The 141098-nt window shown below is 35.3% G+C and overlaps 16 protein-coding genes and 1 pseudogene across 28 annotated transcripts; 9 read left to right on the top strand and 8 right to left on the bottom strand.

Annotated features, from left to right (window-relative positions):
• The first annotated feature begins 20936 nt into the window (after positions 1 to 20936).
• LOC111805326 (diacylglycerol kinase 7) lies at positions 20937 to 26703 on the top strand. Of its 2 annotated transcripts, XM_023690346.2 has the most exons (12): positions 20950 to 21604; positions 21900 to 22022; positions 22122 to 22259; positions 22347 to 22432; positions 22649 to 22736; positions 22946 to 23021; positions 24005 to 24087; positions 24725 to 24795; positions 25016 to 25093; positions 25545 to 25632; positions 26013 to 26129; positions 26251 to 26703. In XM_023690346.2, the coding sequence occupies exons 1-12, from the start codon at positions 21236 to 21238 to the stop codon at positions 26407 to 26409; spliced, it is 1476 nt and encodes a 491-aa protein (XP_023546114.1). In that variant the 5' UTR covers positions 20950 to 21235; the 3' UTR covers positions 26410 to 26703. The 2 variants fall into 2 exon arrangements, with proteins under 2 accessions (XP_023546115.1, XP_023546114.1); XM_023690347.2 differs by lacking the exons at positions 25545 to 25632; positions 26013 to 26129; positions 26251 to 26703 and adding an exon at positions 25194 to 25538 and having other exon boundaries at positions 20937 to 21604.
• A 4907-nt stretch (positions 26704 to 31610) lies between these two features.
• On the top strand, positions 31611 to 35945 carry LOC111805822 (Protein kinase superfamily protein). The gene is made up of 10 exons (XM_023691058.2): positions 31611 to 32380; positions 32463 to 32590; positions 32717 to 32835; positions 32905 to 32996; positions 33087 to 33422; positions 33505 to 33759; positions 34852 to 35009; positions 35099 to 35314; positions 35400 to 35546; positions 35648 to 35945. The coding sequence occupies exons 1-10, from the start codon at positions 32245 to 32247 to the stop codon at positions 35804 to 35806; spliced, it is 1746 nt and encodes a 581-aa protein (XP_023546826.1). The 5' UTR covers positions 31611 to 32244; the 3' UTR covers positions 35807 to 35945.
• Positions 35946 to 42955: 7010 nt separating this feature from the next.
• On the bottom strand, positions 42956 to 44363 carry LOC111804864 (zinc finger protein CONSTANS-LIKE 5). The gene is made up of 2 exons (XM_023689667.2): positions 43642 to 44363; positions 42956 to 43483 (listed from the first exon to the last, which is right to left on the bottom strand). Exons 1-2 carry the CDS (start codon positions 44263 to 44265, stop codon positions 43127 to 43129), a joined length of 981 nt encoding a protein of 326 aa, XP_023545435.1. The 5' UTR covers positions 44266 to 44363; the 3' UTR covers positions 42956 to 43126.
• Positions 44364 to 50166: 5803 nt separating this feature from the next.
• On the top strand, positions 50167 to 53943 carry LOC111804863 (sinalpyl alcohol oxidase Nec3). Its single transcript, XM_087128619.1, has 4 exons — positions 50167 to 50294; positions 51441 to 52097; positions 52845 to 53679; positions 53782 to 53943. Exons 1-4 carry the CDS (start codon positions 50207 to 50209, stop codon positions 53819 to 53821), a joined length of 1620 nt encoding a protein of 539 aa, XP_086984745.1. The 5' UTR covers positions 50167 to 50206; the 3' UTR covers positions 53822 to 53943.
• A 3431-nt stretch (positions 53944 to 57374) lies between these two features.
• On the top strand, positions 57375 to 60230 carry LOC111805062 ((R)-mandelonitrile lyase 1). Its single transcript, XM_023689931.2, has 3 exons — positions 57375 to 57535; positions 58478 to 59972; positions 60053 to 60230. The coding sequence occupies exons 1-3, from the start codon at positions 57457 to 57459 to the stop codon at positions 60090 to 60092; spliced, it is 1614 nt and encodes a 537-aa protein (XP_023545699.2). The 5' UTR covers positions 57375 to 57456; the 3' UTR covers positions 60093 to 60230.
• A 1437-nt stretch (positions 60231 to 61667) lies between these two features.
• LOC111805875 ((R)-mandelonitrile lyase 1-like) lies at positions 61668 to 66010 on the top strand. Its single transcript, XM_023691146.2, has 4 exons — positions 61668 to 61782; positions 62586 to 63239; positions 64263 to 65112; positions 65879 to 66010. Exons 1-4 carry the CDS (start codon positions 61680 to 61682, stop codon positions 65916 to 65918), a joined length of 1647 nt encoding a protein of 548 aa, XP_023546914.2. The 5' UTR covers positions 61668 to 61679; the 3' UTR covers positions 65919 to 66010.
• A 1941-nt stretch (positions 66011 to 67951) lies between these two features.
• On the bottom strand, positions 67952 to 73568 carry LOC111805501 (ADP-ribosylation factor 1). 4 transcript variants are annotated; one of them, XM_087128460.1, is made up of 9 exons: positions 73411 to 73568; positions 73080 to 73339; positions 72923 to 72961; positions 71999 to 72061; positions 71458 to 71476; positions 69895 to 70006; positions 69384 to 69431; positions 68552 to 68682; positions 67952 to 68275 (listed from the first exon to the last, which is right to left on the bottom strand). In XM_087128460.1, the coding sequence occupies exons 2-9, from the start codon at positions 73180 to 73182 to the stop codon at positions 68242 to 68244; spliced, it is 549 nt and encodes a 182-aa protein (XP_086984586.1). In that variant the 5' UTR covers positions 73183 to 73339; positions 73411 to 73568; the 3' UTR covers positions 67952 to 68241. The 4 variants fall into 4 exon arrangements, with proteins under 4 accessions (XP_086984586.1, XP_086984589.1, XP_086984587.1 ...); XM_087128463.1 differs by having other exon boundaries at positions 73080 to 73262; positions 73411 to 73565; XM_087128461.1 differs by having other exon boundaries at positions 73080 to 73262; positions 73340 to 73556.
• Positions 73569 to 79093: 5525 nt separating this feature from the next.
• LOC111805106 (RAF-like serine/threonine-protein kinase 20) lies at positions 79094 to 85338 on the bottom strand. 3 transcript variants are annotated; one of them, XM_023690001.2, is made up of 10 exons: positions 85051 to 85337; positions 82285 to 84897; positions 82089 to 82190; positions 81789 to 81941; positions 81386 to 81549; positions 81103 to 81250; positions 80655 to 80777; positions 80473 to 80560; positions 79471 to 79901; positions 79094 to 79360 (listed from the first exon to the last, which is right to left on the bottom strand). In XM_023690001.2, exons 2-9 carry the CDS (start codon positions 84652 to 84654, stop codon positions 79735 to 79737), a joined length of 3315 nt encoding a protein of 1104 aa, XP_023545769.2. In that variant the 5' UTR covers positions 84655 to 84897; positions 85051 to 85337; the 3' UTR covers positions 79094 to 79360; positions 79471 to 79734. The 3 variants fall into 3 exon arrangements, with proteins under 3 accessions (XP_023545769.2, XP_023545767.2, XP_086984581.1); XM_023689999.2 differs by having other exon boundaries at positions 82285 to 85337; XM_087128455.1 differs by lacking the exon at positions 81789 to 81941 and having other exon boundaries at positions 82285 to 85338.
• A 1805-nt stretch (positions 85339 to 87143) lies between these two features.
• LOC111805353 (26S proteasome regulatory subunit 4 homolog B) lies at positions 87144 to 89989 on the top strand. The gene is made up of 6 exons (XM_023690404.2): positions 87144 to 87733; positions 88121 to 88366; positions 88606 to 88775; positions 88870 to 89086; positions 89203 to 89343; positions 89557 to 89989. Exons 1-6 carry the CDS (start codon positions 87248 to 87250, stop codon positions 89638 to 89640), a joined length of 1344 nt encoding a protein of 447 aa, XP_023546172.2. The 5' UTR covers positions 87144 to 87247; the 3' UTR covers positions 89641 to 89989.
• A 726-nt stretch (positions 89990 to 90715) lies between these two features.
• LOC111805352 (uncharacterized) lies at positions 90716 to 98149 on the bottom strand. Of its 2 annotated transcripts, XM_023690403.2 has the most exons (15): positions 97759 to 98149; positions 96550 to 96629; positions 96303 to 96420; positions 96038 to 96216; positions 94982 to 95064; positions 94724 to 94908; positions 94416 to 94477; positions 94177 to 94285; positions 93978 to 94097; positions 92978 to 93097; positions 92719 to 92839; positions 92473 to 92629; positions 91470 to 91542; positions 91201 to 91328; positions 90716 to 91114 (listed from the first exon to the last, which is right to left on the bottom strand). In XM_023690403.2, the coding sequence occupies exons 1-15, from the start codon at positions 97952 to 97954 to the stop codon at positions 90992 to 90994; spliced, it is 1854 nt and encodes a 617-aa protein (XP_023546171.1). In that variant the 5' UTR covers positions 97955 to 98149; the 3' UTR covers positions 90716 to 90991. The 2 variants fall into 2 exon arrangements, with proteins under 2 accessions (XP_023546171.1, XP_086984554.1); XM_087128428.1 differs by lacking the exon at positions 97759 to 98149 and having other exon boundaries at positions 96303 to 96407.
• Positions 98150 to 99120: 971 nt separating this feature from the next.
• LOC111805354 (uncharacterized) lies at positions 99121 to 104058 on the bottom strand. Of its 5 annotated transcripts, none has more exons than XM_023690405.2 (10): positions 103898 to 104058; positions 103380 to 103475; positions 103049 to 103125; positions 102226 to 102305; positions 101964 to 102024; positions 101474 to 101541; positions 101294 to 101375; positions 100356 to 100538; positions 100092 to 100211; positions 99121 to 99462 (listed from the first exon to the last, which is right to left on the bottom strand). In XM_023690405.2, the coding sequence occupies exons 2-10, from the start codon at positions 103471 to 103473 to the stop codon at positions 99292 to 99294; spliced, it is 936 nt and encodes a 311-aa protein (XP_023546173.2). In that variant the 5' UTR covers positions 103474 to 103475; positions 103898 to 104058; the 3' UTR covers positions 99121 to 99291. The 5 variants fall into 5 exon arrangements, with proteins under 5 accessions (XP_023546173.2, XP_023546176.2, XP_086984259.1 ...); XM_023690408.2 differs by lacking the exon at positions 103898 to 104058 and adding an exon at positions 103747 to 103891; XM_087128133.1 differs by lacking the exon at positions 103898 to 104058 and adding an exon at positions 103561 to 103889.
• Positions 104059 to 106938: 2880 nt separating this feature from the next.
• LOC111804978 (xyloglucan endotransglucosylase/hydrolase protein 24) lies at positions 106939 to 109154 on the top strand. The gene is made up of 3 exons (XM_023689826.2): positions 106939 to 107257; positions 108195 to 108388; positions 108633 to 109154. Exons 1-3 carry the CDS (start codon positions 106985 to 106987, stop codon positions 109027 to 109029), a joined length of 864 nt encoding a protein of 287 aa, XP_023545594.2. The 5' UTR covers positions 106939 to 106984; the 3' UTR covers positions 109030 to 109154.
• A 2151-nt stretch (positions 109155 to 111305) lies between these two features.
• Positions 111306 to 113565, top strand: LOC111804979 (xyloglucan endotransglucosylase protein 7 pseudogene; annotated as a pseudogene).
• A 2710-nt stretch (positions 113566 to 116275) lies between these two features.
• LOC111804981 (CASP-like protein 2C1) lies at positions 116276 to 117730 on the top strand. 2 transcript variants are annotated; one of them, XM_023689829.2, is made up of 3 exons: positions 116276 to 116569; positions 116670 to 116788; positions 117271 to 117730. In XM_023689829.2, the coding sequence occupies exons 1-3, from the start codon at positions 116415 to 116417 to the stop codon at positions 117477 to 117479; spliced, it is 483 nt and encodes a 160-aa protein (XP_023545597.2). In that variant the 5' UTR covers positions 116276 to 116414; the 3' UTR covers positions 117480 to 117730. The 2 variants fall into 2 exon arrangements, with proteins under 2 accessions (XP_023545597.2, XP_023545596.2); XM_023689828.2 differs by having other exon boundaries at positions 116286 to 116569; positions 116641 to 116788.
• A 1535-nt stretch (positions 117731 to 119265) lies between these two features.
• LOC111805816 (4-coumarate--CoA ligase CCL1) lies at positions 119266 to 123703 on the bottom strand. The gene is made up of 6 exons (XM_023691051.2): positions 122932 to 123703; positions 122404 to 122757; positions 121321 to 121519; positions 120762 to 120975; positions 120575 to 120677; positions 119266 to 119620 (listed from the first exon to the last, which is right to left on the bottom strand). Exons 1-6 carry the CDS (start codon positions 123571 to 123573, stop codon positions 119504 to 119506), a joined length of 1629 nt encoding a protein of 542 aa, XP_023546819.2. The 5' UTR covers positions 123574 to 123703; the 3' UTR covers positions 119266 to 119503.
• Positions 123704 to 127827: 4124 nt separating this feature from the next.
• LOC111805894 (RING-H2 finger protein ATL56) lies at positions 127828 to 128666 on the bottom strand. Its single transcript, XM_023691178.2, has one exon. It carries the CDS (start codon positions 128546 to 128548, stop codon positions 128030 to 128032), a length of 519 nt encoding a protein of 172 aa, XP_023546946.1. The 5' UTR covers positions 128549 to 128666; the 3' UTR covers positions 127828 to 128029.
• Positions 128667 to 135546: 6880 nt separating this feature from the next.
• Positions 135547 to 136971, bottom strand: LOC111805849 (RING-H2 finger protein ATL13). Its single transcript, XM_023691099.2, has one exon. It carries the CDS (start codon positions 136969 to 136971, stop codon positions 135691 to 135693), a length of 1281 nt encoding a protein of 426 aa, XP_023546867.1. The 3' UTR covers positions 135547 to 135690.
• Between the last annotated feature and the right edge of the window lie 4127 nt (positions 136972 to 141098).

Below are 141098 nucleotides of genomic sequence, written 5' to 3'. Positions count from 1 at the left end.
CAATCTCATCAAAATTCCAAGAAATGGTCTCAAACTCGCTAAAACTAGAGTAAACCCATCAAAATTAAACATGAATTGGAGGACAAACCAACTTGGATTAAAGAACTAATCAAACCGAATCATCAAAACTAAATATATCCATCAAATTGACTCAGAATCGGTAGAAACAAGTCAAAATGGTCCAAATTGACTAAGAACTAACTCAAATGGATCGAAAACTGGTAAAGAATCGATGAAGTGATCATTCAATCGGCTGAAGATCGTCAAACCAAGCGTTAGACGGTGAACCACAATAAATCGAAGCTAACCATTTCTAACTTAATTGGGCATCTATTTAACTTGATTTCAAATATTATGTTGATCGACTCTTGTGAATAAATAGTGCATATAATTCAATATCAACAACATTGAAAAAGTAAAATAGTAAAATTCATTTGGTAATAAGCACAAAGGTAAAAAAATGATTTTTTTTTACTTTTTCATCCTTTAAAATCTAATAAGAGCGATTCTTTCTTTAAAAAGGAAAATTATGAAAATAATAAGTTGACTTTGTACACTAAAACGTGTAAATTAAGACAAAGTCAAAATCATGATAAAAAAAAAGGTGTAAATATCAAATTTCAATCCCGTAGTTAATCTTTCGGTCTTTAAATATCTAAATAGGTATGTATGACTAATGTCCATGCCTGTATGAACGATATGGATGTTAGTCGCATGAGTTACAAGTTTTGAAACCAAGTGTAGAGTAAAAACTAAATAATTGAAACGAAGGTTAAAACAACACTCTTATAAGAAATGTTTCGTTCTTTTCTCCAATCGATGTGAGATTTCACAATCCACCTCTTATGGGGGCTAGCGTCTTCGCTGACACACCACTCGGTGCCTGACTCTGATATCATTTGTAATAGTCCAAACCCACCACTAATGAATATTGTCCGCTTTGACCCGTTACGTATCGCCGTCAGTCTCACGATTTTGAAACGCGTTTACTAGAAAGAAATTTTCACATATTTATAAAGAATGTTTCGTTTCCCTCTCTAACCGATGTGTGATCTCACGTTTCAAAAATTACTTAATCATTTTTTCAAATCTACAAACGTAGGTATAATAGAGGAGGAGGAAAAACGAAAAAAAGGAAAAAAAAAAAAAATGATTGATAAATAGCTTTTTGAAAGCGCACGCGTTGGTGAGTTTGACTTGGAGTTTACGCGTTTTTTGAAGACTTCCACTCAATCGTTTCTCACACCAATCTTAAAAAGCAAAAATGGAAACCTTTTCATCAAACTTCAACCTAACGTGGATCTTCATTTCTACTTTCCTCTTAAACTAAAATTAATTAATACGACCCATTTTCGTCTTCTTTTGTAAAATATATCATCACGGTTGGAGAGGAAAACGAAATATTATTCATAAGTTTGTGAAAATCTCTTCCTAACAAACGCGTTTTAAAATCGTGAGACTGACGATACGTAACGGACCAAAATGGACAATAACTACTAGGTATGAGCTGACGATACGTAAACAAATGTATATTTTGTTTCATCAAAGTTTGAGAAAATTGGTTTTAAATTGGTATGAAACCAAAGTGTAATGAATCATTAGTTTTTGTGAACACTTAGAAATTTTAATTTCAAGGTTTGCATCTATTTTGGACTTTAATTAAGAATAATAATAATGATTTTTGTTTTAGAAAAATAAAAGAAGAAAGTTTTTAAATGCATGGTTTAGAGATATAAAGTGATTGGGAAAGATGGTCAAAATTAATAGACGTGTGAAGATGTGTAGTTTTGGAGTTGGTGGGGTACACGTTTTGGTGGAAGCATGCCTTCCCTTCTTCAATAATTATTTTTTAAAATAATGATTCTATTAGACAAAATGTAGTTTAATATCATTGCATACCATTGACATTCTATGTAATGAGAAAATTTATAAACAACATTTTATTCTATTTTATTGTTTTTTTTTTAGTCCGATGATTTTCTTTTGGACGAGTTTGTGTTTGAGTTTGTTGGAAAAGTTGAGGATCGTTGCGACGTGTTGGTGGAAGTTGGAGGTCAATGACACTGCTGTTCGTCTTGAAGCATCATCTAAGTCCAAACCAATGGTCAATTGATCATAGATCAATGGTTAAGCTCTTAGATGAACCATCACTTTCTCGATTTTTGTGGGTTTCAATAGTCGTTTTGTGCGAATTCCGTAGGTATTGGTGATGGAAGTGTGAAATTAATAAGGGTATTATATTCTCCATTGTGTTTCGATCATTGTCGTGGTGCTCTGCTATCGTGAGATATTGTGAATCGTCGAAGGTAAAAACTGTAATGACTTACTTTTCAAGAGACTCAAGCCACGTATCATAGCTAACTGATAGAAAAGTTTGAAAAGTTACCATAATTTAAAATACTAAAAATATGCATGCATTAATTATAAAATCAGTTAAAAACGGTACAATTTCAAACAAAAGGCGACATCATATTCAAATTGATACATGAAAATGAGAGAGAATCGAAAATTAAAAGGCTTAGATCTATCTCAATCCCTAAAGTTCCACAGCTCGTGTCTGCCCTCACCTTGACGGCTCATCTAGGTCTCATCTGAAAAGACATAAAGTAGCATGGATGAGTATAAAAATACTCGTAAGTAACTTGGCTCTTAAATCTTATTCTCATTTCATTTGGTGTCTTATTTATACCTAGATGTGCATTCTTAAGTTATAGGCTTTCTAAGCTCAACTTAGTGTAAAAAGTGGAAGCTGTCAAGTTCTCTGTCGTTGGCCCTATTTGGGACGTCAATTCTTAGGGTTCAGCTCTTCTGGCTCATCATTTTTATAAAGTTTGTTCTTAAGGTTCTAAGGTATCTTGGTTAGATATTATACTAGTCCCTTTCATCATCACCATCAAACTATTATCTTAGAGGTTCTAGAGGCACGGCCTCGGGTATCATCCTATCGTTATGTACACTATTCCCATATTTTCTAGTAAGGTTTAGTTGGCATCTCCTTAATAGACCCCATAACATGAATATTTGCAACCCTCAATCTAGCCAACTTCATCTACCTATGTAGTTTTTTACTCTCATCTAAATAAGATCTCGATTAGAGAGTGGTTGGAGGCACCTAACCGCACATACAAAGCACTCATGAAATTCTCATAAGGTTCATACAATTCAAGGCTTAACCTTAGCTATACTGGGAGATCTCACATCGTTTGAAGAGAGGAACAAAACATTTCTTATAAGAATGTGAAAACCTCTCCCTAACAGACATGTTTTAAAACGGTATGCTTGGGTTGTTACAAATGATATAAGAGCTAGATACCGGGCAGTGTGTCAGCGAGGACGCTGAGCCTCAAAAGGATGGATTATGAGATCCCACATCGATTCGAAAGAGGAACAAACCATTTCTTACAAGGGTATGGAAACCTCTCCCTAACAGACGCGTTTTAAAACTATGAAGCTAACAGCGATACGTAACGAGTTAAAAGCAGACAATATAAGTGGTGTTTACTGATTCAATAATAGGAAACTAAATGACAAACTCCTAATAGTTCCTACAAAGTACAAATCATAACATATTTTAAAAAATTATTATTTAAATTCTCAAACAATCGAGTCGCATTAACGATTAAGAGTTATAAGCTTACATGTACCAATTCAATTAATTACAGGTGGAGGATAGTCCAAACTTTGAAATGAAAAGAAAAAGAAAAAACCATTTATTTAATAGTTAATGATTAACATTCTAGCTATGATCTACACAATAATTCCTTCCACTTTCGAACAAAACTATGGTGACATCAGCACTTTAAATATTTAAAATTAGTGAACTAATAAATAATTCAATGTTTAAAAATCCCATCTTTGAATTTGAACTTTCCAATATCTCTCTCTAACATTGATTATCAAAAAGGTGATACTTTTGTGGTTCCTTGGTGAGCAAAAAGTTGGACCCTACAAACACCAACCCTACGTCTTTTTAAACCATTTTTTTCCCAAACCCATCCAATCATAGCTCCTACACTCAACCATAATTCACAAAATTAATACAATACCTGTCCTAATTTTCATACGTTTATATTTAACCGGTCACCTTTAAAGTAATTTTTTTTAAAAAAATATACTTTTGAATAAGATGATGATCTGTCAAACACCAATATATTAATTTTTTTTGGAGCGATTATCCGTTGTTCAACGTGTGAATTGAGGTAAAGTTAAAAAGGGGACGAAGGAAAAGTGAAAACTTGAAATGGAATATTATTAGGATGGAAAAGAAAGTGTTTTTAAGTAGTGCAAGAAAAGCCCCACCAAAGGAAAAGCTTTTATTTACGTTACATACAAATATGAACATAAAATATATAAATGTGAAGTATAATCATGCCATCAAAGGTCAAACTTTAAGCAAACAAACATCTCATTTCTATAAAGTTTTGGTAGCTTCTTGTGATCAAAGCAACAACACTTTTCTCACCATCTCTTTCTTTCTCTCACTTCCTTTTGTTTCTCACACATCTTTTTTTTTTCTTTTTTTTTTTTAAGTTTTAGATTCAAGGAAAGTGGTGTTGCTTTCGAATTCGGCAGGAGAAGCACCAAATCGAGCAAAATATGACCATTGGTTCCCTCTTTTACGATAAAAGTTTAATCGTACTATTATCACTACCATAACAATGTCTTTTCAATACTTTTTTTTTTTTTTTTTGTCCACGTATAATCTACGTAAAATGAACAGATTAGGAACAAATATATAATACCCACGTAAATGAACGGACCAGATATGAAGCTATGACATTTAAGAACGACTTAAAAAAAAATATGTAAGTGAGGACAAAACATGTTTAATATAAGCAAGTAACATGATCATGTCGTCTTTAATTATTTGGTCGGCTTGCATATTCTACGTTTGATTAAAATAGTTTAACGAAAACATGATTCCATAATTGAAAAAGAGAAGCACTAATTTGTTAAATGATGGGACATTTTTTCATAAGGTGGCATTATTGGAAGATGCCCAATATCCCAATATTTTTAAAAGCTAAGCTTAGTTTGAAAGAATGTGACATCTACTTTATAAACTAATTGGAATCCTTAGTGAATTACCAACAATAGAAAATCCCACTTAGAATTAAATAAAACACATATTTGATAAAGAGATGGCTGCTTTCTTTCCACTTCATAGATGATAGCTTTGAAAATTTGGGTTTATTATTATTATTATTATTATTATTATTATTATTATTATTTATTATTACTTTATGAAGATTCTTTACACACAAGCATTCAACTTTTTGTTGGGAAAAATTATGAAAAAGGTATCTAAGAAAGGAGTACTTTCTAGATACATTCACAAAAGAGGATTAAAATACCCAAATTTGAAAACTTTTCCATTTATTCCCCCCATGTCATTTGAGACGTTAAAACTCTCGATAGTGATTGAAAAAGCCAAACAAAAGTAAAAATAAATAAATAAAAAAAGGTGAAATCCAACCGGTAAATAACACATAGATTAAATACGAAATAAAAACGACTCAACACAAAGATGGATTGACGCTCTGAAATGACCTTTTTTATGATGATGCAGCTCTCGAAAGTTACTTAAAAAAGGAAAGGGAAAAAGGAGCAAGCATAAAAATACTCAATAAACAATCTATTCGTAGACTCTAAGTGATTCTTTAATTCTAGTAAGTTACCACCGGTTTTTCTTAGGACTTACGAATTTCTTCCCTCACATTTTTTACTTACCCAGTTCTCCGATCCCTATTAAAGTGGGTTTGCCTTGCTTATTGCAGTGTCTCCTCGTGTTATCTACTCATGTAGTCGCTCTTCCCCTCTCAAGGTGGATTTACATCTACACACAGTAGTTGTTCATCGTGTCACCTACTCATGTAGTCCCTTGTCTCCCATTAAGTCGGGTTACGGGTCATCCTTCATTTCTACACACAATATTGCCCCTATCTACTTAAGTCCCCTATCAAGGTAGGATTACATCTACATATCGTAGTTCCTCATGTTACCCACTCATGTAGTCCCTCGTTCCCTCTCAAAATGTGTTTACGGGTCCTATCCTGTTTTTACAAAATGTGGTAATTCCTCACATTTCCTACTCATGTAGTCTCTCAATCACTCTCAAGGTAGGTTTACAGGCCCAACTCGTTTCTACACACGGTAGGAGTTCTCATTTTGACAACTACCCGTATAGTCCCTAGTCTCTCTTCGACGTTTACAAAGTCATTGCATGAGTCTTGACTTTTTTTCTACACTCAATAGGAATTCTTACCTTGAGCTAACTACCCGTTTTGCATAATACATTAGACTACATACTTCTTGGAAATCTCAACCTAGGTGTATAAGGGTAATTTTACCATAACATACATACAATATATACTCATCTTAAAACGCCCTTTCAAAGTCCTTAACATGCATTTTCTAGCCACCTAAGATAAGGAATGCTTGCATGCTAGCACGTTGTAGCAATGCTTGCAAGTATTACTTGCCTAAAGTTTGTGTGTTTACTTATTTGGATGATGTGTGCTTTCCCGAGATAGTTTTTGCGCATGTTAGGAGCTTCAAATCTTCTGAAATTTCTCTACTAGGTCCTAATTCAAACATAATTAGGGTCAGTATAGGAATCAGGACGTAAAACTAGCAAATGAAAGTTGAACGAGGCAAAAAGAGACTCATACGTGCTTACACGCGTCGGGAAAGGCTTTTCACGCATGATTTCACGCGGGCCTTTCACATGTGGAGGGTTACTGCAGATACGAGTTAGTGGTTGGGTCACTGGATCAACTTCCGGTCGAGTCAAAGGTTCATGGGTCGCGCACACACATATCTCGAATCGGGTCGACCCACACGTGTGTCCTCGCTAGCAGCCAAACGTATCTCTCTATTAAGCGTTTGCCACATGCCCCACTCTACTTCAGACGTGTTGCCGCCGCTGTCTACCAACACATGTTCACTCCCTCTTCGCCTACATCCAATCTTCCCAAAAAAAATGATGAGGTTTCGATTGCCTTTCTAATTTCTTCTGAATTTTGTAACTTTTTTATCGAGACCACAAATCAATTTGATTCTTTCACCAAATTTGTAAAGTTTTAATCCATGTGACACAAATTTTTTTTCTTAATTTTTCTTTAGTCACAACAAGAAATAATCAAGTCCAAAATTTAGAATTTACAAACTCTACAATAATTTTCAGATTCTTGACGTTCATGAGAACACTGCCCTTTAATCCGAATCAATTCCGACTTCATAAAACTGGTGTGAAATCCCTTCAATAACAACATACTAAAAGTTGATAACTTAATTTCAAGAAAGATCTCAAATTTTAAGAAAATCTGAAATCAAGAACTCCAAATCTCCTCAGTTCCTATAGATTTAAACAAATCAAAAGTCCAATCGGGTTCTTCCAAAGCTACCAAAGCTACCAAGCAATTCTTCTCAAGAAAGTCCAACAAAATTACGACTCTAAGATGCCTTTTAAAGAAGATTTTGACTTTTTTTTATCTATTAACCTATAACAGCTAGGAGTTTATTATATCTAACCCACGTCTGTATTTTAGTTAGTTCAAGCACAGACTCCCAAGTATATACCTACTCAACAAAACTATTACCAAATACGTTTACTCCATCTTAATTCTGTAAGGGGTAAATTTTATTTTCTACCAATATTTGAAAATCTACCCGACTTTTAAATATTAAATTTATTAAAAAAGAAAAAGTTAGGCTAAAACATGAGGCATATTTTCATAAAAGGGAAACATAAAACAAAGTAAACTATGAGTAGCTAAGTTTTAGATTCTTAAAATCACCAAAAAAAAAAAAACAAAATTGTTGTCAAACACAATACAATTTGGGTTCAAAATTTTCAAAACCAATCATAAATGGAGAGATAAAAAGTAAATTAGGAAGACAAAAAATGTCATCCAATTGTGAAATAATGCCACAAAAATGCATTAAGTCAAAATAAGAAATATGAACAGAATATATCATTGAATATATTCCTTAGAATTATTCAAAATCTCAACAACTTTTTTGAGTTGAATTGTTGATGAGTTAAAGCTTTTGTTTGACTCTTAAGGCTAAATATCTCTTCTTTGGCCAATAACAACTGCCTAATCGCACCATTTATATAACCATTTCTACACAAATATGGGCCTCACAATTAATTATTCATTCACTCATAACACAACAAAATTGTCTTAGGCTGCTCACCACACACCTTTGTCCATTTAGGTACAGAATAATGAGGCTTTAAGATACCCTCAATTTTCAAACTCCTTATTTAATCACCTTTAATTAATCTAATAATTTAACCAAATTTTATATTTCATAACATTTTAAAAGATTAGAATTTGATTGAAAGAAAAGAATTGTCATTGGAAAGATAGTGACAATTCATTGAATAGTAATAAGTAGATCGGATCTCTATATATTCCATGATAACAAGGCTATATCATCTTGTCATAATATATTGTATTGTTATTGATCTTTTCAACAATAAGTAACCGCTCGATCGGGTTCAAACATGCGTATATACATACAATGTGGAGATGCAATAAGAACATGTGAGATCGAAATCATTTAGATTACGACATTTCTTTTTTCTGTGGTCAAGGTGGATAGTTAACTCATTATGTTGAACTGTACCAATTATCTAGTGATGCATAAATGAGAGTCTTGGGAGACCTTGCCCTAACTGATTGAAACTAATACTCACGATCATGATATTAAATGGGTAAATACTACTGTATTTGTCATGATAATACATGTCATTCACATTCATGCATGAAGTCCCATAACGGATATGATATCCCATATTGGTTGGGGAGACCTTTCTGTAGCAGACGCGTTTTAAAATTTTTTGAGGAGAAGTCCGAAAGAGAAAGTCCAAGGAGAACAATATCTGCTATCGGTCGACTTGGACTATTACAACTGACTCTTTTGTGCATAAATATCCAATTAAGCTCCAAAATAGTTGAATAATGAAATGATCTGTCTTTTCTAAACCTGATGGTTGAGATCGTTGCTAAATGTATGATGAATGCTATTGTCTCAAATTCGAAATCTCTAACTTCAAACCATGACTCTAACGAACTTGAAGAACAATAATTAATCGAGAAGCGATCAAAAGTCAAATACATGAAGATTGAACAAATAACTTGACTTAGAGATATGGGCATTGCAATTTATATGAATTAATTGGTATGTGATGTTTTTAAAGAAAGTTGATTTGGGGTTAAAGAAGCATGTGAAGCATGTGGAGGAGATTAGGAGGGGGAAAAGATTAAATAATTTGGTTGGTAGTTGTGATGTCCACCTTATCTAAAAGGAGTTCGTCTCATTACAATATCATAATCTTTCATAACATTGATTTTGATATTATTCATTTAGACAATCACCATGTGATCAAAGATTCTCAAAGATCAATCCCCAACTCTTTATAATCAATCACTATTAAACCCCATTTAACATCTCCATCCACACTCCACTCAAACTTATTTTGCTACCATTTTGAAACAAAACACATCCATCAACATCCAACATGATTATATGTAATCAACGATAGCAGATATTGTTCGTTTTGGCTCGTTACGTATCATTGTTAGTCTCATGATTTTAAAATGCGTCTACTACAGAAATGTTTCTACGTTCTTATAAGAAATTTTTCGTTCTTCTCTCCAAATGTGAGATCTCACAATCCACCCTTCTTGAGGGCCCAACGTCCTCACTGGCACACCACCCATTGTTTGTCTCTGATACCATTTATAACACTTCAAGCTCAAGCCTCTTTCTAGTAGATATTGCCCACTTTGGCCCATTACGTTTTATCGTTAGTCTCACGATTTTAAAATGCGTCTCCTAGGAATAGATTTTCATTCTTTTACAAGAAAATATTTTGTTCCTCTTTCCAATCGATGTGAGATCTCACATCGATGATCTAAATCTTTACAAAGAAAAAAAAACTAACTCTCTAAACCCCTCGAACAAAGCTATGATTTGATTTTTTTTCAAAACGCTACATATCAATGGAGATAATATCTCTTATATATTCTTAATCTTTCCTTTAATTAATCAACGTGGGATATAGTAATCTTCCACAATATATTTATCAATGTGAGATTCATTTTTTTTCCTTATATGACAGGCAAAATGCTATTAAGATGCGTTCGTATAACATTTTCATTTTATTTTATTTTTAATTCAACGAGTGAGAGAATTTGATTGGATGCCATTTTGATTTTAAAATGTAATGTAAAGTAAAGCCATCTTTTCCAATTAGCAAACTTTAGAATTAATTATAAATATAACAATCTAAATATTTAATTGAAGATATGTTAATATTAGTTGTTTAATTGCTTAAAAAAAAAAAATTAAGTTGGAGACACTTTGATTATAATGTTTTTAAAGCTATCGCTGACATCAACTTCAACCAAATACTTTATACTATAATTTTATTTAAGCTTTTTAAAATAAAATAATGTAGCAGTATACTCTCCACCATATATGTTGTTTATTATCTAAATTAATTTTTTAATTAAAGTTTAATCAACCAAACCTCGAAAATAATAAAAGATTTTTTTTTTTGCGTAGTTCATTTGAAGCCAAGAAAAAGAATGGCAACCACAAGAGACAAATAAATATTCTTAGTGTATTATATTAGTAGATCATAATTATTAGGTCTACTCAGAGTTTTCCATTTTATTTTTTTAATTTTTTTCTTTTATTAAGTAGAATAAATATAAAATAAAACAATATGCTCGTGTTGACATTTTAATTTCTCCGAGTGTTTTTGAGATGAAATGTGTGATATTATCACCTATTTTTTAATCATATAAACGTCATATGAGATCGTATTTGAAACTTATTATTTCCAACGCCTTTAATATATAAGTGAAATTGAGATAAAATAAAGAAAAATAAAATAATGTTTTGATGTGACTACCCTATCTCGTTCCATGATTTTCATCTCGATGTTGTCATCCGTACATGAGTGTCTTACTTTTACCTGAAAAATAAGAATAGCATGTGACTTGAATATTTTAAGAAATACCAATAATTAACCTGGTAGTTTTGGTCAGGAAATACAAACAATAGCGATATGGTGGGACCTATCATTTTAAAAACATGCAAGGTTTTAGGCAACTTTTCAGTTTGGACGAGGTTGAATGTGTAATACTTATCTACAAACGGCCCACACACGCGTACTCGTCCACCAAGTGGGCTCGTGTACCCCCTGGGCTTGGCTCGTCGAGTTAGCACTTGTTAACCGGCTGTCGGACGCCACAAAGGAAAATGGTCAACATAACATCATGACGAACATGATGTAAGTCGTAAGGTATGCATCCATACTAATCATAGCGGAGAAGTATCCTGATGCATATGACACACAAGAAATCCTTGTAGCTTAAAATCATGGTATAAATTTATGATACAAATCAAACCTCTATTCATTTATAACCTAATGAGTCTGTCAATTATGCATAAACCTCTATAGATTGTGCCAGGTAGGATATGCTATGTACAACATGGCATAGTCACACTATAACTTAGATTATAAACATAGCAAAACTCAACATAACATAACATAACATCACATACTGAGGCCAAATGAAGTGGGCCGACTATGTTATTAGGTTGCACTAGTGAACGGGTTGGACATGCACGTGAAAATCAGATGGCTTCGACTCGAGTTTTAACCCCACATATCCTCTACTCTACCCGACAGTTGATTTGGCCAAAACCCTCGTTTTTTTTTTTTTTTTTTTTCTGATATGTTCCCCAATCTTAGCATCAAGGTTGATTTAAGTACAAGTTCGACTATCGTTATTTCTTCTTGGCTTCCCTTGTGATGACGGAGATTCGTCTATTGAGTAGTGTTCGACGTCACCATCTATATAACATTTTTGATATACTCATTTTATAATTGTTACAAATGATTTGATCCAAATTGGTCACGTGAGTGGAGGTATTCTATATTATGAGTCGGTATAAGAATGAACAATAAAATATTTAATTTTTTTTTTTTATAAATTCGTTAACGGAGAAGATTAATATTTTACAGGATGATCATTTGCGACACGATCTTAATTACAATTAAGTTATGAACTTTTTTATGTATTGGCTTGTACTTTGATTTGGGCGTATGAAAATAAATTTTGTAGTTTATTATTGATGTTGACCAAATACCAAAGTTACAAACATAATAATTATAACATGTACCACAACATGAAATTCACTAGTTTCTATATCGGAAAAATAGATGAGTAGTTACCTTAATTGCTAATTTAAGACCATGAACAATGACCCCACCCTCACACCAACCCACTAAGTCTATAGTAAAATGACGGAGAGTTAATAAATGAAAATTGATTCATTAAAACAACGTAAGATAAGCAGGTTCAACCTAGGATTACTCAAACTAAGATTATCTTTGTATACATGAATAGTCTTAATTTTTAGAAGCATTTTAAGACAAACAGATAAGGTGGTCATGTCGTAAGAGATGCACGAGCTCAAATATGTGTGAGTGAATGTAAAAAGTTAAAATATGAAAACAAAATAAGATTAGGAAGGGAAGGAATGAAGATGTGGGCATGCTCCATAATTCTTGTTTCATCATCACAACTACATCTAATAATACTAACTTTTCAACAGCTTTTCCCTTTAAACCTCTTGCTTCTTCCTGTTTCGTTTTTACTTTTCTTTTTTTTGCCCTTTTTATCTTTTCTGCCATGCCCACGTGTAAGCATGCAGAAAAAGTTTCCACTTTTTTCTTTTTTTTAACAGAGTAAAAGGTACTCATCTTTCTTTTTTACAAAACTAGTAGCTTTTTCTAATATATATCCCTTTTATTTTTATTCACCGCTAACCTTATCAACTTATACTAATTTTACCATACAATTAATATATATATATATATATATATATATATATATATATATATCCCTTTATATATGAATAACGACCTTTCACAATAGTATGTTATTGTCCACTTTCATCATAAACTCTCGTGGTTTTGCTTTTGATTTTTCTAAAGACTTCACCTAGATCCCACATTAGTTGAGGAGTAGAACGAGACACCCTTTATAAGAGTGTAGAAACTTCTCCTTAGCAGCCCGAAAGGGAAAGCTTAAAGAGAACAATATCTGATAGTGTGTGGCCTAGAGTCGTTACAAATGGTATCAGAGCCAGACACCGGACGATGTTGCCAGCGAGGAAGCTGTTCCTCGAAAGGGGTAGACACGAGGCGGTGTGTCAATAAGAACTAGTGTTAGTGAGGATGCTAGGCCCTCAAGGGAGTGGATTGTGAGATCCCACGTCCCAAATTGGTTGAGGAGGATAAGGTAGAAGAATATAATATATTAATTGTGCAACAACTCCACTAAATTATAAAAACCCTAAAAAGGAGGAATCTATTTTGTGTATGAGACGAGAAAGAAAGAGAGAAAAGGTGGTGTGGTTTGTGTTAAAAAGATGGAAGCATGCATCTTTTTGCATCACCACCCAAAAAGCTGAAAAAATATGCCTCATTTTTGTTCAACTTCCCTACTACTTTCTAACACTTTACATTTTGCTCATTCTCATTCATTAGATTCCCTCTCTATCAAAAACAATATTTGACTGTCAACCCACTACTTCTCTAGAGCTCTTCCCATTTTTGAGATTAATAGCATATGTTCCAAAAGTGAATTCCAACCAAAGTTCGCAAACGACGGGGTACGAGGACTAGGACAACGACATTTCCTTTATCCCATTCTCGTCAATTGGAAGCAGTGGTGGAATTAGAGAGCAAGTTCTCACGAGAATCCGTTCCAACCTTACCAGTATGTAAAAAAAAAAAAGACACACTAATGGTGAACACATTGTTGGTTTTGGCCCTTGATTAAAGTATCTTGAAACAAATAGTCGAAGCGGAAAGAATAACTTGAGGGGAGAGTTTCTTTGTCCTAAGAACCTAAAGTATTGTGCTCTTCAATTCTTCTTGTCCTCGTTGTTTCTAACTCAAATTTATTGACTCACCATACTGCATAGTATTATATATAAATTGTGAGGTGAGTCTAGGGTTGGAGATGAGGTGGGATGCCCTACCTATGATCGCTTCACGTCCCTAACCACAAACTCGCAATTGATCCTCGATTTAAGGTTAGATATTCTCTAATTCACAGGGACCCAACTTTGTAGGTGATTTTGTCATTCCTAGTTCAAAAAAAATTCTACTATGATATCTATGCTAATTAATCACTATTAGACTAAAAAGTTATGATACATTGATTATTTTATTCATATTTTTAATAGGTTGTACATATGGTTTAAAATAAAGGTGACATTATAGTTTCAATAATTTACTTTTATTTTTGCTCTTTTAGATGTCATAATAGTTCTTTGAAGTGACACATACTTGGGAAAGAGACGAATATATATATATATATATATATATATATATATATATATATATATATGAATTTTACCCTAAAATAAAGTTTGTCACGTAAAAATCTTTAAAGAGATATGAACTTTCAGATGGTGATATGGACTTGTATGTTCATAACAAAATCATTAAATGGTTACAGAGAAAAACATAAAATTTAAGTGAAACAAGGAAGGGTATTAAATAATGTATGTTTTAATCTAAAAGATACAAATATCATGAAATGTGTCTACCCTAGCTTTAATCTTATGATCTTCATCGTGATGTCATCAGTCGTTAGTGGTGCATTTTCTTTATTTGAAAAATAAGAGTAACACGTGGCTTGAGTATTTTAAGAAATATTCAGTAATTGACCCCACTATTGAAGCCAGAAAATACATTCACAAGCAATCGTGGAGTGACCTATCCTGTCTAGTTTTGAACTAAAATTAGATGTGTAATACTTTTCTACACATGGCGCATACTTACTCTCTAGGCATGCCCTTTAGCTAACACACACTAATGCTACCAGAGCCATAAAGGGCAAGAGGTTTGCATAGTATTGTTGTGTGTACAATACCACATCATAACATCATGGTGAACATAAATGTCGTGAGGTACGCATTCGTGCTAATCATAACAAAAAAGTATCTCGATGCATATGACACATAAAAATGCATGAAATCCGCATAGCTTTAAATCATGTTTTGTTTAGGTTCTAGTTTTCTTCACCTAAAATTGATTTAACCATGAGAGTTTGATAGATTTGGAAGATCTAAGACATAGTTTAAATCAACACTGCTACCATTCGTTACAGGTTATGACGCCTGAGTTCCACCGCGCTACCACTACTAGGTAACACGACAAGGGAGAAACAAGAAGTCATTGTTGCCATTGTTTTGTACGAGGAATAAGAAAAGCCTAACTCGGGTTCCGTTTGCATTCAACACGAGATTTGTTTGGTTGGTTCAAACTTTAGGGTTTTGTTTTTCTTGGTTTCCACATTGATATGGGACCATAAGGAATGAGAGGGAAAAGAAGAAAAAAATAAAGTTATGGTGGATAATTGAAATGCAAAAAGGTGAAGATTTAATTGATATGGTGTAAAGCTATGACATGTAATGCAATGCAATGCAAATTCCAAAAGAATCGGCTACCAATATAAGTTCCCCACTTTTAATACAAAACTTTTTTGTTTTTACCTTCTTTTCTCTCCTCCTCTTATGAACCACATTTTTCTTTTCGGTTTGAAAATTCTCATTCAAACGAGCAATTATATCGTTCCTATTAATATATTGAATCTTATTACTCGTATGAACGTGAACGGTGTGAACATCGTCCAATATTTCATATATCTTAAGTCAAACAAAAATATAATTGGTGTAAGGCTAAAATATCATTAAAGTCATTGTACCTCGAGACTTTCAAGTTTAGTCTCGTACTCATATACTTTTAATAAATCTTAAATTTAGTCATTTAGTGTAATAGCCCAAGCCCACCGCTAATAGATACTTTTTTTAATAGGGGAATGCTTCCACACTCTTATAAAAAATGTTTAGTTATCCTCTCCAACCAATATGGGATCTCCGTAGTTTTTCATATATCTTATAAAGATCGTGAAGTCTAATCTTTCGATGTTCAATGTGCCCCCAAGATGGTGCCTCTCTAGGGCTTGGTTGGGATCATAATTCTTATGGACTAAATATCAATTTGGGCTTCCTTGATACTAAAAATATAGCATAATAATAGTTTTAAAAACAAACGAATGGACCAACCATTTGTCATGACCAAATTTTTAAGGTTTCGAAGCACATATCATGATGATTAAAAAGACGATGGTGAAAACTAATAAAAATAAAAGTGAGAAGATGAAAATTAGAAAGTGTTGTTCAAAATATTACAAATTGGTAAACGGGTTTGTGATACAATTATAAAACAAAATACAAAAAAAACTGCAAAATATAAAAACGAACAAATGCTTCGGAATGACCTCCTCTATGACCGCATGACTACCAAACACTCCTCCACCTTGACTGACAGACTGTAAACACCTAAAAAAAGAGGTAAAACGGGTGAGTATATAAGTATGCCCAACAACCTATTTGTAGTCTTTCATCATCGCATCTTTGACCTAACAGGTGATACGAACAACTTACAAACTCACCGATGAAAATCTACATTTAAAAAAAAAATATATGAAACGATTATACATTAGAGAGTATTAGCACTCAATTATATGGTCCCATTCAAGGCCATTTTCCTTCTATGTTTGCACATTCTTGCTATTCTTGCTATGTCTGCCACTGACCACTGGACTTGGTTTGCCATATTTGCGTTACAAGTGCCCTCAAAACGAACAAGATTGGTGGGTGGGGCTTAAATGGGTTGAATATCTATACCTTGGGCGAATACATCTATTATCCACAAATACAAATCTAAATAATATAATAGTTGCGAAGTTTAATGTCTGTGAACCCGAGTGAACCTGAATAAAAAGGGTATATGAATGAACTGATACCATATACGAATGAAAGCGATCCCGAGGACAGAATAACTAAAAAAAAGTTTAAAAGAATTGAAAGTTATTATCTATACTAACAAATTGTGGCTCAACCATAAAAAATTCATGGTTAAGCGTGTTTTACTTGAGAAATTATATGTTGGGTGACTTCTTGGTAGAAGGACTCGTGTTGATCTGTAGGGATAATCTTCACTCTAAAAAAGCGAGGAATTGACAACGTGACAATTTCGTAGGGGAATGTCGGGGCATGAGTCGTTATAGATGGTATCAGAGTAGTACCTCTGCCAATAAGATGTGGTTCGAATATGAACCCAGGCAAAAGTTGGTGGGCATGTGATACCTGAGTAAGGAATGATACATAAATGAACCAAGAGCACATCCGAATTTTTATGATAGGATGACTAAGAAAGACTTCAACGAATTGAAAGTCATTATCTATACCAACAAAATACATCTTCCTTTCCGATGAACTCAATCATAAGAACCCTCTTAGAAATTTTCTTGAGAGGCATGTGAGCGACGACAAAACATGTTGAAATTGAAAAGTTCTAGAAATTAAAAATACCTAAAAGTTTTAAAATAAATATTTTTTTTTTTTTTGGAGTTAAAAGAATATAATTAAAAAAAAATTATGGAAATGAATAGGAAATTAAAAATTGTAAATATATAAATACAAAATTTTAATTTTAAAATGAGAGGATAAATGTAGCCCTGCAATCCAAATGCCCTATTTTCAATGGGCCACATTTATGCTGCTGTTACAAGCCCAATATAAATAATTTAAACTTTTTATTTAAAAAAAATAATTAATTTCGTCCACCTATTGTAAGTATTTTTTTTTTTCTTTTTATTTTTTTTTTAAAAGTTAACTTCTTTTAAAATATAAGAATATTATTGAAACATTAAATTTTATTTTTGATATTTTTATTAACAGGGTTGGTAAGGTATTTTATTTAACAGCAGTCGCAGAAAAGAATAGAATAACGTTGTACAAGTTTTGTCACAAGAAAAAACGCTGTCGTTCGACCAAATACGCCACTGCTTGCCATCTTGTCAAGCCATATGATTCGCTACACGTGCCATTGGTGGGTCCACTTTTGGGCCCACCAAAACTGACGGAGTCAACGATTTAGCCGTCCACCCTTTTTTTTTAATTTCCATTTATGCCCTCTGCCCGTTTAAATCAGTTTTTCCTCCCTCCTGCTGGCTGCTACTTTTGGTAAGTTACTAAGAAACTAAACTACAAATGGAAAATTCGGAAATGGCAAGTGCGTAAATTCGGTCTTGGGTCCACTTATTATTATTTTTTTTTTTTAAGAATAATTCTTCAAATATTCATTAAATTCGAGAATTTTTATTTATTATTGAGTTCCATCTATGTTTTTACGTTAGTTTATTTAAATGAAATGATTTTAAAATAAAGGATAGAATTTTTATTTTCCATTTTTGCCCTCCCGCTTTCTCTCTCTCTCTCTAATAATTATTATTCCTAAAGTTTAATTTAGCATTTTTAATTCATTCATTTTATTTCTTCAACGAACAAAAATACAAACGGTAACTTTCATGACTTCATTTTCATTCTACTTTTTTTTATTTTTTTTTATTGCATTTTATCTTTAACTTCAGTAAAAATATTTTGTTGGTAATGTGAATTCAAAATTATAAAATTCTATTCGGAGTAAAAAATTGAACTTGAATCCTTAGATTGGGAGAATCCACGAGAGAAACAAAACTTACTTATAAGGATGTGGAAGCATCTCCCTAGTAAATATGTTTTAAAACTGTGAGGCGGATGACGATATGTAACAGATGGACAATGTCTACTAATTGTGAGCTTGAGCTGTTACAAATTATCACCTAAGTGATCCCTAACTAGTAAATGCGTCTTTTAGATCGATATGGTTGATCTAAAAGATGTGTCAATAAAGCCTCTGAAACGAGTGATGAACATCTTGTTGGTTAATATTTTGTTACCTATTTGGATAAGTTGTTATTGATGGTTATTTTATAACACCCGCCATATAATTACAAATGTATATATTTCATCATCTGAATATAATTTAGTGAGATTTGAATCTCGTGTTACACTAAAAATATCTCACTCTAATATGATAATATCCCCACGATGTTATCTCGTGGGCCCAAATGAGCACGATTTTCAAAGGATAATCATTAAAAAAGTATGATAAGATATCGTTGTTTGTGGTAGAAAATATTGGTGATAAGAATAAAGGAGAAATCATATCCAATGTCGAAAGTAAAAGACCATATTAATTTAATAAAGATTAACCTAAATCTAATTCAACCGTTAATTTAGAAATTCTATACAAAATGAAGATCGATGATTAAACTATATATCAACTTATAAATATATAATAAACATTTTATTCACTCGGCTATATTTAAATTGATAATTTAAATCTAACTTAAATAAATTAGGTATCTAATCAATTTTTACACTCTTTGTTCAACAATTATAGAGATGCAGATCAAACCATCATTTTTTAGACTAATATTTAATGCTTTTATTTACGAGGGCGTTGTAGTTTACTAAGCCTCAAAGTAGTATAATATTCTTTTAAGTTATTATCCATAGGATATAATTAATATGACTTAGATTATTGGGTGAGACTTGAGGTGTTTAAACAACGAAAATTTGCTAGAAACACTACAACCATCAAACCCTTGACCTAGGCCGGAGCTTAGAGGTCGAGGGAAGTTACCTCGAGAGGGGGCAATTTTAGGGGGTAAGTTTAGTTACTTGGTCGAGGCCAAGTCGAAAATTGTGGAAACTCAAAATCAACAAAGACCTAAATGGGTTAGGCTCATTTAGACCAAGGACAATGGTCGATAGGATCAAACAAATGTCGAGAGAGGCGTGGATACTCCAATTTAGTCAACCCTAAGAGACAAAAAAAAAAAAAAAAAAACATCTTGGACTTTTCAAACTCTTAGCTCGTTTATTTTAACTACTAACCAAACTTTTTTATTTTTTCGAGGATCAATATGTGGGCAAAACCTAATATTTAGATATTGTGGGCAAAAGATTCATAGTAGAAAATGGTGTTACGACGAGGAGATCATTACTAAACCATTTAATCTTGTTAAATAAAGAGATTGAACGAAAAATCTCTATAAATTAAGAAATCAAGAGATTGAAATAACACCATTCGAAAAAATCTCTAATGAATCCAACTTTCACCGGGCTAAAAGAAGAGAGATAAAAATTATAGGCTCGTTTGATACCTATTTCATTTCTTGTTTTTTATTTTTGAAAGTCGTGCTTGTGTTCACTATTTATGTGACACCCGAGTAGATGAGAGGTACATAAATGAACTGAAACTACATTCAAATGAGAGCGATCCTAAATATATGATGACTAAGAAAGGGATAAAGGAAACAAAAGTTACTACTTATACCAACAAGATACACATTTCTTTTTAGTGGCTCAATCACAGGAACTCCATAATTAGTTTACTTTACTTGGAACAAGTTTATGTTGGTCGACCTCCAGTATGCTAAGAGGACTCGTTTTGGTATGCATTTTTAGTTTTCAAGACTTGAATTTTAAAAATGTTATTAGAAAGTCGAAAACAAGGCAAAGATGGTCATAGGTGGAACGAATATTTATAAGCTTAATTTTGAAAAACCAAAAATAAAAAATCTAACGGTTATTAAACGGACATTACATTTGGATTAATTTTCAAAAACGTCCTTTTCATTTTTGTAAATATTAGTAGGAAATGAATAAGAAAAGAAAATTAAAGATGAAAATAGTATTTATAAATTAAAAAAAAAAAAAAAACAAAATATTAGGTGTTAGTTATTAAAATTGGGAAAAAAGTTTCCAATTTAATTTCGAAATCCAAAAACAAAAAAAACGAAAAAAAGCTCAAAGAAGAATCAAAAGACGCGTCTTCAACACGCTCACGACGACGACGACTCGAGGACTTAAAAGTAAATAACCGAAGTGTAGAAGGGTATAAGTGTCTGCACGACTCTGTCCGCCGGACTTTTCAGAATGGAAATTGTAAACACCGCCGGACGTTCCGCCGTCATTGGTTGTTAGAATTTACAATTCAACTCCACCAATCATATCAATTCAATTTCCCTTTCCTCTCTCTCTCTCTCTCTCTCTCTCTCTCTCTCTCTTCTTCTTTTTCTTCCTTTTTCCAACTCTTGTGACTTCGCCGGAATCTTGTTCATTTGATTTCTTCACTCGATCGTCCAATTTTCTTAACAGATATATTTTATCCAGAAAAACTCCAGTTCTATCGGACACTTGGAGATTCAGTGAAAGAAAGAGAGAAAAAGTAATGGACTCGCCGACGTCGCGTGGCGGAGGCGATTCAACAACTCGAATCCCGGCTCGATCTTCGATGATTGAGTCATTCAAGGGATGTGGATTGACGGGGATGCGGATTGACAAGGAGAAGTTGAGGAAGCAGCTCCGGATGCCGCAGTATCTTCGGTTTGCTATGCGAGATTCCATCCGGCTGCAGGATCCTGGCGCTGGAGAGAGCCGGTTGCCTGGTGCTAGTTCTATCTCCGGCTCCCCCTTCGCTCAGGATACTGACGATGGACCTCCAGAGTCGCCGATGGTGGTGTTCATTAATCCGCGGAGTGGTGGTCGCCATGGCCGCTTGCTCAAGGAGAGACTCCAGATGTTAATTAGCGAAGAACAGGTTCATAAACCTTCCATACTTTCCATCCTTCTGTTGTTTATGCAGTCATAATTACTGTTAGCTCGTATGAGAATTTGAAAGTTCTTGGACTAGAAGGTGCACTTGCATAATTCGGTGTGCGTTACCATACTAAGTATTGCATTCGGATTCAGGGAGTTAGATGCATTGCCCTTTATGAGAAAACTAGTATCTCTATAGTGATCTTGGCGATTGATGAAACATTACAAGTATGCGTATACCTCATGAGTTGACTCTTCTAAACGTTGGTCTTGATTAGTCAATAATTTCTGTGCAGGTTTTTGACCTAACAGATGTGAAGCCTCATGAATTTGTCAGATATGGATTGAGATGCCTCGAGTTATTGGCTGGGCTTGGTGATGCTTGTGCCAAAGAGACCCGTGAGAAGATGAGGGTCATGGTATGATTAGAGTGAAAAAGAATTATACAGTAGATCTGTAGCAATATGAATTTTGCTTATGGTTCAAACTAAGTGATTTTCCGATGGATAACGGAGCAGGTTGCTGGAGGCGATGGTACTGTTGGTTGGGTTCTTGGTTGCCTTTTAGAACTTGAGAAAAAGGGGCGGCTGCCTCTTCCACCAGTAGGAGTAATTCCTCTTGGTACTGGCAATGACCTATCCAGAACCTTTGGCTGGGTGAGTTCTCCTTTCTCATGTAAATTTCGATCTTATATATATATATCTCATAATTGCTTGATTCGTACGATTCAATGCTCTTTTCAGGGTGGTTCTTTTCCTTTTGCCTGGAAGTCAGCTATCAAAAGATCCCTCGACAGAGCAACCACTGGAAAGATTCGTAGATTGGATAGGTAATCATTCACTTGTGGGATAATTTGGTACTGTCTTCTCACTTCTAAGGCTCTCATGATTTGCTGTTGATTTTGAGTTTAGATTTGCATATGTAAATGTTTTGATAGTGCAGTTTTCTGTATATGTAATGGCTAAGAGTGCTTCGTGCCTCTGCATAGTGCAAGCATGAGTGAAACCATTTATTGCTCCTCATAAGTCTGAATATTTTGATGCAGTTGGCAAGTTTTTCTATCTTCGCCGTGTGGTGAAAATATGGATTTGCCACATTGCATGAAACCAACAGAAGATCATGCTCTTGATGAGGTTTGTGCATTTTGTTACTTAGCTTTTAATACTACCATAGTCTAGCTTAATACATTCTGGATAGGCTATGAATCTTACCAATGACATTGCTTTTTAATATCTCATATTTCTTTGAATGTTGCCTTTTCTTTTCCAAATAATCTTGTGGCAAGAAAGATTTGTATCTCAGTGGTAAAAGCTTTTTTTTTTTTTTTTGTTTGTGGCCGCAGAGTTTGGAAATTGAGGAGGCATTACCAGAGAAAGCAACCTGCCATGAGGGAGTATTTTATAATTACTTTAGCATAGGTATATTAGGCATTTTCTTTTAAACATTGTGCATACACTAAGGGATGGATACTTTATAACTTAAGCCAATAACACTCGTATCAATGATAAATCTTGAAAAACCATTATGTGCTTGAAAATTTGAAGGATTATGCATTTATTCAGCCATTTACGTAAGTGTCAATATAAAATATTTTGTATGCAGAAATTGATTTGTGTCGATATTAAAGCGGTTTGTTGGCAGAAACTGATTTTTTTTTTTTTAAATTAGTTTTAGAAAAGCCCCTCCTGAACAAGTGGAGGGTTATTGTGTACATTATCACTCTACTTTTTATATTTAGCCTATGGACAGTCTGCACCATTTTAGTATACATGCTTAGTCTTTAGCATTACTTGAGTTCTGTTAATTTTCTGCATCTCTTATGGATAATAGGGTTTACATGGGAATTGAGGTTGTTATACTTGTTTCTGTATTTCATTTTTTCTGCAAAGACCCATGCATTCAAGCACACTATCTATTGTACTGTCATTGAAATGTCTAAAATGGGCTCGAGCAACAACGGCTAGCTTTAGGCTATTGTAACTGAATTTCTTTAGAGGGCAATATATGCTTTGACAAATATGGTTTGTGTCAAAATGCATTTTTGTACTAACGTGGTCTACAAATTTAAATAAAATGCACCTACCTGCTTAATTGAATAGAGGATGGCACTGGTGAATCTCTCTATCTTACGGTTAAGGGAGATAGCTTCGGACCAGAGATATAATTTTCTCGGATGATGGAGTAGCTCCCTTGCAAAAAGAGAGGTTGAATTTACATGTGTTTATCGCAGATGCCATTTTATTTGTTAGTACAACAAAGGAGTGCATTTGTTAATTTCTCGTATCACATTGTTCAAAGAATACAATTTTAAACTCTAATGGTATTTGCATTTGATGATCTTTATTTGATGGTTTGGTCTCTTGTGTGTAAGTAGGTCTATTTATTCATTTTGATTATGCAGGAATGGATGCTCAAGTTGCTTATGGCTTCCACCATCTACGTAATGAGAAACCTTACCTTGCACAAGGCCCAATTGCCAACAAGGTTGGCTTGATAATTTTCCCCCTCTTAGTATTACATGATTCTATTTCAACGTCTGTATTAGTCTTATTCTTCCTCAACTTCAAACATCTCCTCCTTCTAGAAGTCGGTCTGACCCATGAAGTCGAGACTAATTATCTTGCATTGAGATAAAAACATGAGATGATCGTCATATAGTTACAATATTACCAGAATTGTGCCGCTCTTTTTTATTTTTCGGCTTATCTTTCAAGTCAAAAGGAATCACTAAATGTTGAACTTTAAAGTTACTTGGAAAATTGGAGTACTTAATCAATTGATACAGGTCTCCTTTATTCACTTTATTTATGAATTAAAACAACAGACAATGAATTTTGTGTTTCCTTCGATTCTTTTGGGATGAAAGGAAAGTCAAGGTGGATGAGGTGGCAAAGGGAGGTCATTCTTTATCCATCAAAGCTGGAAAAACTTTTTGAGGACACAAAATAGTGGAAACTATGAAAATTCTGGGGAATGATAAAGCACCAGGACTTGATGGATTTATAATGTAGTTCCTTAAAAGATTTTAGGACATTTTTGAAGTTGATTTTTTCAATATGTTCGATGTTTTTTTCTATTGAAATGTAAAGGATGAGTTTAACTAATACATCTCCTATTGCAGCTGATTTATTCTGGCTATAGTTGTGGTCAAGGCTGGTTCTTCACGCCTTGCTCTAGTGATCCGAGTTTAAGGTTAGATATTCTCACGAGAAGTTTCGTTTTAGGTTAATTTGACAGTTTTTGGACTATATTTTTCCTGATTCAGATAATCTTTTTTTTTTTCCCCTCAAAAGAAGTTAACAAAGAATGGGTTTTAGCATTGTTGCTTTGTGAATTGAAAATGAGTTTTAAAAATATAGAAAACAAGAACACATGCATATCAGATTTTCTAAGAATTTTTTTCTGGTTGTAGGGGCCTTAAAAACATCCTAAGGATGCATGTCAAAAAGATCAATTGTTCAGATTGGGAGCACATTTCAATCCCCTCGAGGTATCATGCGCTCTCTCGGCTTAACTTGTATTTTATATGGCATTTTTGAGTTCATCCGTTCAATATGATAGAAATAAACAGAATTTTGTTTATTAAACAGTTTCATTGAAAGGACTATGGTGGTGATTAACTGGGTAGCTGCTATGTGGCAGCCTAATGGATGCAACAGCATCTGTTAGGAGTATCTAACCTTTTGCAGATATTACAAGTATAACCCTGCTATTTTTCTGTGTTTTTATCTGGTTATGAGGAAAGGGTGAGTTCGAAGAGGTGAGGTAGAACCATTCATGCAATGCTTTGAAGTGTTTTCCACTATAGGAAATTTGTTGGCACTAGCCAGCACCCAATATGATGCGATTGAAGTCTGATTAAGTTCTTTGAATTCGAGGCGAGGCGATTTTTGCTTCCTAACTATAAGCATTTACCTTATTGTGTGAATCATTTCCTGCAGTGTAAGATCTCTGGTTGCTTTGAATCTCAACAACTATGGTAGTGGCAGACATCCTTGGGGAAATCTGTCCCCAGAATATATGGAAAAGGTATATAGTTCCTTCTTTTTTCTTTTTTTAATTTTTTTTTTTTTTTTTTACAATTAGATTCTATTATCTAGCCCAATTCCCCTTGGACTCTAAACAGGATATAATTTCTGTTTATTGCATTGGCCCTTTTTATTGTGATTCCTGTCCTGAGGAATAGGAGTTTACCTAGATTTTCATTTTGGAATCACATTCCTTGTTGAGGTTGCTTTGGAAGAGAGCGGAGTAAAAAAAAAGTTTAGTAGTTCATCTGTGTATGGTATTATAATATCCTACCGTAACCTGCCATATTTCTCTCTACTTCTAAATTCGTTATTGAAAACCATAAATACCACTTCCAGGAAAGGAATACTTACCTTTCACATTTTTTATTTTGTCTTTAGAGAGGGTTTGTGGAGGCACATGTTGATGATGGACTTCTAGAAGTTTTTGGTCTAAAGCAAGGATGGCATGCATCACTTGTCATGGGAGAGCTCATCTCTGCTAAACATATTGTTCAGGTAATTCAACCATGTTGGTTTATTAATCAAATTATTAGTCAAAACTCTTGAAGAGTTGAAGGAAAGTATAGGGGAATGGATGCAAATTGAAAAATGTTGGTAAAATTGTTTTTGCATACAGGCTGCAGCAATTCGATTCGAACTTCGAGGTGGAGAATGGAGAAATGCATTTCTGCAGATGGATGGAGAGCCATGGAAGCAACCGATGAATGACGAATTTTCGACTTTTGTCGAAATCAAGAGGGTACCATGCCAATCACTAATGATCAGTGGAGAATAATTTGAGAGGTATATTGTTGATGCTGCTGTTTAGTTCATACTGTTAGGAATAACCCTTAATGTAAAGTCGTCGGGTCGATCGTCCTTTTGAAGGACTGTAAATGTTCTACATTCAACAAGTAATTGTTTAGGTGTGGGAGAGTTCGCTGTTTCAGATTCCTTTGGGGGGAAGAACATGTGGTTGTCGTTGGGATTGTTGGCTGAACTACAAATGAGTTGTGATAGTGTCCAAAAGCCTCAAAACGTATTTATTATTTCTACTGTGTGATATTAATTCATTTGAGAGTTCATGAAAGCTCCCATCTCTCTATTTTCTGTTCCCTTCTATTTCTCTCCGTTCAATTTATGGTATTCTATTTCTCTCCGTTCAATTTATGGTATATTAATGATGAGTTTGTGATGAACTCTGTAAAGGCCAAAAATGCTTTTGATTGGTAACTAGTTTTTTTTATTGGCAGCCACGCCCACCACGCCATGGCATTCTCCATTGGGGTTTAGGGTTTCTTCTTTCAATTTCAAGCTTCATCCTCAAACCGTTTCAATTCTGTCAGGCAATTTTAAATATTTCCAACCCAACCCTGTTGGGTGTTGAACACTGTCATAAGCCCTATTCTCTAGGACCAAGACCTATTCTCAAGGTCTTTTTTTTGGCTTGTTAGTTTATCTTTAGGTTTAACAGAAGGCTATATAATGCCATTCTTTCTGCTGTTGAAATCATCAAGTTTTGAGTGTCATATTGTATGTCTTGAATAACTTTGGTGTTGTGAGTACATTTGTTCCGCTTTCGGCGCACAACAAGTGGTATCAGAGCATTGTTGTGGTATTTGGGGGTATTGTGAAAGTTTGGGCCTCATCGACCATTAGACGTGCTCACAATCGTGTTTATTCTCTTGAAAATCAGTTTTCAAGAATTGTGTTTTTGAGTTACATCCAGATTAATTATTGCAAATGGCCGAACCATCACGACGTGGATCGAGAGTGTGGAGTTCCAATCTCGAAGTAGAAAAATTTGATGGAACCAATAATTTTGGTGTTTGGCGAGGCGAAGTTAGCGATTTGCTGGTCATGCAAGACCTCGATGTTTCTCTCCAAGAGGAGATGCCTGAAGACATGACAGAAGCAGAATGGACAAAATTAAATCGGCAAGCCTGTGGAATTATTCGATCCTGTCTTGGCAAGGATCAGAAATATCCATTTATGAAGGTTACCATGGCGAAAGAATTATGGGACAAGCTTGAAGCGAAATATATGAAGAAGAGTGTGGAAAATAAACTCTATTTGAAGAAGAAACTCTTCCGTTTTGACTACAAGGAAGGTATCTCAATGGCTGAGCATTTGGATGATTTTAACAAAATCATCACTAATTTGCTCAATCTTGATGTTAAGATTGATGACGAGGACAAGGCGTTGTTGTTATTAAACTCTTTGCCGGAATCCTACGAGTTTTTAGTAACAACCCTACTACATGGAATCACTAATATTGATTTTGAAGATGTTTCAAATGCCTTAATAAACAATGAGATGCGAAAGAAGGAAAAGGAGACGTATCAAAACTCTAGCTCAAATGTTCTCACTGCTCATGGAAGAACTTCTACCTGGAAAAGGAACGAATGTGGAGAGTCTCGATTAAAGTCGAGAGGTAGATCTGATAATTGGAGAAAACTTGATAAAAATGAGTGTGCATATTGTCGACAGAAAGGCCATTGGAAAAAAGATTGTTCGATCTTAAAAGAGAAGGGGTCGAAGTCCAATGTGGTTAAAGATGACGACACTGATACAGATGATGCCTTGACAATCTCCTTATCAGCCAGCCAAACCATGGAATGGATTCTTGATTCTGGGTGCTCCTATCATATGTGTCCCAACAAAGAGATGTTTTTGGACTTCAAAAAGTTCAATGGTGGAGTTGTCTATATGGGCAATGATAGTACTTGCAAGATAATGGGAATCGGCTCAGTACAAATCAAGATGTTTGATGGGGTTATACGAAAACTCAAAGATGTGAGGTATGTTCCTGACTTGAAGAAAAACTTGATTTCACTTGGCGTTTTGGATGCGAGTGGTTATCGCATCATTTTGGAAGGAGGGAATTTGAAAGTAGCTCGTGGAGCTTTGGTGGCAATTACAGGAACTAGAAGAGGTAGCATATACTACCTCAACGGAACCACAATAATTGGGCATGCTGCTATGGCAAGTTCGAAAGAACAAGACATATCGAAATTATGGCACATGCGACTCGGGCATGCTGGTGAGAAGGCGCTTCAGACATTGGTGAACCAAGGAGTCCTTAAGGGTGCCACAACTGGAAAAATTGATTTCTGTGAACATTGTATATTTGGTAAACAAAAAAATGTGAAGTTTGGTACAGCTATACACCAAACAAAGGGTATTTTGGATTATGTTCACACCGATGTATGGGGTCCCACAAAGAATGTCTCATTGGGAGGAAAGAGGTGGTTTGTCACCTTTATTGATGACTACTCGAAGAGAGTTTGGATGTATCCCATGAGGCACAAAAACGAGGTTCTCCAAATCTTCCTAGAGTGGAAGAAAATGGTAGAGAATCAGACGGATAGGAAAATCAAAAAGCTGAGATCAGACAACGGGGGAGAATATACTTATGATCCATTCCTTAAAGTATGCCGAGATGAAGGGATCGTTCGACACTTCACTGTTCCTGGTAAGCCACAACAAAATGGAGTTGCTGAGAGAATGAACCAGACATTAATAGAGAAGGTTCGATGCATATTGTCTCAAGCAGGATTGAGTAAGGCATTTTGGGCTGAGGCTCTCAGTTATGCAGTTCACTTGGTGAATCGTTTACCTGTTTCTGGAAACGGTGGGAGAACTCCGCTTGAGGTATGGTCAGGTAGTCCTGTTAGTGATTATGATAAATTGCATGTGTTTGGGTGTCCTGCTTATTATCATGTGACAAACTCAAAACTGGATCCTAGAGCAAAAAAAGCCAAGTTTATGGGCTTTAGCAAAGGTGTGAAGGGCTATAGGTTATGGTGTCCAGAAACAAGTAAAATTGTTAATAGTCGAGATGTGACATTCGATGAGTCTGGAATGTTTTTGCAGAAAATTGAAAATAATGACGAGGCATTGAAGCAGGTGGAGAAGGTGGTGTTCTCTCCTGATGTGGTTGCTCCTACCGAAGAACCTATTGATCAGGTAAATAATAACTTTGATGTCTTAGAACAAAAAGAGCAAAGTCTTGAGGAGCAAAGCCTTGTGAATGAAAGAGTGGAGGAACCTGAGTCAATCGCCAAGAATAGACCACGAAGGGTAATTCGAAAACCTGCAAGGTTTGATGATACGATAGCATATGCTTTCTCTTTGATTGATGGAGTTCCTAACAGCTACAAAGATGCTATTCAGAGCCCGGATAGCTTACACTGGCAAGAGGCTGTGAATCAGGAGATAGCATCATTGGAGATAAATCAAACTTGGGATTTGGTACCACTTCCAAAAGGTAAGAAGGAAATTGGTTGTAAATGGGTTTTTGCAAAAAAGGAAGACTCTTCTGGTATACGTTATAAGGCTCGACTTGTGGCTAAAGGTTACGCACAAAAGGAAGGTATTGATTACAATGAAATTTTCTCACCTGTGGTAAAACATTCTTCCATTCGAATTTTGTTGGCTTTGGTTGCTCAATTTAATCTTGAGCTTGCACAACTTGATGTAAAAACTGCTTTTTTGCATGGAGATTTGGAAGAAGAAATATATATGGCGCAACCAGTTGGTTTCCAAGTAGTTGGACAACAACATTTAGTATGCAGATTGAAGAAATCTTTGTATGGGCTGAAGCAATCCCCTCGCCAATGGTATAAAAGGTTTGATCATTTCATGGTAGAGCATATGTATACTCATAGTCAATTTGACCATTGTGTGTATTATCGGTGTCTCGATGATGGATCGTTTATCTATTTGCTCTTATATGTTGATGATATGTTAATTGCTTCAAAGAGACAGATGGAGATTGATAAGCTCAAAGATGAGCTTTCTAAAACATTTGAAATGAAAGACTTAGGCAATGCAAAGAAAATACTTGGAATGGAGATAGAGCGAGATCGGAAAAAAGGTACAGTCTGGTTGACTCAGTCTCAATATCTACGCAAGGTATTGTCAAGATTTAGTTTGAATAATTCAACCAAACCCGTTAGTACTCCACTTGCTCCTCATTTCAAGCTTAGTGCTTCCATGTGTCCAAGTTCTGATGATGACAAAAGGTATATGGAGAACATTCCTTATACAAATGCTGTTGGTGCGTTGATGTATGCTATGGTGTGTACTCGACCTGATCTTTCACACGCAGTAAGCATGGTGAGTCGTTATATGCATAATCCTGGTAAAGAGCATTGGCAGGCTGTAAAATGGATTCTTAGGTACATTCTTGGCACTATTGATGTTGGTATTAAGTTTCAAAAACAAGAAATGTTTAAGCTTGACAATCGTGTAGCTGGTTATGTGGATTCTGATTATGCTGGTGATTTGGATAAGCGACGATCTACTACGGGTTATTTATTTACTATGGCTGGTGGACCTGTTTGTTGGCGTTCAACATTGCAGTCTACTGTTGCATTGTCTACCACTGAAGCAGAGTATATGGCAGTAACAGAAGCTTTTAAAGAAGCTATTTGGATGCATGGTTTGATCAATGACTTGGGTATTTTGCAGGAACATATAGATGTATTTTGTGATAGCCAGAGCGCTATTTGCTTGTCAAAAAATCAAGTCCATCATGCTCGTACAAAACACATTGATGTCCGTTTTCACTTTATTCGAGAAATTATTAGCAAAGGGGATATTCGGTTATTAAAAATTGGAACAGCTGATAACCCTGCTGATATGTTGACAAAGGTTATCACTCGTGAAAAGTTCTGGCATTGTTTAGATTTCATCAACGTCGGAAGGGAGTAGTGTGTTGACATGGTAGCAACCAAATTAGCTATAACTTGGAGATCTTATGACAAGGTGGAGATTGTTGAACACTGTCATAAGCCCTATTCTCTAGGACCAAGACCTATTCTCAAGGTCTTTTTTTTGGCTTGTTAGTTTATCTTTAGGTTTAACAGAAGGCTATATAATGCCATTCTTTCTGCTGTTGAAATCATCAAGTTTTGAGTGTCATATTGTATGTCTTGAATAACTTTGGTGTTGTGAGTACATTTGTTCCGCTTTCGGCGCACAACATTGGGTTGGTTCGAGTTGTCGAGTTCAATGTATACTTCTACCTTCGCCTACCACCTAAAGACAATTGATTCAAACCTAAAGATGTCTATTTAACTCGCAATAACTCATATCAAAAGAGACGAGGAATAGAGGAGGGAGCATGAAGAGATTTCTCCCTGTTAGTTAAAAGTTAGGGACAATACATTCTCTGTTTTCAACTCCGACCCCCCGACCCTGCCCTTGCTCCAATCATATCTTTGTATATAAATATCAAATGGGACCAATTAAAAAGTGAAAGAAAGGTGCATTCTGAAGGCTTATGTTTGTAATAATAGGGTGAACAAGAAGTGTTATTTGGCTTTGATGGCAAGACAAATCATAAAATGCATCATTTCTCTTCCTCCTTTGCTTCTTCCTCAAAGCACCCAACCACAACACTTCAATGCCCTTTGAGTTTCAAAAAGAGAGAGAGGGTTTTGATTTATGCTTCCTAAACAAGAATATTGGAATCAAAGCTATGCCTAAGGTGGCCTCACACTTCAACTAAAACTTAATCATTTTCTTGCATCTCCCCATATTGCTCCTTTACCCTTCATACATATACAAACAACATAACACAACTTCTCTTACATTTGCACTCCCAATCCCATATTACAACCACATGGGCTTCTCCTCGCCTCTTAACATACTCGTCGGGATCCCTTCCAACGACGTCGACCAGAGCAAGGAGCTTCTTTCTTGGGCCATCACAGTTCTTGCTCATCAACATGACTGCATTGTTGCTACTCATGTTCTTGGTTACTATCATTTTCTTCACCCCCACCTTCACTTCAACAACCAACTAACCTTTTGACATGTTTTCTTTCAATTGAATCACAGTCATTGATGATACGAAGAAGCGTGGATCGACCTCCATGACAATGAAAATTCAATCCCAACTTCGTCGAGCCAAAGCCTACGTCATATCGATTCTCGGAGAGTTCGCTAGCATTAGCCAATCCAAACAGGTGAATTGACTATACTATAACGATGCTCTTGTTACGATATTGTCTACTTTAAATATAAACCTACCCATTATTTCTAGGTAAATTTGGAAGCCCTACCTTAAATATAAACCTACCCATTATTTCTAGGTAAATTTGGAAGCGCGGGTTGGTTTTAACTCGAGCATTGGACGAGGTTTGATTGAAGAAATGAACTCAATTTCAGCTGACTTTCTTGTTCTTCGTGGTGCGAGAAACAGATCAAACAGGTAGGGAAGAAGCTCAAATTCTACAAGATATTTTGTTTATAATGGAAATTTAATAATTTGAACTCTCAGCATTACAAGGTACTGTTTTGAGAATGCTCCTGAGAAATGTACTCTGGTGTTCTTGGGAAAGCAAGAACTCGAGCATTCTCTTCAATCCAAAGGTAAAATGAAATGGGATTTTTTTTTTAATCAAAATTTAAGTTTGATAATCATGTTCTTAGCTGGTTGAGCTTAATCATTTGCAAACGCAGGGGAAGTTTTCAGAGCTCAAAAAACAGAGAGAAACAGAGCCGACGATGAGGTGGAAGCCTCCGGCGATTCCATTTCCAACTCGACGACGGAGGACGACTCCTCCACGTCCGGAGACTGCAGCACAATTGGGTCTCCACCACCACTAAGTTCCCCTTTGAAATCCCAATCCGGCGACCGGCGGCAGCGACTGTCACCGTGTAAACTGATATCATCGTTCATTGGATCGCCATTTCGGAAGAGAAATTGTAGCTTTGCTGAGAAGCGATCGGCTCAGCCTTTGTTGAGATGTTTCAGCTATGAAATGATTTTGAATGCTACTAATAACTTCCACCCAGGTTTGTGTTCAGAAGCTCTGTTTTTTGTTTATGAGATTTTTGTTTTGATTGATTTGGTTTTGTTTGGGGTTTGATATCTCAGAGAACATGGTGGGGCGAGGTGGGTATTCGGAAGTTTACAAAGGAGAGCTATCTGATGGGAAGATGATTGCGGTGAAGAGACTGACAAAGAACAACAAAGATGGTAACAAAGAGAGAGAGTTTCTTATGGAACTTGGAATAATTGGGCATGTCTTTCATCCAAACACTGCTTCCTTGGTTGGCTGTTGCATTGAAAATGGCCTTTATCTCATCTTCAACTTCTCCCAAAATGGAAACCTTTCTTCTGCATTACATGGTAATTAACGTTTACTTACTAATCGATATGCACTCAAATCTTCGTAGTTGTCTTGTTATATTAAACAAATTGTCAAATTTTGATGCATGTTAGATTGATTTGATCAAAAAGCGAATAGGTTTTCATTTAGAAAAAATGATAGACTCTACCGTTAGCAGACATATTGTCTTTTTCGAGCTTCTCCTTAAAGTTTTTAAAACGAGTTTGCTAGGAAAAGGTTTCCACATCCCTGTAAAGGGTGTTTCATTCTCCTCACCAACTGATGTGAGATCTTGGGATCTCGTAATCCACCCCCTTCGGGGTCTAGCGTTTCTTGTTGGTACTCATTCCCTTCTCTAATCAATGTGAGACCTCCCAATCACCCCCCTTCGAGGCCAGCGTCCTTGTTGGCACACCACCTCGTATCCACCTCCTTCGGGGCTCAACCTGCTCGTTGGCACCTCGCCTGGTGTCTAGCTCTTATACCATTTGTAATAGCCCAAGCCCACCACTAGCAGATATTGTCCTCTTTGGACTTTCCCTTCTAGGCTTCCCCTCAATATTTTTAAAACGAGTTTACTAGAGAGAGGTTTCCACACTCTTATAAAGGGTGTTTCGTTCTCCTCCCCAACCAATATGGGATCTCACAATCCACTTCTCTTTGGAGGCTAACGTCCTCGCTAGCACTCATTCCCTTCTCCAATCGATATGAGACCCCCAATCCACCCTCCTTCGGGGCCCAACATCCTTGTTGGCACACCGCCTCTTGTCCACCCCTCTTCAGGGCTCAACCTCCTCGCTGGCACCTCACCCGGTGTCTTGCTCTAATACTATTTGTAAACAACCCAAGCCCACCATTAGCACATATTGTCCTCTTTAAACTTTTTCTTCCGGGCTTCTTGCTTCTATTCAAAGTTTTGAAAACGCATTTGCTAAGAAGAGGTTTCCACACCCTTAGTAAGCGTGTGTCGTTCTCCTTCCGAACCGATGTGGGATCTCACACAAAAAAAAAAAAAAAAAGCTTTAGAAACAAACGCCCAAGACATTAAATCTTCTCATATCACTAAATGTTGGAATATAACATCAAAAAGAATTTATATATAAAATTGACAGGGAAAACAAGCAAAACATTGGAATGGTCAGTGAGATACAAGATTGCTGTGGGAGTTGCAAGGGGTTTGCATTATCTCCATGAATGTTGCAAACATCGCATAATCCACAGAGACATCAAAGCTTCTAATGTCCTTCTTGGCCCTGATTATGAACCTCAGGTAGACATGCATGAATTTTGATGCACAAACTCATTTGTTCTTAGTAAACTCATTATTGATATGTGTTGTTTTGTTGGTGTGTGAGGCAGATAACAGACTTTGGGCTAGCAAAATGGCTTCCAAACAAGTGGACACACCATGCAGTGGTACCAATAGAGGGCACATTTGGGTACTTAGCGCCAGAATATTTCATGCATGGCTTTGTGGATGAGAAAACTGACGTTTTTGCCTTTGGAGTTCTTCTTTTGGAGATTGTCACTGGCAGAAGGCCTGTGGACTCATCCAAGCAGAGCCTTCTCTTGTGGGTAATAACAATCCCCATCTTCATCTCTTCACTATTTATAAAACAGAACGAAGGAGATTGTGGTTTAATTTGGACTACTCGAACAGGCAAAGCCATTGATGGAGTCGGGCGAGATCGGGCAGCTGGCTGACCCAAGGCTCAAATGCTACGACGCAAAAGAGTTGCAGCGAGTCGTGTTGGCTGCTTCTTGCTGCGTTCGACAGTCGTCGGTCGAGCGCCCGTCGATGAACGAGGTATGCTCCAACAATGTTGGATGTTTTCCGATTGAAGTGTCGAGTCGTTGATCTTTTAACTAATGACATATATCTTAATCCGTTGAATAATTTTGACGTAGGTATTGGAGGTGCTAACAAAAGGCCATGATTCAGAGATAGCAAAGAGCTTGAGCATGCCAAAGTTGAGCTCTGATGATGATGATAATGAACTGGATGATTATTCCATGATTTTTGGATATGAAATTCCAATAGACACTCTTCTTGAGGATTATTTATGAGAGTATTTAAATTTAATTTTTTTTTTTTTGAAATCTTGTATTATTTTGTTCTTCCAAATTATGTTTTTATTTATACACCTTCTTGTTTGTTTAAACATGAGTCATGTCTTGATATTCAAATATATTCTTAATTTTACGAGCTTGATGATCCATATATCGATTAAGAAGTTTAATCAATATATCTATGATAAGAAGTTTAATTGATATACCAATTATATAGTTTTTATGTTTGAGTCACCGAAAAAGATATGTAGTGATAGTAACTTTAAATTATTTTAAATCTTTCTTAGTTCTATTCTTCGAATCGCCTTCATTCAGATGTGATCTCGGTTCATTTACGTACTCCTCATGTACTCAGGTGTCACAAATCAATTTTTTCGATCAAGATCAATTCTTACCCATTTATGCAAGTATTGCTATGCCTATATATACATAGTTAAATTTGTAGTGATAATGTTCTTCTTTTTTGGGACTAACAAAAAAAACCTTTGTAGAGGAATCTCCCTCTTTCCACCTAATTTTGTTGGACTATGCACTAGAGCTTTCATTACTTTTTGGGCACAAAAAATCTTGCTCATCAAAAATCTCGACAATCATCTCTATAATCCTCAACGGTCAAAATTTGGACGAAAATTTTAAATTTGAAGTTGACATTTGACAGCCACAACATTCTTTTGCATTCCCTACAATATGACAACGTTACTTATTTAACTTAAGGGATTCTCCTCATGTTGAGAGGTTGCATGGTTTCCTACCGTGTGCTATGTGTCACAATGCACTCTTGTAATAGCGGGATAGCGATTGTGCGACACTTGTTCTAACCAAGTGAACAAGTCAGCCGTGAGAAACTTGGATGTCGCGGACAATGTCGGCGTATGTTCGGGTCTCGAGTCACGTTGCGAGAAAATGTTTAGAAAACGTGCACGAAGAAATACGTTTGAAAGCAGTTTGAAGAATTGAAGAAACAACGTTATATGACTATAAGAAAATTAAGAAATACCACGACTTAAATAACATATAAATCAAGGCATGAAGAAGTGACAACTAGTCATATACCTCTATAGTACATTTTGGGACATTTTATCCATGGCGGGTGTAGACATGGTTTTGGTGAACGGTCACACCCTCGTATTGACCCAACATGAAATGGTAAAAACCTATCTAGGATGAGAACATGTAAAAGGGGTTTTGGAATGGGCATGCAACCATGGACAACATGTCTTGGATAAATAAGACCGGGACATCTGTCATGCAGCCATGGCAACACGGCTTGGACAAACATGACTGTGATACTATGCATGTCATCATAGGTCAGCGCCTTACCAAAAATCACGAGATTCGATTATTTTATAAAATAACTGCCATTACATGAAGTGCTTCTTCGTTCTTACTTACAAGCTTTATAGAATCGTTTCAAGTCACTTATCTAGAGTTGCTATCGTCATCTTCATCTATACACTAATATGCGGAGTTAAACATTAAAAATTTCATCATAAACATAAACTTCGTCTTAAAACACTGTCATGGACTTACGGTTCAAAAACATCTTTTAAATGAAAAAACGAAAAACTATATAAAATAAATAACGTTAAAATTAAAAAGTCTCTATTCTAACTTAAGCCTTAAGTCTAAGAAAACAAGTACAATTACCATATGCATGCGTCATGGTCTCGAACTATGATGTCGTCGTCAGCTGCACAGGAATATCTTGCCTTTTACGTGAAAAAGAAGTAGCACATGACTCGAGTATTGTGAGACATACTCACGGGGAATGCAAACTCATGCAACTCATAATTTAGGGATATATCATTAGAAACCATCGTAGGAGTGACCTCTAGAGAGAAAGCACAAAGAAAACAATATCTAGTAGCGGTGGACTTTGGCTGTTACACGTAAGTGATGATATAGATTAAAAATATCAATCCTTGAATAATTCTACTTTAAATTTATGTCAAGTTACTAATCAATCTCTTTCAATTTTAGTTACATCTATTTAGTCCTACATTGAAGAACATCTCTAAACGTGAAATTCTATGAAAATCCTCTTTTATTAAGACTTAATTTAAGGTATGTATCTATTTAGTTTCTAAACTTTAAAAAAGTATCTATAAATCTCTTTTTCGTTTCAACGATCATAACAGTCGTTGGTCGATTAGGTCAATCTATTTTGTTTTGTTTCCATAATGTTAATACAAACTTAGGATAATGGAATTGAGAGATATTAATTATATGGTTGAAAGTGCAATATAAATATAAATATAAATATATAAATATAAATAATATAGTTGGTAGATAAAATGAGATAGGAGAGTTGCTGTCATGGGGTGTGAAGTGGACCAATAGGAGTAAGGAAGTTCACGTGAAGAGGATGTGGTGAGGCCCTCCACTTCACGTGCTTATGCTACCCGACATTTTTACATTTTCTCAATCTTGTGTCTTTTTCCTGGGACCCACTCCCACTTGGTCCCACCCACGTGGATTATGCAAATAAAAATATCTCTCTTTTTTTTTTTTTTTTTTTTTTTTTTTTTTAATTATTATTTCCCATTCCATTTTTTGAAGAAAAAAAATTACTCACGAGATTTACTAGTGAGTGGAGGTTAAAAATATTTTTATTATCATTTCTCTTTTTTATTTATTTTTTATTTGTTAATTATTAATATTAACTACTCTTAAATACATTATTTATAATATACTCGTTAATGAAAATTAAATAGAATTAAAAAAATATATTATTTATTTATGTAAAATTTGGATATATCGCATGATTATTAATATTTACTCAAATTTATTTTAACAATAGTTAATTATTTAAAATTAAACAATATAATAAAATGGTTGAAAATAATTTTTTAGGGTTTATATCGTATATTATTTGAACCGGTATCATAAACAAAACCTTCAACCAAACAACTCTCAAGTAAAGTAATGCTATTAGAACTACAAATATTTTTCAATTTTCAAAATTTTTTAACTGCAGTACAATGCTACCTTATAGTGTCACGACACTCTTGCATTTTTTTTTTTTAACATAAAACGTTGGGTTTGTGCTTGTTGGAGAGGAAGATTGTTGGAGATAAAGTGGATAGTTCACAAAGATAATCATTTTAGGACGAGTTTAAATGGAGAATGGGAGAGGGAATAGAGATAGATTTTTTCTACCGTTAGCTAAATGTGGTAGGTTAACTGAGATTATATCACCGCCCTTACCCCGTCTCTAATCCTACCAAATCTCTACCCGTCCGCCTCGATTTGCTCACTTTTTGTATATATGAGTGTATATATATATATATATATATATATATATCTTTGTACGCAATTTGAGTTTTTTTGAAAGATTGTTTTTTAAGTTTATGAAATATGATTGAATTATTTGAATCTTTAATTATTTTCATTCATAAATTATATTAAAAATGTGAATTATCGGTAAAAAAAAATCTTAGAAAATAATATTTTAAAAAAAAATTAAATATAAAAATGGAGAAAATTTCTGAGAGATAAGATGATCCCAAATCTCGGTCTCTACCGCTGTAAAAATAAATAAGAAATTTTTCCATTCTCACGCTTGTCCAATATAATGTTTCACATTTTTTTTTTATTAAATTGGACAAGGAAAACGTTAGAGTGGTTAAGAAGGATGTATTTGAATTTTATGCTTGAGAGAGAGATCTGATTTATAATCGAACTTAAATGCACGATTAAAATATTTCTAAGATCGAGAGAACTAAGACTATATTAAAAAAATTTATACTTCATCAAGGATTTGCAAGTTATCGAGAATACATAAGAATATTAGTATCTTAACTAGCCGAAGAGATTTCTTCGTGTTATAGTGTTATATAGAGATAACATATTTTAAATCAATTCATCTCTAAATACAATCGAGGACTAATATCTTAAGCACTTAAGTGAGTAGAACATCGATACAACATATCATTTAAACCAAAATTTTTTGAGAAAGATCATTTAAACCGATAGTGACAAGATTATTTTTTCAATGTTCCATAAAAAAATTTGAGCTTTAAAAATATTAAAGTTATGAAAACTATTTTTCATTAATAAGATCGGTCTTTTTGTTATATATTCACTATAAATGTTTTCAAATTCAAATTAGGTTTTAAAGATCTAAAAATAACATGGTTTTGTTTTTGGAACCGGCTAAACTTTTAGCCCTATCACCGTTCAGTCTTATTTGAACTCTTTTCGACTCATTGGTTCTCAACATTCGCTCCTTAGAACTCATCTATCTCCTTAAAATTATCTCGGGATCATCTATCTAGTTAACTTTTTATTAGTCCCTATAATCGCATTTAACCTATAGATCATTCGCACTCAAGGTCTGATGTCATCATGGCTACAACTCATAGTTCACATATAACATGAACACGGCTAATCTAGACAAATTCTTATTAGAAATTAGTTGGTGGCTCCTCAATATGCTTCATAATGTTATCATCATAAAAGAGGAAGTGACCCTCGTGTATGTCAACTATCATAAACGGTATAAATACCAACCTCATTTAGCGAGACAAGCTTATTATTAAAAGATAACTAACGACCCACTTAGTCTCCACATTGTACAATCATCATAAGGGTGTGACTCTCATCAATCATTTCCAGCTACTAACAATACTATGTAAACTCTCATCAATCATGACAAGCTACCGATTAAGGGTTAGTTGATGAATCCTAAATCATCTCCACATAGCAACATGATCAATAATCTCATATCATACCGTAAATCACAGATCATAGGCATAACATAGTAAATTTGCATACCATAACTTCAAAATTGAGCATACAATCGTACTTCAATCAGATTTCGGTCATTTCAAACTCAATTCACCTTTAGAAGTTAGTACTAACTCATATCCAATCCAACCATTAAAGCAAAAAATAATTTCATCTCCTTCAAAGTCAGTCCCTTCATCATCTAAGTTAGTTCAAATAACGAGCAAAAATAAGTCAAATTGGCCAATAGAACCAATTCAATCAAATTAGTCATTCCCCATGTGTAGAAGTGAGATTAAAATTCGAAATTTGGATTTAACACCTGATGACCCCGACATTCCCTTACAACATGATCACATTACTTATAGATGTTTCTAAGAGTGAAAACTATCCTCATAGATCAATATGAGTTCTTCACGCATGGTTTCTCCTCGCTCGTATATATTCTAGAAAAAAATTTAGGAGGTTACCGAACATAGAATTGCTCCAATCAAAGCACATTTAACCTTGAAGCTTTTATGATTGAGTCACCGAAAAAGAAGATGCACCTTGTTGGTATAGGTAGTAACGTTTATTTCTTTAAGTCTTTCTTAGTCATCCTACCCTCATGATCACCCTTATACAGGTGTGGTCTCACTTCATTCATACACATCTTCTTTACTCAAGTGTCACAAATCAATACAAGAATCACTCCGAATTAATATAGGTGAATTTAACCGACTAAGATAGACTAAAATCTAATCCTTAATTGATTTCTCGGAAGGAAATCATGGGAATTTGGTCCACGCTACCCTCGCCAAACACTTTGGTCACACAGGTCACTGAAACTTTTAATTTCACATTCATCATTTATTTATTTATTTATTTATTTATTATTATTATTATTATTATTCTAATGTCTCGTTCTTCTCTCTAATCGATGTTGAATCTCACATTATAAAAGAAGGAAGATTGTTGAGTAGTATCAGTCGCTCTAACTTATATCTTTTTTATCTTTAAATTTTTTATTTTTGAGCTCTAATATATTTCTTCGTAACATGTTAAAAAACAAAAAACGAAAAACAGAATTATCAAATACATAGGATTTTTTGTTTCTTAATTATTATTATATATATATATATATATATACTCTTAAACACAACCTTCAAACTCAAATATTGACTTCTCTTAAATTGAGACTAAACAATTTGCTCCAAACACAAAATTATTAATTCCAGAGTTCATAACTCAACTCGAAATCCGATACCAAATTTATTGATATCCATTTACATCAAAATTAGGAAATTGTTGTCAGTAATACCTTGACCTAAATCGAAAAGCAACTCAACAATAATGATCATTTCTGATGTTGTACTTCTTCCACTATTTGTTCTTCGGCTAATCCATGATTCCATAACGTGAAAAATGATACCAATCTCAACTATGTTGAACAATATGATGTCTTTTCAATTGTCCTTTTACTAGAATCTTGTGTGAGGATTTGGACAATGTGCTAAATAACTACTTCAAGTCTATCAAACAATTTGTGTCCCATTTTCAATATGTTTTTTTCTTCCTTAGGTTTATATTCTATCCTTGTTTTCAACTTTCCAAATCAAATCAAATCATTTTAAAAATAAATTTCAAAAACACTACTTTTTCGATCTTTTACAATTTTGTTTTTACGTTGTTAAAAAGATATTTTCATCAGTTTAGTCATACTTAAATTAACAATAATAATTAAAAAGTTATAGACTAAAATAATATTTTAAAAATTCATTGATTAAAATTTTCAAAAGTTTAAAAACCATTAAAAATTTTGTTTTTGTTTTTTTTTTTTTTTAAGTTCTACCTTTAAATGAGAACGATGATTAAGATGACAAATGAAAATTGCGGAAAAAAAAAAAAAAAAAAAAAAAAAAAAAAAAAAAAAAAAAGACTGGACTTCTGACAAATGAAAATTCTACCTTAACTTTTGACCAATTTAGAAAGAAACCTTGACTGTCACCCAAAGGTAATGAAAAGATGATGATTAGTGAAATTTCCCTCCACGGTTTGGTACAAACCATGAGGACTACATTGGTCGCAGCCATGATATGTGCAGAGAAGCCTTTAAAAAATATTGTTACTCGTCAAGAAGCCTTTTACACAAGAACAACTCGAAGAAGTACGACGTGAATGAGCAAGACATGTGTCGGATTTACATAGAGCATAAGTGGTAGGACTTATCAAAATGGTGTAGTTTAAAGAATTTTATAGCTTTTGACACTTTAATTGAATAGAGAATACAAACTTTACAAGGACGAGAGAATACAAGCATAAGTGGTAGGATTAGAATTACGATGGATTGGGTATTAATTCTAAACTAACATTTTTGGATAATTATATGTGGAATTTCATATTTGATTTTGGTCATTAGTTTAGAGTCGACCAAAATAATGCAATCCAAAAATAGAAATGATTTATCCTTTAAACAATTATTTTTGTTGGAGTTTGAATTGAAAATTATTTGAAATTACATGGGAATTATATTCCAAATCAGATCCTGAAGGCTAAAAAACCAACACACAGGATCTCTCAAATTCCCCTCACAGGCCCCACTCCGAACACTCAAACTATAAGGCTTGGCACGACGCCGTATTGGCCGTCCCTCGACATGTACCCCACGCCGGCTCCGGCGTACATTCTTTCCATTTCCGACTTCATTTCACTCCGTTTAACGAACCGCCCTTTAACCCTTGGCCGGATTTCCGCATAAGCTTTCCTTGAAGCGTACCGAATCGTCTTCTCAAATTTCCGATTTTTCTTCTTCTCTCTGTACCTCAACACCCTCGCCTCCCGATCCATTCCCCGTAATTGGACCACCTTCTCCGTCGTAGGAAGTGCTGTTTGTCCCGCTGGATACGACGCGTCGGAGGCCGTGTTCCGATCTGGCACAGCAACCACGTCTAAGGAAGACGACGAGACCTGAAACGGAACAGAGCAAAACAGAGTGGAACAGAGTAAAACAGAGCAGCAGCGACGAAAACAGAGCAAATTAATTGGGCAAGTTTTTTTTTTTTTTTTTTTTTTTTTTTTTTTTTTTTTTTTTTAATAAAAAAGAAATGGGTTTGAGAGAAAATTACGCTATGGCTAAGATTATGAGATGGGTAGCTAATGGTGTCGAGTTTAGATCGAGTACTACAGAGCTCGAAACCGCAGAAGTTTCCGGTGGAGTAATCGGCGGGTTGCGTAGTGGACTCTGTTCCGGGATTGGATTGATCAGGCACAACTCCGTCGCCGGCAGTTGGGTAATCGAAATCGATCAAAGAATCCATATCGGAGAAGAAGATGTCCTCTGATTTCAAATCAGGGTGTCCGACGTCGTGTTGGTGTTGAGTCGGGAGGAGGAATTTGAAGACAGAGGCAACGGAGGCGGAGGGGGGTGAGTCGTAGAAGGGTTGGATAGCAGAGCGATCGTGGCGGCGAGCAAGGGGGTTAACAGAGTGGATGTCGGCATCGCAAGAGGGACAGAGAGCGGCGGCGTCGGCATTGCAGGTGATGGTAGCAGGAGCTTGCTCGCAGACCTCGCAGAGCCAGACACGTGGGTGGCGCGTGCCGGTGGTGTGGGAGTGGATTTGGTCGTCGCAGCGAAGGCAGAGGAAAGCGGCGTCGTGGCGGCAGAAGAGGGCAGCGGGTGCAGACTTGCAGGAGTAGCAGAGGGGTTTGGCGGTGGCGACGGCAGGCCAGCCGCCGGCGAAGGAGTGCATAATGAGAAATTGGTATGAAGGGGAAATGGAAATGCGTGGGAATTTAAGAGTGTTTGTTAAAGAGTAAATGTGTGTTTATTTAAGCTTTTGGGAGTAAGATAGAAAATCTGTGCACCGACCAGTAGTACGACGGTACGTGGTGGATGCCACACCACAACTAAAGATTTTCAGTCTTCTTTCCTTTCCTTTTCTTTATTTTTCTTTTTTCTTTTACATTTTATTGCAATTTAATTCCTGTAGCTTCACATTTGCAATTATCTCATTTTTCTTTTTCTTTTTTTCATTCAATAATCCGACCCATTCCAACTATTTAACTCAGATTATAAGAATTGGATTGGGTTAAATTTTTTTCGTTTTGAATTCGGAATTGGGTCCACGTCAGCTTTGCTTTGGGCTTCCCCAAAAGGTTTGAATTGGGTGTACACCCTTTGTTCGATTCTATTGACATGACTAAGTTTAAGACATGACTTTGATACCATGTTAAGAATCACGACTCTCTACAATGTTATGATATTGTTCACGCTTTGCTTCCAGCTTCCCCAAAATGCCTCACAGCAATGGAGAGAGTATTCTTTCATTATAAACCCTTATTCCCTAAATTAGAGACTTTCATCATTATTCAACCCTAATTTTAAGATTATTATAAAGTGTAAGAATATTTGAGGGTTTTCTTATTATTATAACTTTTACTTTCTAATTTGAAATTTAGATTAATTCTCCAATAATTTGTTATAAAAAGTTGAGTAGTATTAAAGTTTTTTTTTTCTTGTTATAAAATGTGAAGAATTAATTTTTAATTATCGAACCCAACATCAACTAAAACGTGTTTTTTAAAATTTGAAGATTTTATTATTATTATTATTATTATTTTTTTTTTTTTGTAGGTTCAACCACCAACAAAAAATTTAATGTTCTTCAATGGATTAAAAGTAGTTTTTAAATATAAAATTAATCTCAAATATAGATTATGTATACAAACTATACAATTTCCAATCTTGTTATATATTTTAGAGAAAAATACTCTTTTTCTCTTTTTCATTTGGTTGTGTTTTAAAATTTTAATATTAAATCCTTGAGTTATAGGAATTACTTCAATTTATTTATTAATTTATGTCAAAATTATATATTTTACCCCTTTTCTTTTTCTTTTTTTTTTTTTTTTTTTACTAAAGTAGCTAGCTGTAAAAAAAAAAAAAAAAAAAAAAAAAAAAAAAAAAAGGTTAATTTTATTAATCTTCTCACACACACTCTCTCTCCTCTGTTTTCCTCGTGGAGTATTGGGAAAATGAAAATCAAAGGGTGAAAATGAGAGAAAGAGACCCAAAATTGAGTGGGAGGATAGAGATAAGGACGAGAAACGGGGGGTATGAGTGCAACTTACTCTTTCCCTAAAGAGGTTGGTTTTATTGAAACGGTTAAATCTACTTTCGTTAAAAGAAAAATAGGAGCTCTTGGTTTGGCGAATGCGGACTCGACTCAGGATGAGACGAAAGAACTCATAAGTGTAATTGCTAGACACACGATATCAAAATAGCGGTCGTGGTCTTTTCCTTGAAGTTTTGGAGGAACTACTTATATTAAAAGAAAACTCAAATCTTCACCGCTAAAGTGAGTAAACAGGTAGGATTATGAGATATTATATCATATGGGCAATATGATATGGTTGCAAATGCTCTTAGTAGAAACTCAACTCACACATTAGCCCAATCACCCACCAAGCTAATATATTTTTAGACGTAGAACGGAATAAATAGTAATTGTAGCGGGAAAATCATCTCTAATGGAAAAAGAGACTTCATTCATGCAGCAGACGTCTTGAAATCGACTTACGTTTTATTTAGATAGTAAAAATAGAAAACAATTTGAATGGAATATATGAAAGGCTAAAAATCAAAACAAAACAATTAAAAAAAAAGTATATGGACCCAAATAGAATTTAAATATTATTTACGTTGTATCCCTAACCTAAAATTCATTGAAAAATAATGAGTTTTGGCCCATATTGTTTTTAAGTACTTACCAAAAGTCTTTGGATGAGTGATTTTGGGCCATAACTTTGATATTATTTATTTGTTATTGAAAATTTTAAATTATATATTTTCAATAATTTTAATAAATTTAGTAATTTATACGTGCATCAAAATTATTATTATTATTATTTAACTCACTTCAATAAACGTTAACTTTGAGCGATTAAATTTAAGATTTTGTGTCGAGACTAAATTTAAAATTTATTGAACGAACAGAGAATAAAATATAAAATATAATGGAATTGAAAAAAAAAGGACAAAAATGATATTGGAATAAGAATATCTTAATTTTGATCACATATATTAAAAAGTTTTTAGGAAATTATCTAATATAGAATTGGTTCAAACAAAACACATTTAATTTTAGAATTCTTATGATTGAGCCAACGAAAGGGACATACACCTTGTTGGTGTAGGTTGTAATTTTCGATTTTAAGTTTTTCTTATTCATCTTATTCTCAAAATTGCTCTCATTCGGACGTGGTTTCAGTTTATTCATGTATTCTTCTTTTATTTACACCCGTGCAAAAACTACAAAGCAGCTCAAAATCTCCAAAATATGCAAGTATCATTTGAAGACCAAAACGAACCTTTATGCCCTTGAGGATGAAGTTTAAACGTACAATATAGGTAAGGGTATAAAAACTTCAATCCCTAATCTTGAACCAATGAACTTGTTTTTAATGAAGTTATAATAATGTATTTATACATTATTGACTTGGGGTTTTCACCTCTATCCATTTATCGAAAGGAATAGGATTGAACTTGTTTGGGTGGTTCCTAAGTTGGTCGACCTTGTGGAAACCAAGGTTGGTCCCAACCATGAAAATGTTAAGATTTACCTCGACCCGTAGGAAGTTAGGGTTTGCCTTAACTTAGTTTTAAATAACTAATCTCTACACTTGTTTGGAATCTGTCATTACTTCTGAACGTTTTCTCTCTATTATTAGGCGGAATTGTGAGTGAACTTATGTCATACTCATTTTTTACAACGAGTATAAACATATCGAACTTAGCTCATCTATGACTCGAGATATATCTCCAAATCATGAACTATGTTTGGAATAACAAATCAAATTTTTTTAAGGTTCAATTAAACCGTAAGCAAGCGTGTATCACTCATAGTTAGAAATAAAACTAATATTAGTATTTATAAGGACTGAGATTAGAAATAACGATTTTGATTAATATTTTCTCATTTTAAATTTTACATATTAAACTTGAATATGAAAAACAAAATTCATACCCAAATCTTTTGAATTTGGTTGTGAAGTAATTGGTATCAAAGTTTGTGCAACTTCCAAAATACTTAGCTCATCATTTACAAATCATGCCGATTTTCCTTTATAATCGTTGGATGAAAGTCTCATATCGCTAATTTAGTCATGGGTATGAAGCCTTTTGGGAAAGCTCAAAGCAAATCTATGAGAAGTTATGCTCAAAGTGGACAATATCAAAGTCGTGTTCATCTAACATGGTACCAAAACATCATTCTTAACAATAATAATCACAAAAATCAAAATAAAAAATTCAAATTTACTCCCAAATTTCACCTTTTCCTATATTCAACCACTCTTTTTTATTTTTTTTTATTTTTATAAAAGAAAAATAACCTAATTATCTTGAATAAATATTAAAAACTCACAAAAATTTCAAGTCTAGCATGTTTTTTTCTTTCTAAAGAATAGTTCTTCACAAAATAATAATAATAATAATAATAATAAATAAATAAATAAAAGTCTACTAGAAAATAAAAATTACAATATTTATCTAAATTTACGGTATGTATGACAATACTTTTATGAATAAGTTTGATTAAATTAAAATTTAAGATAAAGAATTGATTCTTAGGATAAAAATTAAAAAAATTTCTAATAAATTTAAAAATTAGTGTTTAAAATATTTAGACTGTCTATCTGACACTCAGTAAAAAAAGAGTATATGAATGAACTGATACCATATTTAAACGAGCGCAATCTTAATAATAGGATAATTAAGAAAACTTAACATTATTGAAAGTGAGTACCTATACCAAAAAAGGTATACTTTTTTCGGTGGCTCGATCATAAAAAAATCATAATTATTTTTTAAAAAAATTAAAATCAATTTTAAACTTTTAAAACCATTTTGGGCTTATTGGGCCTAAATTTACTGAGCCCAATACTTTTTGTTTTACTAATTTTACTCGGGGCTCGCCAACTCGAAGATTACTAATTTGTTAAAGTATTTATATTCATGATATTATTCCTTCCCCTTGTTGAGAGGCATTTGTTAAAATATCGAAACAAATAGATTAGAAATACGTCAAAGTCAAATATCATACATATGGTATATCGTAATGGGAGACTAATTATTCTTCATAATAAAAGATATTAGCTATAATCATTGGTCAAATATGATATATATGGTAAACCGCAATGGAAAATTAAATATCTTCGATAGGCATGTTCAACCAAATGGTTTTAAAATAGAGTCTCATGTTTATCTAATGCGATATCAAATTTTATAAGATGGGTATTCAGTTCAAAATCAGAATCCAACTCAAGAACGATGAACGTAAAAAACACACCAGCTTTAGTTTATTGTGGTAACTACATTTCAAAAACGCGTAATTTAGTCCTTAGAAATTTTTTAATATAATTTGGTCATGTTTTTATGAATGGTAGTTGGAATTTAGGAAAATATTGGTTAGGTTGGATGGGAAAAAGTGGTTGACATAATTGGGTGGAGGACTTTTGAAGGGCAAGACCAGAATATATATATATATATAAATATTTTTGTGGGATTGGTTAATAATTGACCAAGAAAAGAAGGTTCTATCCCATCAACCACACGTCTTTTTCGTCAAACTCAAGTTGTGGACTCCATTTCTCTCAATTAAATTTCTAAAATCATACTCAAAATTTCTATTTAATTCTTATTTACGGTTATCGTATCACTTGGTAAAACAAACTCGAGCTCGTTGTAAATGAGAATCAGTTTAATGTTTGACACCCAAATAAAAAAGAGTATATGAATGAATGGAGGCCACATCCGAATTAGAGTTGTTCTTAAGATCGGATGGCTGAAAAAAATTTAAAGAAAATGAAAGTTATTATCTATACCACATATCTTTTTTGTGGCTCAATCAAAGAAAATTCATGATTAAGCGTGTTTTGCATCGAACAATTCTATTGGGTGACCTCTTGAAAATTTTACTAAGATGCACGTGGATGAAGACAAAACATACTGGAAAGACAATATCGCAGAGATGCAGAAGAATGTCAGGACTATCAGAGCCGAATCTAGATTTCAAATCCTAAGCATGGGGATACAATTATTGCCTCGAATTCATATTCCCACGTTTCACTACCAAGGATTGCAAGCACATTTTAGATATGGGTACTTAGATTAGCTTAGTTCAATCACTACCGGTAGAATCATATAGGTGTGATGAGAAGGGTTTCTCGTCGTTCATAGGGATGGATTGGTGTGGGTACTTATGATTCGGGTCAGGTCGTTACAACTCTCTCCCCCGACTTTACCTCAATGAAGATCATCATCATGATTTATGGTATGATTATGAGCACTAGAACTCGTATTAAATCTCATCCCCCATTTTACAAGTTGGGAGACATTGGTATTAAACTTTCAAACCTTTTGTTTAGTCTCCGCTGAAATAGACGTGTGTTTTGGTGCATTGACCAAAATTTAACATAAAACTCGATTTGAATTTACAAGACATATAAGTCAATGGTTTCACTCTTGTTTTTGTATATTAAATATAAACAACTCAGGGAACCCAAGTTGTGCTGTAAAGTTGACCCATGCCCGACCAAATCTGTGTATATAAAAATCAATAACGGACCATCTTTTTAGCATACTCCAACCTCTCCTCCTCCTCCTCCTCTCAAACCTTCAAGCATTCATCAATGGCGGCTTCCCTTCTCCTACTCTTACTTTTGTTTACCTTTCAATGCCAAATTCGACTTCTCTTCTCCCAAACTATACCAAATCAAGGTATTTCTTCTCTAAAACTTTACCCGTTATAGAGGCAGACAAAAATGTTGGTTAGATCTTTAAATATTTAATTTTATGTTCTTTCTAAACTTTACTCGTGTGTTCGTGACTGAGTTGTGTTGGGTTATGATATTTTTGAGATCCGACCCATTGTTTGAGTTATAAAAATTTTCAACCGAAACAATGAATCCAACTCAACCTAATGATAAAATTTTTTGGGTTTCCTTATTCAAGTTGTTTGTAGTTATTTATTCAAATTTTTATTAAAAGTAAGAAGGTTAGTTTGTAAAACGTTCATTTATGTTATTTATTTTTAAATATTTAATTAAAATTTGTCGCTCAATTTCAATATATATTTTGAAAATTAACCTTCTAAATAGTTAAATTTTATTTTTTTAAGGGTCGTGAATAATATTGGATGAAAGTCCCGACTTATTAGATAATGTTCATGTGTTTGTAATCAAATAATACTCTCTTCATTGGTATGAGGCTTTTTAGGAAGCCTAAAGCAAAACATGAGAGCTTATGCTCAAAGTGGACAATATCATACCATTGTGGAGAGTCGTGTTCGTTTAACATGATAGCAGATTCATGCTCTGAACTTAGTCATGTCAATAGAATCTTATGCTCAAAGTGGACAATATCATACCATTGTGGAGAGTCGTGTTCGTTTAACATGGTATCAGAGTTATGCCCTGAACTTAGTCATGTCAATAGAATCTTATGCTCAAAGTGGACAATATCATACCATTGTGGAGAGTCATGTTCGTTTAACATGATAGCAGAGTCATGCCCTGAACTTAGTCATGTCAATAGAATCTTATGCTCAAAGTAGACAATATCATACCATTGTGGAGAGTCGTGTTCGTTTAACATGATAGCAGAGTCATGCCCTGAACTTAGTCATGTCAATAGAATCTTATGCTCAAAGTGGACAATATCATACCATTGTGGAGAGTCATGTTCGTTTAACATAGTATCAAAGTCATGCCCTGAACTTAGTCATGTCAATAGGATCTTCAAATGTAGAATCGTTTAACATGGTGTCAGAGTCATACCCTAAACTTAACCATGTCGAACAAATGACTCCAAAATTGGGTTAGATGGATTGATTTTGTTTTTTTTTTTTTTTTTTTTTTTTTAAAGATGATAGTTACATGAAGTTTGTACAAAACGCCAATACATTACCAACAAGAGAAGAATACGACTACATAATAATAGGGGGAGGAACCGCCGGTTGCCCCTTAGCTGCAACATTATCCTCAAACTTCTCCGTCCTTGTTCTTGAAAGAGGAAGTGACCCCAATGCCTTCCCCTCCGTCCTATCCCAACAAGGCCTTGCCAACACTCTCAACGACAACGACGACGGCCTTAACCCGTTTCAGAGATTCGTCTCCGAAGATGGTGTCGAGAACATTAGAGGCCGAGTCCTCGGCGGTGGTAGCATGATCAACGTCGGGTTCTACTCGAGAGCTCAGCCGGAATTCTTCCAAAGCTCTGGTGTCCAATGGGACATGACGGCGGTGGAGAAGGCGTACCAATGGATCGAAGAGACGGTCGTGTCTCGACCCGAGTTGAGCCCTTGGCAGTCGGCGTTCCGAGAAGCGCTTTTGGAAGCTGGGGTTGGCCCTGATAATGGATATGATTTGAAACATGGTGTTGGGACAAGAACTGGAGGTTCTATTTTTGATTCTAGAGGAAGAAGACATGGAGCTGTGGAACTTCTCAACAAGGCTGATCCTAGGAATCTCCGAGTTGCAACCCAAGCCACGGTCAAGAGAATCATCTTCTCTCAATCTAATGGTTAGTTTAAATATATATTAATTTTATCACCAAATTTTGAATTTTATTAGAATTCCATCCTCACACAAACTCTACGTGAAATTCTACATTAGTTGGGAGGAGAATACATTCTTTATAAGGACGTGAAAACCTCTCCCTAGCAAACGGGTCTTAAAAACTTTGAGGAGAACCGTGAAAGGAAAAGCCTAAAGATAAAAATATCTGCTAGCTGTGAATTTGGACTATTACAAATGGTATCAGAGCCAGACTCGGGCGATATGCCTACGTGGAGGCAGTGTGCCAGAAAAGACGCTGGCCCCAAAGGGGTGAATTTGGTAGGGTCCCACGTCCATTAGTGGGCGTCCCACATATTTCTGCATATGTGATGCGTGAGCATACCTGACCCCAACTGGGTGGATGGGCGTCCCACATATTTCTGCATATGTGATGTGTAAGCATACCTAACCCCAACTGGGTGGATTTGGGGGGTCTCACATATGTCTGCCTATGTGATGCGTAAACATGCCTTTCTCCAAACGGGTAGATTTGGTGGGGTCCCACATATTTCTGCATATGTGATGCGTAAGCATGCCTGACCCCAAACGGGTGGATTTGGTGAGATCCCACATATTTCTGCATATGTGATTCGTAAGCATGCATGGGTTGACGTTACACGAACAAAATTAGGACGATTAAAGATACGAACAAAATTAAGACGATTAAAGATATATGTATCCTTTTAATCAATTACTTATTTGAATCCTTTAGGTTTATCTGCAAGTGGAGTGTTATATTCCGATTTCAAAGGCAAACTCCACAAAGCAACCATTTCCAAAAATGGAGAAATCATTCTCACCGCCGGCGCTATTGGGAGCCCACATCTTCTCCTCCAAAGTGGGGTTGGCCCAAAATCTCATATTTCATCCTTAAAACTACCTGTCGTCCTCCATAACCGACATGTCGGCCAATCCATGGCCGATAACCCTCGCTTCGGAGCCGCCATCGTCCTCCCATTTCTCACCCCGCCGACGTCCGTACAAGTCGTCGGAACTTTAAAACCCAACATCCACATCGAATCCCTCTCAAGTATTTTACCCTTTTCAATCTCCCCACCTTTTGGCCTTCTTCCTCCTCGTTCCACCGCCGTGAATCTCAGCCTAGCCGTCTTCGCCGGTAAATTCTCCACCGTGTCCTCCGTCGGCACCCTCCGTCTCGACGGGAGAAAAAACCCAATTGTACGATTTAATTACTTATCACATCCGGATGATGTTGAACGGTGCGTTGAAGGGGTTAGAAAAGTTGGGGATTTGGTGAATACCAAAAGTATGGAGAGGATTAAAACAGGGGATTTGGAGGGTAAAAAGGGGTTTGAGTTTTTGGGTGCTCCGTTGCCGGAAAACATGTCGGATAATAAATTGGTCGGAGATTTCTGTCGGAAAACGGTGACGACGTTTTGGCATTACCATGGAGGATGTTTGGTCGGAAAAGTGGTGGATGATAATTACAGAGTGATCGGAATTAAGAAGCTTCGTGTTGTTGATGGTTCGACTTTTTCTCTGTCGCCGGGAACCAATCCGATGGCCACCGTGATGATGTTGGGCAGGTCGGCGTCGGTTTTGTTTTAAATTTTAAATTTTTCACCAACCCTTTTCACATTCATTATATTCTAACATTCAAAATTTCACTTCTGGAAATGTTTTTGCAGGTATGTTGGCCTCAAGATGTTGCAACAGAGATTGGGTTAGGGTGGATGAATTTTTTGTAATTTGTTGAATAATAAGTCCACAAGGGTGAAATTGTAATCGATACTTTTTTCATTGAGCTATATTCAAATCGACAATTGAATTTATTGAAATCTCTATTCATATGAGATGTTTCTCGATACTAAAAATTAAGTCATGAGAGTTTATAGTTGAAGTGCACAATATCTAATGTAGTTGAAGTTCATATATGGTGACAATGAGAGGAGTACCCAAGTATTCTATAAAGATTGTGAGGTTCATCTTTTTGGGCTTATCATTTTTGGACCAAATACCCGTTTGGGAATCATAGACACTCGAACCATATTGGATAATATATGGGGTAGTGCATCATCTCAACACTTAATTAGTAAGATGAGAAGTAACACATGTCTCGTCTCAAATTTGGATCATATTTGCTTACGGCGGACTTGAATTGTTACAAATAGTATCATAGTCCGACAGAGCGAAAATGCTGGATTTCTAAAGGGGTAGATTGTAAAAACCCACCCGGTTGTAGAAGGAAACAAAATATTTCTGATAAGGATGTGAAAAACTTATCCAATCCAACCAAATAAATCACGAAGTTACCAAAACTGTGATTTATTTAATATAAGGTATGAGTTTTTATTCAATATTTTGTTTAAAATAATTATCTTTCTAAAATATTTATCACAAGATTGGAAAAGACATTGCAATAATATGGTGCCATTATTATTCTATGATTCCAAGGCATTAATTAAAGAAAGAGAAAAATATAATAAATAAATTGCAATAAATATGAGTTGGGAGAAATTTAATAGGGATCCCTTCCAATGCCGACCAATTAAGATAGCTACTAGCATACGTCACCACAAAAACCGATCAATAATTCCAAAAAAAAAAAAAAAAAAAAAAAATTAGAATACCATTTACCAAGACTTCATACTAATAATAAAAAAAAAAAAAAAATAGAATTATTTAAAAAAAACATTGTCTTATATTTCCATTTCAATTATTTAATTGACATTTCTTAATATGACTTTTTCGTCCCTTTCGAGTTTAACACAACAATATTTATTATTTAACTAAAACTATAAAATAGAGTATTCGAAGACTAAATTAATAAATATATCTACAAATGCTAATTTGTTTAAAAATTTCAATAATATTTTAAGGTTTAAATTTTTATGAGTATCTTTAAACTTTTAATAATATTTAAAAAATAGTCTTAAAATTTAAAAAAAAATTTATTAATACCCTTCAAAAAAATAGTTTTACTATCTAAAAAATACTCATTAACACACTTAATATTTTTTTATTAATATATGGACGAAAACCATCTATTAATATCTCATAGATTATCTCTAAATTTTTTATTTTTTATTTCATAACAATTGGAATTAATGTAGGGGTATATATATTTTTATATTTGCAATTATTTATATAGTTGAGTTGGTGCAATAATTTAAACATATGGTTTGTTATAATATATTAAGATAATGAAAGCAATGGATGGAAGAAGAAAAAAATAAAAAAATAAAAAGACAAGATTTAAGCATTATTGACAAATGCTGCCGTGCCTTAGCAGTCTCCTCATTTTTGTCGAGTAATGTCGGCAGTGATATTAATTCAAAATGTGCACACTATTAGGTAGTTTGAATGATCTACTCATTTGATAATACCTTATTTAAAACAATTATAGAAAATATTTTGCTGTAACGAGACTTTAGGAACATGATTAGAATATTAAAACAATGGAAAATTGACGTAGAATAGAAAATTAGATCTTAATTACCTCGTACTTTTCGTTGCAAATATCATCATCTACATAGGATGCCACTGTCTTTATCTTAAGAAAAAGATTGAATATTAAAAATGGGATTATTTGTTGTCATGATTTAGATTAACATGACTATGGTGAGATTTAAAAATTTGGTATTTGGGTTTTTTGTTTTTAATTTTTTTTAATTTTCTCGAGATGTTTATCATTTTAAAACATAGTTCTATCTGCATTAAACCCGCTAGACGAACATAACTTTTATGAACCCTAGATATTAGTAGGTATGCATCACTTTCATACATAGCTGTGCATTACGTTCAAGTAACGAAAGGAAGAGAGATTGTAATAAGAAGAGATACTTGGTTGCGAGGGAGAGAGTAATTTAGAAGGAGCGGAGAGACGAGAGATCTAAGAGAAACAAAATTTCAACCTAATCCTAGTTCATCTTGATTTGGTCAACCTTCAATTTCCATCATTTTCCTACCATCTTAATTTAACATATTCAACAAGTTTGACTAACTTAAGACAACGATATGTTGAGGATTGTTGGAGTCCCACATTTGCTAATTAAATAGAAGATCATAGGTATATAAATAAAGGACATTATCTCCAATAATACGAGACCTTTTGGACAAACCATAAGCAAAACATGAGATCTTCTGCTTGGAAGATCATCATTACTAACATGGTATTAGCGTCATGCTCTTTTCTTAACTTAGTAATGTCAATAGAATCCTTAAGTGTCGAACAAAGAAATTATGGGTCTCGAACGTAGAATCATAATGACTCAAATATCGAACAAATGGTGTAATTTGTTCAAGAACTCTAGATCCTATTGTCCTTATTTGTTAATTAAGGGAAAGATCATGAACGTCATTTTGGCATAGGATAAATAGAAACATAATTGTGTAGAAGCCTCCAAAAAGAAAATGTCTTCGTGACATTGAGTTGATGTAATCACATCGATTATATATTAAGTTTTATTTTAAATAAATTATTTTATAGCATTATCAACATGGTAGGTTAGAAGTGAGAACATCGATCCAAAAAAAAAGTGAGATTATTGTCGCAAGTGATAATCTTTTTTAGCTAAGAGTCAATGACACATTCATTGTATTTCAAGAAAGGAAATCATGAATGGTCAATTTTGCTTTTTATTCATTATTACATGTCACTATCATTTTTAACTTAATAATAATTTATCAATTGGGTCCAAAAATTATAAATTTATTATAATGTTAAACCACATTTTATAAAACTAAAATAATACTAAATTACTCAACATTTACCAACAAACTATTCTTTATTTTATGCCCAAAAACTCTTATTTTATTTGATTGGATACTTATCGTCGTCAGCCTCACGGGTTTTCATGAAAAATATCTGCTAGCGGTATATTTGGATTGTTACAAATGGTATCAGAGCTAAACACCGAGCGGTTGTCCGCGAGGACATTGGACCCTCAAGGAAGGTGGATTGTGAGATCCCACATCAGTCACAGAGGGGACAAAACATTCACTATAAGGGTGTAGAAACCTCTCCCCAATAGACGTGTTTTAAAATCGTGAGATTGACGACGATACGTAACGAATCAAAGCCGACAATATCGGTTAGTAGTGGACTTGGATTGTTACCATATCTTCGTCATATTTCAAAATATCTTTTTTTTTTTTTTTTTTTTTGATAATGATAATGAAAATTAAAATGAATATAAATAAATTTTCATTTAAAAAATGTGCAGCAGCACACAAGAAAAGACTAGCTTGGTTGAAAATCAATAGTAATTTAGTTGCATTCAAATTAAGAGTGGAAGTTTGTATGTATATAAATACCCAACACCGTTGCAAACTTGAAGATATAAACAATTATTGAGCGTTCCATGGCTACCATTCTCCTCCTCATTCTCATCTCTACCTTTCAATTCCGAACCATCTCCTCCGACACTATCCCCGATCAAGGTATGAATTAAACCCTCTTTCTAATTCTGTTCTATAAAAATTTATACTCGTTTCTTTATAGATTTTAGGTGTAAGATCTTACATCGGTTGGAGACGAGAACGAAATATTTTTTATAAGGGTGTGGAAACCTCTCCCTAACAAACTCATTTTAAAACATTGAGAAGAAACCAGAAAGGAAAGCCGAGAGAGAACAATACCTATTAGTGGTAGACTTGAGCTATTACACTACGAGTGTTCTCGAGTTGTGTTGAGTTGGATTCGGACATTTTTTATACCCAATCCTATTAAGAATGAGAAATTGAAGTGAGTTTAAAATGATGATATATCTTGTGGAAGGTGATCCCAATTCATTTGTCGTCTTCTTCTAATCTCTGTCACTTTCCTTCTATTCTTCATTTTCTCCTGCTTTGATACTATGTTAAGAATGAGAAACATAAGTAGGATCAAAAGTCAAGAAACATAAGTTGGCACCACAGAGATCAGAAGAGGATGATGGACTTTTGATCCCATCTATGTTTCTTGAACTTTTGATCCCATTTATGTTTCTCGAACTTTCAATTCCACTTATGTTACTCATTCTTAACATGGTCTCAGAGTTTTTCATTTTTAACAAATCAATCCACGGGTTGGTGTTGTCAATTTTTCAAACTAAATGACCCTCGTTAAATAATGACTAATCCAATCCTTAGGTTAGATTGATTTGGATGGTTCAAATTATTTATTTAATTTTTTTAATAAAAATAAAATGTCTTAGGAAAAAGTCTCCCCTAATTTAAGGAAATATCATGGGTTTATAATCAATTAATACTAATCTGTTTATAATCTCTGAATATTATCTCCATTAGTGCGAGGTTTGTTGGGAACGGGAAAGCCATGTGTTGAAAAGGGACGAGGGGATTGTCCTGAATAAAATTTGATTGTTTTGTGCTCTGTTTGTTCAGATGTTAGCTACATGAAATTCGTGCACAACGCCGGCGATCTACCAGAAAAACAAGAATACGACTACATAATAATAGGAGGAGGAGCCGCCGGTTGCCCATTAGCTGCAACATTATCATCAAAATTCAAAGTCCTCCTTCTCGAGAGAGGCAGCGAACCCAACAAATACCCCTCCGTCTTAAACGAACAAGGTCTATTAAACGCCTTCTTAGCACAAGACGATGGCCAAAACCCCTTCCAACGTTTCACCTCCGAAGACGGCGTGGAGAACATCAGAGGCCGCATTCTCGGCGGCGGCACCATGGTCAATGCCGGCTTCTACTCAAGAGGCCATCGCCAATTCTTCGAGACAGCCGGCGTCAATTGGGACATGGAAATGGTGGAGAACGCTTATCAATGGGTCGAAGAAACCGTCGTTTCCAAGCCAATTTTGAACGCTTGGCAATCCGCTTTTAAATCAGCGTTATTGGAAGCCGGCGTTGGCCCTGATAATGGGTTCAATTTGACACACCTAATCGGCACTAAAACCGGCGGCTCCATCTTTGACGGCAAAGGCAATAGACATGGCGCGGTGGAGCTTCTCAATAAAGCAGAGCCCAAGAATCTTAAAGTCGCTGTTAACGCCACTGTCCGGCGAATCCTCTTTAATGGCTTATCAGCAAATGGGGTTTCATATTCAGATTCAAAAGGGAAGATTCATACAGCGTTTATCCGCAAGAAAGGTGAGATTTTTTTAAGCGCCGGCGCCATCGGAAGTCCTCTGCTTCTCCTTCAAAGTGGGGTTGGCCCAAAATCTCATCTTTCATCGTTAAAACTCCCCGTCGTCCACCATCAGCCCTACGTCGGCGAATTCATGTCCGACAATCCCCGTTTCGGCGCCACCATCGTGCTTCCATTCCAATTGGCTTCTTCCTCTGTAAAAGTCGTCGGGACATTGCAGGACAATGTGCATTTACAAGCTTTTGCGAGCCCTGCACCGTTTTCGGGTCCCCCAACTTTCAGTCTTCTTCCACCTCAAGCCACTTCGATCAACCCCAGCTTGGTTATTTTTGTTGGGAAATTCTCGGAAGTTCATTCTGAGGGATTTCTCCGTTTAAATTCCACCACCGATGCGAAGAACAATGTAATTGTTCGATTTAATTATTACTCGCATCCGGATGATCTTGCTCGGTGTGTTGAAGGAGTAAGAAAAGTGGGGGATTTGCTTAAAACCCAAACGATGGAAAAGATTAAGACTCAAGATTTGGAGGGTAATAAAGGGTTTCAGTTTATGGGGGTTCCGTTGCCGGAAAATTTGTGGAATGTTAGCTCTGTTGAAGAGTATTGCCGGAAAACAGTGACGACTTATTGGCATTACCATGGTGGATGTTTGGTCGGAAAAGTGGTCGACGGTGATTACAGAGTCATCGGAATGAAGAATTTGCGTGTAGTGGATGGCTCCACGTTCTCCGATTCGCCGGGGACTAATCCTATGGCCACTCTCATGATGCTTGGCCGGTGAGTTGTTAAGCTAAAGTTGAGATTTTCTGATTATGTTTTTATTTCCATGAACTAATAATTTTGAAATTGTTTTGCAGATATGTTGGGCTTAAGGTGCTGCAACAAAGATCAAGTTAAGGAGTGTCGATTGAGAGAGATTATTGCTTGACATTGTTGGATTATATGTGTTTTGATCGTTGATATTTATATTTTTAGTTTATAAAGATTGTATACGAATTTAAGAAATAAAAAAAAATGTTTTTTTTTTTTTATTTATTCCCAAGAACTTGGATAAACTTTATGTTTTATGTTTTAATTCTTGAAATGGGATTGATTACAAAATTTCAACTCATTATTAGCTAATACATGATGGAAAATTGTTTAAATTTAGGGACGTTTGAGAGAAAAATAGATAAATTCTAGTAACTTTACTTTTGATTTCTTCGAAAGGTATGGTATCAATGGAGATCTATTCCTTACTTATAAACTCATGATTCCCCCCTTTATTAGCTAACGTGCGACTCCCTCCCAACCCCTCAACAAGAGAAGAGTTACGATTTTAGAGAATCAGATTGAGAAGACGAATCCATAGGCCAGATATTCTGGTAGGGTAACCCCACACTGGTGTTAGATCCAGCCACCTAGATATGCATTGTCGCACACGTCTCACGACCCAAAGTCGACATACGTTTGTCTTCAGCTTACATGACGACCTAACATGCGCGCACTTTAGCCCGTGTGACGTCCACAACCAACCCACTTGCTTCACGTGACTAGCGATTGCCCTGTCTTCAGCTTCATACGACTCAGCTCGACTTACTTAGTTCTGACAGCTTGGAAACAACTTATTCGGCTCGATAGTCAACATGTAATCCAACTCGTACGCGAAATATGTGATGTACGATAGAAAGATTTGGCGACAACCCTAATCAACCTTTACTCCAATTACTCAGTTCACACAACATAATGTTTGAAGCAACATTTGAAGCAAGAAGATTCAAACGCTAAAAATCAGCCCAAATGAGAGGTTGGCTATTCCAACAAAAAATCTCAAATATGGGGGCCACCTTAAAGTAGGCTAGATGCAACACCATTGAGCTCGTCCCTAGAAAGACAATCATAGCAACAAAATTTTCGTGGAAGGATGGAGTGAAAAGTTCTATGTGCGACAATCTATCGTCAAACACAGGCACCTCATGATTTAGCGCATAATTTTTCTTACAAACGTACAAGAGTGCTATAGTATTAGTTGGGTCCCAAAACGATTTGACTAGTATATTTTTACTGTTGTAGTGGAAGCTAAAGCAATATCGATCCTACTCACACACCTCTAAATATAAGTTAAACAAAGAGACAAAGATTTACTTAGTTCACAGCGAACAAAATCTTCTATATCCACAAATGGTAACCAACCACTGTAATCAAAGTGTTTATTGATTCTATATACGTATATTACATTCATGAATAGGCTAGTTGAATACTCGAAAATTTTCCCATAAATTTATTTTCATAATTATGGTATGTTGAGTCCAATATCATCTTTAGTTTCCGTTTTGAATCGAGATAGATTGCAAAAGTAAAATAAGTTATTATGGCCATTTATTAAGTATTTAATTTAATAACTTGTTATAGACTAACATATTAGAAAATATCTTTAAACCAATTTAAAGAATTACATAGAATCCTGTGTCTATATAGACATCGCAACTATGGAGGGAGGTGTTCATGGAGAATTCAACCATGCCTACCTTTCTCCTCCTCATACTTCTCTTTCTCTCTCACTCCCAATTACTACTCTTAATCTCTACCAACACTCAACCCAATCAAGGTAAATTCCTTCGATCTCTCTTCTTCTTGTTCTTTCGGTTAGTTATTGTCAGGGTTTGGTGATCGTTGAGATATGCTCACATTGACACTGAGTTAATTTTGAGCATGAAAATTGTGAATGTTATAACGTGTTCTATCGTATCCTAATCAACCATACTTAGGCTTAAATAAAGTAATTAAGATATGGTTAGATAATAATTTTTTTTTTTAATTCTCTATCATTCCTTACAACATGTTCACATTACTTACTCATAATATATAGTTTAGAGACGAACCAAGGCAGAATCTGGTAAGCATGTGACACCTAAGTAAATGAAGGGTACACGAATTAACCAAAGTCATATCTGAATGAGAGCGATCGTATGAATAGGAGGATTAAGAACAACATCATACAATATTTGAAAGTTACTATCTATACAAACAAACTGCACTTTCCTTTTTGGTAGTTCACTCATAAGAACTCTATAGTTCGTTTTTGCATAGAGTAATTCTATGTTAGGTAATCTCTTAGAAATTTTCTTAGGATGTATGTGAGTGATGACAAATCATGCTGGAAAAACGCTATTCATTTGAGGGGATAGTGTTCACTCTTAGAAGTAAAGAGTAAGCAACGTTAACATGTTACAACAGGGGATGCAGACAATTTAATCCATAAAGTTTTGATCCTCACACTTATATTTTGTAACAATTTAGTCCATCAAATTGAGCGGCTAATAATTTAGTGGATATAGTTTATAATTTATAACAATTTAGTCTCTATCGTAAAAATCTGATCAATATTTGTACGATTTTTTGTGTGCGTAGATATTAGCTACATGAAATTCGTACGAGATGGCAATGATTTTCCAGAAAAGGAAGAGTATGACTACATAATTGTAGGGGGAGGAACGGCAGGGTGCCCATTAGCTGCAACATTATCAAAAAACTTCTCAACCCTCCTTATTGAAAGGGGCAGTGAACCCAATAAATACCCATCAGTGCTTAAAGAACAAGCTTTACTCAACGTTTTCACCGTTGAAGATGATGGCAAAAATCCCTACAATCGTTTCACTTCCAAGGAGGGTGTGCAGAACCTAAGAGGGCGTGTTCTTGGTGGCACTAGCATGATCAACGGCGGCGTGTACTCGAAACCGAACACGGATTTCTTCAAAACACAGTTAGGGGTGCAGAAATTTGACATGGAAATGGTGGAGAAGGCGTATAAATGGGTTGAAGAAGCTTTGGTGTATAGGCCGAGTTTGAATGCTTGGCAAAATGCTTTTAGAAGGATTCTTGTTGAAGGAGGAATTGTGCCTGATAATGGGTTTGAGTTGAGAGACGTTGTGGGTACTAAAATTACTGGTTCTATTTTTGATGACAATGGGAATAGGCATGGAGCTGTGGAGCTTCTCAATAAGGCACGACCCGGAAATCTCAAAGTCGCTATTCGGGCTACTGTCGAAAGAATTATCTTCTCTGGTTAGTGTTTCAATTCTGTTTGTTGTTGCAGTTATGAAAAGAGCATACATTTCATAAGTACTTGCAGTGGAGAAAACAATAACTAGTAATGCTTCTACAATTTGTCAACCAGTACCGATTCTTCTCCTCTATAATTTACCACATCGTTACAAGTAATGCTTCATTCCCTCTTCTACTAATGTGGGATCTTACAATCCACCCCCTTGGGAGCCCAGAGTCGGCTCAGTGTCTGGCTCTGATACCATTTGTAATAGTCTAAGCCCACCGCGGGTGGATATTATCATCTTTTGAGTTTTCCCTTTTAAGTTTCCCCTCAGTGTCTTTAAAACTCGTCTTAAAGATAGGTTTTCACACTCTAATAAGAATGTTTTATTCCTCTCTCTCCAATCAATGTGTGATCACACAACTTGGGAGTCCAACATCCTAGTAGGCACACAACTTGGTGTCTCTAATACCATTTGTAATAGTTCAAGCCCACCGCCAGTAGATATTGTCCTTTTTCAGCTTTCTCTTTCGAGCTTCCTCTCAAGATTTTTAAAACGCGTCTACTAGAGAAAGATTTCCACACCCTAACAAGAAATGCTTCATTCCCATCTCCAACCAATATGGGATCTCACAATTCACTCTATTTGGGAGCCCAGCGTCCTCGAAGGCACACCATTTGGTGCCTCTAATACCATTTGTAACGGTCCAAGTCCACCGCTAGTAGATATTATCCTCTTTAGGCTTTCTCTTTCGAGCTTCTCCTCAAGATTTTTAAAACGCGTCTACTAGAGAAAAATTTCCACCCTCTAACAAGGAACGTTTCCAACCGATGTGGAATCTTACAATCCATCCCTCTCGAAAGTCCAGCATCCTCGCTGACACACCGAGACTAGCTCTATACCATTTGTAACAGCCCAAGTCCACCACTAACATATATTATCCTTCTCGAACTTTGTACAAAGTCGACTAACAATTCTACTCAAATTACTCCATAGTTTAGTAACTTATTCCACTAAAATCTGTATGAATGGTTTATAGGATCATCAGCAAATGGGGTTTTGTATTCTGATTCAAAAGGAAAGCAACACACAGCAGTCATCCGCAAGAATGGAGAGATAATTGTGAGTGCAGGAGCCATTGGAAGCCCACAGCTTCTTCTCCTAAGTGGGGTTGGCCCAAAATCCCATCTTTCATCCTTAAACCTTCCCCTCATCCTCCACAACCCACACGTGGGTGAGTTCATGAAGGACAATCCCCGTGTCGGCGTCGTTCCAATTCTTCCATTTCCACTAGACTTCACCTCTTCAAAAGTGATCGGTATCTCAAACAACAACACCTACTACTTCCAATCCATCGCCAGCACGTCACCCTTCTCAATCCCTCCTTCTTTCAGCCTCCTTCCCCCCAACTCCACGACCGTCAACCTCAGCATAGCCACCATCGGCGGCAAATTCTCCAAACTCACCTCCGTCGGCTCTCTCCGCCTGAACTCCTCCACCGACGTCAAAACCAGCCCCATTGTGCGATTCAATTACTATTCTAACCCTGCTGATATTCAGCTATGCGTTGGAGGAGTGAGAAAAGTGGGGGATTTTCTAAAAACCCAAATCATACAAAACATTAAAACCAGGGATTTGGAGGGTAATAGAGTAATTCAGTTTTTAGGGCCTCCGTTGCCGGAAAACTTGTCGGATTATAGCTCTGTGGCGGAGTTTTGTAAGAGGACAGTCACAACGTATTGGCATTACCATGGTGGATGTTTGGTCGGAAAAGTGGTCGACGGTAATTATAGTGTCATCGGACTAAAGAATCTTCGTGTTCTTGACGGCTCCACTTTCGCCGTGTCGCCGGGATCTAACCCTATTGCCACCCTCATGATGCTCGGCCGGTCAGTATTTAATATAATAAATAATTGAGTGGTCAATCTTCAATGATGAAAGTCAGCTAATTTAGGAATGATCCTCTCTCTCCCCTCTAGGGTTAGGGGAAGCCTAAAGCAAAGTCATGAGAGTTTATGTTCAAAGTGGACAATATCATACCGTGACCGTGGAGAGTCGTGTTCATCTAAACTTAGTCGTTTCAATATATTGGTAAATCCCTCAAATGTTGAACAAAGGAGGCCTCCTCGAAGGCAGTAAAAAATGACTAAGACTCAAAGGAGTCGAGCCTCAATTAAGGGGAGGCGTACTTTGTTTGAGGGGAGGTGTTAGATGATGAAAGTCCCACATCGACTAATTACCAATATATTGGTAAATCCTCAAATGTCGAACAAGGGAGGTCTCCTCGAAGGCAGTGAGGTGTACTTTGTTCGAGGGGAGGTGTTGGATGATGAAAGTCCCATATCGGCCAATTAGTCGTGCCAATATACTGGTAAATCCTCAAATATCGAACAAAAATTCTCAAATGTCGAATAAAGAACTCCAAAAGAAAAGGAGTCAGGTCTCCTCAAAGTTAGTAAAAAATGATTAAGGGGAGGCGTACTTTGTTCGAGAGGAAGTGTTCGATGATAAAAGTCCCACATCGGCTAATTTAAAGCTTCTTGGAGAAGGAGAAGCCTAAAGCAAAGCTCTGGACAATATCATACCAATGTAGAGTCATATATGTATTTTTTTAGAAAAATAAAAAATATAATTTTTGTTTAATTATTTTTGCAGGTATGTTGGGCTTCAAATGCTAAAACAACGAGGGGTGTAATAAAATGGCAGATTGGAAGAATGCTACAAGAAAGATAATAATAAAGGCTAAGAATTAAAAGGTTTGACCAAAGACAATTTTGTAAATCCAACCATATTGCATAATCTTTTTTTTTTTTTTTTTTTTTTTTTTTTTTTTTTTTGTAAGGTTAAAATTTAATCTTTTATGCAATAATAAATAATATTGAAAAAAATATATATTATTAACTCGAGGGATAAAACATTTTCTTATTCGTTTATATGAATTTTGGGAGAATATATTTAAATATTTAATATATCAAGTTATAATTTTACTTAAATTATATTTAAAAGTTATAAAATATCTAATCAAGCTAAATATATATTTTTATTTAATGTATTTATATATTAATTTATTTAAATATTTAATCTATTAAATAGAATAAATATGTATTTTTTTTTTTTTAATTTCAACATATCAAATTAAATATATATATATTTTTTATTAAATGTCTAACACTTTAAATTAAATATATTTTTCTTCGTTTATATTTAATATCTTTGATATATTAAATATAATTGAATGTTGTGGACCCACTTCGGTAGAAGTGGACTTCGAGGAGCATATTAAGGCTAGTACAAAAATAATTAGCAACTCTGACTAAGAGCAACTATGCAACTAGCTTCATTGTCGACTTAGTTCGATGACTTGTTTGCTATATGAATGACGTGTGTCCTATAGCCTTACATGTGTCGTGTGTTATGATTATTAACTTGTGTTATATTTATGTTTATGGTACAATATATGATATGTTGTGTTACAAGTTATGTTATGTATCAGTTATACTATTATATGATTAAGTTAAGTTATGGAACTATGCTGTGATATCAATGTTGTATGATGCATGAATCTCCATATGTCACGTCATGTAACTATGTTAACATATATGTTAATCACAAAAATATGACAACTATTACGCATGTATGTCTCATGAGAACATTATATAATAAAAAAATGGAGGCATGAGTTGCTTAACTGTATGCTATGGTTTAAAGTTATTGAGACCTATTGCATTTTATATGTCACGTGCATCGGGATAATTTTCCATTATGATTAGTACGGATGCATATACTATGATATCATGTACATTGTGATATTATGTGCCATCCTTTCTCTTCGTGGCTTCCAGCTACATGAGTGTACACTACCCCCAACAAATAGGCATAGATATACAAGCCCAACCTGGTAGGTCCACATGCACGTACGTCAGTCGTATGTAGCACTATCCCAACAAATAGGCATAGGGGTATATATACGAGCCCACTTGGTAGGTCTACGTGCACGTATATCAATCATATGTAAAAAGGCAATACACATTCAATCCTGCATGAACTAAAAAGTAGAGACCAAGGTCGTGATGTTCTTCCAAAGGATAGATCTCCCTGTGATTACAAGTATTTACGTTTTGCAATCCAAGAATAGGGTTCGTTATGTAGTATTTTTAAATTCAATTACTTTCGTGCTACCTTTTCCCAAACAAAACAACCTTTATAATTCAGTTACTTTAACTCCTACCTAGGCCAACATTGACTGGCTTCTTTTATTACAATGATCAACTTAACATCAAGGCCTTTCTTCTTTACTGCAACATATGGAGACTCTACTACTAAACATCATCTCGCACATTTGATCCCAATAATAACATCCCTAAACAAAGAATAACCCGAACCAACCCAAATAAAAAGCAATATCCCCTCGTAATAGAAGTTACGAAAGTAAAGCCCGAGCGTACCTCTTTTGTAGTTCAGTTAACCCTGCCCAAACCAACATTGAATTAATTCTTTGAATGGTTTGTTGAGAGACTTGTAGCAACTTCCATGTCTCTCTGGGGCATACCTAAACAAAGAAGGATTCATATTTGTATGTGTTTATAAGGCAAGCACGCATCTAAGACTTAAAAAAGCTCGTCAAATGTGGATCCAGCATCCCTTTTCGTCGACAAGGTAAAGACAGCACCATACAATGAATTCTAGGCTTCAGGAGTTGAAATTTGAATATCCTCTTCAAGGGAATCGTGACAAAAGTTCAATCTTAGACATTATCCCTGAATTAGAAATGATGTTAACAAATAGCATTCAAATCACAGCAAGCAATTAAAGATGGGAAACAAGAAAAAGCCTCTTTAATGAAAGCAATTTTACATGTATACAAAATAGATCATTCCCTTTTATAAAAAAAATTGTGACTAAAACAAGTAAAACTGGCGAAATCACTCGGCAAATGAGTTCTCTTCTGCAAGTCATGATGCTCAAACATCGTATTCTCCAACTGGGTGCCTCAAATGTTCTTCTTTGGCTGGTAATACTTAGCCACCTCCAGACTTGAGGGTGTTACTTAACCTGAATTAGCACGTTAACCGGTTAAACTAAATAAAAGAAAGCTGTAAAAAAGTGAAATCGTTTAAGAACGTAGCTCTGACTGACAATGCTGCTCCTAGCATTCGATATCGAACAAAGGTATCCAAAAATAAATTCACAAGATTGGGTCGACTATGTCAAACAAAACAATGCATTTAGGCGGTCGGGGAGGGTCTAATTATTAAAGTTTCTGGAATCATTAAAAAAACCAAAAAAAAAAAAAAAAAAAACAGATGTTTAGTACAACTTTGTACTTACCAATCCAATCCCTCAAAAAGACCTTCTCCTTTTATAGCGGAGGCTTTAAATATAGCCCATTGGCGGTTCTTAATCTTGTGCAACTCTAAAGCCTCTGTGACTGCAGCATCATCAAGTGCACCCGGAAGATCCTATACCGATGGGAAAGATAATATGTAGAAAAGATAGAAAAATAGAAACTGCATTAACCATTTGTACTAAACATTTTGTACAAGCCTTCAAAACACCTCAGACACACAATCACAAATGCTTGGTCTTGGACCTTCCGTTGTTTTGAGAAACAGCTACACAGTTTTCAAACTCACAAAACTTGAGTTGAGAAATTTATCGGGGAAATGATAGAAAGAGAAATAAGGTTTCAATGTTTTCCATTATTTTCTGAAAGAACTAAGAATTACTGTTTCCAGTATTTGTTAGCAATAACTCTCCTCGTACAATTCAATTTCACATTTCGTAGTTACTAAACTTAATAATGTGTCAACATGAACGTAGCTCAACTGACAAAAAAAAAACATGTGTATTCTCAACTAAAAGGTCAAAGGTTCAAATCCATTGATGAACTCAAAAGGAAACTAAATAATGTATTTGAATAAATAAAATAAAAGGTAAATAAACACTAGAAAGAAAAATAGTTCCGAACGGTTTTTCTAAAACAAAAAAGATAAAATGATATTTTTTACGTACTTTCCAAAACACATACAAACGAATCCTTAAATCCTACTATTTAAACCCAATTGCATATGCATACTTCAACTATCAGATTCAAAGTCTATTGGATTCTATTTTCTGACCAAAAATGCTAACAATAAAAATAATCGGCAACAGCACTAACCTGCTTATTCGCAAAAACTAACGCAACTGCACCCCGCAACTCTTCTTCCTGAACAAACACACAGAAGAAAAACTATTGGAACTGGCTGACAAAAATCGACTGCAAATTGAAAACAGTAAACTTGACTAATAAACAAACTTACAAAACTATTACCAAGCTCAATACTTTATATAAAAAATGTGGACAGTTCAGAGACGTTCAATTTATTTCTTGTGCAGAAGGACTTTTGAAACTGAAGGAAAAGTATAGTGACGCAAACATACTACTACTGAGTATTGTCATCTAGGAACCAGATACAATCCACGCTCTTGATGATGTATTTCATTAACGCAGAATTGAGATTTTACTCAGCATCAAATAAAACCATAAACCTTATATACTAAAATGCATAATTTGACAATATAACTAATCATTAGACTTTATTTCCAAATTTCAGAAACACACAAGGTCAGGTATGACAAATTCTACATTTTGTGTACCAACTCTGTAACAAGTGCCGACCATATTGTACCTCAAGTATTGCATGAAACTCCTCTTTTGCTACCACCAGCCTATCAGTATCACTTGAATCAACCACATAGATTATAGCTTGCGTATTTGGAAAATAGCATCTCCAGTATGGTCTACGACACAAGGCAAGCAACTAATTAGCTTGAACAATTTAAAAAGAGGAGAAAAGAAAAATGAAGGAGAAAGAAAAGTTTAAGGAGCCAATTATAGTACATAAACAGGTAGAATATAGATGGGCTGAAGTATGCATCAAAGTCACAAATACACATATTAGTCAACTTCAAAAACAATATATTGTTGACACATGACATGACAGAGTCTATTTATGAAGTCTGATACAGGCTCAAATGAACAAGATCAAGTATCCACTTCCTATTTCTTTCTGGAATAACCCAAGACTACTATCTGTGGAAGGAAACTCTGTGACATAAGTTAGTTTTGGTAAAGAATAGATGGAATATTTTCATTATCAAAAGAACAGAAGGGTGAATAAGAAATTTAAATTCAAGAGTATTTCCAAAAATAAAGACATTAAAGGAAAAACCAGACATGGATCTCCATTTAGACCAGACACAGAGACAAGCTTCCACAGAATTTGATAACCACACAACAGTAATCATGTAAGCTAACAGTAAATCACACGGTCCTATTTCCTAAAAACCAAATAAAGTCCAAATTCGTGCTCTTTCAATCAGAATTTGGTATTACTGTAAGTGTGCAATCAAATAGCTTATTGAAAAGCACTATTGGAACGATTATTAAATTACATTATCATAATTATCAGTTGAAACATAATAAAGGTCTTCATTTAAAAGGAAAAATGATGAAGAAAAAAATAAAAGAAAAGTATCCTCCTATCCTATCTTTTGATTAAATATATATATATCTATATGGTACTCTCCTCCCAGCTGAGAAAACCATCAATCAGGGAAATGGAGGCGGGAGCCAGGGGGAGCACCAGGTTAAATATTTGGGGGAGAAAATAAAAAGAAGAGCATCGTATCTCATTCAGGGGTGCAGGATGGCGCTAATCCATTGTTTAGATGGGAAAATATTTACATTGACAAAGAAATTCACAGACAAGAGAGAGCTGGCTATCCAAATTTAAGAGTGTCTTAACAATTCTAGTAAACTATAGAGTTTTTTTTTTTTTTTTTTCATACGTTACTAATAAAAAATTAGGCGAAAAAACCATCATGAACACTTGATAATAAATAACAAAATTATAAGCTATTATCCATTAAGGAGGAGAGAGAGAGAGAGAGAACCAAAAACAAAAATGACAACCTGAGATGAATTTCTACTCTTACAACCTTCCAAGTTTGCATATGTTATGCAATATCATTAATTTCAATATACAACCACCTACATGCCTATACCTGCTTAAACAACTTTCTTTTTTGTTGAACAGATTATATTCGACCCTGTCTTTCCTAGTATTTACCAGATATTGTTTCTACAAGCTAGAGATTTTAACCAAGCATTGGAAAGAAAAACTAGAAAACATATCAAATTTCAACTTTTGAGGAAAATATCCAAAAACTGATAAAAGGACAAGACTAACCTGATACTAGTCTGCCCTCCTGCATTACAGACAACGAAAGGCTATTAATGACATAACCAAGATGCTTGGATGGATTTGACAAAATAATCGAAGCTAATACTTGCCCCAAGTCGATAAGATTGTCATAGTAAAAAAGCACGGACATGCAATCAAACACACATATGGCTAGAATAATCCCCCCCACCCGTCCCCCCAATGAAAATGGTTCCTATAACAATTTTTTTTATTAAAGAAATTAGTATTATCAAATGCTTTATAACATTAATGTTATTAATATGAAATTAATTTTCATGCTGAATCGCATGTATGTAGAATTTAGAATAAAATCATTACAAATTTGCACAATCTTTCTTTGTTTTTTGTTTTTATAAGAAACATAAACCTGCATAACCTATTTATCAATTTAGCAGAACAATGCATGCCTCTCTCTCTCTCTCTCTCTCGAGTGTGTTGCAATCTCATAAGAGTAATCATGGAGAAAATAATACAACATGAGATCACATTTCTTCCCTAAAAGATATAAGGACCTAGATTGGCTTACCAAGATCCCAGACCTGGAATTTGATGTTGTTGTACTGCACAGTTTCAACATTAAACCCAATTGCTGCATACAAAATGGATATAGTTTATACGATATTTGAACAGTAGCTGAAGGAAAGTCAATGCAAGAAACAATTGTTTTCAATTCAGCTTTTCACTTATGAAACTTCCACTAAGAAATATGAAATATACTGTAACAAGAAGGTATTAGGAACATCAAAGAACTTTGTGGGTACACAAAGAAAAATACCCCACAAAATTTACAAAATTCTACAAGTAAAACCTCTCATAAATTAGTAACAGAAGGAAAAAAAAAAAAGGAACAGCATATAAACCTACAAACTAACAAATCTAAAGCAAACGATTATGCGGAACCTAGTTTGATATTTCCACGTAACACAACTCATTCAAAGAAAATTCTCATGGTAAATTCACAACAAAACTACTATAGTTTGAATTCATCATTTTAAGGAATCTAGATCTATGGCCTGCCCACAGTTGTTTCCAATCAACTTTTCAGTATTTACAATTAAACAATTGAAAAAACAAAAGTAGATGCCTATGCTTCTTGTGGTTGAATTTTAACATTCAAGATGTAATTTCCGATCATTGTCCTTCTCCAAATGGGATGGAGAGCCCACAGAAAGAAGAACACAAAAAGTATGGGGAAAACAAAAAATTCGAACTACAGAAATCTCCAAAGAGAATGAAGGAGGCAACCATTGTTTCTAATCCAAACAGTATTAAATGATCTACAAAACTAATGCAGCAACTATCGTGGCAACTCCACACAATCTCTTAAACTTGAATGCCGAAAATTCAAATTTTAATTCTCATAGCCTTAATTAGGAAAATGCTTTGTATCCCACATATCAAATTATAATTACAAGAGAACCACAAGATCACATTTGGAAAGAATACCAACTTGGAATTGTCGAGACAACCTCCCCCATCTGGAGCCGATCTGCACAATTTTGAAAAGAATCCATCACAAAATGGCGCCAAGTCTCCATCCAGATATCACAAAAACCCAACACATCACAAAATGTAAGCAGAAAAGATAATTAAAAAAAAAAACGTACAGAGAATTGTAGTTTTCCCGGCATTATCGAGCCCAAGAACAAGGATTCGAGCTTCCTTATTTCCAAAGAGCGAAGAAAACATTCGAGTAAACAAAATCCCCATGGTGCGCACAAAATGATGTGTTGTGTTATAGATAGGAAGATAGATAGGGATCAGATCTCAACGCAGAGCTCAATACATCTCTGGAAAAACCAGCTACAGACTCAACATCCAACAGAGACGTGAAAATCAAGAAACGGGCATTAGAAGAGGACGGAACCTGCGTTGATCTCAGGATTATGAATTGAATGAGAAATCTGGAGAAGCAGTAGCAGTGAAGAGGAGACTCACAGTTAGGAACTCGCTGATCTGCTCGAATTCGATTCAAAATTCTCCAGAACTGGAGTACCGAAATCTCTTTGATGGCCGTGTTCCTCCTGCTCCGGTGCGTTCTATCCACGTCACTTCCGAGGAAAATTTTATATGAACAAAATTCGCTCTTTTTTTTTCCTTTTTTTTTCCTGTTTATGTTGAAGGAAAATTCTTTTTTACAAAATTTTAAATACGAAATTACTGACGTGGAACTTTAAGAATATTTTTATTAATTTAACCTAAAATAATTTACAATTTTTTTTTTTAATTTAAACTAATTTTTCTAAGTATAGTTAATGTTGTAAATTGTAATATATTGTTTATTAATTTGAATAAATGTAACTCAATAGTTAAGTTGAATGTCTAACTCGGATAATTGATAGAAGTTTAGAGAAAAAAATGTTTAATTTTAACATAAGGTATACTTAAAAAAAAAATATATATATATATATATAGGCGCCCAACCCGTTCCTTTTTAGACTAGTCTTCCCACATGCACTCTCATTTTAATATTATGTTCGATAAGACGCTTATTGTACTAAAGCTCAAATAATGAACGGTAAAACTTAATTGTTTGCATGTACACTTGAATATTTTTGTTAATTTTGACCATTTAAGTTAATTCACTGTTCGTATCAATATCGAGGTCCAATATAACCCATCAGTTAGTTGATTAATGCTTCATCATTTATACCCAAGTCCTTAATGTTGGTTCATCCTCGATCCACATACATAAATTTTTTGAATTTTTCTGATAAAGTCGACAAATAGAGATGAATACGGGATTGATTCTAACAATCCATTTGCAAGTAATCTTAGAGACGATATAATTTATGTTGTAATGTCCTATGCCCAGGAGTCATATTAGGATTCAAAATTTAGATTCGATACTTGGTGACCTAAGTAAATGACGGATACATAAATGAATCGAGACTACATTTGAATGAGAGCGATCATGAAGATAGAACGACTAAAAAAGGCTTAAAAGAATTAAAAGTTATTATATATATCAACAAGATGCACCTTTTTTTCCGTTGTCCAATCATAGGAACATCATAATTAAGCCTATTTTGCTTGGGATACTACTCACTCTTAGAAGCAAGAGTAAGTAATTTGACTATGAGGCAGGCGAATACCATGACACATAAGTGCCAAATCTGAATTCTTAATCCCGGCCATAAATCATCTCAACAAGTTCTTGAAAAATTGCACACAAATCCTCAGTTATCTCACACAAAATACCAAAAAATGCAGAACTCGGAGTGATGGTCAAACCGAACAGGCGCTCGTTAGCATTAGGAGTATTCATGAGTTGGGATGGAATAGATTTAGGGTATTGAGGTTCAGATTATACAAACTTACATTCAACTTGATCCTAACTAGATGATAAGTTCAACTTAATACCATTTGTAACAGTTCGAGCCCACCGCTAGTAGATATTATCCGCTTTAGCCAGTTACGTATTACCGCAAGTCTCACAGTTTTAAAACGCGTGTACTAGGAATAGGTTTTCACACTCTTATAAACAATGTTTCGTACCTCTCCTTAACCAATGTGAGATCTTACAATCTTCTCAGGATCAATAGTTAGTGACACCACCAAATAGATCCCCTCTAGTCCAAGACTCCGTCACATGCGATCAGAGCTAAAAAAAAAAGTATGAGTATTATTAAAACTTTAAAAATTGAAAAGATATTTTTTCAAATATTTTTATTATTTTATTCTAATAAATTTACAATTATTTACGTTTTCAAGTCAATAAATGAAGTTATGAGAACATTTATTTGTTATTATTAATACAGTTGAGCATGGATAAATCACAATATCTATTTATTAAATATGCACGATGCACATTTAATCCTCTTAATTTAATATTATAATTTAATTTGGTGAAGAAATATATACTAAAATGAACTCTTAAATTAAATATTCAATTAATTTCAATTTTGAATGATTAGAGGTATATTTAAAAATAATTTTAAGTATTTTAAAATCGGAAGTAAATGGAAAGTTTTCCTAAATATTCGGAGATCATACATGAATAACGGATATCAACGGTTATGGTTTTACTCGGCACATAAGTCGGGCCCACCTCCTCTCGAATTGGAAGCCGGATGTACTAGTAACGGAAGCAGATAATCATATCCGTTTGGCTATATAAACCCTACGTCGTCCCCGATGCCAAAACCCTAACCCTTGGATTACTCGGAAACAGCCAAAAGGTGAGAACCCCACCGTCTCTTCTCTTCATTATTGCTTCTGTTCTTCGTTTCTTTCGAGTAAATTGCAGGTTTTTCTTCTTCTATTGGTTTTTTCTTCGCTTTCTCTGCGTTTGATGATCTATGGTTTCGTCCTCTTCATTTATCATCAACAAAATCTTCTTTCTACTGCATTTTCTTCAATGATTACTGCTGATTTCAGCCGTCTTTTTTTTCCGTTTCTTGATTCATCTTCTACGGATTTGATACATTTCTCCTCTTTAATTTCTACAAAAATAAAGTTCCGACTTAAAATGAAAACGAAGAAAGTAGCACGAGATACAGAGGAAAGAGGAAGAAAATTTCTTCCTCTTTCCCTGCTGTTGTAGTGTAAAATGGTGAAAAACTGAGAACAAACAGAATCAGAAGCAGAAACTGAGTGATCAATGGACTGATGATGACGTTAAACTGAAGAAGAGGAGAAAAGAGAGGAAGAATCAAGGGAGGGTGTTGAGAGAAGTAATAATGAAACATCATTTTAGAATTGATACATCACATTTTTTCTCTTAGTTAACCAAGAAACAATATCACTCGGTGACAAAGTGTTACTTTCTGGAATTTGGGTACTAAATAGATACTGAAGTATGTTTTGCTTTTTTTTTTTTTATTTTTTATTCCTTGTTAAAATATTAATGCCTACTTCTCTCTTGTCGGCTAAAGTGAGATTCTCAGTTCTTTATTCTTTATTATTCTACTGGTTTCATTGATTTTCGTGTGCTTCTTTTGTTTTTTGCCTTTTGTTCTCTGTTGATCCAACGAAATGTTAAATATCTAGATTGGTGTCTTGAAATCAGCCATTTCTTCGAAAATGGCGGTTTCTTGTTGCTGGGTATTTCATGCACGACAAAAGGATATCACACATTCCTAGACTATGCTTGTATGGGTTGTAGTAATTGAGCTTTAAGTGACCTTTTTAACTTCTGATTCTCATATTGAATATCCTAGTAACGTTTGCTTGAAGCTGTTTGTTCTCTCTTTCGAATCTTGCTATTTTTTATGTGGGATGATTGAAACAGTTTGACCTTATAAGCGATATCTTGTAGTTTCAACTATGAAATCTGATTCGTTTTGTTTGTGGTGGTAGAAAAACGCAGCTATGTCAGGAAAGCAGCTAGATCAATGGGGGAATGGGTACCAAAGTTACGACGATGATTTGGACGACTACTCGTACAGTCCTCCATTGCAAGGGAATGTACAAGTGGCAAGAATAGGATATGTGGGTGTTGTTAGTGCAGAAGACAAACAAGTGAGCAGCTATGAACAAAGTTGGAGGACTCACGATCGCAACAGGCATACTGGAACCTATACGACCGCTTCAACAAAGGAGGTTGCTTCTCGTGGTGAAACATTCAAGGAGAGGTCAAGTGGGAGAGTTGGGTCGAAGGATGAGTTCAAAACGACCTCCACTTACAGGGTTGGTGACCGAAATGGATATACCGAGTATCAGCATCAAGAGAGGTTCCGGCGTGTTGATTTTGGCAGCGGCGGCAGCAGCAGCAGCAGCAGCAGCAGAATAAGAGGATCGGCGGGTAGTAAGGGGGGTAAGTAAGCGTCTGGCTGTCTCTCTTGACTAGAATTTAGTAGCTGGAACTTGGGTTTGTGGTGTCCCTTTTGTGCAGACTTGCTCTTTGATATGCTGTTTTCTGCCGTAGAAAATAAGATTGAAGAGATAGGCTTTTGTCGTTTTTTTGGTGTTTGTAATGCTCTGATAGGTTTAGAGAGCTGAATTGAATTTTAGGTATGTTGATAGTCTGTTTGCATATTAGTGTCAAAACTAATCGTCTTTTTGAAGGGTAATTTGTTCGTACATTTTGTGCAGATTTTTTATTTTTTCCCTTACCCTTTACTATTTTGTTTTCTATTTTTTTCATTTTCATTTTGTATATTTTTTTCTTTTATTTTACATTTATTCATAATTTTTTTTTCTTGTTATTATTATCATATTATTATAATTTATTTTACTGTATAAAATATTTAAAAAAAACTTTTACCATTCTCGAAGGTTTGTATTATTTTAAGATGTTACAAAATCAAATGAAAATGAAATTGAATTTAGTTTAAATTTAATTATTTAAAGAAAAGGTAAAATAGTTAATTAAGGTTAATTATATAAAGTAAATTAAATGATATAGTAAAATGGTTGAATTCATAACGTTTTTCATTTGTTTTTTTAACAGCTCTATTTCCAATTGCCAATTACAAATGTTTTAACTCTAATTGAATTTTGTTTTCTTCGTAGTATTACCTTTAAAATGATGTTCTAAGAAAATATAACATTGCTTTTTAAAAAATAATCATAAAATAAAAATTATTTAACTTGCCATATAAATACTAAAAATATAAAGAAAAAAAAAACCATATAAATGTTGAAGGTAGTTTAATTTGGTTTGAAAAATGTAAATGAAAATTTGATGGGTTAGAATTAAACCTACCCAAATTTGTTGTTAATTTCATATAATTATGTATACATAATTATTTTATTTTTACCCAAATTTATAATTTGAGTTGGGTTTGTGACTTAACAACAAACTTATTAAACTACACATTCATGATCAAATCATAGGCTTAAAAAAATAATAATGGACGATGAAGACCTTTTCTTTTTATATTTAGTTCAACAGCATGTATGTTAGAATTATAATTTTTTTCTGGAAGAGGATGTAATAATAACTTAACTAACGAATTAGGGGAGGATATCATAATAACTGACCAAAAATGCAACGGGCACACTATTAAGATTATTGAAGTACCAATTAATTCAAGAGATGAAGTAATGTTCATAACAATTATAGGTAATTTTTTTAGTTTTACAATTATAGGTAGTATCAAACACCATTATTAATCAATAAGTGCTGTGGAACATTTATTCCAACCTTAATTTCTTCACCAATTACTCAATTCAAGACGTTTATCTAAGACACCTCATGAAGATAATAAATGTTTTGTATGTTAAAAAATTTGTCCATTTGATAATAATTTGATATTTATATTTGTTTTCAAAATACAAGTGATGAAAACTTATTTTTGTGTTTAAAGATTTAAATATTTTGATGAAAATTAAAGTAAAAGAGAAAATAAACCTATAGCACGTAGTTGCAGTCATGTCCAAGCACTTTTCCCCTTTGAACAAATTGCAAATCCATTCACTACTTGATGACTTCACATGTCTCTTGCTCCTCCTTCCCCAAGTTCACCAACCATTCACAACCCTCTTTCCTTTTCTTTTTCCCCTTTATTACGTACTACCAAATCTTCGTTAACGATACGATGGTTATGTCGTCCAAACACCAAAGAACGAACTCTACTTCGATATCGAAAGGGCTAGATCTTGTAGATCTTGTGGGCGTACTAGGTACTACGTCCGGGAAAATAATCCAAACATAGAAAAGAAAATGGAAACCAAATTCACCCAAACCAACATCTTTTCTTCTCAAAATTTATATGTTTAATAACTTCAATTCAGTTTCATCTCAGATATGGAAGTACATTGTAGGCTTGTTGCAGTATCATCACTCCCTTTCCTTCCCCCCACCACCCTATTTACATATACTCCCAACACACAACTCAAAAACAAAAATTTCAGAAAAACAGGTCTTCCAGAAAATCATGGCAAATGTACCGTATCGTACCGTATGGCGTATGCTTCCAACGCCAAACTCCGAGGTGAAGTCCTGAGGTAGGGAATCAGGGAATCAGTACAAATAACAAGTACGAGAAAACTAAACTAGCCCGAATACTCACGAAGTCGAAAAGAAGAGGAAAAGAGAAGGCTTAGGCTTACATTCCCATTGCCTATCATGGATCTCCTTCATATCTGTACTTGTAGTCTCCCAGCAATGCAGTGTATAGAACACGAAAAGGATTCCACAAGAGAATGACATCACATCTAATAGCCTTCTTATACTTTGAGAATCATCAGCAGGCGGCCGTAAAGTTTCAAAAATTATGCTTCATGTTTTGTTTTTTTTTAATGTCTTTTTCCAATTTTTGGCTTAGCATATGAATGGAATAGTGGATGGGTTGGTACTGTATCCAAGATTTAGTACTATTTCACATTCATTGCAGCTGCCATATTCCTTAGCTTCTGAGAAATTTCTGAAAATGATGGTCTCATAGCTGGGTCTGAGTCCCAGCAGCTTGACATTAAAGCCTTCCATTCCGGGTCGCACCATGTCGGGATTTCTGGACGTAAACAATTGTTTACGATTCCTCCTGCAAACAAGAAACAAGAAGGATACAGTGAAATTACATTTTTTTGGCCTACTTTAAAGATCCCACATTTCTTTGATGGATAGACTACAGATCTATTAGCCAGTTTCATGTGGTGAGATCCCACATCGGTTGGAGAAGAGAACGAAACATTCTTTATAAGGGTGTGAAAACCTCTCCCTAGCAGACGCGTTTTAAAAATCTCGAGGGGAGGCTCGAAAGGGAAAGCTCAAAAAAGGATAATATCGCCACTAGCAGTCTTGATAATTTCTTATTCATATAATGTTCCGAATATTTTTAATCAGTAGTAAGCTTAAGATATGATTGCATTATTAAAAAAAGTACGGAAAATAATATACGTACCTTTCCAATATCATATATGTGCATAATTATCCTAGATCTCATTGACATTACTACAGCAAACAAATGTTAATTTCAAAATTATTTCACGGATTCATGGTCGTTCCTGCTTGTGCCGAACCGTGAATAGTGCATTTGCTCATAGTTTAAAAAGAAACAATGCATAGCTGATAGATAAGAGAGCATGAAGTTACTCAAATAGTTGAATGCTCACCGATTATAGATGCACAATGCATATCTGAATACGGTTCATCTCCCGTGAGTACTTCCCACATAACAATCCCAAATGAGTAAACATCAATCTGTATTCAACCAAAACAGTTTAAGTATACAGATAAGCTTTAAAAATGCGATTAGCCAAATGAAGTGGTAAGAATGAGAAAAGGGTGAGCCTACCTTCTCTGTCACCATGTTACTTTTCCCACTAAGAAGCTCGGGTGCCATCCAGGGTAAAGTTCCACGAACCCCTCCCGATACTAACGTGTGTTGTCTCACCTTCGACAATCCCAAATCACCGATCTAAATAATCATGCAAACAGCATGTGAACTTAGAATTGAGGTGCTTCCCAAGACACAAAATGCCCCCACGGTTCAATATTTTTTCGCTTGAAAAGCACGATGGGAGGAAATTTATAGCTTTTAGTTGAAAGAAAAACGTTTTGAACCGTTGGTTTCATCGACAATATGTCTGATGAGCTGAACATCGAAAAAGTTGAAAACAAAGAACAGAACAAAAGCAGTGGATTTATACAAGCCTATAGGTCCCGACACGAATAACAGGAAGAAAGTATGCTACAAAACAGAATAGGAAATAATAACCACAAACAAATTTAGCTCAGTATACCTTGCAAACAGGCCTCTGAGGATCTCTCATATTCACTAAAAGGTTTTCGCATTTCAAATCGAAATGTACAATATTCTTCCCATGCAAATATTCCATCCCAAATGCAGCATCCATGGCTATAATTAGTCTCTTACGACGATCAATTGTCCTATAGAAAAGGTAGTATTTACGATCACAATCCCAGTACGACTCACTATCATAGCAGTTTAACATGAAATACATTCAATGAAAGAACAAACGATCGTTAAGAAAGTGAAATAAGAACTATCCCACAACAATTTACCTGTCCTTCTTGTGCAAAAACTGTTTCAATGATCCATTTACCATGAATTCTGTCACTGTTGCTAAGGAACCATCAGGACCATCACGAACAATACCATAGAAGGAAACAACATTTGGATGGTGTAAGGAACTTAATATCAAAGCTTCCTTCCAAAAATCTGCAATCTGTTATAGGAAAGAAGTAAAAATCGATAACTGCGTGTAGTCCACCAAAACATTGAACTGAATGAGTAACAAATCAATACAAAAAGTGGTATAAAAAAGCTGGTCAATATTTGGTTACACAAACTATACGTTGACACACGAACAAGTAACAAGCATATGGCAAGATATGGACCAAGTTCTTCATTCAACGGAACCATAAATGCCTAGCCAAAGGAAGAGCAATAAGTCCAAGATTCTACCAGACGTTCCCTTTCTGAGGGTCGTCCAGCAAAACAGCTAGCTTTTATCCTCTTTATTGCAACATCAGAACCTCTCCATTTCCCATGATAAACAGCACCATAAGTCCCAGACCCTAGTTCACGAATCTCCTCCAGATCATCATTGTTAATCGTCTAAACAAAGAATACAAAGATAAAGCATCAAAGCACGAGTGAAAAGCATAAGCAAAGTCATAAATGAACACAAGGAATAGCCAAAGCGCCTTCCAGAAACGGACAAAAGTATGAGGTGAAAGAAGATGAGCATAATTATAAGTTTACTTGTAATCCTCTTGAAATGGCTTCTTCTTCAGCCTTTGTTGGCTCAATTGTGGAGCTTTGATTCTCACTCCCAGTTTCCAACTCAGGTTCCCCATGGGCGTTCTGTACGGCAAAGAAAACAACAAAAACATAAACAAATACAATGAAAAAATATTGTCAAATGTCAAATAAAATTGCTCAATTGCTTTGTCCTAACCAAGGAGCCTAGCTCATTAGCTGTCTCTTTTTTTCCTATTGAATCAGGTGTCCTTAGAGCGGTTTCTTCAACCATTGCCTCTTCCGATACTTCTAATGCTGCTCTTTTCACAGATGCAATCAACTCAGGTAAGAAACTCAGACGGCTGACAGATAGTTTTGGATTTTCAAGAGTCTCTACATCAGATTTCAAGTCATCACCATTATCTACTGGAGTGTTCGTGCAATTTGAATTTAACGATTCAGGGGGTACATCCTTGGAATATGTATCATCAGTGTTATTCTGCTCTGGATGAGATACAACGCCTGCTTCAGAAATGTCAGCTTCCCCCATATCAGTTATCATGTGTTCGTTTCCTTCCCCAGGCACAATTTTCCTTCCCATCATCATAGCTTCATTAATCACACTAACAGTCCTCGGTTGTGGATTTTGGCTAGGATTAAAAGGTGAAACCATTTTTTCATGAATAAATGCTGAAGATGAATCTGATCTCTGCAAAGGAGAAGCGATGAGGTTTATCTTATCTAGATGTGGTTGGATATGTTCTAAATTTGTGAATTGTTGGTTGTCATGGCCAACCATGGTCGAATTGGTCTTCAAAACAAGTGCAGGTAAATGCTCTGAACCAGTTGCTCCCTCAATACCCAACATTTTCTGTGAGGATTCATGCCAAGGATTTTGATGGTCCGTACCAATATGAATGCGGGGGCTACCCTCCTGCATGGCTCTGATATATCCTGGATTAACAGTCACATTCCCTTGCTGAATGGAAACAGATGCTTCATAAGGAGGAGCAACATGTGACGGGTTCTGAACATTTCGCCAGGCAGCATTTCCAGGCATATGCCTGTGTGCCACAGGAGGATATTGAGGATCTGCTCCATATCCATAAGGCATATTCATATAACCAACACCACGATCTTCAGGAGGAGGAACACACATATGTTGCCCACTAGGCACAACCTGGTCACGAAATACCTCATCATGAAAATTCATGGAAGCTTGGTAGCCATCAGTTATATTACTTTGTGTAGGAGGAAAATTTGAGCCAGAACCATCCACAATGTAGTGATCATTCAATCGTCCAGCCCCAGAAACATATGTTCTTGTGTCATCCCCCCGCACGCTCATCTGGTGTTGCATAACCCATCCTCTCTCATGGGGTGGTGTCTCGTTATAAGCAGATCGAGGATCATTAATATTCTGCTCATTTGGGAAAATACCATGATGGAACTTCGTGTCAGCCTTTTGCATCAATGCCTCCCTATTCTGAGAGTATTCATGAGGAAGTCCATTTAACATATTAGCTTGCTCCATGTGTGTTTGATACCGATGATAATTTGATCGACAGTGTTCACAAGAACTATTCCCATCAGGAACACCATGTCCGTGTAATATATTACCAGGGAAACCTGACTTTTCACTAATAGGTCCATTTGGCAGCCAGACAATGTTCTCATTAGATTGTGGTTGATGTTCATACATATACTGGTGATTCATTTGCTCCCTGGCGTAGTCTTCAGGCATTCTTTCAAAGTATTTATCTGGAAACTCAGGGAATGGCAGACGGTACCACGCAGATGGAGAAGATGGATATTCTCCCACTGGTCTTGGATCATACAGACCAGGATGCCTGGGTGAAACGAAAGCAGGACTCCATGGAGCTTCCATTTCACTATACCTTTGAGCCACGGATTGTTGTTGCTGCCCAGATCCAATATAAGGGACTGCGAGCTGATGCAGCTGATATTGTGACAAGGGCTCACAACCCCTCTGGGTGTGAAGACTACCTTCAATATTCATTGGGTTCAAAAAATGTTCTATCCCGTGCACATCATCTATGCCACTAATTACAGGGGAATCTGGCTGCTGTTGTCGAACAAAATCATTCACATCATTTGAATTATTAAGAGCATCTACATATCGCCTCTCAGTATCCCTCTCATCCCCATCCACAAAAGGCAAGGAACATTCTTGTTCCGGATTCGAAAACAAGAATATCCTGAGCCTAGTGAATCCGTCACCCGAACCCACCTTATCATACTCTTCCATCATGTTAATCACATCATCATCATTGACAACAGACACAAGAGCATCAAGATCCTCATCTGGTTGCTGGTACTTCAACACTGCAGCCCCATCATAAAGTTCCCTCATCTTAACCATCAACTCCTCATATGTAATATCCCTCGGAGCACTCACAATCCTTGTCTCTCCCCCAACATAACGCAGCTTGCCATCTTGGGGGCGAGGCATTATACTTCCCAAGAAGCTGCACAGGAATTTAACACGCGGGTTTTCATCATTCGAACCAGGATTCGAAACAGGTGAGGAATTAGGGGCTGAGATCGATGTCAAAGGGCTATCCATCTGTTTGCAGCCTGATATTTGAACGTCACTAATCGATGCAGCGGTTCTTAGTCTTGCTCAAACATTGAATCTAATCACACACGACAACAAAATCACGCAATCCTAATACAAACCAAAATTTTGAAACCAACCCAGAAAGCAACTCCCAAGTTCCTCGGTTTTCAACGAACCAAATCCTTCGGTTTCCCCATATCCAATTGATACATCATCAGGAATAAAAAAAAACATCCCGACAAAATCATTCTAAACGAGAAGAAAAAAGAAGAAAATAGTAATGAATCAACCAAAACAAAGCAACCCCAGAAACAAAACTTAAAAGAAAAATGGAGAAATTCTAAGAACAGATCAAAAAATCATTCACATCCTCCAATTTACAAAGAAGCGGGAATTGGGTACCTGAGAAAACGAATCAAAAGGCAGCAGGGTAATGATAAACTAAACAAACCCAGATGGGAATTCGAGGCTAAAGTGAATTCGTTTACAACTAAGACGCAAAATCTCCCTCCTTAGAGGGTTCTGAATATGGGGAGTCCGAGGGAGAGAGTGTCCATCAGCAGACAGAGTCTGAGACGAGGATGAAACTAAGAAGATGATTGGAAGAGATGGCGATTGAAAAAGAGGACCGCCATGGGAATGGTGGCTTAGTTTTTTGTTTTGGTTCTTTCCCTCTTCTTCTTTTTTCGAGGGTGGTTCCAAGGGAAGATGCGATGCCCGTTCGCCAGGTAGCGTCCCACGTGGCACTACGTGGTTTCAGCGTTCGTCTCAGCATCTTATTTATCTCCTCCAAGGATATGCCTATTCCATTTATTGCTATTCTCTTTCCCTTTCCAAACAAAATATATCTTACTTTTTCTCAAGTGTTTTCTATTTATGTCACTTTTTCACTTTAATTTCTAGTCATTTATTCCAATTTCTATGCTTTCCTTAAATCTTTTATAAATTCATTAATAGAAAATTTTAGTGTTTTATGATGATCACATGTGACTCGATTTTAAAGTGTTGTCAAATTGTGCTTGTAAGAGTTTGTCATTTGATTTTTGTCATTTTGGACGGAAACATTTACATATAGGAAAAATAATAAATAGTTTCTTTAAATACTAATTTTGGGGTTCCACTCTTTCATTGGCTCGAGAAGAACTTGTATTATTATTGTATTGCAGACTAATTGTTCATGAGAGCATCAATGGCATATTCATGGATACAACGTGTGATGTCCCACATTGTTTTGGGAGGAGAACAACACACCCTTTATAAGGGTGTGGAAACCTTCCCCTAGCAAACGCGTTTTAAAGCCTTGAGAGAAAGCCCGAAAGGGAAAGTACAAAGAAGACAATATCTGCTAGCGGTGGGTCGGGTCGTTACAAATGGTATTAGAGCGAGACACCGGACGATGTGCCAGCCTTCTCGCTGTTCCCCAAAGAGGATAGACACGAGGCGGTGTGTCAGTAAGGACGCTGGCCCCCAAAAGAGGTGGATTTGGTGGCGGTCTCACATCGATGTAGAGGAATATATAGATGTATGTCGACCACCTCACTTCTTCAATGGGGTAATGATCTAGCATGTTTGAGAGCAATTAACCGAGTCTTTTTCAAATTCAACTACCTATGTATTTCGACATACCCAAAAAGCTTTGAGAATTGAAATACGAGCTTCCCAAACAGATTAACTTGACGATCAAGATAAAGAATAAGAGTAAAGGAAACTAGTTTCTAAACTTGTAATTTCACTCCACAAAATAGTTTCATTAATCCTACTTGAATGATTCTAGTATGCAAATCTGTAATTTCACTCCACAAAATAGTTTCATTAATCCTACTTGAATGATTCTAGTATGCAAATCTAAACACAAGAAATGCAAAAGAACAAGTTCATGGCTTAAAGAAACATGATACACCACTTTCATTTTAATATCCAAAATCTTTATAATAAAGCAATAATATGAATGACTATTTATGTGAGATCCCACCTCGGTTAGATGGAGAGGGAAACGAAACATGATGTGGAAACTTCTCCCTAGTAGATGTGTTTTAAAATCGTAAAATTGACGGATACGTAACGGACCAAAGCGGATGATATATGCTAGCGATTTTTGGGTTGTTACAAATGGTATCAAAGCTATACACTTTGTGCCAGCAAGGACGTTAACCTCCAAGAGGGTGGATTGTGAGATCCCACATCAGTTGGAGAGGGGAAAAAAATATTCAGTGTGTGCGAAAGTAATGCATATCCTACGAAGACTAGGGAGTATGGAAAGTACTGTTCGATTAGTAAGTTCTACGTGTATGAAAGTGATGCAAATCTCGAATTTAAGAAAAAACAACTGGAATCTCTATGCAAATCCTAATATAAGACATTTCCGTCATCACTCGGTGAACATCTCTACGACATTGCATATAAGATAGTCGATTTGATAATGATGTCGTTTATAATTATACATGTAATGTAATATAGTTTTAGTTTGGTGGTATAATTGTTGATTCAAAAGCCGTCCAAAAGGAGAGATTTTTGGGCAACATTCTATTCATTCTCAGTAGTATTCACATTCACATCGAGCTTCCCTTGCCTTTTCACCTCTCTTCTCACTTCACCAAACATGGGTCAAGGCACTCCCGGCGGACTCAACCGGCAGGGTGGTCTTCCGGGCGACCGCAAGCAAGATGATCCCAACAAGAAGGACAAAAAGTTCGAGCCAGCGGCGCCTCCGTCGCGTGTCGGCCGCAAGCAGCGGAAGCAGAAGGGTCCTGACGCCGCCTCCCGCCTACCGACGGTCACTCCACACACCAAGTGCAAGCTCCGCCTTCTGAAGCTCGATCGAGTCAAGGACTATTTGCTCATGGAGGAGGAGTTTGTTACCAATCAGGAACGGTTGAAGCCCCAGGAGGAGAAGAATGAAGAAGATAGATCTAAGGTCGACGACCTTCGTGGGTCGCCCATGAGCGTTGGGAATCTGGAGGAGCTGATTGACGAGAATCATGCGATTGTGTCGTCGTCTGTCGGTCCGGAGTACTATGTCGGGATCTTGTCGTTTGTTGACAAAGACCAACTGGAGCCTGGATGTGCGATTCTTATGCACAACAAGGTAGGTTTTGTTACAGTACCTAATCTGGCAATGTTTCGTTTCTGTAACTGGAAAACGTCGAGGAGTTGGATAAATCTGCATTTTTGAGATGGATTTTTGCAATTGGTCTGTTTACTTTTCGCAATTCTTCGATTCTAGGTTATTGAGCTGCTGCATTTTTCTCGTTCGTGCATTTTTAATATGTAATCATATCAATTTCTCAAGGAGAACAATATCGGGTTAGGGTTTGTTCGCTTCGGGAAAATTTGAACGAAAAATGAGCCCTAGATTAAGTTTTATGATGACTCCTTGCTGGGAAAATTGGATTTTGTCTATGGTGAAGTGCAATATTGATGAAAATTACTTTCTGATTTGTGAAATGTGGATGGTTTTTTGCACTTTACTCAGGTTCTTTCTGTTGTTGGGCTTCTTCAAGACGAGGTCGATCCCATGGTATCTGTTATGAAGATTGAGAAGGCTCCATTGGAATCCTACGCTGATATTGGTGGTTTAGATGCTCAGATCCAGGAGATTAAAGAAGCTGTAGAGCTTCCTCTTACTCATCCTGAGTTATATGAAGACATTGGAATTAAACCCCCTAAAGGAGTTATACTTTATGGGGAGCCCGGGACAGGGAAAACATTGCTCGCAAAGGTATCTATTAACTTAGCAACGCGCGCACACACACACGAAATTGCATTACTCTGGAAATTAGGACGAGTATTGATTTAGCAACGGTGTAATGTTTATTCCAACTCACGCTAGTGAAATGGTTGTTAGAAGTTCTATATTTGCTCACCAAGTCGACGTCCAACTTTTAGTTTATGAATTTACAGCAAAGTCTTTGCTGCATAGGCTGTGCTTGACTTTATCTGTAACTTGATTGTGTTCAGGCAGTGGCAAACTCCACTTCAGCCACTTTCTTGCGTGTAGTTGGAAGTGAATTGATCCAGAAGTACTTGGGAGATGGACCTAAATTGGTCAGGGAGCTCTTTAGAGTTGCAGATGATCACTCCCCATCAATTGTATTCATTGATGAAATCGACGCAGTCGGTACAAAGAGGTGCTCATTCTAATGAAAATTCTTGGGACACATTTTCTATGTTGTATGCAAGCAGCATTCCTTATTGCATTGCACGTATTTATATGTTGGCTAGGTATGATGCTCATTCTGGTGGCGAGCGTGAGATTCAAAGGACTATGCTTGAATTGCTGAACCAGTTGGATGGGTTTGACTCAAGAGGAGATGTTAAAGTGATTCTTGCTACAAATAGAATCGAAAGCCTCGATCCTGCCCTTTTACGACCTGGAAGAATAGATAGAAAAATCGAATTTCCCCTTCCAGATATAAAGACAAGAAGACGCATTTTTCAGGTGCTTCAAATACCCTCTTGCCCACAACCACCCGTACCCTTGAATGTGACTTTGATCGCAATCGACCATTTTTTTTATCATATGGTTTTATTAACGTTGCTGTTCATAAAATCTAGATTCATACATCAAGGATGACACTAGCTGAGGATGTGAACTTAGAAGAGTTTGTAATGACCAAAGACGAATTTTCTGGGGCTGATATCAAAGCAATTTGCACCGAAGCTGGCTTGCTCGCTCTAAGAGAACGTAGAATGAAGGTAATACTATTGTACATAACAACTAATAAACTTGAACAAGAATTTTCTCCTCTAGCTATACATGCAGTGCATTTTAGCTCGCGATAAAGTTACCAATATCTGAAAATTGGTAGCTAAACAGTGAGGGTTTCCTGTTGTATGCATAGTTCTTTAATTACTGGTATAATAGTATGGCTTCATGATCAACGTGTGATAACTTGCTTTGTTCTTCAGGTGACTCATGCAGACTTTAAGAAAGCAAAAGATAAGGTTATGTTCAAAAAGAAAGAGGGAGTTCCAGAAGGACTTTACATGTAATGGAGTCGGGACGTCGATGCAAAACATGTACACATCTCTATTCACATGGGCTTGATTTAATCTTCATTTTCCCCTTATTTAATCTGGAACAATGGGGATTTAGCACCCAGTTACCTGGTTGAGACGTTTCTTTTAGATTTGAAATGAGATACACGACAATTTGTTAGAGATGAATCGGGTGACGTTCTTTTTGTTAAAAGAATGGGCCCTTTGAATTTATATCTAGAGATTTGTAATGCTGCTGCTGCGAGAGAAGTACAATCAGCAGCAAGGAAGGTAGTATCAACCACAAACTGGCTACATTTTTTCTGTTCATTGAAATTTTATTGACGGAGATTGATGATTGTCAGGTGATGAGTTATTTCTTTTCGTATCTTTTCATTTGAGAAGAAACAAATTTGTTGATGAATGAAATTACAATATCAGGTAGGAAACATCCATCCCCAAAGCAAATTACAGAAGATTCTTTTAGTTGCAAAGGGGGAAGGGAGAGATTTATCTTAAAATTCAAGCACTTAGGAGTGCCTCAGTTGGGCTATGAAGTCGGGGTTAGTAAGTCGGTGGAGCTAATAAGTCGATGTTTCGGGTGTTGAGTTATGAAGTATATGAGTTTTGGAAGTCTGTGTTTGTGGTGCTGATTTGCGTTTGTACTTCTTCATAAATGGAGGGCTTTGTATGATATAAAATCTTAGGGTTGGACTTTGAATGTTTGTAGGGAATTTAGATGTCTTCCATTCTTGAATTGGGGTATTTGTTTAGATTTTTTTTTTTTTTCTTCGCCTTTTGGCTGTGCCAGTCGTATAGGGCGATCGGACTAGGCAGAGTCAGAAAGTCTTTCATGACTCGAGGTTTATATTAGGGAAAGCAGAGTGAGGGGAAGAGGGGGCTGCCCTCGGTCCGATCATCCTATTTGCTCCAAGAGACTAGCATGGTAGCCGCCCTTTCAGGGGTTCATGACTAACATGGAGTGAATCTAAAAAAACTCGTTTTAATGATTCAAATATTATAACGAGAACCAAATAAAACAAACAAATAAAGCAGAAATTATTCTTAAAAAGTATTTTAGTGATTTAAATATTATAATTAAGAGCTTTATTAATAACCAAAAAGTTCTAATATAAAAAATTATTGACTTTTTAATCTATATAGACAGTGACAATATCAGAACTGTGAAAATGTTTCCTTATTTCACTTCTCATTCTGTCCAGCCATCTCCAGAAAGGCAAGGCCAGGAGATGATGAAGCAAAGCAAGCGAGAGCTTGACAGAAGACAGAAAGAAATACGTAAGAAGAAACGAATGGAATAATAACAAGAAGGAAACGTTTGCAATACGATACCGATCGACGCCAGCTAAGACAGAGCTTGTGCCATTATCGAGCGATGAGACAACTGTTGCTCGTAAAGCTCTCGGAAAATTCGGTATTTGGCATCATGGTATACCTTCACCTTCGGGTTTGTAGACGGATAAATCACCTGCCAATTGAAGCAAAATTTTAATGGTAAACTCTAGTCCCTGAATTAGATCATGGGAAAACAGGAAAGAACAATTTGATGCATACCTGACCAGCAGCATTCAGAGCTTTCATGGCCTCTTGCAAAGTAGAATATTTTCTAGCAGCCACAGCTCCAAGAATGGCTGCACCTAAGAGCACGGACTCGCGTTCCCGAGGTAAAATAATAGGACAACCTGCTCAATCACCAAAGTTACCAAGGTGTAAGATCTAAATGATATCAACCTACTGGAAAAAACAGTCCAAATGCTTAGTTCTGAAGGATACACATAAATCTTAGAAAATATCATATCGAGGGAGGAGAGGTGAAGCACAACCAGTAATATCAGCATGCTCTTGAATGAACAATGAATTCTTTGAAAGGCCACCAGATGCAAGTAAAGTGCTAATCTGTCGGAGGAGAAGGAACAAAAATAAGGAGAAATACTTGAAATAAACTATAGAGTTCATAATGCTGAGACAGATATTTAACTTTTGCTCAGGAACCCCTTCAAAGATACACACAACATTTGCACAGAGATATCAGTTCTTCAAGTTGGATAGCTCTTTCTAATGAGTTTTGTAACTATCCTTTCTTTTCCGTTTCAACCCATCAGAAAGTGCTAGCATTCAGTGGGTAAAGAGAATGAAATAAATTTATTTGTAGCAGTCAATAAGGATCTGATCAGGGTTACATCAAAGGGATGGTGGGGTGTCTAAACTCAGAATTTATTGAAAAAAAGAGGATCTTTCTAACGCAACAAGAGATCGCCGCAACTAGTTTAATACTATTGTGAGATCCCACCTCGGTTGGGGAGGAGAACGAAATATTTTTTTAGAAGGGTGTGGAAATATCTCCCTAGTAGACGCGTTTTAAAACCCTTGAGGGGAAGTCCGAAAGGGAAAACTCAAAGAGGCAATATCTGCTAGCAGTAGGCTTGGGTCGTTACAAATGGGATGTGCCAACGAGGAGGCTAAGCCCCAAAGGGGGATGGATACGAGGCGGCGTGCCAATAAGGACGCTAGGCCCTAAAGGGGGTGGATTGGGGGGTCGCACATCGATTGGAGAAGGGAACGAGTGTCAGCGAGGACTGTGGGCCTCAAAGGGGGATGAATTGTGAGATCCCAGAACGGTTGGGGAGGAGAACGAAACATTCTTTATAAGGGTGTGGAAACCTCTCCCTAGCAGACGCGTTTTAAAAACCTTGAGGGGAAGCCTAAAAGGAAAAGCTCAAAGAAGACAATATTTGCTAGCAGTAGGCTTGAGCCGTTACAACTCTCCAATCCCATTTGTCTTGAAAAAAGAAAAAGAAAAAAAAAAAACAGATGAATTCACCATACCTTGTGACCATGGGAATTGCAGTGCTCCACAATATGGCGAGTGCCATATGCAATAGCCTGAACTGTGGCAAGGTACAAGATAGCCAGCTCTTGCTCACTTGTGTCAAGTGTTAAACCATGGATCACTCCTTTGGCTTTCGGATCCGAAATGGGAGACCTAATCCATGATGCAATGAAGTGTTTTGACAATCTCTAGAAGGGGAAGGAACAAAAAGAACAGGGCAAATGATTCAGTCATCCATTCACCTATTTCCATGAAAATCAGGAAGTATGTGTATATCTTCAGTCAAAGCAGCAAGAAATGGACTCTTTAGATCAACCATCAAACTCTCCAACAACTTGTTCAAAATATCAAACACAGGGACATCTGAAAGATTAAAAAGACAAAAAGAAAAAGGAAAAGAGGAGATAGAACATTCCAGATTAGACACAATCATTGATGTTTACCCTACTTTAATCACAGTACACAAATTAATATCAAAATATAATAACAAAAACGTCATACTTTGCGAAGCAGCACAGTTTGAAAGATGAGGAGAGGCGACATGATTTTGAATTAAGTGATCAAGTAGAGCACCGGTAGCACTCTGACCACCTTCAGTGAGCCAATACTCAGGTACCATCGCTGTCGTTTTAGAAAATCATGTATCATGTATGTATTTTTATGGCAATCATGTGATTATATAGGTATTTTATTTAGCAAATTAAACTCAGCAGCAATGACTACAAAATAACAAATATGTAGCGGTCCAAGTCCACCGCTAGTAAATATTGTCCACTTTGGCCCATTATGTATCGTCGTCAGCCTCACGGTTTTAAAACGCGTATGCTAGGAAGAGGTTTCTACACATTTATAAGAAATGCTTCGTTCCCCTTTCCAACTGATGTGGGATATCATAATCCACCCTCCTTAGGGGTCAGCGTCCTCGCTTGCACACCACCTAGTGACGAGTTCTGATACCATTTATAATAGCCCAAGCCCACCGCTAGCAAATATTGTTCGCTTTGGCCTGTTACATATCACCGTCAGCCTCACGGTTTTAAAATGCGTCTACTAGGGAGATGTTTCCACACCCTTATAAGGAATGCATCGTTTCACTCTCCAACCGATGTGTGATCTCACAATCCACCCCCTCGGGGGCCTAGCGTCCTTGTTGGCACACCGCTCGATGACTGACTCTGATACTATTTGTAACAGCCCAAACCCACTGCTAACAGATATTGTCCGCTTTGGTCCTTTACATATCACCGTCAGCCTCACGATTCTAAAACGCATATGCTAAGGAGAGGTTTTCACACCCTTGTAAGAAATGTTTCGTTCCCCTCTCCAACCGATATGGGATCGTAATTGGCACAGAACATATCCATGTACATTTTGATAGTACAAGCATTTTGATCGTGCCAGTTAGAACTTAGAACATAGTCCACCTGCCCCTTTCTTCCTTACCAGGCTACTATTCAAAACGAAAAATTTGACAAAAAATTGGAATTAATTTCAATCATACCTGACCAAAACGGTCCCCAAACACCAGGAATAAAGAGTTTATCCCTTGAGACAGCCATATGGCAGGTAGATGTTCCACAAACCAGCGCCATACGATGCAATATCGTCTCCTTATCGAATTCTAGAATAGTTATTTTCAATATGAATGAATGAAATATACTAAGGAAAAAAAGATGAACATATATTGGATGAGCCACAACCTTTAGAATTAGAACCTTGCACAGGTATACTTTCCATCACCCCAACTCCACCTGCATGAGCATCAATCAATGAAATACCAACAGGGATTCCAGCAACCAAACCCATTTCCTGATAAGCATGAAGAAAAAAGCGATTCAATCAAGTTGAAACTTTTCTCCTGTCCCCTTGCATATGCATGCATATTTGCTAATATGGAATTTACTAACCAAGTCAAAATTTTGAGTACCATATTTCTTACCTTTGCAGCTTCTGGAGTCAGACCAGAACCCAAGGGATGACCGGGGAATGCTACACTTCTTCCTAATGACATTATACATTGTTAACTTTGTACAATCAAGAAACTTCCTTTGCAATCAAAAGGTAAACTATCAGAGAGAAACTTGCATTTCTTCTGAATGGATGTACGAACGAGTCCTTAATACAAGAAATAAATCAAGATAGTTCTGCGCTCGGAACACGTCAGTGAAAAACGATGTCGAAATTTTAAGTATTTCATCAATAAGAACACTCAAAACCAAGATATATTTCCAAGTGATTCATTCAGACCTATTTTGGCATGGTGACCATCAACAAGATCTCTTAATCCAATTTCCTCCCAGAAATCATCATCCCATCCACAAGCTTCCATGTTTCGGGAATCCTTTTCGTTGTACTGTGACATGTGTGCATGGCCAAGGTAGTTCCATTTGCACACAATGGTGCAAAGACTGCGTGTATCCTCATCTGTTGCCCTAGAACATGCAGATAATGACCATATAGGTAAGAAAGATATTGAAATTTCAAGAGGTTTGGCAGTCTCTTTACCTATATGACAACCAATCACTCAAGTCCATCCACCTGAACACCATTGACCATGTGTCTGGTAAATTTTCTTTCACCCAGAGAAGCTGCAAGAATAATCTGTATCATAGCATATTCCATGACACATTTATAAAAAGAGGCATATCATGCACTTCATCTCAATAGTCAAAGATCAGATTATAGAACATGAAAGTAGAAAGTGGAAACGGAAAAGAAAAAAAAAAAAAAAGTGGAAAGTGACTGCATCTGTAATAAAAGGTGTATCTTGCACTTTCTCTCAGTTGTCAAACACAAGCATACAAAACATAAAAGTAGAAAGTGAAACTGTGAGAATTGAGCTCAAAGGGTCCGTTTATTCTGTAACAGCACAAGCCCACCGCTAGCCAATATTGTCCTCTTTGGGCTTTCCCTTCCAAGCTTCCCCAAAAGGTTTTAAAACGTTTGCTAATAAGAGGTTTCCACGCCCGTTTTAAAAAATGCTTTGTTCTCCTCCCCAACCGATGTGGGATCTCACAATCCATCCCCCTTCGGGGCCTAATGTCTTTGCTGGTACTCGTTTCCTTCCCTTCTCCAATCGATGTGCCAGCCTCCTCACTAACACTTCGCCTAGTGTCTGGCTCTGATGTCATTTGTAACAGCCCAAGCCCTCAGCTAGCAGATATTGTCATCTTTGGGCTTTCCCTTCCGGGCTTCCCCTCAAGGTTTTAAAACACATCTACTAGGAAGAGGTTTTCACACCCTTATAAAAGAATGATTCGTTTTCCTCTCCAACCGATGTGGGATCTCACATATTCTCTCCTCGCTTTAGTATGTTATAAAAGCATTTATTACACTAAGAAAATCTAACCAAGATGATCATTAGAGTTTGTTGTACGAGAGAAATGTTTTCCAACATTGGTAACTAGACACCCTAAGTAAGATGGGGATGTGGGTGCATTGGTGCAAAGCTCAGGGAGATAAGATATCAGATATACTTTTACACTAAATAAATGAAAATGGATCCTTTTTTTAAGCAAATATGTATAGCACAAAAAAAGGATCAAACATCTATTTGAGTACCTTGGGGGGCTGCATCTCAGGGGAAAGAGATCCACCACAGTATTGTAATACTGGTGAATTGGAAGAGTTGATCCTTTCAGCCTGCTCTACAGCTCTATGATCCATCCACACTATTACATTTCTTCTTGAATCACCACTCCAAGATACGGTAACTGGTGAACCATCAGCGTCGACCGCAACTGAAAACAAACCGACGAATATTATCTAGTGAGTTGGTCATTCTTTAATAGAGCAAGATAAAATGACCGACGAATAACAGACAGACCAAGAGAGCAGGTAGCAGCAAATCCAAGACCCTTCACTTCCTCCCCTGAGACGTTTGCCTTGGAGCATGCTAATCTTACTGCAGCACAGACTGCATGCCAGATATCTGTCGAGGATTGCTGGTTTGAAATAGAAAGCTTATAAATAATCATGCAAGCCCAACAATCTTTGGGCAGGCAGCTATACAAACGATCATCATTGTTATATGGGCAGAAGCAAGCTGAATTGGGCTACTAGAAGAACATTACCTCAATACAATTTCCATCTCTCCAAATCTGAATTGGACTACTAGAAGAACCCAAAAGTTTCCCACTCTCATCAAAAATACCTGAAACAGAACTCCAATATAATAAATTGCAACAGTCAAAGAAGGAAATCTGAGGAACCAGAATTTGGACAGGAAGATCAACAAAACGTGAACTTTGTTTAGTTTTTTACTGTTCATTGGAAACAAAACATACAAGGATATATTCATGATGCTTAGCTCTTCCACAAAGTAATCCCAGAATCTACTTACTATCCAAATTCGCTAATCTTTTACATGTTTAATACGCTCTCTTCCGCCTCAACTAGGATAGCATACAAACTACTATCTAACTCATGTGCCAACTATCTCACAACCCCTTGAAACTAACAACTAGTTAATCTTAAGCAGCCAAAACAAGCCAACAATAAGTTTTTATGTACTTTTCAACTGTTGGGAAGCAGCCAATCGAGTCCCCAACCAAGCAAACTAGGAGTAAATGAGTACACATGTGAGATCCCACATCGGTTGGAGAGAGAAACGAAGCATTCGTTATAAGGGTGTGGAAACCTCTCCCTAACAGACAGGTTTTAAAACTATGAGATTGACGGCAATACATAACCGGCCAAAGTGAACAATATGTATTAGTGGTGGGTTTGGGTTATTACAAATGGTATTAGAGCCAGACATCGAGCGGTGTGCCAACAGAGACGCTGGCCTCCAAGGGGATGGATTGTGAGATCCCACAACAGTTGGAGAGGGGAACGAAGCATTCCTTATAAAGGTGTGGAAACCTCTTCCTAACTGATGGCTATACGTAACGGACAAAAAGGGACCATATCTGTTAGTGGTGGGTTTGGGCTATTACAACACATCTAGCCAAAACTGACCTCTCTACTTATAACACTTTCTCTCGCACCCCAACTTGGCCAACAAAGTTCCAATCAACGACTTGTACGGCTGCTAACTAACCTCCAGTTGATCACCCACAAGATTAAAAAAAACTCACCCACTGTTCAACACCCTTCACATTTCATAGCACATAGAACCAAAACAGACAATGAATATCCATCATCCTCGAGTGCAAAAACCCATACAACACCGCACATGCAGACTTCAAATGCATCTCAATTTGAACCCAGAACGCAATAAAATCAAATGAAAACAATATCGATCGGTAAGTCAAAACAGAGGAGTGAGGAGAAGGAAAAACCTGCGTGAGCGGTGGCGGTGCCAGCGTTGACGCCGAGGAAGACCGGTCGAGGGGGAATGACGGCGTCGGTTGCAGAAGTCATTCCGACAACAGAGGAAGGGAGTCGAGTAGGAAGCGATTGAAGCCGATTCTGCTGACCGAGCAATGGAAATGTCTCGGACCAGGAATTTCTCTTGGCGTGCATTTCTGGTTGCATTCGTGGATTTATGGTATGTATAATCTGGATCTTTGTGTGTGCTTATCTGCTAATCATTCATGATCGATAAATCCTGTTTTTGTAAATCAGGGCATTAACAATGTTGTGATTTATTGTTGTAATGCATCAATCCAATCGAATCCAAACGGCTGAGCTCAAGTTAGTTATGAACTTAGCTCGAGGTGGACAGATACCAGTCCCTCAACTTTTACAATTTTATCTTAGACGTCCTTAAAAAAAAACTACAATGTATTTATGAAAATCTTTAAAATTTTAAAATAACTTTTTTAAAAAATATAATTATCATTAATGAGTTTATGAAAGTTTCATTAATTTAAATTAATAACTAAAACAAAAGGTTAAAAATATATTTACATCTCCTTCCTATTCTATTTTCTCTCTCATCTTCTTTAATTAATTTTCAAACACTTTTTTTTTTCTTTCGATTTAGTTCGTTCTTACTCTCGTTCTTCCATTCTTTTGATATACTCGTTGTATCAAGAAGAAATGAGAAAAATAGTTGAGTGTGTGGATTATACGAAAGAAAACAGGTGTGTTACCAAATTTGTAGTGATTATACGAAAGAAAACAGGTGTGTTACCAAATTTGTAGCGATGAAGATTATGTTGATATTTTATTTGGTCAAACGTCGATATAAAAAAAAAAAAAAAGTATTTATGAGTTTTAAAATTAAACTTCAAACAAATGCGGTAGAGTCATGGTGGAGAGCTCCCACTTGCCTTACAACGACTTAGCTTATGGTTAAATCTTTAAATTTATTTTATTAGAAAATAAGTAGTAATTAAGATGAAAATGTAATTAGACGAGCTTTTGAACTATACAATTAGGTCAAAATTACATGATAAGACTTTAAACAAATTTTTTTGAATGAAAAAATTGTGATTGAGAATTGTAGAGAATTTCTTCAAATATCTTCATAATCACCAAAATCTATAATTCAAATGGTAAAACATTAGTATAGCTTAATAATTGAGATATATGCATTTGTTCTAGAGGTCATAGGTTCGAACGATTACACTATTTAATTAGCATGATTGTTTAACAAATTTAGGGTCGAGATCTCTTAGTCTAATTTTTGTCTCTTTGATTAAAGCTATAATACTTCGATCATCTTCTTATTTATATAAAACAAAAAATATGCCTAATTACAAAAGCTACTAAATTAAATGGATGATCCATCTTGATCTTGTTTGAATGAGTAAAATCATACACATTTGTAACAATATCCAACATGCACATTATTCTTTAAAGTTCAAGTTTAAATTCCAAAGCAAGAAGGTTTTGAACAAATTCAATAAACAGGCTCTACCTGATGATTATATTGCACCAAAAAAGGGATTTGTCATTGCAGATTCTAACAGTGATCCAGCAGTGACTAAAGCCCTCCGGTCGACTTTATCCCGGGGAAGGTACAGAAACTCTCCTCCTCTCTCAAACCCGCAAAGCTCCAGAAACTCTATCCCTCCTTTCAAACTCCCAACTCTCTCCTGTTCAAGAACAAAACAAGATGCTGACATTACTTCCAACAATGCCTGCACTTCCTAAACACTAATCTTTCTAATTTAGAGCTTCAAAAATGAAAATTTAGTTGGATCTCATGCTAAAGTTTTCATAAAGCTCAATTGCAATGAGTAATTAGAAGACTTGGGAGAGAAAAAAACGAGCAAATGGAACGAGATCTTGCGAGTACCAAAAACATGATTTGTAAGAGTCCAAGCCTAAGCTCACCGTTAGCAGATATTCTCTTTTGGACTTTCCCTCAAGGTTTTTAAAACGCGTCTACGAGGGAGAGGTTTCCACACCCTTATAAAAAAGAATTATGCATTCTCCTTCCCCAACCGTGGTGGGATCTCACATGATTCTTAATAAATTAGTAATTATCAGTTCTTGCTCTCCTGTGCTCATGCTCATAATGATCTTATAAATTTTAATGAGTTGAATGTCTATGAAGACTAATTTACTTTAGTGCTCAAACTACTACGCAACAAAGACCAAGAACTACAAGAAACTTTTGGACCTCATTGGTGGATAATATCTAAGTTTTTGTAGAAAATTTTACATGCTGTTGTAACTATGAGTTCATAACATAATCAACATATAGGATTAGAAAGTTTACCTGGAACAAAGGGTTACTGAGTCGAATCTTCCTAAACTTTTCCTCATCAGGATTTTTGGCTACATTTCTGACATAGATAAAGAGGGTTCGGTAGGCAGTTCTCACTTTATCAGAATCATCCTTGAACCAAGAAATAGAACAATTAGGAGCATGAAAGCATGTTAATCTAGCAATTGTGATGTTTTGCAGTAATCATGACTGATAAGACTTTAAAAGAATGGTTCATCAATAGATGAGTCACACATTTTCCATAGATATCATTACCTTTTGATGGCGCCTAAGAGACCTTAAGCATTCTCTCATAGAAACTGCTTTACTAACTGAAGTTGCTGGCACTGAATTCTGCGATCTAAGTTCATCCTTTTTCCCTGCTTCGGTGGCGTTAGATTTTGTATCAAGGCTTTCAGACCTTTCAGAGAGCATTCCACTATTCCTCCTTCTTTCTATCTGGAGAGATGTACATAATTTTTATTTTTTTATAATGTATAACTTTTGTAATTTCCTTTTCCTAACCATAGCAGTTCTCTTAGCTCAAAAGAAGCAACAAAATTATAGCCTTTTTGGCAACAAGCCTGTTATAGTTATAGCTAGACAACGTATCCTAAGCTGAAGTGATATTTATCCAGGATATGATCTTAGTCAAAAGTAACAAGCAATGTAGCAGCAATTGGCAGAAGGTTTAAACATTACAATGATCAGAATATTTTTCCTGCCCTGACAATCAAGAAATGATATTTCGCGTGGGTGTGTCACAAAAATTGAAAGTTTAAGGATTTATTATATACAAAGTCAAAAGTTTAAAAACTTTTAAGACACGTTTTTAAAGTTCAAGGATCTATGTGACTTGAAAATTCAGGTTTAACTGTATTTTAATTTGGATGATTGAAGACAAGAAATCTCCTTGAAGCAGATAAAAACTTAGACTTGGGAAACCATCACCTTCAAGGCTTTGAGACTAATGACCAAAAACCAGTATACAACCTTAGTTCCAAACCAGAGAAGGCAAAAAAATCAGATAGGCAGCTGTAATTCCAGATAGTAACAACTAGTAAAGAGCACCAGAATGAAGAACAGAATTTCCAGACAGAAACCAAAATTGATGAATTGATCACATGTTGGAAATAAAAATAAGCCATTTAATTATAAATCATGGAGAAATATATTATTGGTAGTAAGATAAAAGAAGTGGTGGAGAGAGCAACCTTATCTTGTTCAAGTTTTTGTAGAACTTTTTCCCTTGCTCTCTTCTCCTCCTGTTTATCAGCTTGCCTAGAGTCTATATAGCTGAGCAAAGAAGAGTAAATCTTTCAATTCAAACAGAAAGTTACAATGATTTAAGTGACACAAGAAAATTAAGAACGAGACTAATAAAGAAAACACACCGTTTCCGTTCAGCTTCTTCTGCGGTTCTTTTTGCTTCTTGTAATTCTTGACCAGAACGAATTCTGTCCTATAAAAATTGCAAGCATTAACTGATGAAAATAACATACAGTTAAGCTTAAAAATAACATAAAATGGAACCAAAATCAAAATATATATATTCATGATTGGAGACTGTTGGGCATATCAAGTGGTCAACGCTTAAAATTTGTTACCCACAATTACAACACTAGAGCCACCAAATAGTGAAGTAATAAAATGGTGATAATTGAATGATTTGTAAAAGCATGCCAAGAAACGCCATATACCATCTAGTAATACACATATAATGGTAAATTTCCAAGCCATAGCATTATCAATGCTAAATTTACAACTCTTCATGTACCGGTTCTGTTGATTTGCAATTATTGCTAATTTACTACATTTATACAAAATAATCTTCAACCAGTTAAAAAGAATAAGATGGAAAAATCACAGATTTGTATGTGATACCTTCTCCCTCTGTCTTTCTAACTTTTTTTCTTCTTCTTCTTTTTCTTTCCGTATTTGATCCCTAAACAGAGAAAAATAACAGGGAAGTTCAGGGAATTATTCGAGAACTTAATGTGAAGGCACTTCAGATTATAAAATTCTAAATTTAAGGTGGCTCTAAAGTGAAATAAAATGGCATAGTGATTAAATTAAACAAAAAAGAAAAAGAAAAAAAGTGTAAAGCATTGAAGTCTTTCACAATAAACAAATTATGACATCATACCTTAGTTCCTTAGCCTTTCTTTTCATTTCCTCTGTGATATGAAATGGTTCAGGAGATTCAAGATCAATCTCTATTGCTACCTGCATAACATTCCTTAGTTATATTTATCAGCATGAAACTAAAATCTAATCCAGCGTTGAAAAGCATGAAATATATATGACATCGTATAAAAATTTCAACAGTATTTTGATCTGTAACGGCCAAAGCCCACGGCTAGCAGATATTGTCCTCTTTGGGCTTTCCATTTCGGGCATATTGTCTTCTTTGGACTTTCCCTTTCGGGCTTCCCCTCAAGGTTTTTAAAACGCGTGTGCTAGGGAGAGATTTTCACGCTCTTATAAAGAATGCTTCGTTCTCCTCCCCAACCGATATGGGATCTCACAATCCACCCCCTTCGGGACCAAGCGTCCTCGCTGGCCCACCGCCCGGTATCTGTCCTCTTTGGGGCTCAGCGTCCTTGCTAGCACACCACCCGATATCTGACTTTGATACCATTTGTAACAACCCAAGCCCACCGCTAGTAGATATTGTCCTTTTTGAACTTTCCCTTTCTGACTTCCCCTTAAGATTTTTAAAACGCATCTGCTAGGGAGAGGTTTCCACACACTTATAAAGAATGCTTCGTTCTCCTCCTCAACCGATGTGGGATCTCGGAACCCACCCCCCTTCGGGGCGCAGCGTTCTCACTGGCACTTGTTCCTCTCTCCAATCGATGTGGGATCTCACATGATCTTTGATCATTAAGAATGTATGCAATCAAAATATAAATCTAACTGAATGAATGAAATGTAGTAAAGAAATCTATATAGATAAAGAATTCTACCAGGGGCATTTGATCTATATCTGGATCATTCTCATGATCAATGAGCCAATTAATTGCAGCTTCAGTGCTGACATTCCCTGAAGAACAAAGAAAGTACTTCTCTGAGAATGATAAACAGTAGAAGGCTCTCAGTCCTCTTACATCTATCTTTAGCTGTACATTTGGAATGCAGAGGTAAAAGAGAATTGTTTGTCATTATCAATCGTTTATTATCACCATTCACACTCAGTGAAGAAATGAAAATAGTGAAATGGCTCCTACTTTGTCACATACCAAATCGTAGCATGTGATTGATATACTCAACCTATGAATGTCAGTCAATTATTCTCACCAGTACTATGAAGTGCTCGGACAACTCGGGCCCTTGGGAATCCTAGATCTTCAATCTCGCGTAGGAGTTTCTGTTTTACCTCTAGAAAAGCCATTCCTACGAGAGATTTCAATTTTCAATTAATAATAAATCACCAAATCAAAACCGATCCTAAGAGCAAACAATTAGTAATGAAACTTACACCCAGAGATCTCAAGTTCAAAGCAACTAAAGAAATAATACCTCAAAGAAAATTTCAAATTCTAAACAAATAGCAAAAGAATGCTGATAAATTTACTATATCAAATTTGAAAAGGGTTTTTGGGATTCAAAGACAACCAATAACTTCTCCGCCTCAGATGAACACGAAATAAAATTCAAAACGAACTCTATCGTTTGCAGTACAACAAATTGAAGGACGGCTAAGTTGAAAAAAAGAATTTCAGAGAGGATAGCTTCGATTTGTCCGAGTATGGTGCACGACGATTTGAAAATGAGCATGAAGAAGACAGAGAAAGAAAGGCAAGATGGTGTTTTACCTTTCTAGGAAGTTCCAGAGATGTCCACGATAAACCAAGGGATTTTCACCACGGGAAGCCATTGAAGATCCCTTGCTCGCTCCTGCAAATGCTTACTCTATGGAACAAAACTGTTGGTTGCCGCCCTTTCCCTGATATTCATATTCTCGCTTTTATACCCTTTTGGCTCCTTGTTATGAAGGAAAGAATAATACACCATCAGCACACCTTTAGCCAATGGTACTAAAACGTGTTTATTAAAGAGAAGTTTCTACATCCTTATAAGATGACATGGAATTTCATAATCCACCCCCTTAGGGACTACATTGTCTAATGACGGGCTCTGATACCATTTGTAACAGCCCAAACCTACTGCTAGTCAATATTATCTACTTTAGCCCATTACGTATCGTCGTCGGCCTATTGAATTTAAAACATGTGGGATCTCACAACGTTCCTATAACATAACCACATTATAAAAAACAAAAGTAATGGTTGTCGTCTTTTCTAACCGTGAAAACTATGTCCATGAACAGCCAAACATGCTTAAATTTAAATCTCTTATAATTGGGTCATCGAAAAAGAAAAGTGTATCTTATGGATATAAATAAAAATTAGTCATTATTTTAAGTTTTGTTCAACCTATTGTATCTTCAAAAACAGTCAAGTTGGATCTAGCTCAATGATTAGTACCATATCGTCTAGCTCTCTTAAGCTCATATCTTAATCATTGTTGTCTCATGACCTGCTAAATGAGTAGGTCAACTAGCTCCTTTGAACTTATCTCGTTCATTGGTGTCACAAGTTTACTCAATGATTGATATTTGCTATCTAATTCCACGTAGCTTATCCTAACGATTGGTGCCACATAATCTGGTTCTTTTGAGCTCGTTCTAATGCTTGGCCGCACAAAGGTTTATGTAATCTAGTTAAACTTTATGAGTACAAATATATGCCACCGATCTCTAACATACTTTAATACGCCAATCTCAATCAATTTTCAAGCATATTCTAAGTCATAAATTCAATAACAATCGGTAAGATTGGACCAAATTATAGGGACAATATTACAACTAAAATAAAACTAAGATTTTCCATTGAAGTATCTTCTCAAAAGACAAATTTTCTAAGAATTCATAATTTTTATTTAAAAACCGATATTAGAATGTTGAGCATCCAAATTACCTCCATCCGATAACCAAAAACATCGGCCCGAGTGAACATCAATAGGCAAGACCCCGTGAGGAGTTCGAGGTCAATATATAAACGAATCACAATCATACAAAATACAAGTTAAATAAATAGATCCCGAGAAAAAGAGCCAACTTAGCTCCACCTAGGATAATAGAAAAGCCCATTACAACGAACAATCTAACAAATCACTTGAGATGGGCGCAAGGTAGCTCTATGAACGCAAAAGTTATTCTCCCACTAAGATGGTAGATAACAGTACACTAGGACACACATCAGATCTTTCGGTGCAAACAATTGCCTGCACTAAAAGACATTCAATCAAGCTTGATGAGAGAAACAAACCTCTCCTGAATAGACGCGCGGTAAAGTTGTGAGGCTGCCGATGATACATTACATTAACAACCAACGGTCAAAGAAAGAAAGATTACAGAAGTTAGAGGATCCATATGTAAGAAAGCTTTGAAATTTGGAGATGGGAAGGTTAGTTTTTGGTGACTTATGGGTATCTCTGTTTGCGTTGAATGCAGCATAAGACCCATAATTGGAAGCCTAGTAGATATGGTGGGCACAGCTACTCATTACCTTAAAAAACAATATCACTTGTAATATCATAGCTCTAACCGCGTGCTCTATTTTCTTCCATATACCATTTTCTTAACTTCGACCAAATCAAAATCAACCTTGTTTGCCTTTTATGGTTTACGGTTGGTAGGAATTAAATGTCTTGTAAAATTATAATTTTAGCCCTATTCTACTTTGTTATTTTCGTTCACATGACATGAAATATGTAATCTTACTCGATTCTAATTTAGTAGCTTAAATTCTTGGATTATACACCTAATTTTAACATGGGTATAAGTATTCGAGCAACAAACATATCTTGAGTTATGTGAAATCCCACATTAGTTGGAAAAGGAAACGAAACATTCCTTTTAAGGGTGTGATAATCTCTCACCAGTATACGCATTTTAAAACCATGAGGGGTGATGGTCATACATAATAAGCCAAAGTATACAATATCTGTTAGCGATGAGCTTGAACTATTACAAATGGTATAAGAGCCAGACATTAGGCAGTGTGCCAATGAGGATGTTGACCCTCAAGGGAGGTGGATTGTGATCCCACGTCAGGAGGGGGACGAAACATTTCTCATAAGGGTGTAATAACCTCTCCCTAGCAAACACATTTTAAAACTATGAGACTGATGGTGATACGTAACAGACTAAAACGGACAATATCTGTTAGCAGTGAGTTTACACTGTTACAAATGATATCAGAGTCAAATATCGGGCAGTGTGCCAGCAAGAACGCTGGCTCCCAAAGAAAGTGGATTGTGAGATTCTACGTTAGGGGAACAAAACATTCCTTACAAGTGTGTGATAACCTCTCCCTAGTAGAACACGTTTTATGAGCTCAATTAATTAAGACATGCATTTTCGAACCTCTCATCCCATCCCATATATGTTATTAAATTGATAAAACACCGATCTCCACAATGGTATGATATTGTCTATTTTGAGCATAAGTTCAAATGACTCGTACAAACCAAGAGTATTCCTTGATTATAAACTCATGATCATTCCCTAAATTAGTTCGAGACTTTCATCGCGTGTAATTCCTAAATTAGTTCGAGACTTTCATCGCGTGTAATTAAAAATTTATTGATGCTATGAAATTGAGATATCTTACCTTTATTTCTTCATGTCCATTCATTCATGACCCCACTCATTGATTCATCCAACGAACCAAATTCGATCTCTTCTTAACCGCTTTACAACGAACCACTCATCTTCACGTCAACACTCTCTCTCTCTCTCTCTCTCTCTCTCTCTCTCTCTCTCTCCTTTTATAAATATTTACTTCTCAGTGCCATTCGTTCTCACAACAACTACAAAAGCAAAGCCGCTGACACCCATGGCTGGAGCGTCGCCGCCGTTGTGTTTGGTGGTTTTGGTTGTTTGTTTGTTGGGGTTTTCCGGCGCCGCCGCCGATATGAACGGGGAGCTGGAGATCACGTGGGGTGGCGACCGAGCCAAGTTTCTGGACGGCGGAAATGAGCTGACGCTGTCGCTTGACAAAGGCTCCGGCTCCGGCTTCTGGTCGAGGAACCAATATTTGTTTGCCAAAATCGACATGCAGATTAAGCTCGTCCCCGGAAACTCCGCCGGCACGGTGACGGCGTATTACGTAAGCTCTCTAATTCCCTGATTTTCCTTTAATAAAATTAAAACACGTAACTCAAATTCCTGCCGCCGCTTCACTCCATTACATTGAATTAAACATTTATTTATAAATTAAACATTTGTTGAAATTGTTTTATTTAAAATTTTGATTTTGATAAAAGTAAAATGTTTAATTTATAAATTATTTATTTATTAACCATTAATTATAAATTTTAATTCACTGTACAAATAAAATAAAATAAAAAATGTATATATAATTCTATTGGAAGTAAATATATATTTTTTTAAAATTAAACCAATTTAATTTTAGAAAAATTTGTGAACCAGCTAATTTATAAAATTTTTATTAAATTGTATACTTTTTTGTACCCATAATGATTCACGTTGTACTTTTAATATATCAATTTTAGTTATATTTTCAAAATTTGTATTTAACTTTCGTTGATTTATTAGTTATTGTACTTTCACGACACGAGTCTATTTCATAAAATATTCTCATAACTTTGTATTAAAAGGTTTTATGGAATATAATTAAAAATTCAAATCATCTTCTTTTAATTAAAGTTTATATTTTTAGTTATGAGTTTTATGATATGATATTTTACCTATAATAATTTACATTAATTATTATTATTAAAAAAAATCACCGGTAAAGTCAAAAGTCATTAATTAGGCTATTAAAGTAGATTTAAGGTACAAACTCATTTTAATGAAAAAATAAAATAAAAAAGACTTAGTACATTGAATTTAAATATTACCCAATACAAAATTAGGTAATTAGTTTGATAAAGTCATCTTAAAGCGGAACTAAGGTTACTTAAAGTTTTTCATCGTTGGATAATGAAAGATAAATATCTCGGATTTATATTCAGTGAATTTATCTTCAACGGTTATTATAAGACAATCACATATTTAACTTTGAATGGTAATACGAATTGCAGTTACGTTCAGAAGGGTCAAAGTGGGATGAGATAGACTTTGAATTCTTGGGAAACCTTAGTAGTGAGCCATATATTGTTCATACAAACATCTTCATTCAAGGTAAAGGTGATAGAGAGCAACAATTCTACCTCTGGTTTGATCCAACCGCTGATTTTCACACTTATTCCTTTCTATGGAATCCCAAAAATATCATGTAAGTTAACAACTCTTCTCTCATTTATTATTACGCTGGGCCTCGAAATGGGTAGATTGTGAGATTTTACCTCGATTGAAAAGTAGAACGAAACATTATTTAGAAGGGTGTGGAAACCTCTATCTAGTAGACGTGTTTCAAAGAAGACAATATCTACTAACACGAACACGGAACACGGGCGCGAACACGGGCTAGTAGGTAAGAAAAGATTGACACTTTATTAGTGGTTATAAATTGTTGGCAGATTGTACGTGGATGGGACTCCGATAAGAGAGTTCAAGAACATGGAATCCAAGGGCATTCCATTCCCCCAAAAGCAGGCATTGAGGCTACAATCAAGCCTGTGGAACGGCGACAGCTGGGCCACATGGGGAGGCCGAGTGAAGATCGATTGGTCTCAGGCGCCTTTCACCGCCGCCTACACAAACTTCAACGACGATCAGGCATGCATTTGGTCCTCCTCAGCCTCCTCCTCTTGCGCCGCCTCATCCAAAGACGATTCTTGGCTGTCCCAACAGTTGGACTCGCCCGCACACCAAAAGCTCGAGTGGGTGCAGAAAAATTACATGATTTATAACTATTGCACTGATTTCAAGAGGTTCCCCCAAGGCCTCGCCCCTGAGTGTGGCACTCAAGGATAGATCAAACTACCTCTTTGTTCGTTAACTAATCACTCCTTCAATACTTCAACTCGAACTATTGTTGACTTTGAAGTACTATAATCTAGTAGTTCGGAATAAAAAACATAAGAAACTTACGACTTAAATTGTTAATTTACCTGCTACCACACAACAAAAACTCAAAATGAATCTAGACTTAAATTGTTAATTGGAAAAATGCCACAATAACCCGTCAAAATTCAGCCGTGCGTGTATGTAGCCGTATGGAAAACCTAAATGACCAGTACATGGGTCGAGACTTCATTTTTTCTCCACGGAAAAACCTAACATCTTTTATCTTCGGTCTCACCAACATTATTTGTGAGGTGAAATTAGCCACCAACCTAAGAGAAGAGATCTCGATGTTTGAGTTACGTGCTTGAATCTCCTGTTGAGAGAGAGAGATACCTGAATGTGACATACAATATTTTTTAATTTTGTGACGTTAAAAACTCACTAATTAACTAAAGATGCAAAATTTTAGAATCATCTTATTTATTGTTGAACATCCATGTTAGGTAATTACGGAAAATATTATGAATATAGAAGCAACTGACACGATCTTCAATAGTACGAGGCTTCTTGAGACGACCAAAAGCAAAGTCTTGATACACTTTTGAGTTATTGGGAGAACTCAAGTACTCTCTTCGGGATCTAGGAAAGAGCTCTCAGAGATTTTTTTTTTTTTTTTTTTTGGAAGACTCGGGAGTGAAATAATCAACCTATTGATATTGGAAGAGTCAAAATCTTGTTTGTAAATTTGATTTTTTTTTTTAATTTATTTTATTTGTAATTTATAAAAAAATAACAAAATGTGAATAAATATTGAGGAGCACGTACAAAGGTACATAGGAAAGAGGTGGCCAACACGCCATAATATGTCAAACGACACTCTTAAAATAAAAAAATCTTCAATTTGTGAGTCAATGTGACAGCACAGCTCTTCAAATTTATTTTATAATATAAAGTTTGAATTAAACTTAGAAAGAATCATCCCACAAAGATGTATCTAAACACAAAAATATGACATTTTCAATTTAATATAACATATTAGTTTGATGAAACTAAAGTTAATTTACACTTAGTCTTCAAGTATATAATAATTTAATCGATATAATATGTAGTAATTATAAATTTGGTCCATAAGCTTTAATAGTTCAAATGTTGATTAAAATTTTCAACAACACAATAGATAAATGGAAAGTAGAAAACTAATCGGATTAGAATGATATATTTCACAAAAGACTTTTACTATCTATGTGTCACAGGGGTGTTGGTGGGTTAAGTTGTGTAACAGCCCGAGCCCACTGCTATTAATATTATTCTATTTGAACTTTCCCTAAAGGTTTTATGAACACGTATGTTAGGGAGAGGTTTCCACACTCGTATAAAAAATGTTTCGTTGTGGGATCTCACAAGTTGACATTTTTTTAGACTCAACTTAATTGTTCGGGTTGTGAAATTTTCAACTCAAACAAGTCTTATTAAATAAGAACCTAACCCCACCCAACCTAACTATAATTTATTTTTTGTTTGGTTGGTTTAAATTATACCGATCCTTTATTCAAATTTTTGTATTTATTAAAAATAAAATGTTAGTTGGTAAAAAAATTCTATTTACTTATTTTGAAACATTTAAATAAAATTTACAACTCAATTTGGATGTATATTTTAGAAAACCCCATAAATCAACCAAATTTAAACCGAATGAACTTAATTCACTCATAACCTAATTCAAACCATACTAGTTGAATTGGGCTGATCGAGATTTTTGAGTGTTTGAATACCTTTATATATAAGATATTGTCTCAAACTAAACAATATTCAGTAAATATACATGTCATACAGTCATTGCTTAACCAAAAGGTCCATAAATTAGTATATTATTTTAAAAGTAAAAAATATATTTTTTATTATTGAAATGGTTAAATTAACACGGTCATATCTTTTCTAATCAATATGACCAAACATGTCATGCAAGCATTAACGACAAACACGAGATATGAACTGAGATATCACAACCTTCAATGGGTGCAGGTAGCCATGAGGGAATGCATCTTCCAATTGGTGTGGCCATCACGTCGAGCAAAACAGTGGAATAATACAGCAACATCCATTATAATTAATGACGCGTTTAGGATCTTTTTAGAAGTCAAAATGAAAAAAAAAATGCTAACTTCAAATTCATTCGCATATAAATTCCATTCTCCATAGATCATTCTTCCTTCCATATGTGCTTCCAAGTTTCCCTACAAACAATGAAGCTTCTGTTTATTTGTGCTGTGTTCTGTTCTTTTCATGTGTCGTTGGCCAATGACTTGTTCAAATTTATTGATATCAGTTGGGGCGATGGGCGAGGTCAGATGCTTAACAATAACGAGCTTCTAATGCTTGGCTTGGACAAAGGCTCTGGCTCTGGCTTTCAGTCCAAGAATGAATACTTATTTGCTAAGGTTCAAATGCATATCAAACTCGTCCCTGGTAACTCTGCTGGCACCGTCACTACCTTCTTTGTAAGTTTCCTTCCTAACCCTATATTGTTATGAAAAGAGGATACTTTATTGAGACGTGTTATTGTTATATTGAGATTTTGTCATTTACAAAGAGAGGAAATCAAGTGATTTCACTTTGAAAATGTCGGTGAATATTGTTTTTATTGACATTTTCTTTGCTAATAGATGTTCAACTTGTGTTAAGATAATCAAGATGTGAGATTCCACGTCTGATTCGAGAGAGGAACGAAACATTTTTTTTTTTACATGAGGTGTGGAAACTTCTCCCTATCATAATCATAAGCGTTTTAAAATCTTGAGGGGAATCCCGTAAGAAAAAGTCCAAAAAGGACAATATCTGCTGGTGATGGGGTTGAGATATTACAAGTGGTATCAGAGTCAAACACCGAGCGGTGTGCCATCAATGACACTGAACCCCGAAGAAAGGTGGATTGTGAGATCCCACATCGATTTGAGAGAGAAACGAGTGTCAGCGAGTACGCTGGGTCCTGAATGGGGGTGGATTGTGAGATCCCACCTTGGTTGGAGAGAAAAACAAAGCATTCTTTATAAGCGTGTGGAAACCTCTTCCTTACAGATGCATCACAACTCAAATAATATCTACTAGGAGTGGGCTTGAGCACTTACCTACCAAATTCATAAAACCTTATCAATGAGCACTCTACATTAAGTAATGAGCATGTAGTTTAATGTTTAATGGGTAATGGTTAAGTTCATACTGATCCATCTTTTTTTTTATTTTTTTTTATTTTGGTCGTAGTTATCTTTACGTCGATTTTGAATTCTTTATTCAAATCTTTCCATCTGTAAAACCTCATAATTTTTTTCTACGATACAATAGAAATATTGATTCGTCTCTCATGTATGTTCATATCAAACTTATAGATATATGAAAATGTCGATCAATATTCGATTTGGGATTAATGCTTTAATCATATTAACTAAATTTTAATATGATAATGTGATTTTAGTTAACTTCAAAAGGAGAGTACCACGATGAGATAGATTTCGAATTTCTTGGAAACACAAGTGGAAATCCTTACATCCTTCATACCAATGTGTTTAGCCAAGGAGTTGGCAACAGAGAGATGCAATTCTACCTTTGGTTTGACCCGACTGCTGATTTCCATACCTACACCATCTTCTGGAATACCCAACACATTGTGTAAGTACCATTCTTCTTTTCATTTCTCGAGTCCACTAATTTCGAGTACGTTTGGCATAAGTTTTTTTCTAAATAGAAAGGTTAAAAAAAATTCAGAGACGAAATATAAAAATTATTTATGTAAAACATTTGAAAGATGACATGACGTCTGTGTAAGGAGGATTGTATGAATAAATTAGGACAATATCATGTATTAAATTTAGATTCTGGAATTCGATCTGATTATTAAAAGTAAACTTTGGATATTTCAGTTTGTATGTAGACGAGATTCCCATAAGAGAATTCAAGAACTTTGAACATAAAGGAGTGCCATTCCCACAATACCAAGCCATGAGATTGCATTCAAGTCTATGGGAAGCTGATGATTGGGCCACAAGAGGTGGTCTTGAGAAGATAGATTGGAGTGAAGCCCCATTCAGAGCTTATTACAAGAACTTCAGTGAAGATGGCTGCTTTTGGTTGAATGGATACTCATCTTGCACTCCCAATTCAAATTCATGGATGTGGAGCAATCTTGATTATGAATATGCAAAGAAGAGCCAAATGAAATGGGCACAAGATAACTACATGATCTACAATTATTGTCAAGACACAAAGAGGTTCCCACAAGGCTTCCCTCTTGAATGCTACCTCAACACCTACTAGGAGGTGGTCAACCTTAAAAAACACACAAGAAACATTGAATTAATGTTTCTTAATCTTGTCCATTTGATCATCGAACTTCTGATTTCTTGTTCGAGAATATCTTTACAAACTTGTGGAGTCAATTGAGTTTACATTTTCAAAAATTAAGATGTCAACATTTTTATTTCATATTGAAACTTAATTTTTACTTTGTCACGTTTGAACACAACTCTTCATATATTATAACACTTCATGTCCAAATTTGATCAGAATTTAAAGCTTGAATCGGACACCCGATGGTCCCGACATTCCTTTACATCCATAGTTATGACATTTCCTTGCATCCACATGACACGGTCACATTATTTACACCACGTTTCTAAGAGTGGAGACTATCTAACACGAGTCCTTTTAACATGTTTTGTTCTGACTCACATGCATCTTAGAAAAATTCTCATGAGGTCACCCAACATAGAATTGCTCCAAGTAAAACATAAACTTTCGAGTTTCTATGATTGAGTTATTGAAAAGGAAGATACACCTTGTTCATGTAGGTAGTAACTTTCAATTCTTTTAATCATTTCTGAGATCTTATTCTTAAGATTATTCTCATTTGGTTGTGATATCGATTAATTTACGTACCACTCTTTTACTCGGGTGTCACACATATCTTCTATTTTATGTGATAGAGAGGAACGAAACATTTCTTAAAAGGATGTAGAAACTTCTTCCTAGCAGATGTGTTTTAAAACCGCGAGGTTAACAACAATACGCAATGAACCAAAGCGGACAATATCTACTAGCATCGAACTTGAACGGTTACAATAGAGAGTGAAAAGTAGTTGACAAGCGGGTAATATTAATAGTTTAATTTAATAATTGAGTTAAGGGAGAGGCTTGTGACTCATAAACCCTAAGTACATAATAGTGCAATAGTAGTAGTGAAATGATTGAATGCAAAGCCTTACTATTATGCAATGCCTTGTGTGTTGTCTTGTCTAGCCTGCTTAAACCTCTGCTACAAAGCAGCAATAATGGAACACCCATTTTCATTTTTAATTAAACTCTACATGTTTGGTCCCCAAATTGCATATGGTGTGTTAATGGGGTTTCAATCCTTAACATGTTTGCTCACCAAATTGCAATCAATGTCTATTGTAGATAGCCCACAATATGGATGTAGTATCAATCTCAAAATTTATTTTCCTTTTCTTTACCATTATTTACCCGATGGATCGAATAAGTTCTACGACCCTAAGTTAGGTAAGTAATTGAACCCGTTAAATCACTGTTAAACCCAAAATCTTAGTAATTAATGGTGAAATCTACTATTATGATATCATATTAAATCACCACTGATGTAACGTTTAAGCTTCAATTATCCTTCACGATAATAATTGTCGCTCCGTTTTTCGTCGTTTGTGTCTTTGTCGATCATCCCAACCCTCAAATTGTTTCTATCACATTCATTACGTTTGGTGTTCTCTACCTCCTCACATAGTGCAAATTACCGAAATTCATCAAGTTACTTGGATGTCGTTTTTCTCTGATAATCGCTTAACATAGTGTCATGTCATTGGCTTGCGAGAGTCTGAGCTAATTTCAATCGCTTACCACATGAACTCTGAACCAAAACCAAAATGTATAAAGGATTATTTAATTCATTCCCTTTTAAAATCATTTAACCAAAAAAAATTATATCATTCATTTATGAGAAAGAAAGGTAGATGTTATTATTAAATGTGTTGAAAGCAATCATCCATGAATATGAATGTTCTAAGTGTGATTAATATTTCCTTTCAATGCTTAATAAAATATTTATGAATCAAAAAAATAAAACAAGGTAAATATTTTTTAACATAATGTTTTCCAAATATATTTTAATTAATTTATAAATTTAACCATTCTTTTTTAATGTAAAATAAACTATATAATATGTCTTACTATCTAAGTTTGTACCCAATTTCACACCAACTTGGCAAAAAGTTAGTTAAAAACATGTCACACCGTTTCCCTAATAATATTAATGATAACAAAGACCACAAATCATTATCCATACCCGAAAGTATTCAAAGATTAAATGTAACGGATAACTAAATCTAAAATTTAAATTTTCAAAAATATAGATGGTTTTAGGGTTAATATGAGATGACATAAATGATTAAGTTATGCATGAAATGAACGAATGTATAACTTGTATCACGGATACATGCCATGATTTTAAGCTATAGGGACTCCATGCATATTGTATGTTAACGTGTATTAGGATACTTCCTCGTTATGATTAGTACACACGCGTACATTATGATGTTATGTTATGATATTGTGTACACCATAATACTACGCGCACTCTCTTCCCTCCATGGCATTCCGATAGCACAAGTGTACGTTTGTTGAAGGTCAGGTTTAGGGGGTACATAAACGAGCTCACCTAGGGGTTCATGTGCGCATACATGCACCGTGTGTTGAGAAATACTACACATCTAATTTTGTTCGGACTAAAGTAGAGACCATGGTCATGTCACGATATTTTATGAAAGAATAGGTCCCAAACATGATTGCATGTGATTGCATTTCCTAATCGGATTACTTACTCAAGTCACATACTACTTAGGTAAAGGTAAGACATCTCTGTACATATGATGATGTTGTTGTGAAGGCCAAAGAACCGAAGCTAGGGTAGTTGCATCTCTGTACATATGACGATGTTGCTGTGAAGGCCATATGATGATGTAGCCTCTCGGTTTCATAAAAAAAAAAAAAAAAAAAAAAAAAAAAAAAAAAAAAAAAAAAAAGATTTGTTATTATAAATAGAGATGAATAAATTTGTATAATAATTTAAGAAAAGAAAAAGTTATTTAGGTAGAGGAGTAGAAAATGAAGTATGGAAAGCAAAGTGTAGGGTTAATAAATAGCATAGGAAGTTGGGTGAAGGATGGTGAAGAGATGGAATAGTTCCCCTTCCTTTTGAATAAGTGGTGTACCTGCTGTGTGCCCAACCAGAAACCATAAATAAAGGCACCACCCGACTGCCCTCTCAATATTCTGAACAACAAGTGGCAGCAATGGGGTTTGGGGATGCAAGAACTGAATGGATACTCAGATTGTGTGCCATTGTTTGCTTGGTTTTGACAGTTTTCTTGATGGGTTTTGACAAGGAAACCACACAGATCTTTGGAGTGGACAAGACAGCCTCTTTCAGAAGTTTGGGTGCTCTCAAGTAAGCCCTTTAAATCATCAACCTTTGTTTGTTTCTTTGTTTGTGTCTTGAATTTGGATGTAACTTTACAGAGTGATCATGTATGTGGACTCCATCGCAGCTGCTTACAACATTCTTCAACTCTCCAAATGTTGGATTTCAGCTCACCCAAAACCTCCCTTCCAATTACAAACTCACTTTCACTTGCACCTATTTTGGCTTTCCTTCTTCATCGATCAGGTAACAATCCGATAACATATCATATTGTCTTTTTTAGGCTTCCTCTTTCGCACTTCGCCTCAAAAATTTTAAAGGGTGTCTACTAGAGAGATTTTCATACCCGTATAAAGAATTTTTAGTTCTATTCCCCGAATCTCTCTAATTTTTAAAAATCAAATACATTTTCAATTTTGGTCTGATTTTGGTCTTTTTCTTTTTGTTTTCATATTTTTCAAAGTAGACATAAATTTATTTTGGGTTATGAAATTATATTAAACTTTTGCAAATAAGAACAAAATCATCACTTTTTAAAAAAATTATATATTTCACATAAATAATATCATATAATATGTCCAATTAGGCCCCCAAACTATTTTCCTTTTTTTTTTTCTTTTTTTTTTTTCCTTACATAGATATTATAGATATATATATATATAAATAACTAGAAAAGTTAGTTTAAAAATTTAGATTGGAATTAAAGTAGTTTGAACTGACATTGGCAGGCGGTTGCTTACCTAACATTTGCGGCGAACACGGCGGGGATGGAGGCGGCGTTTGTGGCGGTGAGGGGCAACCAGGAGTTCCAATGGATGAAGCTGTGCAACAGATTCCACAGATATTGCTACCAAGCTGCCGGAGCTTTCCTTTGTGGCTATGCAGCTGTCCTTACCATGCTTCTCATCTCCTTCCTCTCTGCTTTCAACTTGTTTAGGCATTATTCACCAAACCATTTCCTGCGCCTCAAATCCAACAACTGAATTCTTCTCCTTTTCTCTTAACCTTCCAACATTTGTGTATTTGTGTCTACAAGTTTCCGTTAGTTAGCATATTGTAATGTGTACGTGTGCTCCCGGTTCGACTTGCACAATCTTATTGTTAGTTCGGGTATATAGTTATGAAGAACTTGTTTTATTTAGATTGGGAATAAGATATGAGTTTATCAAACGTGTTCTTTTGCTCAAATTTTTAGTTAGTTACTAACCCTGTAATAATAGGTACTGTAATCCTATGATCCCTTTAGTCAGTATTTTATTTTATGGAATAGCATGAATTGTCTTCAACAATTAAAAGTAAATTTAATTAAACAATTAAAAATAAATAAATAAATATTTTATCGACTAATATTATATTTTTATTTTAAAAAATTTAATAAATGATAAAAGAATCTAAATTAATTCAATTAAAAAAAATTAATGGTTGAGCTGAGTTCGAAAATTGTTCGACTCCGATTTAATTTAGAAAATGTTACAACTAGGTCCAATTCAACTCGTAAAATACCCTTAATTTTATTTAAATAATTATTGTGACTTTTTTTTTTTTTTTTTTTTTTGACAATAATATAAAAAAAATTGATATAATTGATTGAAAAAAATAATTCACTTTAAAAGGTAGCTAGGCTGCAACAAGAGAGCGTGCGCCTAAAGTTTTACTGCTCAAATAATTCACCATGGGTTAGGCCCACTTTTGATCCTGTTTATTAATGTTTTTTTTTTTTTTTTTTTTTTTTTTTTTTTATGTAGCACAAAATTATTATATATAATTCACTTAAAAGTATTTAGATAATGTTTGTATCTCTCATATATGTAATTTATTCAACAACAAAAATTAAGAATAACTCACAATTGGAGGAGAGCTTGAATTAAAAAAGTGGTTAGAATTTAGTTTTTGTTAGTAGACAACGTTGAATTTCTAATATCTTAGTTTCGAACCATTATATGTGAGATCTTACATCAATTGGAGGGGAGAACGAAACATTCCTGATAAGGGTGTCAAAATTTTTCCTATCATAATGAATTGTTTTACTGTGGCTTCTTTGACGACTCCTCACTTCTGAATTGTTTACCATTGGTTGATGAAGGCTTTGAATGATAATTTTGTCTCCTTTGATCTTTGACATACAACGCATCTTCTGAATTTGGGGAAAATTGGTTGCTGGTGGTCCTTTGTTTAACTAAGGCTTCCTGATTTGAAAGAAGATTCTACAGTTCAATTACCGTAGGCTGATTTGCCCACCCTTGTATTGAGGAAACAAAGGGCATAAATTCTTTTCGTAATCCACGAATAAGATAACGTCGTAATCGAGCATCACTCACTGGCTCTTCAGCATCTAATTCTGAAATTTCAGAACATAGATTTTTCACTTTCAAGAAATGGTATCAGAGCTAGACACTAGACGATGTGCCAGCCTTCTCGTTGTTCCCCGAAGGGGGGTAGACACAAGATAGTGTGTCAATACAGACGCTGGGCCTCGAGGAGGGTGGATTTGGTGGCGATCCTACATCAATTGGAGAAAGGAACGAGTGCCAGCGAGGACGCTGGGCCCGAAAGGGGGTGGATTGTGATGTCCCACATTGGTTGGGAGGAAAACAAAACACCATTTATGTTTTAAAAACCTGAAGGGAAAACCCGAAAAGAAAAAAATAAAAAGGATAATATCTGATAGCGGTGAGGTTAAGTCGTCACAAATCGCTTTTGTCTTTAAACTACCCTTCAAAGGTCGCTCAGAATTTCAAGCCGGATCATATATTAAAAAACATTTGGATTGCAACTTAAGGAAGATGTATAAGAAAGTGGATATAAATTACATATTATTCACAACAAATTAAGAAACCCATCTTCTTAATTTAGAATCATCCTCTTTCTCTCTTCAATACATTTTGTTTTTGAGAGAGAAACCCAAAGTTATGTGGATATTGTAAAGTTTATAAGTCCATTGGTTGAGTGACCAACCCTAATTTAAAAGGCACCACTCTCCAATTGAGCTTTTAACACTTTCCTCAAGATCTTGCCTGAAGGAGCAACTGGAATTGAGTCCACAAACAAAACCTTCCTGATTTTCTTGTAGTATATAACCTGCAGCCATAACAACCACCAAACGTTCTAGTAAGAAATATATTGCTATAACTTTGCAGCCAAAAAGGTCTATATGGCCACACTCGAGCTTTTTCGACCATGGCTCCAACCACGGTGATTCATGATTTGGCTAATTAAAACGGTTGATAAAGATGCTGGATGGGTTTAGAACATCGTGAGACAATTCTGTTCCTGTCTACCGGTGAGATCCCACATTGGTTGAGGAGGAAAACTAAATATTTTTTTATAAAAGTTTGGAAACCTCTCCCTAATGGATTTAGCAGTTTTAAAAACTTGGAGGAAAGCTCAAAAGAGAAGGCCCAAAGAGTATAATATCACCTACCGGTGGGTTTGGGTCGTTATAAATGATATCAAAGTCAAACATTAAGTGATAAGCCTTGAAGGGGGGTGAACACGAAGGGGTGTGCCAGCAAGGACGTTGAGCCCTGAAAGGGGGGATTGGAGGGTCGCACATCGATTGGAAAGAGGAATAAGTACCAGCGAGGATGCTTGGCCTAGTGAGATCCTACATGGGTTGGGAAGGAGAACGAAGCTTTCTTTACAAGAATGTGAAAACCTATTCTTAACGTACACGTTTTAAAAACCTTAAAAGGAAGCCCGAAAGGGGAAGCTCAAAGAGGACAATATCTTCTACCGATGAGCTTGGTTTGTTATAAATGATATCAAAACCAAACATCTGGTAATATGCTAACGAGGAGGCTAAGCCTTGAAGGGGGTGAACACGAAGCGGTATGCCAGCAAGGACACTGGACCCCGAAAAGGGGTGGATTGGAGGGTCCCGCACCGATTGGAGAAGAGAATGAGTGACCCAACTAGCAGATATTGTGAAATCCCACGTCGATTGGGAGGACAACAAAACTTTCTTTATAAGAGTGTGGAAATATAAAGAGGTAGGAGAAAGTCCGAAAAAATATAAAAAATAAAAACACTAACCTGATCAGAAATATACTTCTTGATGTCATCCTCACTAATCTTGGAGCCTTTAGTTCTAACAACAAATGCAGCCGGGATCTCTCCAGCTGCTTCATCTTCCATTCTATGAACCATCAAACCAATTTGTTTCCTTAATCTTAATCATAATCATAATCATAATCATAATCATATTCACGTGGAAACTTACGGTACGACAGCAGCAGAAGAAACATTAGGGTTTGAAGTCAAGAGAGCTTCAAGCTCAGCTGGGGCCACTTGATATCCTTTGTATTTGATCAGTTCCTTCAGTCGATCGACGATGAAGATCTCGTCGTCGTCGTCGATGAACCCCAAGTCTCCAGTGTGGAGCCACCCATTCTTGTCTATAGTCTTCTCTGTGGCTTCTTTGTTATTAAGGTAACCTGGTTTATGATTAAGCTTCTAATTTAGCCCATTATAAATTATACCTTATCTTGTTTTATAAAAATAATTAATTATTTAATTTTGTTCACATTATTATATTTCACATGCCTTATTAATTCAACACATTATTTATTATTTTATGGATCATATTTAGGCCTACATCTGACCTCAATAAATAAATAGAGGCATTTATTATTTTTCTGTCACACATTTATTTGAAAAATTAATTCTCTTCTACCATATTCAGGGCTTCCATTTATTATTTGTCGTGTCGTGTCGTGTCGTGGGGTCTACCGACGTTAAAAATAATAATTTAAAAAGCTGACGTGGATTGTGGGACTTGCCTTTCATGATCTGGGAGCCACGTATGCAGATCTCACCAGGGTGATTACGTGGCAAAGATACACCAGTTTCAGGGTGTATGATCTTCATCTCAGCGTTCCTTACGACGGTCCCGCACGCACCTGATTTAAACTCGAACGGCTCCTTTGCGAAACCCAGACACATCGACAGAACCGGACCGGCCTCCGTCATCCCATATCCCTGCACATTCAATTTTTCTATTTTTAATTCATTAAATATTATATTTTATGTTTTTTTTTTTATTTTAATTATTATTTTCCTCTTGTCTTCGAAAAGAAAATTAAACTTGCTTTATAACATTTAAATTTTATTAAATTGGATCATACACTTAAGAATTTCAATAATATCAAATTAGGCATAATTTGAAGTTTAATTAATGTACAGTTAATCATTAAATTATTTTTCTTAAACGTTAAAAATTCAAATGCAGTCAAACAAGAACGCATTAAATATAATATACTTTGAGATTAATATTTAAAAATTTAAAAGTTGAATTCAAATAATTTTTATGGAAAAATCAATTTAAAATAAAATAATTAAGAGTTTATAGACTATTCAAGTCGAATTAAACTAAGATTTATTAAAACTATAAAGATTAAAATAATAATAATAATTTAACAAAAAACTATTAAGAAATTTTGACTTAGAAAAAAATTAATTAATATCTCACTTTATAAAAAAAATATCTTATATCATGATCGAATATAAATGGCATCGTTTGAATTGTTCTTCTATTTTTATATTTCTATGAAAATTAGAATATACAGAAATTAATAAAATAAAAATCAAATTCATTTGAAAAGTCAACATTAAATATTATACTTTAAAATACAAAAAATTTAAATTAGAAACTAACCACCAAGTTGCCCACCAACATATCTGTTTTCTCTTATAATTTAAATATTTTGTAAATATATATTGACTTTAATATTAATCATACTCCAACAATAATGGTAATACTATATATTTAAAATAATTTTATAATGTTTTTAAAAATATTTTAATAAAACAAATTGAAGAATTGTTTCAATTGTAAATTAAAATAAAAGAAAATTAAGAATTACCTGTCCAAGCGTGGCGTTGGGGAGTCGGGCCTTGACAGTGTCTTCCAGGGCCTTGCCCATGGGGGCAGCACCCGACATGACGATTCTGATGGACGACAAGTCGTAACGGTGGATGTCGGGGTTTTTGGCGAAGTCCAAGACGATGGGAGGGACGAAGGGGGCTATAGTGGCTTTGTGGGTCTGAATTAGGCGGAGAAGAGACGACATGTCGTATTTTTGGAGGATGAGAATGGCCGCGCCGACACGTAGTCCGCAGAGGAGAACGGAATTGAGAGAGTAGATATGGAATAATGGAAGAAGACATATAAGCACGTCATTGCTGTTTAAATCCACATTTGGATTCTCTCCGTCCACCTGCAAAATTAAACGGTCAAATATTTGAATTTTCAAATTTTCCGTCAAGGCTAATTTAGGAAATAATCATAAGTAAGGAATACATCTCAATTGACACGAATATTTTTAAAGAAGTCCAGTAAATAATATCATATGATTGTGGAGAGTAGTAATTTCTAACGGGTTTTTACTGACTTGTTGAGCGATGCTTGTAACGAGAGATTTGTGTGTGAGCATAACGCCTTTAGGAACTCCGGTGGTTCCGGACGAGAACGGAAGAGCAACGACATCGTTGGAGTTAATTTTCACGGCCGGAATTTCATTTTCATCCGCCTCTAAGATCTCGGAGAATCTCAGGCAACCCACCGGCGGGGAATCCGTACATATAATTTTCACCCCATTTTCCAATGCAAATTCCCGAACTTTCTCCACAAATTCCGCCTGCGTAATTATAACCTTCGGCCTCGCCGTGGCCGCCTGTTTCTTGATTTCCGCCGGCTTGTATAATGGGTTTGCGGTGGTGCTAATGGCGCCGGCATAGGACGCGCCAAGGAAGGCGAAGACGAATTCAGGGCTGTTCTGTAGTAGAAGCATTATGACATCGCCTTGTCCGACACCGATCTTGCTTAGACCGGTAGCGACGCGTCTGGCGGCTAGGTCGACGGCGGCGTAGGTGTGGATTTGGCCGGTGGCGGCGTTGATTAGGCAGGGGCGGTGGTGGAATTGGGAGAGGTGTTGGAAGCAGTAGGTGTGGAGGGGGAGGTGGTTTGGGATGTAGATGTCGGGGAGCTTTGATCGGAAGATGAAATCCTGGGCGTTGGTAAGTTGAGAATCCATCGGTTTTGGGTGTTTGGATGGCGAGAAAATTAGGAGGATGAGAGAATTTGGTTTGATGGGGTTCTTGAAATTTTGGTTTAGTTTCTGTGAGCAACGCTTTTGGTGCCAAGTAATATGGAGTAGGTGGTGATACAGGTGGAGTTGATGAAATGGAGTTTGACGTTAATTTTAATACATTTTTATTCTCCTTTTCAAATACCCAAAAAAAAAAAAAAAAAAAAAAAAATCATTTCAAAATCTAAGATGGTTTGGTTCGATCCCATCTAGTTTGAGAAAACCCGTAAATTAACACAACCTAAACAAGTTCATTGTTCAAGTTGGATTGAGTTAGACCAGATTTTTCGAATCATTGGATTTCTTTTAACACCCTTAATTGTGTCTCATTCTCTTCATCTAGCCAACTTTGTCACTTTTCACAGTTGTCCTCGAACCGTTAGCAATTCTTGACATCAATTCAATTGTATCTATGAATTTACTTGTTCCAAGCTACCCCAAACACAATCATAGATTATGCGTAGAATCAGATCGGGAGGAAGGCAACGGCCAATGATTACTCTCCAAAATGTTGATGACTTGTGGTACAAGGAGGAGAAAATTAAAAAAGGAAAATATGAACGTATAATAATAAGAATAAGTTAAGGTCAATCATGTGAAAATATTTGAAAATGAAATAAATTATAGAAATAAATGAAATTGTCCAAAAATCCGTGGTTGGTGAGAAAATGAAAGGTGCAGAGACCACGTTTGTCCAATAGGCAATCATATGCGCCACGTAGGACTACAAAACGTCGTCGTGGCGTTCTCCTAAATACAAATCCTAAGCGACAAGTTTTCCAATGAGATTGTTTATTGTTGCCACGTGGATATTACTTGTATTTAGTTTAATGATAATTAGTTTTCTTTCATTTTCACCCAAATAAAAATGTACGAAATTTTGATTAATAAAAAGGGGTTGATTGTAATTGAATTCCCGAAAGTGTAGAGTGTTGGATTGAAGTCCCACATCGGCTAATTTAGAAAATGATCATGCGTTTATAATCAAGAAACACTCTCCCCATTAATATGAGGCATTTTGGGAAGCCCAAAGCAAAGTGGACAACATCCATACTATTGTGGAGAGTTGTACCTAAATTCAAAGTTATAATTTTTAGACAGTGTCTATATATAATATATTCAATAAATATGCAAAATCCACTGATGTCTTGTACAAAAATTGCAAGAGGTTTTCAAACTTTTTAATAATAATCATTATATGATACTTATATCAATGATTAGATTATGTCATCGATAATATTTTTATTGGAAAAATAAAAGGCAAAAAGCATCCCGTTAAAATATCTTCGTTATAGTTAACGTGTAAAGATATAAAAATAAAATACATTAATTACTAACTTGATTGGATTAAATTTCATATAATATGTTTGGTGAGATTTATTTTGTTATAAAAATAAATATGCTAATACATTTAGAAATCAAGAATTGGAAATCAATATAATAGAATATTATCGTACACTTTCACCTAACAAAATCCGTTGACTTTTTAGTTGGTTTGAAATAATATAATGAAGTAAAATTGATTCCCATATTTAGTTTTATTTTGTAAATATTAATTTTGAATTTATTTTTTTGTGAAAATTTTTAAAATAAGTTTTCGATGTTAAGTCAAAATGTTGACCAACCCAACGTAGTAAAACGTTTCTTATAAATTACATTGAAGTATCATTTTAGTTTCTATATCTTCGAAGATATTTATTTAATTATTTTGCAAAGATTTACCGTAGGGGAAGATTTCATCTCATAAATCGTTAAATTAATAAACAAAAATTTACAAAAATGCTTATAATTTACATTTTATAACATTTTATTATATATGTTCTTTTATTTATTATTATTTTTTTAAAACTCATAGATATTTAAAAATATAACAAATTGATACATTATTTGGTATATTTAAAAATACGTGCATCCCACCTAACTTGGTTTACTTGGCTTATTAAAATTCTTCCAAAAACTTAATTCGCAACTCGAGGGAATTTTTAATAAATGTAGATTGGGATGGAGGCGTTTTGAAGGAATTGGAAGAGAGGGTCGAGCAGGTAGAGATGAGTCCGGCTGATATTAGTGAGATATTCACGTCGGGCGAGAAGAGAACGAAAAAATTATTTACAAATATGTGGAAACTTCTTTTTAAAATTGTGAGGCTGACAGTGATACCCAACAAGTGAAAGCAAACAATATCTACTAGCAGTGTACAAATTGATATAGAAAAAGAGAAAGAGAAAACTTTATCATTCTTCTCTTTGCTTCTTTTCTTTTTTCGATTTCTACTAATAAATTTTTTTAATTATTTTTGTGGAGATTAAATTTAATATAAAGAAAATAAAAAACTAATTTTAATATTTGTTTAGTTGGAAAGGAATTTTTCATGAATAATTTTCATTTTCTTACCTGAGGTCTGTTACAAACTTTAAAACAGCATAATAAATTTACTGACATTTGATAATAAAAAATATAATAGAATGTTTATGTTAATAAACTTTAATTAATAATGTAATTTTTTACCATTATATATATATATATATATATATATATATATATATATATATAAAGTTGGACAGAGAAATGATTTGAGCGAGGTCGAGGGAATCAAGAAATCTCTCTCCCACCCTCACCTCTTCAGGTGAAATGAATATCTCTAATTCAAATTTATTCTCTTGTACATATGTCAACAAGATATTGACTTTTGTCGGTAATGAGTACAAATAGTTGACAATTCTATTTATTCCAACGAGCTGGCTTAATTTGATAGGAAAAAAAAAAACAACATTAAATTCTTGTAGACGGTCAAAAATTGAGGTTAAATTAAATTATAAATTTAGTTTTAAACTTTTATGATAATTTCTATTATTAGGTTTTAAACTTTAAAGGACACTCAATTAAAAAAAATTTAATTTATATTTAATATAACAATTAATTTTTAAAAGTTTAAAATTTCCAATAAAGTTAGCCATAAAATTAAAAGTTCATAAATTTTGTGGACATTTTACATGTGGATAGACTTTGTAAACATAAAATTGAAAGTGGAAGGATTTATTAAATATTTCAATTTTCATCGTCACAAAATTTTGTATTTATTTTCTTAGAGATCGAAGTAGGGAAGTAGGGATTGTCCGTAGAGAATTTGTGAGGATCGGATTTCCTGAGGGAGGTTTTTGATAGCATATAGAGGTGTTCAGTATTGTTTGATTAATCTATATCACGTGAGTCTATAGAATTGGAAGCATGATAAGATGTGGCTCATGTTTATAGGCCTCGTTGTGAGGGAACTATAGGAGTAGTTAACTAATCTCTAATATTGAACTTGTTTCGAGTGATAAGGGTCCACATAGCAGAGGCACAAAAGGAATTAAAGAATCGTCAATCTTTAATAGTGAAATTGTCTCAATAGACATGGTCCACATTTGTACTAAATGAGTTTAATGATATAAGGTCGTGCCCTATATACATTTCATAACAGTGACAATAGGTTATTATGTAGAGATTGTTAGAGCTATTATGAAGAACAAGAGTCCACAATTCACATAATACAAGAACAAGAGTCACGTTGATTATAATTATATGGAAACTGCTAGAGAGTCATCCACTCATCTCTAGTAATAAATTGTCTCGTAGAATAGGTACGTGCGTGCAGATCATGTGAAACCAATAATTGAGATGATCTTATAAAAGTTGGATAACACGTAAATAACTTTTAATAAGATGTATTAAAATCAAAGATATACATCATTCAACAACTCTTCTTTTCATTTCATAAAAAACACTTTTCAAAAGACATCTCAAAGCCGCCCTCATTCTTAATGTTAGGCCATTTTGGGGTTGATTTTGAACCAGTCCCCAAGATGGTAAACTCTATATAAATGGGTATCATAACTAGAACGAGTCAATATTCAAACTTGATGACCAATACTCACGCCACACCACTTTGCCACGCAATTTAGTCTTGGGACAAATTCTAAGTTTTGAAGAAAAGTTTCCTCCAATCACAATTCAATCAACATTCCAATGCTATATCGTTCGTCGAAAGTTCGAACCTCTAACCTTTAGATTGAGAACAAATATCAAAACCATACGGGTTCTCACCTAAGCTAAGATGCTTAAGATAATGAACTTCCCTAGAATATCCACTTCCAATTAAACAAATTCCCAACAAAAATTTCTATCTCACAAGTAAAGAATATAAGTCCAATTAAGTCATTGTATCTTTAAGAGGTTTGAATATGATTAATTCAAAAGGAATCTCAAAAGTAATGAACAAAAACAAGAACCAAAAGCAAAAGCATCGTAGAAACAGAGAAAACAGAGCAATATATCAGAACCAACAAATAGAAACCTTATTATATACATCTATAAGGGGGGGAAAGAGCCAAAACAAGAAGAAACTAAACAAGAGTTATGGTTACAGAGCATACAAAATCTCATAGTTGCGAGAGCTTACACAATTAATTTTATGTTCTTCCATATCCAATCGAACGCAGCGGCGGCAAAGGGGGCAAGTAGAAACCCTAACTAACCACGAATCGATGCATTTCCGGTGATAAACATGGCCACACCCACCAAGTTTTCTACACCACTGGCCCTTTCTAAACCCATCGAGACAAATAGAGCAATCAATTTGGGAATGGGGATTGACCCCATTAGAGAATTGGAACTGGAGGAGCTTTTTGAGGTCACGACGGGAGAACCCAGATGAGGAATCGGGGTATTGGGCACGGCGGCGATGGAGGGCGCTGGCGATGCAGAGGTGGAAGAGGAGGAGGGCAGTGGCGAGGCCGAGGAAGACGAAGAAGAGGGTGGTAAAGAAGATCATGACGGCAACCTTGAGAAGCAGAGAGAGGAGTTTACCCTCTGGCTTCGGCGGCGGTGGTGGGTGGGGAAGCGAGTCGCCGCTCGCGGCGGCGGAATCTTGAAGGGGCATTTGGGATGGTTATGCGGCGGCGGATGAGAAATGGGGGATTGGGAATTTGGGATATGAGCGATGAAAAAAGGAGTATGGGAATGGAAAGCGTGAGCGTATGGGTATTGAAGGGTGTGAGAGGCAGGGCTTATTGACTTTGGTCTTTTTAATATTTAGGATATGCTTCACTTCAATCTATTCTTTCAATTAAAAAAAATGTTATATTTGGCTAGGTAGGATTAAGGACTATAATTTAATTTTAAAACGACCCATTTATTTTTTATTTGAATGAACATATTAAAAATTTCGGACTTCCACAATGATATGATAATGTACATTTGAAGGATAAGTTCAGATGATTTTTGGCCTCAAAACTATGAAGATGTATTCATTGCTTATAAAACCACGATCCTTTCCTAATAATCTTCGACAAGGCATGGTTTGGTTTGGTCTTTTTTTTTTTTTTTTGAAATTGATACTATATGAATCCAAACAGACCTACCCATTTCAAACTTTAAGACTTTAAGAGTTTGTGAGTCATAATTTTTTTTTTTTTTTCTAATTTGGGTTGGTTTGATTTTTTGAAGAATTGAAAATTTAGTTTGATTCATGGGTGAGAACTTTAACCTGAAAATATTTCAACCATGTTATTTTAAAGATGTTATGAAAATTAAGAATATTTGACGTTTATCAACAGGGTTAGTTAAGGATGGTAATTTGTAAATTTTTTATGCTTGAGTTTTATGAGATTTTTGTTATGAATGTAACATGTATTCAACAAGTAGATTTTCTAAATTTATATATTTAAAAAAATGAACGAGTTTTATGAGACTTTAGTTATGAATGTAACATATACTAAACAAGTAGAGTTTCTAAAAAAATATTTTTTTAATAAATGAACAACACCAACCGAAAATAGAGTGTTGAGTTGTGAATTCTTCTATCTTCGAGTCACCAACATGATCCAAAATTAAACTCTTGACCTATAATAAAGTAGAAAATCATGCTAGACGTAAACTTCACGACTTGATTAGTAAATGTCTTGATACATAATTTGTACGTCATTGCTATTTTTTGAAAAGTAATATTTTGGAAGATGCTGAGTATCTAATGGGGTGCGACAAACATGTACATAATAATTACAAACATACAACGTACTTTGTGGAATTTGAATCTGGACAAGATAAATATTTCATATCGTTACTGGAAGTTGGGGGATGAGAATTGACACTAAGTTAGTAGAGACAAGTCTCATACATTATAGTGCCTCATTAAATTATATGGATCGATTTGCTTATAATAATTATATCAATAAATGCAACTTATGTTATAGTGCATACGAGTACAACTCTATATCTCTATGATATATTTATTGTGAAAAGTTTAAATTAATATTTAGTATATTAAATAATTAAATATAAAAGAAAAATATTTAATTTAAAGTATTTAAATTAATATTTAAGACCTTATAAAAATATATTTATAATATTTGATACATTAAATATTAAAATAATTACGAAAAAAAAAGACCAATCAAATTCGATTGAATTTGTTGATTTTTTTTTTTTTTTTTTTTTTTTGAAAATCTATTTATAAGTTCTTTTAATTTAGTTGTTTAGTTTAAGTTTAGAACCTACATGAATGCATATATCTCAACTTCCGTTTATGATCATTACCTCAACATCCTTATCAGTATAAAAGTGTGTTATTTTTACCTAAAAAGTAAAAGTGGCACGTGACTTTGTAACGACCCAGGCCCACCGTTAGTCGATATTGTCCTCTTTATGATTTCGATCAAGGCTTTAAACGCGTCTTAAAGCCTTGAGGGGAAGCCCAAAGAGGACAATATCTGCTAGCAGTGGATCTGGGCCGTTACAAATGGTATCAGAGCCAGACACCGGATTATATGCCGGTGAAGAGGCTGTTCTTCAAAAGGGGTAGACATGAGACGGTGCGCCAGTAAGAACGCTGAGCGCCGAAGGGATGTGGATTGTAATGTCCCACATTGGTTGGGAGGAGAACAAAATCTCATTTATAAGGGTATAGAAACCTTCTTTCTCCTAGCAGCATAGACATTTTAAACCCTTGAGGGGATGCTCAAAAGGGAAAGCCCAAAGAGGACAATATCTTATAGCGGTGGGTTTGGGTCCATACAAATGGAGTATTGTAAGAAATACTCAATAATAAGTAACCCCTCTACTGGGAACATAAAATAAAATCAATAAGTAACCCCTCTCTACTGGGAACATAAAATAAAATCACATGTAATCATGTTTGGGATCTATCATTTCATAAGATATCATGACATGACCTTGTTCTCTACTTCCAGTCCGACCATAATTGAATGTGTAGTATTTCTCTACACGGTCGACGTATGTGCACATGAACCCCAAGCAAGCTCGTATACGTACCCTCTAAACCTGGTTTTTTGCTAGCATACACTTACGCTACCAAAATATACAATATTTGTATCTCTTTAGATATCCGGTTTTCACAATGCTACCAAAAGAATGACAATCATTTCCTCAACAAAGTTGGTGATTATTTTTCTTAGTCAAATGTTCTCTACAATAACTTCAACTATATTTTTTAACCCTATTTTTAAACGTGACTTTAATCATTACTATCAAGCTATGAATTTCTTTGGAGATTTAAAATGAGTTGAAATAACTTTCAAGATCTCGGGCCCATAAAAATCTTTAAAACTAAATCATAAAGTTAAACGTATAGATCTCAAGCTAATTTAAATACAAAAATTTCTTTAACCATAATCGCCCGTCACCTCATATGTACTTTCTCGTGCTTGAAAAAGAAACATTTTGAAAAAAAAGTAGTTCTTGCCTAGAAAACCCAATAAGTAACTTTATTGTTGGAGTCGAGAAATGCAAATACAAACAACGTTCTAAGTTCCAGATAGGTTCATACCACTTTTATAATTTCTAAACCTTGTTAGGTGGCACCACTTTCGTATGTAAAGGGTATCAATCTTATTCTTAGTAACCTTGAAAGAGGCAGAAAAAGAACCTACTAAATTTACACGTCATCTATACCCCACGACTATCCTAATTTAAAATTTAAAATAATATTTAATTTGGTGCATTTATAAGTCTCCCTATATGGTTATGCCATGATAATAATTCACCTCCTCCTACCCTTTACCAACCACAATATTCAACATGTTTTTGTGCACAATACTCCTTCTAACATTAAAATTCACAATTATTAGCCTTTATACAGTTTTGAATTTTATATCCATCCATCCTTATTGTCCTCCTTTCGGTCAAAGGCATCCTACCACTTATTTAATAAAATTTTATGGACTTTTTTTCGTAGTTGATGGAGGTACATTAATATCTTCGGTTAGAAACAAAGAATCTCGTAAAAGACATTTATGGTCTTACTTTAAACTGTTGGATGATGGAAGTCCCACATCGACTAATTTAGGGAATGATCATGGGTTTATAAGTGAGGAATACTAACTCCATTCGTATGAGGCCTTTTGGGGAAACCCAAAGCAAAGCCATGAGAGCTTATGCTCAAAGTGGACAATATCATACCATTGTGGAGAGTCGTGTTCGTCTAACATGGTATCAGAGCCATGCCCTAAACTTAGTCGTGCCAATAAATTGGTAAATCCTCAAATATCGAACAAAGAACTCCTAAAGAAAAGGAGTCAAGCCCCTCCTCGAAGGCAGTAAAAAATGACTAAGACTCCAAAGGAGTCGAGCCTCGATTAAGGGGAGGCGCACTTTGTTCGAGGGGAGGTGTTGGATGATGGAAGTCCCACATCGGCTAATTTAGGGAATGATCATGGGTTTATAAGTGAGGAATACTAACTCCATTCGTATGAGGCCTTTTGGGGAAACCCAAAGCAAAGCCATGAGAGCTTATGCTCAAAGTGGACAATATCATACCATTGTGGAGAGTCGTGTTCGTCTAACATGGTATCAGAGCCATGCCCTAAACTTAGTCGTGCCAATAAATTGGTAAATCCTCAAATATCGAACAAAGAACTCCTAAAGAAAAGGAGTCAAGCCCCTCCTCGAAGGCAGTCAAAAATGACTAAGACTCCAAAGGAGTCGAGCCTCGATTAAGGGGAGGCGCACTTTGTTCGAGGGGAGGTGTTGGATGATGGAAGTCCCACATCGGCTAATTTAGGGAATGATCATGGGTTTATAAGTGAGGAATACTAACTCCATTCGTATGAGGCCTTTTGGGGAAACCCAAAGCAAAGCCATGAGAGCTTATGCTCAAAGTGGACAATATCATACCATTGTGGAGAGTCGTGTTCGTCTAACATGGTATCAGAGCCATGCCCTAAACTTAGTCGTGCCAATAAATTGGTAAATCCTCAAATATCGAACAAAGAACTCCTAAAGAAAAGGAGTCAAGCCCCTCCTCGAAGGCAGTCAAAAATGACTAAGACTCCAAAGGAGTCGAGCCTCGATTAAGGGGAGGCGCACTTTGTTCGAGGGGAGGTGTTGGATGATGGAAGTCCCACATCGGCTAATTTAGGGAATGATCATGGGTTTATAAGTGAGGAATACTAACTCCATTCGTATGAGGCCTTTTGGGGAAACCCAAAGCAAAGCCATGAGAGCTTATGCTCAAAGTGGACAATATCATACCATTGTGGAGAGTCGTGTTCGTCTAACATAAACTTCTTTCAAAAATCATAAAAAATAAGTCATCATGATCGAAGACCAAGCGAAGGCCATGACACCATGGACACGCTCAAACATATGATGTGTGTCGAGCCAACCATGTCACAGTAATCGCCAATGCCTGTAGTCAATTCCAGCCTACTCCTCTTAGCTGCTTTAAGCAACTTAAACGATTTAAACGATTATGAAATTTTTTTGGTGGAGAATTCTAACAAGGAACGTAAAATTCATTAAGTCAATAGGAAAAGAGTGATATTGCTTGTAACAACCCATATTTAGGATTTGGATCAAGATTTTGAATCCAAATTGTCATGACTCACACCTAAGATTCACATCAGGATTTGAAATATGAATTCGGCACTTGATGACCCCAACATTTCTCTGCATTACTTGCAGCATGATCACATTATGTACTCCTTACTTCTAAGAGTGAAGACTATCCCCACAAAGAAACACAAGTAATTCTAACATGTTTTGTCTTAACTCACATTCATCTTAGGAAAATTCACAAGAAGTCACTAACATGAAATTGCTCCAAGCAAAATACGTTTAACAATAGAGTTTTTATGATTAAGCCACCAAAAAAGGAAGGTGCACCTTGTTCGTATAGGTGGTAAGATCAATTCTTTTAAGCATTTTTTTAACCATCTTATCCTCATAATTGCTATTATTTAGACGTGGTCATTAGTTTATTCATGTACCCTTTACTCCCGTATCACATTGCTTAAGGATAGATATGAGTTAGGATTAAGAAATATTTAATTTTTTAACAAGGTCTTGATTACAAAACACACTTGATAAATCTTAAAGTAACAGTCTCTTAACTCAAATTTTGAAAGCTATGTTAAGTATATTTAATTCTGAATTATAGTTGACCATATATATAGGCACCCATGATAGATATCATATTTGTAAATATCGTGTATTCATTTATTATTCTTTCCATTTTCCTAGTAATTTATTTGATTCTGATTATAAATAGAGAATTTTCACACTTTTCTATTGTGTCGTCTCTACAGAATTATGAAGATGAACATGTTATATGTGGAAGAGATTTTGTGGGGTAGCGAATTGACCACTAAAGAAAGAAGTTGAAAAGAGGGCATGGAAGAAAATATCGATATATACAACGACCCTCGGTTGCATATAGATACCACTTTTTAAATTGATCACTATGCCTAGACCATTGTAAAACTACTTAGCTAGTAGTTTGATTAACCATCATTTCTTTTAGTACTATGGCCTTAAACAATTTTACGCAAGCCAAACAAACATGTATCAGATTGTTGATGAAATTCGAGCTCATCATAAACAACATGAAGTTACAATATATCGACTTTTTCGTGGTTTAAAATTGATAATACTTTTAAATTTAAGATATCTATTACCTAAAATTTGAAAAAAAAAAAAAAAAGGGGGGAGTTTTTGTATATTTATTGTGTTGTAGAAAAGTTTGGTGGGATTAATAAAACCTAAAATTGGTCATTCCAACCGCTTTGAAATGGTCACTTTAACCATCACCACATTAATACCTCACAAAACTAAATTGAATGCAACAGCTACCCTTCCCCCTCTTATATTATTTTCTTCTGCCAATGGACCACCTTTACTCTCAATTCAAAATATTAACTTCATTAAAATATTTCAAACAATTTTGAGGGGTAGTCATATGATCCGATAATTCGACCAATTTGCTATAAATTTTGAGTTGGGTTTCATTTTTTTTTTTTCGGTTTGGGTTGAGTTGAATTTTTTAAAAATTGAAAATTTGGTTCGGTCGTTAGGTTGACATTTTTTTTATCGGGTCAACCCGACCAACCGAAAGTAGAGTTACAGATTAAGAATATTTAACATTTGTAACCAATATTAGTGATGCAGCTTGACTTATAAGTATTTGATATTTGAAATTTATGAGATTTTAGTTATTAATGTAACATATATTAAGACTCTTTAGGTTACCATCCCAACAAACCCGAAATTTTGGGGTAGTACAAGAAAAATTTTCAATCCAGCATAAAAAAAAAAAGTTATTATTCTAAATTTAAATAAACAACAAAATTAATAATCTTTAAAAGTGTGCTCATAGCTCAACCCCAAATCTTAAAAAAAGATGGAAATGTATTGAAATGTTGAGTTTAGTGGAACAAATTTAAGAATTTAAAGCTTATATCTCATTTATTCAAAATAATATAATTCAAACAATATAAGGTAGCAGCTGCTTTTATGGTAAAATTATGATTCTCCATTCATATAGGTTACCGAACTTTCAATTTCCATAAACAATTTAAAATCCAAAATTTATTTATCAAATAATTATCCAAATATCCCCAAATCTTCTCCCTATCCCAACATATATGGAATTTTGGTTCTAAATTGCCCAAAAATGGTCATGTTTTTGTTCTTTTTGGTACTAAAAAATTCATCGTCCATGAACAATTCTGAACACATTTAATGGAGAAAAATGGAGAAAACTAAATTCAACCCAACAGAAATGGAAAATCATGAGTTTGAATCATAATCGTTGGGTGTAGAACATGAATGAACAATCCTATTGTTGTTCTTCCCCATCAGCCACTGTAATGTTCTTCTCACAAACGACGGTCGATTCTCAATAAATTCCGAGCTGTTTCTTCTTTGATTCTCTTCATCCATCGTTCCCATCCCATTTTCCGATCTGGGTCGGTTCCAATTTGCCGGAAAATGAAATGAAAATGCCCTTCTTGCTAAATCAGTCACCGGCAATCCGGTACCGGCGCCGACGACCTTCGCTTCAAAGCTCTCCTTCGAGCTCCCAAGGCGGAAACTCTCGACTCTCCGATTCGTTTCCATGAAATTGAACTCTCGTCTCGATTCGCCATCGCATTCTGACATTGCCGCTCGAGTTCCCGGCGTTAATGGCAGATTCTTCTTCTTTATCGCTTGTTTCCTCGCCGCGCGTTTCCTGATCGGAACTTGCAGAGAGGAATTCTCGTCCATTACATACCCAAATGAACCCATTGAAAAACATCTCCTTGAATCCACATTGCCATTGTTGCTACTCCCTTCTCCATATCTCTCCAAGCTTTTGAATTTTCCCAATTTTATCTGAACCACCGTCTCCGCCGCCGCTGCCGGAGGTTCCTCTGGTTTCAGTTCATCAAAATTGGAATTTCCAAGAAAACCCAGAAAGGAACCGGTGTGAACTTCCCCAATTTCTCTCGAGCTGTTACTTGCAGATTCAAGAACCTCAACAAGTGGGGACGTGAATCCGCCATTAATGGCGGCGAAATCTGAAATCAAGCTCGCACGGCAGAGAGGGCAAGTGGAATGTGTCAACAGCCAAGTGTCGATGCAGTCCATATGAAAGGCATGGCTACATTTGGTCAACAATCGGAGCTTATCGTTTGGCTGAAATTCACAGAGACAAACAGAGCAATCAAATGGGTCTACTTTCAAACCGATTATGGCTTTGTAGACAAAAACAGGGAGGGTGTCGATGAAGGATTGGTCCACTCCGGCGTCGTGGAGATCGAAAAGCTGCCGTAATTGGCCTTGGAAGGCGGAGGTATCGCCGTCGCCGACGGCGATATCTTCCGGGTCTGTTCTGTTTTGAGGCCTGAGAAATAATCGGAGAAGGAGATGGAGGAGGCTGGAGAAGAAGAAGACTATGGCGAGGATGATTATGGCTAAGAGAATTGTGGGACTCACTTCTTTGTCTATACGAAAACCCCCGTCCGATGTGGTCTCCGGCGGCGGCGGCGGCGGAGGAAGTGCAGAAATGGGTTCAGAGAGAGCGGCCATGGATGAATCTTTAGAAGCTTGAAGGACCCATTTGGAGAAAGAAGATGAAATTAAAATATTAGGTTGAAGAAGAGGAAGAGAAATAAATGATGCCAGATTGACAGATAACAACAAATACATCAATCATAGAAAGAAAATTATAAGAAAATCAATTAACATCATAAACAAATCTTGCTTAATTAGACCGTTTGATTTGAATGAGATACTTTAATCTTCATACTTTAATGTATTCTATGTTTGTAAATGGTGTCGTTTTTTAGCTTTCTCTTCCGTGCTTTCTCTCAATGTTTTCAAAATGAGTCGAGGTTTTCACACTCTTAAAATGTTTCGTTTTCCTCTCCAACCGATGTGAGATCTCGCACTATCTTGATCTTTAATGAATTTAGTACTTATATTTGCTCCATGGTCGATCATTTTGATTGATGAAAACTCAACTCAATCGCAGGTCAAGTCTTTGAATTTCTTTTTGTATAGCTCTTATTGCACCAGATGTTAAATACGATCAAGATCGAGATGAATTCTGTTCTAATTCAAATTGAGATGATTCATTTTAGGACTTAACATGGCAACCTTCTGTCACGAACATGCAATTAATGTATAAAAACAAATTATAATAAGTAGAATGGTTTGGACAAAAGAAGAAGGGAACTTTGGTTGACTTTTAAGGAACTAAAATACAAGGAAGAAATTTGTGTATGAATATCAATGAAATTATTTATTTACCTTCCAAAGATAAACAACAATGTCCTTTTCCTTATTTTAACCTCTCTTCTTCTATTATATTCTTCTATGAAATATACGTTAGGACCAAGAATGGGATGGTTAAACATGTCCAAATTTTCGATATATTTTTTTTTTTTTTTTTTGTGTTTATACTTCGATTTATCGATCTCTTGATAGTCGTTCACGATTTTTGTTGTTAATAAATGATCTTTAACGGTAACCAAAAGTGAATGTGATTGTAGATTAAATTGCATGAAAAGAAATGTTTATACTCTTGCATCATGTTTTTTAAATTGTGGGACTCTACTTATCCATGTGATTCAAGAAAGTGTGAAATACTTGCGTTTCCTTCTTTCTGTTATTCTTCTAGGGTCCCTACCTTCATTTAACATTTAGTTTAGCGTCGATGCATATGAAACTGATACCGCTTTCCCATGAAAGAAGTGTGTTCCCAATGAGACCAAGGAATTACAAAAATAGTATGAGTCTGGTGGTTCATGTATGTACGAAAGAGGTGCACATAAGACTACGTATATGGAAGTGATACACATCCAAAACATGAAAGAACTAGAGGTCACAACAAGGAGATGCTTGATTCATGTTGCTTGTGGTTGCATTTTCCGACTCTCCTAATGAGTTCATTTAGTGAAAATTTTATATTACATAGTCTTTTCCATAACATTTTTCTTTCAAGTAAGAATAAGGAGATGCATGGTGGCACAATCGCACTCTTGTAGAAGCAGAACAATGATTGTGCAGTATTTGTTCTAAACGATGAACTAGTTAGTCATGTGAAAATTGAATTTTACGAACAATCTTTACGTATTATCGAGTCTCGAATCACATTTGACATAAAATACTTTATAAAACATGAGTGAGGAAATGCATTGAATTTTTTTTTTTTTTAAAGAAAGTAATGTTATAGGCTAAAAGCGAATAAACAACGATCACAACTTTAATAACATATAACCCGAGTATAAAAGTAATTGACAACTAGTCACATCTCTTATAGTACATTTTGGGGTTTTTTAGCACATGTAGGCGTAGACATGATTTGAGTGAACAATCATACACCCCCGTATTTACATGACCTACCTCCACATAAAAGCAAATAAAAGAGATTTGAAACGGGCATGCAATCATGGACAACATGTCTTGAACAAACAAGACTAGGACTTCCGACACACGACCACAAACAACATGTCTTGGACAAGCATGATCGTGACACATAGTAGTTGATGACGTTTGATGCAAGGTCATGAACATATGGTTTCGATATTTAGTAAAGAACCTAATTATTTTAGGGAAGCAAAAAGAATATATAGAGCTTCAATGGTAAATGTGGCTTAAAATGGACGTTTAAATTCAAAATACAAAAATGATGTGTACTCCCTCTCCCTCTCATCTTTTACGAGGTCATGTTTGTCCTGCATTTACTTGTTTTGTCTACTTTGGATTCTCTCTTCCATCATTTTCTCTATGTTATATTATATACTAAATAAAAAAACACATAATTTTGTTAAGGTTGTTGAGAAATTGATTGTTTTTTGTATTTGTATAGGTTGTTTTTTTTTTTTTTTTTAATATGCCTAGGTTATTGTTATTTTTTATGTTAAAAATAGTATAGATGTACGACGGTTGGATTGAAAAATACTTTTAGACCAATCCAAAATTTTTGGTGGCAGACCCGAACAATTCGAGTAGAGTTCACAATCAATCTAACTTAGCCCTCTAATTTCGGATTTAGTTGGGTTGGATTGTGCGAATTGTTCTTTTTTTTTTTAATTATTTTTTAAAAAAATTATTCATTTATCATATATATTACATTAATAACTAAAATCTTACAAACCTCAAATATACAGTATTCATAAATTACACTACATCATATTCTTAGTGTTCATGACAGTCTTAAATGTAGGGTAGAATTGAATTGAATTGTAATCCTGTTCTGGATCGGTTAAGTTGACCCCACAAAAAAAAAACAATTTTTCTAAAATTCGACCTAACTCAATTGAACATTTATGATTTTTATGGTTAGAGTTGAATAGCTAAAGCAATCTGAGTTATTGGTCATATGAACACTCTTATTTATTTATGGTTTTAAAATTATAATGATATTAAAAATGAAAGTAATTCAAACATGATTTTCAAAAGCTATTTGCGAAACAATAACAAAAACTATTTTTAATATTATTTTACAAAAAAAGAAAAAAAAAATCTTAGATTTGTTTTTATGGAAAATACCTTTGATTTTAACATGTTTAATTTTGTTGAGATATAATATTTGAAGAATATATTAATTATGGAGTATATTTTAAATATTATATCTTAATATTCTATCTTTTATGATTTGATTGGTAGTATATTTTATTTTATTCTTAATATTTAATTAATTTATATTTTCCTTAGTATTAGTTGGTAGCTTGTATCCTAGTTATGAATATCAATAAGAATACACACTTCCATCCCAATTCTATTTCTCGTTTTTCAAACTTCTCATTTTTAACAAGCGTAAAAGATAAGTTTATTAAAAATTATTGATGGGAGTGATACATGAATGAACTTAGACCACATTTAAATGAGAGCGATTTTGAAATAGAATGACTAAGAAAGACTTAAAAAATAAGTCAATATCCATATCAACAAGGTGCACCTCCCTTTTTAGTGGTTCAATCATACGAACTTCATAGACAGATACTAAATTCAAATTTCGAATCTTAGACCTAGAGCGATACAGTGAAGTGAGTTGAATCCAGCCACCCAGTCCACGCCTCAATACCAATCCCACCAGATGCTCAGCCCACAAAGCGCAGCCCATATGATCGGTAACTCAAAGCCCAGGCACTCGGGCCAACACATGCAAGTGGCTCAAACAGACGTGCTGTATGGTCCAGCTCAATTCAGCTCAGTTCGACGCGGTTCAACGCATGCAGCTTCCAGCTGCTCGTGCGTCGTCGTCAGCTTTGATCAGCTTCAGTCAACTCTTGACTGCTTGGTCGGCTCGGTTCGATCATTCCAGCTGCGGTTCAGCCTATTTTAAGACAGTTTATATGGCCTTTTCAACCGGTTCAAGTCGGTTAATTTACATTTATTTAGGATAATTAAATGGTCGCAGATTTATAAACGAACTTTAAGATTAACTTTTCGAATGCTTTGAATGTTATAAATGAAATTGGACTATATCAGTACGTCAGCTCGTGAGAGCTGGGAGTGTTGTATTAAGATAGCTATTTTTTCAAATTTTGCATTTCTTTTAATAATTTCGAAAAAAAAAAAACTGAAAAACTAATCCTTTTTTCTCTTTAATTATAATTATATTATTGAAATGGTCAAATTTATAATTTCTTAATAAAAATGGATTTTAATTTAAGATTTTGATGTGAAAGCTTTGACAATAAAAAAGA

This window comes from Cucurbita pepo, chromosome 11 (genome assembly GCF_057944985.1).
Source record: "Cucurbita pepo subsp. pepo isolate OVF chromosome 11, ASM5794498v1, whole genome shotgun sequence".
Taxonomy (NCBI): Eukaryota; Viridiplantae; Streptophyta; class Magnoliopsida; order Cucurbitales; family Cucurbitaceae; genus Cucurbita; species Cucurbita pepo.
Note: the sequence above shows the minus strand (reverse complement) of the source record. Positions and strands in the feature narration are given on the sequence as shown.

Coding starts and splice junctions, on each gene's coding strand:
- LOC111805326 (XM_023690346.2), top strand. CDS start 21,236: ATGGACTCGCCGACGTCGCGTGGCGGAGGCGATTCAACAACTCGAATC. Junction 21,605..21,899: donor TGTTAATTAGCGAAGAACAG/GTTCATAAACCT, acceptor ATTTCTGTGCAG/GTTTTTGACCTAACAGATGT. Junction 26,130..26,250: donor CTGCTAAACATATTGTTCAG/GTAATTCAACCA, acceptor TTTTGCATACAG/GCTGCAGCAATTCGATTCGA.
- LOC111805822 (XM_023691058.2), top strand. CDS start 32,245: ATGGGCTTCTCCTCGCCTCTTAACATACTCGTCGGGATCCCTTCCAAC. Junction 32,591..32,716: donor GCATTAGCCAATCCAAACAG/GTGAATTGACTA, acceptor CATTATTTCTAG/GTAAATTTGGAAGCGCGGGT. Junction 32,836..32,904: donor GCGAGAAACAGATCAAACAG/GTAGGGAAGAAG, acceptor TTGAACTCTCAG/CATTACAAGGTACTGTTTTG.
- LOC111804864 (XM_023689667.2), bottom strand. CDS start 44,265: ATGCACTCCTTCGCCGGCGGCTGGCCTGCCGTCGCCACCGCCAAACCC. Junction 43,484..43,641: donor CTCATAATCTTAGCCATAGC/GTAATTTTCTCT, acceptor GTTCCGTTTCAG/GTCTCGTCGTCTTCCTTAGA.
- LOC111804863 (XM_087128619.1), top strand. CDS start 50,207: ATGGCGGCTTCCCTTCTCCTACTCTTACTTTTGTTTACCTTTCAATGC. Junction 50,295..51,440: donor CCAAACTATACCAAATCAAG/GTATTTCTTCTC, acceptor TTTTTTTTAAAG/ATGATAGTTACATGAAGTTT. Junction 52,098..52,844: donor CATCTTCTCTCAATCTAATG/GTTAGTTTAAAT, acceptor TGAATCCTTTAG/GTTTATCTGCAAGTGGAGTG.
- LOC111805062 (XM_023689931.2), top strand. CDS start 57,457: ATGGCTACCATTCTCCTCCTCATTCTCATCTCTACCTTTCAATTCCGA. Junction 57,536..58,477: donor CGACACTATCCCCGATCAAG/GTATGAATTAAA, acceptor CTGTTTGTTCAG/ATGTTAGCTACATGAAATTC. Junction 59,973..60,052: donor ACTCTCATGATGCTTGGCCG/GTGAGTTGTTAA, acceptor ATTGTTTTGCAG/ATATGTTGGGCTTAAGGTGC.
- LOC111805875 (XM_023691146.2), top strand. CDS start 61,680: ATGGAGAATTCAACCATGCCTACCTTTCTCCTCCTCATACTTCTCTTT. Junction 61,783..62,585: donor CAACACTCAACCCAATCAAG/GTAAATTCCTTC, acceptor TTGTGTGCGTAG/ATATTAGCTACATGAAATTC. Junction 63,240..64,262: donor CGAAAGAATTATCTTCTCTG/GTTAGTGTTTCA, acceptor AATGGTTTATAG/GATCATCAGCAAATGGGGTT.
- LOC111805501 (XM_087128460.1), bottom strand. CDS start 73,182: ATGGGGATTTTGTTTACTCGAATGTTTTCTTCGCTCTTTGGAAATAAG. Junction 72,962..73,079: donor CGGGAAAACTACAATTCTCT/GTACGTTTTTTT, acceptor AAAATTGTGCAG/ATCGGCTCCAGATGGGGGAG. Junction 72,062..72,922: donor GGTTGTCTCGACAATTCCAA/GTTGGTATTCTT, acceptor TTTTGTATGCAG/CAATTGGGTTTAATGTTGAA.
- LOC111805106 (XM_023689999.2), bottom strand. CDS start 84,654: ATGGATAGCCCTTTGACATCGATCTCAGCCCCTAATTCCTCACCTGTT. Junction 81,251..81,385: donor TTTTTGCACAAGAAGGACAG/GTAAATTGTTGT, acceptor CCTTTTCTATAG/GACAATTGATCGTCGTAAGA. Junction 79,902..80,472: donor GCATTGTGCATCTATAATCG/GTGAGCATTCAA, acceptor TCTTGTTTGCAG/GAGGAATCGTAAACAATTGT.
- LOC111805353 (XM_023690404.2), top strand. CDS start 87,248: ATGGGTCAAGGCACTCCCGGCGGACTCAACCGGCAGGGTGGTCTTCCG. Junction 88,367..88,605: donor GGAAAACATTGCTCGCAAAG/GTATCTATTAAC, acceptor GATTGTGTTCAG/GCAGTGGCAAACTCCACTTC. Junction 89,344..89,556: donor TAAGAGAACGTAGAATGAAG/GTAATACTATTG, acceptor TTTGTTCTTCAG/GTGACTCATGCAGACTTTAA.
- LOC111805352 (XM_023690403.2), bottom strand. CDS start 97,954: ATGCAACCAGAAATGCACGCCAAGAGAAATTCCTGGTCCGAGACATTT. Junction 96,421..96,549: donor GAGATGGAAATTGTATTGAG/GTAATGTTCTTC, acceptor ATTTCAAACCAG/CAATCCTCGACAGATATCTG. Junction 94,478..94,723: donor TGGTCACCATGCCAAAATAG/GTCTGAATGAAT, acceptor TAATGTCATTAG/GAAGAAGTGTAGCATTCCCC.
- LOC111805354 (XM_023690405.2), bottom strand. CDS start 103,473: ATGGCTTTTCTAGAGGTAAAACAGAAACTCCTACGCGAGATTGAAGAT. Junction 101,376..101,473: donor GAAGAAGCTGAACGGAAACG/GTGTGTTTTCTT, acceptor TTCTTTGCTCAG/CTATATAGACTCTAGGCAAG. Junction 100,539..101,293: donor AAAAACTTGAACAAGATAAG/GTTGCTCTCTCC, acceptor ACATCTCTCCAG/ATAGAAAGAAGGAGGAATAG.
- LOC111804978 (XM_023689826.2), top strand. CDS start 106,985: ATGGCTGGAGCGTCGCCGCCGTTGTGTTTGGTGGTTTTGGTTGTTTGT. Junction 107,258..108,194: donor GCACGGTGACGGCGTATTAC/GTAAGCTCTCTA, acceptor TACGAATTGCAG/TTACGTTCAGAAGGGTCAAA. Junction 108,389..108,632: donor TGGAATCCCAAAAATATCAT/GTAAGTTAACAA, acceptor AATTGTTGGCAG/ATTGTACGTGGATGGGACTC.
- LOC111804981 (XM_023689828.2), top strand. CDS start 116,415: ATGGGGTTTGGGGATGCAAGAACTGAATGGATACTCAGATTGTGTGCC. Junction 116,570..116,640: donor AGAAGTTTGGGTGCTCTCAA/GTAAGCCCTTTA, acceptor GTAACTTTACAG/AGTGATCATGTATGTGGACT. Junction 116,789..117,270: donor TTTCCTTCTTCATCGATCAG/GTAACAATCCGA, acceptor TGACATTGGCAG/GCGGTTGCTTACCTAACATT.
- LOC111805816 (XM_023691051.2), bottom strand. CDS start 123,573: ATGGATTCTCAACTTACCAACGCCCAGGATTTCATCTTCCGATCAAAG. Junction 120,976..121,320: donor TGGCTCCCAGATCATGAAAG/GCAAGTCCCACA, acceptor ATCATAAACCAG/GTTACCTTAATAACAAAGAA. Junction 120,678..120,761: donor TCTTCTGCTGCTGTCGTACC/GTAAGTTTCCAC, acceptor GATGGTTCATAG/AATGGAAGATGAAGCAGCTG.
- LOC111805894 (XM_023691178.2), bottom strand. CDS start 128,548: ATGCCCCTTCAAGATTCCGCCGCCGCGAGCGGCGACTCGCTTCCCCAC.
- LOC111805849 (XM_023691099.2), bottom strand. CDS start 136,971: ATGGCCGCTCTCTCTGAACCCATTTCTGCACTTCCTCCGCCGCCGCCG.